Below are 105068 nucleotides of genomic sequence, written 5' to 3'. Positions count from 1 at the left end.
TCCTAAAGCTTTTTTTTTACAGGATTCTCAGATTTTTTTGTTTTTTCTACATTTAAATAAAGAAAAAAAAAATCAAAAGTATGGAACGAAACTTTATGAAACCTTACAACTTTATGAAAACATCTTATAAAAATGATACAAGGAGCATAATGATAGGGTTGACATTTTATGAAAGATTCTCATGACGCAAAAGCGTGGGTACCAATTAAGAGGCAGGGGGGAGGGAAGAATTATTACCGATTTTTTTAGGTAGTTTCTTTACTATACAAAAATTTTAGGAAATATCTTTTCGGGTCTTCATTAAAAATAGAAACCCCCCCCCCCGTATGTTTGTGAATTGGCATCCCCGCGTTGAAGTATATAGATATAATACATTCCAAGACCACACTGGCTATACATGAAGTACGAAACCAAGAAAGGAAAGGATATAATAAATAAGAATATAATATAATAACAAATTTGGCTATAGATACAGACACAGGAGATATTTCCTAAAGCCCAATTTACAACAACTTAATATTAAAAGACTCTATCAATATTTTCACCCATGTCCTCATATTTAGGACAACCTGTCCTCATATTTAATGAAAACCGAAATTTCAGAAAGATGAAATCTATTACAAGGCAAAGAATACTTGTTCAATCTAATTGGTGAATTCTCTTTCATTGATTTCTGGCTGGTTTTTGATTCAGTATCTTTTCTCATTTTGTCCAATTCAATTCGAAAGGTTAGATTTAATTATTGTTTTTTTTTGCTTTTGTTTTCTTTTTTTTTAGCACTGAGGACGACTTCACAGAGGTCCTTGTCAAAATATTTGCTTGTTTTTCGTCTTCATATTTTGCTACTGGCTGACAAAATCCTCGTTTTTTCACCTATTTGATTTAATTTTTCATTTATTATATCCTTTCTTTTCTTGGTTTCATACGATGGATATAATCTACCAGATATATAGCTTAAACTAGTATATAAATTGTCAAAACTTAAAATAAAATATACGCTCATAGTATTTATGCATTAAAAATGGTAATTTTACACAAGAAAGATAAATAGCAAAAGCAACTCTTATGTAGCTAAGACAATTATCGATTATTAACGTTTATGTTCCTTAAGACACAAGCGATTCTCCTGGTTTCGTCTAGAACCTGAAACTTTACTTATATCATATCATACGTTACTTATATCATAACGTACTAACGTCTCATATCACAGAATATCATAACGTTACTTATATCATACTTATATCAGGTTTGATTATTTTAGATCTCCAAATTTAAGGTATTACTTAGACTGAAAATTTCCTTTTTCCGCGCTTGTCATTGGCTTTGCAACTTTTTTTTAAATGGAAGAAATGAAGTTTGGCAAGCAGATGAAGTTGAAGTTCCGCTATTAAATGATAGAAAAATTCTCGACTTGTTCTCAGAATAGGAAATCTGTCAGTTGCAGAAAAGTAAAATAACAGCAACTTGGGTAAAGCACATAAACCTTAAGAAGGAAATGGAAACAAAAATATAGAGGTCAATATTAAAAAAAAAACAAAAAAAAAACTCCTTCACACATAAAGCTGTTATAAGAATATTTTGGAAGGCAGGAGAGTCCCCTGCCAAAACTTATAAAACCACAAACTGTTTAGGATGATTTTCTGATTTTCTAACTCAGACACTAGCAGAAATGACCTGGAGTAAAGAGCGAAAATGTATAAAAATTTATATAAATCTCTATCAATATAGAATCTATAAATATTGAAATATAAATATTGAATTTGTAACGCTAAAACAAATCAGGATCTAACAAATTAAACTTTTTCTTCTTTGAATCCCAGCGCAAACACTTTAACTTCTTACAAAGGTTCAAGGTAAAAGTGTATAATGAAAATAAAGAGGTAAACACCATTGTTTACCTTTGTGACTAAACACCTACAAAGGTTCAAGGTAAAAGTGTATAATGAATATAAAGAGGTAAATATAAATTTGATCAATTATTTTGTCATCAGAAAAAGACGAATCTCTAGATTTTTTTTTTGGCAAATTTTCTAGGTTTTTATTTCAAATTTTATTTTTCTAGGTGAAAATCTAACTTAGACATCTTTTAGGTTTGCAAGAAAATCACTGAAGAGTGATTTTTTCCAATTTGAAATGAGATAAACAATTTAAAATTTGGTGCTCCAGGATAATAAATGTCGTTTTCATCAAGACAACCTAAATTCTTAAACTTTTGTGTTTTCGTAATAGCAAGAATCCTTATGCCTGTTTATATCCCTGTAGGAATATGTTTTATCTCAGACAGTTTACCAAACTTAAAATTCGCCATCAAATTTACCTTGTTGAAATCTACCCTCCCAAACCGAGGTCTTGGAGTGGAAGGGGCAGTTGGCTCTCTGCCCCATAGGAAATTACGCCCCTAGTTGTAAGTTGTTGCACTGCTACCAACCGGCCATAATTTCATCGGCATTATTTACTCCCGATTTTTGTCTTCAACTGTTGATGATTACAGGCAGTTATTTCTAGAATTTTTAGCGGTCTTCAGCAGACGGTTCTTTTAGAACATCTGCTTTTTAACAGATGGCAGCATAGCTTATTCAGAGATTGTAATTAATTAAAATTTCCAGTGCGTGCACTTTGTACTGGCATTTCTGTGCAAAACAAAGCCCTAACAAGTCCTTTCCCCCACCCCCACCCCATTATTTATCAATACTATAGATTAATCAACTACAAACTTAACTCTTTTTCTGTTCATTTTATACACTGATATTCAAAATTTAGTAAGGAAGAAATCGGAAATTTTATGAGGAAGAAATGCTTCTTCGTTTGAGTAACTTCTAATTTTTGTTTAAGAACATTAAAAACTGAGAAAAAAGTCCAGTATATAGAAAATATTAAATCATCTGTTGATTACACGTAATTTAGATCCAATGACACGTCAATATTCTCTTCTATCATTTTATCCAACTGAGCTCTTGGAGACGTTACATCAAGCAATGGAGTTGTTGACCTGAAATAATTTCAAAATATAAATGAATAATATGTATTAATATAATATTTGTATATCAGAATAAAATTTAATATAGCCATTAAAGAGGCACACAGGGTTATCAGGGAAATATCTGAAAAGAGACACATATATTCAAAGAAAAGGAAGCTATTTTATGTTTTTAAAATTTTTAAGGGGACAAGTTTTTAAAATAAACACAGTACAACCAATTATTTTAATTTCGAAGATTTTCAGAATTCTTCCAAACTTTTTTTTACTGTGAAAAAACACCCGGGCATTGGTTATTCTACTTTTAACGTTTTCACTGCATATACCACCTTAACTAACAATGCTACCAAAGTAAGTGAACCTATCCACTTGATCGAACGCTTCGTTTTTAGACGTCACCTTTTCATCTTCAATTATTCCCAGCCTTGACGACTTAGTCTTCTTAACATTAATTTTCCAACCTATTATAGCACCCCAAACGTGTTGCTGTTAGTAATAGTAGCATTTAAATTATATAAAAAGAGTCCTGAATACAAACTAACTTTGTTACTAACAATACCTATACTAATTACATATGATGTCCTTGCGCATCACCGTCATTTGATGATTGTTACTAACCATAACTATGCTAATTACATATGATGTCCTTGCACATCACCGTAATTTGATGATTGTTACTAACAATACCTATACTAATTACATATGATGTCCTTGCGCATCACCGTCATTTGATGATTGTTACTAACAATACCTATACTAATTACATATGATGTCCTTGGCAATCACGGTCATTTGATGGAAAATACATAGTAGTTACGATAGTTTGTTATAAACAACAAATGTTTAGTAATGTCATTAGAAAGCTGCAAACGTCTGAGTGTGTTTGGCTCTACTGGAAAGCTGCAGAAATACCTACAACCATGATTTTACTAGTGTTTAGTAGCATTATAGTGCAGTTACACAAGCCAAAAGCATTGGGTAAACAAAATAAGTGATAATGACCTTGCAACTTCCTTAACTTCCATGAAACTTCAGATTTACGTTCTAAAATTTGTCTCAAAAGGCTATTCATCCTTTGATAGGCATGTATACACCTCTTATACACCTTTTGATAGGCATGTATACACCTCTTATACACCTTTTGATAGGCATGTATACACCTTGATAGGCATGTATACACCTCTTATGTTGAAGGAGGGTGTGTCCTTTTGGTGGTGATAAAGCATAAAAAAAACAAAATTACAGGAATCTGGAAATCTTTAGCAGAATGTGGACCAAGTGCACTCCCCTTCCCACTCCCGCATGTGTATTTGGGTGAAAAAAAAAAACACGTACTCTTTAAGCTTTGAAAGAGAATTTTCCATTCTTTTTCATGTTTTAGGACAGTGTGGAGGTAAGGGAGGAGAGCGGCGGGTATCTCAATGAGTGCCTTTTACTGCATGAACTCTTAGTGAGCCTTCAGATCGATATATAAAAACGTTTGTGGAATGGGGCTGTAGATGGGGTAGACATCAGTTTCTAATCTGTCCTGATTCCCTGGACCATTTTTGTCCTACACCTATATTATTGGTGTCAGAGGATGAAAAATACTTGGGCGGGGTGTGACAAGTGCCACATTGCTCTTTTTTGTATATACAATGTTTACTGTCATCATGTTGCCCGGAGGATGCTTCACCCCCCCCCCCTAATGGCGTCCATTTCGAACATTCCTATAAAAAATTTTGTTTGGAGATGTAGCCTTTAAAACAGTGGAAAAAGTGACTATAAATAATGCTTGATACTCCAACATCTAATCCCCTGAATAGATATTTGAGCGTTGCTTTTTCATGGTTAATTACCGTCCTTGAAGTAGTGTTTTAAGAATATGGAAAAAGGAATTCAATGGATCGAGCAGTAGCCCTCTTTGGCATTTAGGAAAATCTTGGATAAATCTGTAAGTAGTATATAATATTCAAGTATATTGATAATATATATAATATTAAATATATAAAACTGATAATGTAAAATAAAGATAATAAAAAATAATGTAAATACTAAATAATATAAACACTGATAATATAAAAGTGTAAAAATTCATTTAAAAAAAGTTAAATAGATAATTTAAGCATAAAACAAACATAAATTATTTGTAATAGATAAATGAAACCCAAAACAAATAGAAACAATACAAACAATTCCGTCAAACTTAAAAAGAACAGGACTTACTACAAGCTGGAGTCAGATGAACGTGCCTATAATCGTTAACGTGCCCTATGTATATGAACGTGCCTATAATCGTTAACGTGCCCTATGTATATTAACGTGCCCTATGTTTAATAATCAAAATATCTTTTGCGCGTTACTGAAAACATTTTATTTCAAGCTGTGTTTTATTTGTCATAAGATTAAAAATAAATCATCATAATAGCCATTATTAGAGAAAAGAACAAATAATTGGATTGCCAATAAAATATATGCTGATATTCTTTCTTATAGTCTCAGCAAATTTGGATTTATTAGCGTTATAAGAGGAAATAAGAAAGAGAAAATGTTTTTAATGTAATACGGCTTTCGTAAAGTCTTTTCTTTAGAAAGCCTAGGGGCCGTCAGGCTTAACTCCTCTTTTACTGTTCGTTTTAAGTTTGACTGGATCGTTTATTGTTATTTTGGAACAATTCGGGCTTCATTTATCTATTGACAATGATTTATGCTTGTTTTACGCTTGAATTACTGTTTGACTTTATTTTTACTTATCTTTGACTTAATGCGACCCTAGTTTTCCTTGTAAAGCTTCTTTTGAGGATTTTCTAAAGTCAGTTTCAATTCGTTTAAAATCAGCGAAGGCTACTTTATGGCTATAAGAGTAATCTCCCTAGACAGCAAAAATACATTCAACCCCCTCTCCCCCAAAATTTCATGAATTGACAACAATAGCCTATCCTAGAGATATATTAGCCTAGTCATTAGAATTAGTCTAGTTCTGTTAGTCAGCCGATGATTGATTGTATGAGATTGATGAGTTCTGTTAGAAAAAATACGTTCACCCCCCCCCCAAAAAAAAATCATGAATTGACAACAATAGCCTATCTAGAATTAGTCTAGATATTAGACTAATTCTAGTCAGTGTTAGTCCACTCAATGTTAGAATTAGTCTAGTTCTGTTAGTCAGCCGAAGATTAATTGTACTTATTCAGGGGGCTGGGAGTGTGAGTGAACAAGATGGAGAATTGATAGCCTTAATCTAGGGTTTCAAGCAATAGAGATTATGATAGTACCCGTTTTAAGCTTTTTAACCTTTCCACTCCAGAAATGGCACCAAGAGTGTCATATTAAGGTACCGCAAGTCACTGTTTATGGTGTTGTCGAGTCAAATTTATAAAAAGCACTGAAATACAGAAGGTATCTTTCAAGTGAATCCATGAACAGTTTTTTTCTGATGTTGCAGTTCTCCCCTTATTGTCAATGTCAAAGGTGAAATTCAATTCTGACTAATTTTAATATTTATTACTATAGTGAATTATTACAAGATATATTTACTATAATTTTCAATATTAAATAATATTATTAATTCAGAATGATTAATTTCATTATTTAAGCAATTAATACAATCAATGAAACTCATCATTGTTAATTTTAATTAAATTAACAATTACTGTTAATTTTACTAATTCACACTTTTATATTTAATTTTCAATACACTAAGTAAAATAGTTTCAAAATTACATGTAAACTGTTTCCATGTTGAATACTTTTCTCGACATACGTGAAGTTACTTTCGGAGGGATTTTGATTTTTGAATTTAAAAAGGATTCATTATTAAATTTTCTATCTAGAAATATTTAGTTCAAGATGGCATTTTCCAAGGTGTATTATTTCTTTCTAGCTGACGCTCTCTTCCGGTCGTCAACAAAATTTTCTTCCACTTCTTTAAAAAAAAAATTAACGATTCTTCCACTCTTCAGGAACTTCTCTTATCACAGCTCCTACCTGATTACGAAAATATAATACAACTCAAAATTACACCCCTTAAATATAGATTCCAAACCACAATACAAACTTCGTTGATTTCGGTCACAAATCTGACCTTCTTTTTAAAATCAGGACTTATTTTTGTAGCCTATTTGACACTGACTAACTATGATTCCATGGAAAATAAAAAAAAATATCAGATACGATTATTAAGAGGTTTACAAATTAAATTCCGATTCCCCGAATATCTACAGTACAATATTATCAGAAATTAGTTTTATCAATTTAAAAACAGTAACAGTAGCGTAAACATATTTTTCAATATCTAGGGGAGTGAATTCCTTCTTTGTTCTCTTTGTTAAATGAAAACAACAATAAAAACAAGCAATTTTTAATTACAACACCAAAGAAGATATTTTTCGGGAAAAAAAATATCCCCAAAAAGGGTATTCTTTCAAAACCTATAGGAGGCAAAAAGGTAGGAGTACAGTTCTCCTGAAGCCCCATCACCCAGCTGATACCACAATCAGAAATTATAATATAAGTATAGAATTAACGACATTTAAGTGGCGGACATGGGCTAAAAAAATCCTTACCCATGTGGCAGTTCGGAAGAATTTGAAAGATAACCTTTCCTTTCCCTTTATAATAACTTTTCCTTTTCCATCAGAAATTATAATATAAGTATAGAATTAACGACATTTAAGTGGCGGACATGGGTTAAAAAAAATCCTTACCCATGTGGCAGTTCGGAAGAATTTGAAAGATAACCTTTCCTTTCCCTTTATAATAACTTTTCCTTTTCCATCAGAAATTATAATATAAGTATAGAATTAACGACATTTAAGTGGCGGACATGGGTTAAAAAAATCCTTACCCATGTGGCAGTTCGGAAGAATTTGAAAGATAACCTTTCCTTTCCCTTTATAATAACTTTTCCTTTTCCATCAGAAATTATAATATAAGTATAGAATTAACGACATTTAAGTGGCGGACATGGGTTAAAAAAATCCTTACCCATGTGGCAGTTCGGAAGAATTTGAAAGATAACCTTTCCTTTTCCTTTATAATAACTTTTCCTTTTCCATCAGAAATTATAATATAAGTATAGAATTAACGACATTTAACTGGTGGACACGGGTTCAAATAGCCCATGCCCATGTGGCAGTTCGTAAGAATTTGAAAGATAATCTTTCCTTTCCCTTTACATTGTAAGGTCCTGGTACATTTCGAAACGCATTTTTTTTTTATTCTCATCCAACAGAGTATTTTAATGCATATCATCAGACAGTGATATTCACCATTTTCAATTCCCTCCCCTCTCCCGCTAAAATAAATAATATACTCGCAAGAATTACATAAGGATTACAATAAAGGCGGGTGCCTCCGACAAACACCTACCCTAAAAAATGCACCATTAAATTCAATAACGTAGCTCAAAAATAGGCAAATACTAACCTATCAAGTGGTTCAAGTCCAACAATTGCTCTGACATCGTTCGGTACGTTAGGGGAGGCTTTCACTTGTTCATAAATTGCTTCTGCTCTTGTTAGCAGTTCTTCAAGGTCCAAACGTAAAGCTAAGTCATTGGCATGCTACAAAAAAAAAATACTTGTTTTATTTTCTATATGTTTCATTTTCATTAAACCATAAGTAAAAACAATTCAAAGACAGGGTATATCGATCAAAATATAAACTCAAATCATTGGCCAAGAGTCAAAAGCGATTAGAGGGAAAGCAGCTCTCCCCTACGACCCTCATTCCCCCAAAGACATCTGGTAAAAAAAAAGATTTAGATAGTTGTTTTGTTCAGCATCGCTGAAAGGTCTAATAATCATACCACTAGAGATGAGACCCCCCACCCCCCGCAGCACTCTCTGGGCAAGGCTGTAATTTGCCCATTTTTTTACATATAGTATTTGTTATTGGGAGAGCGGGAAATGTTTAACTATTTGTGTGGTGAAGCTTTCAGGGAATATTAAAGAGAAGGGTTGTGTTCATACATGGTGTCAAAAGAGCATGCTACCAGTATCTTAAGGACGCCTGAAAAAAATTTAGTAAAAATTTTCAGGTCCTGATAAAGGAGATTTCAACTGACCAAAAGACAATATGTGCATATTAGTTTCGCTATAACTGCTACTTTTACTACATCTACTACTGCTCCTAATAAGGTTAACCAAATGTTGAACTAAATATAAGAAAATACAATGTTGATATTGGTAGTAAAAGGAACGCATCATCAATGTCCCATGAAGTGTTTAAGGTATTAAGTTGAAACTTCCAGGGCATGCTAAGAAAAAAACACACACAAGAAGCATACTGCTTACTGCTCGTACTAATGTTACAAATCCGACTACCGGTACTACTTAGGCTAAGGATATTAAGAAATCACTATTAATAAATGAGAAGCACCGATCCATCTACCATCCGAAGCACCGATTCTACCATCACCGAAGCACCGATTCTACCATCACCGAATCACCGATTCTACCATCACCGAAGCACCGATTCTACCATCCGCATTAATCAGCAGACATACTAGGCATTACAAGAAACTGGAACCAGTCAAGTGCCGTACGAAAAGATTCGCAAACTCCTTTGTACCATATTTCCTAAGTGCATTTAACAAGTGCATTTAACAAGTGAATAAATGTAGCTAACAAGTGACCATTTTGTGATTGTAAAAGTAGCGTAATTTAGCGTTCATTTTTGAGCGCTACGACAGCTATTTCATTAAACAAATACAAATAAGGATTATTAGTTTTCCTTAGTATATAAATTACAAATTCTAATTAATTTTGTAATATTGAGTAATTAAGCTATAAGTTAAGTAATTATAACACCTATAATGTGTTTTTTTCTGGGGAATTGTCTAGGGATTTTTTTGCTAAAAAACTAGTCAAGCAATATTAAACTGGAACTAGTCAAGCAAACTCCTTTGTACCATATTTCCTAAGTGCATTTAACAAGTGAATTGAAATTTGTGCCATATTTCGTAAATGTAGCTAACAAGTGAAAATTTTGTGATTGTAAAACTAGCGTAATTTAGCGTTCATTTTTGAGTGCTATGACAGCTACTTCATTAAACAAATACAAATAATGATTATTAGTTTTCCTTAGTATATAAATAACAAATTCTAATTAATTTTGTAATATTGAGTAATTAAGCTATACGTTAAGTAATTATAACACCTATAATATATGTTTTTTTTGGGGAATTGTCTAGGGATTTTTTTGCTATAATAATAAATAACACCTATAATATTGGTGTTTTCCAGGGGAATTGTCTAGGGATTTATTTTTTTTGTCTATAATAAGAGAAATGTTGAAGTAGATAGAACGCATTTTGCGAATAAAGGATGACAGATTGCCAAAAATCATCCTTGTCGGTCAACCATCTAAGGCCAAACGAAAAGCTGGGAGTTGTAAAGGGGGAGGCTTTGAATTAACTGAGATGGAGAAGGAACTTGCATATTCGGGTTGGCCTCAGGTGGCTTGGTGCTGCAGTGAATTGTAGTAGTTTGGTAAACGTTGTTGAATACGTATAATTGTAAAAAACTGTATTTTTTTTTTATTAATGCTGATTGATTTGAGCTTTTACTGTGAGCAACTTATTTAATAAGAATGTGCCATTCTAACCTCTCCCTTTTCACTTCATCCTTCTTCGTCTCTTCCCTTCTCTTACTTTTATGGTTCTTTCATATTATGCCACACTTTATAGCTTCATTCCCCATATCATAGCTTAAGAATTTACGTGCGTTATGTTGTCTTTTGAACAATGCTTCATTCTCAGTTCAAAGTCCTTTTCCATGATGTACAGTATTCGGTTTTGGGTTTTTGACAATGAAAACTCTCAATCATTGTTGCAAACTTCCACATGGTTGTCAGGATACTTCATCTTTGCACAGAGGACATATGCAAATCCCTTTCATTTTGGTGTGGATAGATGGGGTTGGCTTCTTTTTTATCAGACACATTTTAGAGTGTCCATGTATACATCACGAAAAGATTCGCGAACTCCGTTGTACCATATTTCGTAAGTGCATTTAACAAGTGAATTGAAAGTTGCACCATATTTCGTAAGTGTATCTAATTACTGACCATTTTGTAATTGTAAAAGTAGCGTAATTTAGCGCTCATTTTTTAGTGCTACGATAGCTATTTCATTAAAAAAAATACGAGCGACTACGAACAAAAAAATAGTAAATAGTTTAATAGTTGTTAAAACGTCAACAATTGGGTTGTTTATATATAATAGTAATATTTTAGGTTTTAGTTTTGTATTTTGAGGGGGAGGGGGGAAGGGACTGTATGGCTTTGTAATATTTTTGTAATAAAATTAAACTTATAGAATTGCAAAAAGTCAGATTATACTAGTAGCTTAGTAGGCCGTATTTTTTCAACACGATGGCTATTGCATGTTATATTTACAATATGAAGATTACAGCGTGTTAAGGGAGATAGCAACCGCAGAAATACTATACAAAAACATTTTTGGGTTTGATTAGAGGGTTCTATATTACAATCATATATTTAGTTGATCAATCGACCGTGTAATCGATAGAATATATTATCAAGATTCATCTTAAAACATACCTTTAATATTTCAGTAAAGCCAAATCTATTTTCAAGAATCATCGACCTCTGGGAGTCTAAGATAGCAAGAGCCAATAGCAAATGGAAATTCCTCGGTACTTCCTCACTATCCCCTTCACGGCATGCCCAGAAGATATCCCAAAGCTTCAGCAGCTGGGGATATGTGAACTCCCTTTTGAACAGAACTAGGAGCCATCGGAAGCAGAAGAAAAGATTGCCAGACTCCCTAGACTCCAAATAAGACCAAAGATGAGGATCAACAATTTGCAGTAATTGGCTGAGGTGATGTAGTTGTGACTTCATCCCTAGTTGGTCTAAACTGAAATTGTCTTTCTGCAAAATAGAAAAAAAAAGGTAATTGGCTGAGCTGATGTTGTAGTAAATTCATCCCTAATTGGTTTAAATTGAAATTGTCTTTCTGCAAATAGAAAAAAGGTAATTGGCTGAGCTGATTTAGTAATAACTTCATCCCTAATTGGTCTAAATTGAAATTGTCGTTCTGCAAAATAGAAAAAAAGTAAACGAATTAGTGAAAATGATGGACGCATTTCAACTTCGCTGAACTACAAATAACTCGATTCTGAATAAAATTCAACTGAAGCTTGAATTCCTGGAATCTGACTAAATTTGAAGTCTGGTTATAAAACGCTGAATTCGGGTTTAACGAGAAAACAGGTTTTAATTTCCCTCAAATCTGATGAAAGTAGAAATCAGGTTTCAAATTTCTGCAATCTGATAGGTAAAATCAGTTTTTAAATCTTGAAAACACAATACAATTACAGAAAATTAAAGGAGTTATTATTTACCAGGTGCCATTTAATTTTGGAAAAATGATCTGGAATTACTGGACGATATTACCATTTAATAAATGCCATTATCATGTACCGATTTCGATCCAATGATCTGGAGTTACCAGATGCTATAACTATATATCAGATATCATTTAGTTTTGGGAAAGTGATCAGCAATTACCAGATGCCACTATCATTCACAAGATGTCATTTAATTTTGAGGACGATTAGAAATTACAATTTTGTGATCGACGTTTTTTGTAAGGGAGCTACTCATTCTAAGGCAGCTACTCATTGTACGAGTAGTACGTTACACGTTGTGCTTTACAACATGAAGTAGTAAAATTCTTACGTTATAAAATTCCATTTCAGCCTACTTTGAGATCTGACGGTTAAAATTAGGGTCAAAATTAGCTTTTTTCATTCTTTTCATTTTGTTCCATTTTATTCATTATCAACATGCCTAGCTCTTAAAAAGTAGTTTTAATATGTCTAAAGTTTCTAGTTGTTTTTATGGGTTTTGAAAGGTTTCCGCTTTATACTTGCTTTTGTTTGTTGTTAGTTAGGTAAGTGTGGTTTATTTGACGTTATCGGAGTCAAAATCTATATTCTACTACTACTACTGCTAACAAATCACTGCAGCACAAAGCCACCAAAGGCCATCACAAATACACAGCCTCATCCTCCATCCTAATCAATTAAAAGCCTCCCTCTTTACACCCTCACAGGAAGTTACCATTCCCTTTAAATCTTTGTTTACGATAACCTCCCACTCCAACCGTGGACAACCTGATTTTTGTTTAGCCCTAGATGGTTGGCCGACAATCTTCGATAATCTAACATCCATCATCTGCAGAACGTGCCCTGGCCATATCTACCTTTTTCTTATTATTCCCTAGAAAGCGGGATTGAGACAAATATTGTACAGCCTACTGTCCGAAATATGGTCAGTCAGCCGGGTACCCAGAGCAATCCGTAGGCAATTTCTCTGGAAAACATCCAGCAAATTTTCATTAGCTTTTCGCAGCGCCGATGCTTCAGGGACATATTTGACTAATGTCATTACTGTAGCTTCCAATCTTCTAATCTTGATTTGCAGACTTATCTTCCTATTCTTCCAAACATTTTTTAAACTTAAAAAAAAGGCACCCTGACCCATGGCTATTCTAATTTTAATGTCGTCAGTGCTCCCACCATCCGTACTAATAATTTCCTAAAATCGCTCGGTACTTCCCCTTTTTTTCAAAAATCATATTCATAATCTTCAGTAACTTATTTTTAACCTCAGAGCCACCATATTTAAGAAAATCATTTACAACAATATCAGCACCTGGGACCTTATCATCTTTAATCATTTTAGTACTGTCACTAATTCTTCTTTAAAAGTTCTGATTGTCTACTCCCTCTCAATTTATTAACATGCCAGTACAATATTTTACTATTATGCCGTCTAGGCGCACCTTCCATATCCTTGGCAATTTTATCCATGGTCTCCACTTCACACTCTCTTAGTTCATTTTTTAATGCTTTCTCTGCTTCCTTTACATTCCTCTTATTTTCATACAATCTACAACTCAAATAATTCTTGTACAAGCCCCTCCCCTCTCTATTAAACATAAAGCTTTTTCACAAATATTCCTAGCTGTGTTCCTAACTTTCTTCCCTAAGACACCATCAACAACTTCACAAAATATTTTTCTTCAATTATTCCATCCATTTTCTATATATTTTTTAAAACCCACCTGGTGTGTGCCCGGGAGGTTAACACAGTTGTCCTGTTGGCTCTCTCAGGCCACATCTGATGGCCCCAAGTCTGGAAAGTGTCGAGGGTTGGCCGACAGGCTAATAGCCGGTCGCCATGAAAAACCAATTATTACGGAATCAACGACGAATGGCCTCGGAATTTTGACTGATCTTGAGATACTGAACCCTGAACGTCCCCGGACACAATTTTTGACTACGAAAAATACTTTTCGAATTGGATTTTGGAATGCTAGAAAGATTACCCCAGATACTTAGCCGGGTCGGACAAATTATGTGATAAGAATTCTTGATAAGTATCGGATAGATGTGGCTGCACTATCCGAGAAACGAATTTCACAGTTTGAGACCCTTGAGTGCGAGAATTATCATGTGCTTATTCTGGGAAACAGTGCATTGATGTGGCTGGAGTGGCACTGGCTCTAAGTGGTGCAGGAAAGAAATGCCATCCTCATTGGGAACCAATCAACTATCGTTTTCTGAGAGCGCTTTTTGCGACTACCCAGGCAAAAATGACGTTTATAGCAGAGCATAATTTACACACTGGTCTCAAACTGTGAAATTCGTTTCTCGGATAGTGCAGCCACATCTATCCGATACTTATCAAGAATTCTTATCACATAATTTGTCCGACCCGGCTAAGTATCTGGGGTAATCTTTCTAGCATTCCAAAATCCAATTCGAAAAGTATTTTTCGTAGTCAAAAATTGTGTCCGGGGACGTTCAGGGTTCAGTATCTCAAGATCAGTCAAAATTCCGAGGCCATAATTTAATATTTGTAATTTACACACTGTCTATCAGTAAAAGCTTTTATGGGGCGTAATTAATACAATAAATATAACAGTATGTAAATTACAAATAAAACATTCCAATTCCAGGTTCCAAATCCAAACTCAAATATAAATTGATTATACAAAAATGTATCTATGTCTCTTTACCTGAACCCACGAATTTATCCAACTCAATCCATATAAAATTTCTATTACTTAACATTACATCCACTTATTCCTCCCTTGTATTCCACCCCCAAGATTTTTTACTAGTTAATTTAGCTGCGGTCCTTTGCCTCTATACAGTATTGATTTCATCCTGACTTGTGCTTATAAGATTGACACTTGTTTGGGAACTAATATGCAACATATTAATGTTTGAAATTTTGACCTAACCCTAGTCAAGGTGTTGTAAATAGGATTTAATCTATATTAAACTTAGGATTTGACCCCCCTCCCCCAGGCATAATTTTTTTAATTTCTATAATTTCTTGAAATTTTTTTTAAAAGTCCAACAAAGATTTCAATTATTTTCGTTCGATCAAAAATATACTATTGCGCAGATGGTCAAACATATGCTCTGCTATGATTCTGATCTCTATGATCTGCGATCTCTATGCTCTGCTATGATCTGCGCAATATACTATTGCGCAGATGGTCAAACATATGCTCTGCTCTGATTCGAAATTTTCTGGGTTTTAATTTTTTTTTTAACAAATATAATTCTTAAACTACTTCTTAATACACCCTAAATCGCCCTTAGTCCTCTATTTACCATTATATCAATGTTGTTACCTATCTAACATTCGATGAAACCTTACACCCTAGGTATGAAAACATTTAAAGTTTTCAATTCATTGGTGTTCACGTTTTTTTCATACAGGATTCACGGCTTCAGCACAAATGATGACAAGTCGCTAGTCCTCGTAATCACGCTAATTACTTTTAAGTGTTTATTATGCCTTCTCTAAAATACTTAAGGAAAAGGATTTTCCGGATTACACCTCGGAGGCCACTCCGTATGGCGATGGATCATTGAGCGAGACGTGTCTTCAAGTATTCTTGGCAGGATGTGCCCTGAACAGGACATTCTTGTCGAGCTGTACTTTGTCGAGTTTATCGCAAAGCCTTTATTCTATCTGGAACAAGTCTCGACACCTCCTAAGATGGAGGATGATGCATGTATTTATAGAAAATTGACATTGAAGTAGCGTCAAATCAATCCTGGATCGACTGCAGGGGTTGAGGATCAGAGTTGATACAAATTGTTCGGCGCACTGCTCGGTTTTGGACAAGTTAAAGAGGAGCAATATGGCTAGTTGGAGCGACAGCAAAGAGAGGACATGCATATTCCATGCCTAGTCTGATACATGACGTGAATAGTGTCGAAATGGACTCGTCAGGGAGGAGGCTTCGCATATTATGATGACTCTTAGTTTTCAGAAGCAGGAGGATCTCACTTTGCGGAGGTGTTCAACCCACATGAGACCTGACGAGAAATGAACTCCAAAAAGGTGTAGTGTGTCAACTCTTGTTACTGCCTTTCCTTTAAAATAAAAGGTGGGTGATCCTTCACATTCCGCACCTTCGAAATTAAGAGCTCTTTTGCTTTTGATGCTTTGGAACTGACAAGCCACTTATCTGCACACACCTCGTTTTTTTTTTCAAATGGGCTACATGCTCCTTATTGGGACCTTCGTTTTTCGCGATGGAGATCATTGTCGTCGTGTCATCAGCAAAGTGGTGAGGTTTTTTCAGATGGCTTTCCCCTAAATCATTTATGAACACCAGGGAAAAAGTTGGCCCTAGAATACTTCCTTGGGGTGCTCTGGCCTAAACCTGGCATTCTTTAGAAATGAAGCCACCCTCCAAAAATGTTACGCACGGATGTTCTCTCTTGGAAAAATAGAATTCTTTTCTGCGCTCAAAATAATTCAAATAGATCAAACTGATAACCTGAAACTTTATAAAGGATTGCTTTAGACCTATCAGGATTTTAAGAAGCTAAAAAAAATCGAAAATATGAACTGAAAAAAAGAAGAAAAAACAAAAACAATAGAAACAAAAAAAGTGACGACATGATAATAAGTGTAGAAAGGCCAGCTATCAACCAATTTTTAAACAAATGGGCAACCAATAGACATACTTTGGCAAATAGCCATAAAACGAAAATGACAACCAAATATGATAAATAAATAAAAAACTTACTATTTGCTCGAGAACCTTGACAAAACACCAAAACGCATCCACTTCGTTATCCATCACAAAAAGAATTGGAGCTAAAATATCGCTCATTCCTTGAACATAACCCAGGTCAAAGTTGTACATAACATAGGTCATTAGAACATCATGCAACAGCTCCAAATTCGGATTGCGATCTCCCCCATAGTAGGCAATATTTCGATCTGTTCGGTTGACATCTTTTTCTACAAGAAAAGTTCAAAATTTTTCACAAAGGTACGAGTTGACGATATTCTTAGTTTTTTAAAGAAGCCTATTTAACTCGTGGAGCCACAGACACAAACTAGTAATAACAAGAATAGTAAAAAGTAACTCCAACTTCTGGCCACAGGCCCCAAGACAAACTTTTTAAAAAGGTTGAGGGGAATTTATTACTAGTTATATATTTTTAGATTTTCTAGCAACAAATTAATAGCTGATTTAACGCTATACTACTAAGATGAGTAAATTGCTAAACACGATGGAGACAAAATAAAGTATTCTTGAGAGGGGCACATACTTTAACTATCATTTCTCAATTATTCTTTTTCTTGAACAGCAGTAAAGCAAAAACCTTCTTTTTGAGGAAACATTATCACCAACAGGTTAACAGAATTCCTTGCAAAAGGAGGAAATTATTGGCAAGATCTGGAGCTTTTCTGGGAAGCTTCAAGGTAAGGCAAGATCTGGAGCTTTTCTGGGAAGCTTCAAGGTAAGGCAAAATCTGGAGCTTTTCTGGGAAGCTTCAAGGTAAGGCAAAATCTGGAGCTTTTCTGGGAAGCTTCAAGGTAAGGCAAAATCTGGAGCTTTTCTGGGAAGCTTCAAGGTAAGGCAAAATCTGGAGCTTTTCTGGGAAGCTTCAAGGTAAGGCAAAATCTGGAGCTTTTCTGGGAAGCTCCAAGGTAAGGCGAAATCTGGAGCTTTTCTGGGAAGCTTCAAGGTAAGGCAAAATCTGGAGCTTTTCTGGGAAGCTTCAAGGTAAGGCAAAATCTGGAGCTTTTCTGGGAAGTTTCAAGGTAAGGCAAAATCTGGAGCTTTTCTGGGAAGCTTCAAGGTAAGGCAAGATCTAGAGCTTTTCTGGGAAGCTTCAAGGTAAGGCAAAATAGACTAAATTTAGAACGTTGGATTGGAAATAGATTCTACCTCGTCATATTCAAATTTCAAATACACAATATGTGCTATAGATGAACACAAAATATTGCAAAAAACGTTTAGCATTTAGCAAAAAACAACTAAGCTTTCTTTGGCCACATAAACCAACTTCCATGATATGTTCACCGAATTTTTGTGAGCAGGCTTGTTCTTTCGTGTAAACTTACTTCACTTTCACTTACTTACTTCACTTACTTCTACTTACTTACCTTCATGTAAACTTACTTCACTTTCACTTACTTACTTCACTTACTTACTTTCGTGTAAACTTACTTCACTTTCACTAACTCACTTCACTTACTTTCGTGTAAACTTACTTCACTTTCACTTACTTACTTCAACTTACTTCACTTACTTACTTTCGTGTAAACTTACTTCACTTTCACTTACTTACTTCACTTACTTACTTTCGTGTAAACTTACTTCACTTTCACTTACTTACTTCACTTACTTCAACTTACTTCACTTACTTAATTTCGTGTAAACTTTCGTGCAACCCTTAGGTTGCAATATTTACGAATTTAATAAAAACTAATTCCTTCGTGCTTTTATACAATTTGACCGTGTTTGTCGACTGATATTAGCACTTGTACGATTTCGCACAATCATACCATCGATGCCAATACATTCGGCTAAATCCCAAATGTCGCAGAATAAGTTACAACTAAATTTTTTGTAATACTCTTTCTTTATCACTAATTGTGGCCCCGTTCCTATATTTAACCAGAAAGTAGTTAACCTTCTCAGATTTCAGCTTTAGATTGACACTAGACACTACTAAATTCTGATGTTTACTTTTAAGGTGAACAACAACACTCTCATATGCCCCAGTATATCGTATCGATTCCGCCAGTCTTCTACAGAAATAAAAAATAAACTAGGAAAAAAAAATGTGGCCCTTTGGTGTAAAGGAATTGTGCTACCTTTTCGACTGATGTTTTTTTACACATTTTTGTCCATTTTTACACAACCAGGCCATCGATGCAAAAAGATTCAGCTAATTCCTAAATGCCGTAAAATAAGTCATAAATCTACCAGAACCCACAAAACAGCAAACAGTTGACTGTTGTGACTGGCATACACGAAGAGGCGAGTCACACTTTTTATGTGTGACTTAAATTTTCTTTTAGCGTCTTTATACGAACATTCAAAAGTAACTACTAAAATTATAAACCTTTTTTTTGTGACATATTTTTGAAAATCTTGCTTTCGGTTAATAGATAGCGATTGACAAATTTAACTGACATGGAATTTTTTTGTTTTTTTCGCTTTGTTTTTTATTCCACTTCTGTTTTACTTAGCTTAAAATTATTTTCCACTTTGAATGATTCAGAGACCAATTTGATCAAATTAGAGAAAGTTAGAAGAGAGCATTAGTTACTGATACTTGATTATAATGTATCAACTATACAGTAGCAAAAACTTCTTGGACCTATTCTCGCTTAATATTTCCCTAATTAATATCCTGTTAATTACACTCAAGAAAGTTAGAATTAACTCTCATAAATCGTCTGCTGACTGAAATTAGAGTCACCTGAACTTAAATCCCCAGAATAGATGGCAATGAGGTGTTGTAGCCGAAATTTCACTCGATTGAAGAATCGAGTCACTTGGACTTTTGCGACAGATGATAATGATAATCAGACGCCACAACGACAACAAGGAAGTGATTTTCTTATGTGAAACCGTGCACTTCTGAAACTAATTTTAATCCACAGTACTAAGGGACAGTACTAATGACACAGTTTAAATGACAGTTTAAACCATGACAGTTTTAATGGACAGTTTAAATGACAGTACTAAGGGACAGAGCTTCTTTCAATGAAAGGAATTTTTACCGCTTTCACAAGAAAACAGTAATCTAAGTTTTGAGAGAACATTAATATTTGACTATCAATAGTATAAAATGGTAATTTTTTGGTATAAATACGCAAAGAAGTTTGCCCAGTTACATAAAACGAATAAAAAAAAATTGTTGTGAAAAGAGATTAAAAAACCGTCTTTCTTTTAAAAGCACACATACAACACTAGAAATAAGAGAAAAGAGGTATTTCCAACAACACGGCACAACACTCAGTGTGCCACTAGTGCAGTGCCACTATGGCACGATACATAATATAGTAGGGATCTAGTGTGCACTTGAATGGATTAATTCTATTGTTAACTACTACAATGGGATTTGCTGTTTAATATTTCTCTGAGACACCCGGGTTCTGAATCCCCCGCGGAAGATTCAAAAGGTATTTTCCATACTTGAAGAACGCTAAACAGATTTAATATTAAGAAAGAAAACGATCAAAAATGGGGTTTTGATCAAAAACCCCTTTTTTTGGGGTTTTTAACCTCAAAGAAAACGATCAAAAGGCGAAAAAAAAAATACTGAAGAAAAGACAGAAAGCGAATATTTCGAGAGAACACCCGCCTCTTTTCTTCAGCGCGAACAAAATAATATAATCAAGGAAAAAGCAAAAGCGAAAATACAAAGGCGGAAAGTACAACAAAACCAATTAAAAACCAATAAAAAAAAATTAAAGATAAATAAAGTTCAATAAAAGAACAAAAATCATAAGAATTAGAATTAAATACCTAACATCAATAAAGTTGCACAAAATTCAGACAAATATGAACCGCCATCGGCAGACACTAACGATTAACTTTCTGTTTTTTCTTCAGTGTTTTCGTTTGGCGTTTAAAAACCCATTTTTGATCATTTCCTTTCTTTATGTTACGGCAGGCCAATGTGGTTTAAGAAAAAAACAGATTTAATTTTTATCCTTTTCATTAGAATAATCCAGAAAGGAGAATCCACCTGAAAAAGTGACATTAAAAAGCACAATAAAGCCTTGCAAGGTCACAAGACGATTGTGCAACCGCTTAAAGAAACAGCATACCCTACACTTTGCGAACTTTTTCAGAGAAATTAGAGATCAGTAATTTAAGCGTAGACTTAATATCAGATGCAATCTATAGGCCAAGATATGCTAGTTGTTCAGCAGAAGCAACTCTGTATCACCAGAACAAGAGCATCTCCAAACTATCAGATGCAATCTATAGACCAAGATATGCTAGTTGTTCAGCAGAAGCAACTCTGTATCACCAGAACAAGAGCATCTCCAAACTATCAGATGCAATCTATAGGCCAAGATATGCTAGTTGTTCAGCAGAAGCAATTCTGTATCACCAGAACAAGAGCATCTCCAAACTATCAGATGCAATCTATAGGCCAAGATATGCTAGTTGTTCAGCAGAAGCAACTCTGTATCACCAGAACAAGAGCATCTCCAAACTATCAGATGCAATCTATAGGCCAAGATATGCTAGTTGTTAAGCAGAAGCAACTCTGTATCACCAGAACAAGAGCATCTCCAAACTATCAAATGCAATCTATAGGCCAAGATATGCTAGTTGTTCAACAGAAGCAACTCTGTATCACCAGAACAAGAGCATCTCCAAACTATCAGATGCAATCTATAGGCCAAGATATGCTAGTTGTTCAGCAGAAGCAACTCTGTATCACCAGAACAAGAGCATCTCCAAACTATCAGATGCAATCTATAGGCTAAGATATGCTAGTTGTTCAGCAGAAGCAACTCTGTATCACCAGAACAAGAGCATCTCCAAACTATCAGATACAATCTATAGGCCGAGATATGCTAGTTGTTCAGCAGAAGCAACTCTGTATCACCAGAACAAGAGCATCTCCATACTATCAGATGCAATCTATAGGCCAAGATATACTAGTTGCTCAGCAGAAGCAACTATGTATCACCAGAACAAGAGCATCTCCAAACTATCAGATGCAATCTATAGGCCAAGATATGTTAGTTGCTCAGCAGAAGCAACTCTGTATCACCAGAACAAGAGCATCTCCAAACTATCAGATGCAATCTATAGGCCAAGATATGCTAGTTGTTCAGCAGAAGCAACTCTATATCACCAGAACAAGAGCATCTCCAAACTGTCAGATACAATCTATAGGCCAAGATATGCTAGTTGTTCAGCAGAAGCAACTCTATATCACCAGAACAAGAGCATCTCCAAACTATCAGATGCAATCTATAGGCCAAGATATGTTAGTTGCTCAGCAGAAGCAACTCTGTATCACCAGAACAAGAGCATCTCCAAACTATCAGATGCAATCTATAGGCCAAGATATGCTAGTTGTTCAGCAGAAGCAACTCTATATCACCAGAACAAGAGCATCTCCAAACTGTCAGATACAATCTATAGGCCAAGATATGCTAGTTGTTCAGCAGAAGCAACTCTATATCACCAGAACAAGAGCATCTCCAAACTGTCAGATACAATCTATAGGCCAAGATATGCTAGTTGTTCAGCAGAAGCAACTCTATATCACCAGAACAAGAGCATCTCCAAACTATCAGATGCAATCTATAGGCCAAGATATGCTAGTTGTTCAGCAGAAGCAACTCTGTATCACCAGAACAAGAGCATCTCCAGACCAGGATCTTTAGCTATACAGCTAAATGCTATAAAATCGGTTTTGATAAGTTGAAGACTAAGCCAATCTTCTCATATTCAACGCTCAAAATGGGATAATTACATTAAACATGTAACACAGACCAGCAAACACTAAAGATAGCATCAACATAATATAGGATTGAGACGATCATACCATCGTAGATGAAAGATGTTAAAGAAGACTACTGTGGTTCAATAGTGGTTTTATTTATTATTTTATTATATTTATATTTATTATATTTTATTATATTTATTATAATTTATTATATTTTATTTATTATTTATTTTATTTTATTTATTTATTATCCAGCGGGACGATGTAATTGCTCCCTGCCATATACCCTTGCGTACAGAAATCATTTCAGCAGATACTTTCATATCCGGACCTTGCGGCACCATACTTTTCACTTTCAGATACGTAAACATTTTTCTAAAAATAGCAATAATAGAACGGTTAACACCACGCTTAGAAGCAGAAAATAAAATTTGTGTGTGAATAACCAGGCTAAACACTCGTCACACATCATGACCCGCATATTAGTGTTTCATTCGATTCTTGAGAATTAACCAAAAGATTTGCAATAGGGCAATGTATATTTGCACGGCCCGCATCCTTTTCAAAACCAAACTGCGAATCTGGTGAGCTTCGAATATCAATATTTGATATTCGCATGTATCCCTAAAAAAGAACATCAATTAAAAAAATACCTATTAAATCTTTTCTAAGCTTAAAGGCAGTAAAGTGGATTTCTTGTTCTAGAGTAATCGTTCTCCACTGGAGTTTCATTCTGTAATAATCATCTGACAGCTTCTTATTCAACTCTTCTCTGTCGACATTCGTCATTTTCCAAGGATAGTAATTGACCAAATATTTCCATGCATCTCGCCTACAGTTATCTTCCAATCCCTATAAAGCAAATGCGGTGTGCATTAATATGATAATATTTATTTATGATAAGTAATAATAGTTGACCAGGTATTTCCACACTTCTCATTTACAACTATATTCAAATCAAGTAAGTCAGATGTTTACAATAGAATACATCTCATCTAAACAGACTATGAAAAACCATTAAAAAATATAAGAATCCCAGCAGAATATCCACATCGCTATTTGCGATATGGATAACTACCACAGTATTGCACTCGAGGTAAATGTATGTACGGCGAAAGTAGATAAAGATATACGAATTACTCCCGAAAATCACCATATACCAAAACGATAGAATACAAAATAGCAAAAACACTATTATTCATTGGCTGGTTGAGCCTAATTGAAATTTTATATTGTTCAACGCCACGTGTTGTCAAGTAAATAAGCACGGGATCTTTTCTCCTGATTTTCATGATTTGTACAGATACTCGAAAAAAATTTATTTACATACATTTTTGGCAATTATTAATTTAGAATACAGCTTTTACAAACATCCCTGAAAAAAGAGAATTATAGAACCACAAAAGAATACCCGTGTGGGTGGCTTCTCTTTAAAAAGTAGTAATGTCGTTTTCGAAGAACCATTCGGCCGTACTTTTTGAGAAGTAGTTTCGAAAATCACAAACAATTCTTTGATTTTTAGTTCAAGTTTATTGTACCTTGTTACACCTAATATACCTTATTACACCTAATAAATCTTATGCAAAAAGACCTTAAAAACATGAAAAAAGAAGATCAAAGAATCCCAGCACAATATCCGCTTTACTAATAGTGAGTGTTATCCAGTAAGAAATAATGTAAGAAAGCAAGAAAGTAAGGGAGATATTTGTTACACCCCATAAAAACAAAAACAAGTAAAACTATACAGAATTTATTCCTGCTAAGTTAGTCTTTTGACAAGTGCTGTTTCTCGTCAATAAGTATCTGTCGATAAACTAAAGATGAGTTCAATATCTTCATTAACATATCAAAAATTGTCCTGGGCAACGAAAATGGTCCTGGGCAGAAAATGGTCCTGGGTAACGAAAATGGTCCTGGGCAAACGAAAATGGTCCTGGGCAACGAAAATGGTCCTGGGCAGAAAACGACCCTGGGCAACAAAAATGGTCCTGGGTAGAAAATGGTCCTGGGCAACAAAAATGATAATTTCGGTATCAGAAGAAAATGAGAAATCTATCAATATGTGAGTAAAGTTGAAACATCAATAGAATGTTTTATTATAGGTAAATCAATTAACTAACAATTTGAAGCATAAAATCCCGAATAATTTAAACAACAGCCTTATTATCGGATAGCTTAGATTTTCAGCCATTCAATAATATATACATTTCATTTCAATGCCGGTTTGGTAACGAAATAATAGGTTGTATTCTTAAATAATTTAATTATTCAAATACTATTTTTTTTTATCTTTACATCTTAAACTTTTTTTTTACCACTTACCAATTAGTACAAGTTAATGGTAAGGTTTTGTCGTGTGCTACAGCAATAAGGAAAGTTACACTATCCATAGCTCCGTGATGGTTATATTTTTCACTCATGTTTTGCTGACTTTTCAAACACGTTCCTTATTTTCAAACTAAGCGGTCGCCTTTAAAACTAAATAACTGCTAACAGATGTATTTTCAATTAAAAACTTGAATTCTCGAGTCTTTCTTATTTTTATTTTTTAGACACATAAGGGTTGTGTAAGTTTCCACTTCACGACATTAAAGAATCAAATTAATTTGTAATACCCTCAGTACTTTAAGATTTATTTCAGACAAACGTGGCTAACCTTTCTTCGGCCTTATTGAACAGAATTTTTAGACTTATTTAAGACAAATGTTGTCCATTTTAGCCAATTTTTCCATTTTTTGAGCATTTTAAAATTATTTAAGACAAATGAGGCCTTGCCCCTTTTACGGTTTGACACATTTGTTCAGCACCAATTCGACATCATAATTTTTGACACCATATTTTCTTTACGAGCAGAATATACCATTTACAAACAGGCAGTGAAAAGAGAAAATTAGAGAATCTCAACAAAATGCCCAAACCCCCGATCGTGTCCATTTTCATGGGTATTTTAAATCATTTCGGACTCCTCAAATTAACTTCATCTACACTTGGGAGTTTAATAAAAAGGTCTTTGACCGGACTCAATTTCAAAATACGAGATCAATTTTACTTCATTTTATCCAGAGTGCGGCAATCATTTTTTCGACGAAATCGAGTCCTATTTTTTTAAAGTCAGCAACAAAAAATTGTCATACATGGTCAACAATAAAATTGATAAAAGATATAAAGGCATATGAGGGCAGAAGAAAAAGTCGTATAAAGACAGCGTTTAACAGTCACAATCTGTTAAACAATGAATTATAATAGACAAATTACTAAAGTTATTATAACTCCTAAGTTACTTTTTATAGAAATTGTTTCATTGATCAATCGTGAAACTTCTAAATTGTTCTTAATCGCAAATAAAATAAGTTTGTCAATTGTAATAATACGTTGTAAATTAGTTAGACCAAATAAAAGCATTTTCCTTCGTCATCTTCTTTTATTTTGTATTATGGAAAGGCAGTGTGGTCTGTCTTTATTTGTTTTATTGAAATTAGTTATAATTAATTTTAATAAGATTGTGAGCAGATGAATTACTTACATGTTTAAAGACGACTCATCTTAAAAGGACTAAAATTTCGTATTATATGCATGGTCCTATTCAAGAGGCTGGGGGTTTACCGGTCTTGGCTCTAGGTAATTCAATCAGTAAATTACTCAGTAGAACACTATGCAAAAGTATGGGTAGATGGCTGCAACACAGGGGTAAAACAATGCAATAGATCAAATTTTTTGCTTACATGATTATGAATGTTGAATGTCATGTTCAAGAAATTAGAATCACAAATCAGGTTAGCAGAAGTTATAATTAAAATTTATACGGTAGTTAAAATAGTAGTTAAGGTGGGTGTTTCTAATTCTAGGCCAGTTTTAAGTAAGAAAGGTCTTTGCCAGAAAGGCCTTTAATTACAATAACTGACCGATTCAGACGCAAAACGAGCAAAAATTAACATGATTAGGGCTGACAAACCCCATACCTTCTCAAGACCAGAACATAAATTGCACTTTACTGAAAACAAAATACATTTTAAATGTTTTCATTGTTTTTACTTTGATAAATAAGATTTTTTTAAGACTATGTATAAACCCGATATAATATGTATAATATCTATTAAACCGACAATCCACCGTCATCTGTTTCTTCTATAAAGTGCAAATTATGTTCTGGTCTTGAGAAGGCATTGGGTTTGTAAGCCCTACTCGTGTAAACTTTTGCTCGTTTTGAGTTTGGCTTGGTAATTTATTGTAATTTCTGTTCGTTTTGAGTTCCATTTATTTATTGATGGTGAATTGGGGTAGTGTTACGCTGTGAAGATTATTTGACTTTATTTTTGGCTTAATGGAGCTCCTTACTTTTTTTTTAAAAAAACTGGTTTTGACGAAATAGTTTTAAAAATTAATTATGTAAATAAACTGGGCATTGAACTTCCTTGTTAGGTGATAAAAACTTGTTTATCTCTGTTCTAACAATGCATAATTTTGGCAAATAAAATTTTTGACTAACTTTAGACTCCCTCGAGGATTACAAATGACGTAAAGTGGCTTGAGCTATCTAATAATGAGTTTTAAATAGGTCTTTCTACGGGCCTAGAGATTCTTATTTTGAGCTTGGTTCAATTTTTTCCGCACGTAGGACTCCATGGCATTTATAACCCGCAATCCATAATTAGAATAAGATCTTATAGTCATTGCACTAGCTAGGGATAACAATTGATGAGGGGATGTTAACCCTTCTAGTTTGAAAATGCCTTCCCCTTTGTAAAAACTACTAAATATTTGAAAATTGCTGAAAAAGTGTTTTCTTGTGTGGATCAGGATATGGGGGTATGCATTTGATTGGGATGGGGGACGGGGGGGGGGGCAGCATGTCTGACGCCGTTTGTGAGCCCGTAATTCACCGAGATTTCCTGGTACTCTCTACTAAAATTGTTATCATTGATCAATTTCAAAGTTTTGAAATTAGTTTTAATTAAATGATTAGTAAATTAAAAATTCTGAATTAGATGGAATTCATTTTAGTACCTATTAATTTCTATTAGAATTATTAGCCAATTAATTACGTACGGCTTCAAATATGGTTATATTCTTTAAAGGCTAGAATTTATTATTATAATATCTTCGAATGGGCTCGATTTGGTAGCAAGTTTTCTTCTTTTATTCTGTATCGGAATACAACGATCATCCTAAAATCAAAAGTCTACTTTCTAGAATGTGAAAAAAATTGAAGAGCATTTAAAGGGGCAAAAACTTTAAATCAAAGTTTATAATGGACGAGATAGGGTGATTGTTCGTCCTAAGTCATTTAGTTTAAGATTAAAACCAGCTTAGAATTTTTTAGACTAATAAATGTAGGAAATTTTGGATTGTCGTAGTTTAATCTGTTCGTTTATTCTATTCTAATACTTTGTTAACCAAGTTTTAACTGAAACCCTGCCCCTTTAAATGCTCTTCAATTTTTTTTTTTCACATTCTAGAAAGTAGACTCGTTTTCTTTAATATTTTTTTTCAATATTAACGTACAAAAAACCTTTAAAAACCACGTCAAAAATTTGTTTACATGTATTTTTGTTCCGTTTTACGAGTCGCACAAGCATTTCAGGGGGGGGGGGGCAAATCCCCTAGCCCTTTCCCCTCTGGATAATTAAATTAATTTTTAAGTAATTAAATAAATGCAATGAAAATATTAAATCAAATCAGATTAAATATTAAAATATTAAAGGATTTAGGAATATTAAAGGGATTATAAAATATTTAGGACGAAGAATCACCCTATCTCGTTCATTATAAACTTTTTTAGTTTGTTTGGTCAAACTATTAAGAATTGTTTGGGCGGTTTTATCATAACTTGTAGAGCTTTGATAACAGAACCGAAAAAACGAAGGAAAAGTAAAAGCCATAAGCTACTTTACCGGATGTCCGCAAAAAACCCTTTAACTTCTCTCGTTTTGTGCTGGAGATAGAGATATTCAATTTTAATAAAATTTGGATTATTAGAAACTCTAAATCTTGTCTTTACCATAAACGGAGCAGAAATTTGTATTTTAAACTTGGGGAAAGGGTATTCGGGTTCGGGAGATAAATTAAAACTTCAGTTTCAGATAAATGCATAAGTATTCTCTCAAACCAGCTAAAAAAATGCTTAAAAATCTGTTCAAAGGAATCACCAAAACTTTGTTCCAAATCAGCCAAATTTTGGGCATTGGTGCCAAAAATCAGTAGTAACTTTGGGTATCCAGCTCACCAATCAAAACAAAGTAAATTTCACTATCTTTCAATTAAAATTTTACGGTCAAACCATGAATTCTCGATAGGTTTCGATGATAGTCAATCCCCAGGGAAAATACGCTAATGGACTCTATGTATCTGAGATAGACCCTGAGACGTGATGCTGATCCAGACGCTGAGCCATTAAGGCTCGCAAAACGATTTTAAGGTATCCCATCGCCGCCCTAAATAGTTTTGATTTAAACAAGAGCTAAGAGCTCATATGGCACTTGTGACGAGGCGAGAAGAGCTAAGAGCCAAGAGATCATATGGTATGAGCTGTAACAAAATTCTATGAATCAATAGATTGATTTAAAAAGGAAAATAAGAGGCTTAATGCCGGTCAGGATTTAAAATAAGAGCTCTGAGTCACGATGTCCTTCTAAATATCAAAATTCATTAAGATCCGATCACCCCCTCGTAAGTTATAAATACCCAATTTTTTCTAATTTTTCCTCTCCCTTTAGCCCCAGATGGTCGAATCTAGGAAAAAGACTTTATCAAGTCAAATTGTTCAGCTCCCTGACACGCCTACCAATTTTAATCGTCCTAGCACGTCCAGAAGCACCAAACTCGCCAAATCACTGAACCCCTCCCCCCAACTCCCCCAAAGAGAGCGAATCCAGTACGATTCTGTCAATCACGTATCAAGGACATTTGTTTATTCTATCCACCAAGCTTCATCCCGATTCCTCCACTCCAAGTGTTTTTCCAAGATTTCCCCCTCCAACTCCCCCCAATGTTAAAAGATCTGGTTGGGATTTGAAATAAGAGCTCTGAGACATGAATTCCTTCTAAAAATCAAATTTCATTAAGATCCGATCATCTATTCGTAAGATAAAAATACCCCAATTTTCACGTTTTCCAAGAATTCCGGTTTCCCCCTCCAACTCCCCCCAATGTCACAGGATCTGGTAGGAATTTAAAATTAGAACTTTAAAGCACAAGATCCTTCTAAATATCAAATTTCATTAAGATCTGGTCACCCTTTCGTAAGTTACAAATACCTCAATTTTAAAAATTGCCCCCCCCCCATTTCCACCAAAGAGAGCAGATTCGGTCCGGTTATGTCAGTTACGTATCTTAGACAAGTTTCTTTTCTTCCCATCCAGTTTTATCCTGATCTCACCGCTTTAAGTGTTTTCTAAGATTTCCGGCCCCCCCCCCAACTGCCCCCCCACCCAATTACGCTTGATCCGGTTGAGATTTAAAATAAGAGATCTGAGTTACGAGGTACTTCTAAATATGAAGGTTCATGAAGATCCGATCACTCCTTCGTAAGTTAAAAATACGTAATTTTTTCTTATTTTTCAGAATGACCCCCCCCCCCCAATAGAGCGGATCCGTTCCAATTATATAAATATCGTATGTAAGACTTCTGCTCTTATTTTTCCCACCAAGTTTCATACTGATCCCTCCAATCTAAGCGTTTTCCATGGTTTTAGGTTCCCCCACCTCAAACTTCCCCCAATGTCACCAGATCCGGTCAGGATTTCAAATAAGAGCTTTGAGACACGATATCCTTCTAAATATCAAATTTCATTGAGATCCGATCACCCGTTCGCAAGTTAAAAATACCTCTTTTTTCTAATTTTTAAGAATTAACCCCTCCCCCAACTACCCCAAAGAGAGCGGATCCGTTCCGGTTATTACAACCATGTATCAAATTTCATTGAGATCCGATCACTCGTTCGTAAGTTAAAAATACCTCATTTTTTCTAATTTTTCAGAACTACCCCCCCCCCCCACCCAACTACCACAAAGAGAGCGGATCCGTTCCGGTTATGTCAATCATGTATCTAGGACTTGTGCTTAATATTCCCACCAAGTTTCATCCCGATCCCTCCACTCTAAGTGTTTTCCAAGTTTTAGGTTTCCCCCTCCCAAATCCCCCCAATGTCACCAGATACGGTCGGGATTTAAAGTAAGAGCTCTAAGACTCGATATCCTTCTAAACATCAAATTTCATTGAGATCCGATCACCCGTTCGTAAGTTAAAAATACCTAATTTTTTCTAATCTTTCAGAATTACCCCCCCCCCCCCCAACTACCCCAAAGAGAGCGGATCCGTTCCGATTATGTCAATCATGTATTTGGGACTTGTGCTTATTTTTGCCATCAAGTTTCATCCAGGTCCCTCCACTCTAAGTGTTTTCCAAGATTTTAGGTTTCCCCCTCCCATATCCCCCCCAAAGTCACCAGATCTGGTCGGGATTTAAAATAACAGCTCTGAGACACGATATCCTTCCAAACATCAAATTTCATTAAGATCTGATCAACAGTTCGTAAGTTAAAAATACTTCAATTTTTCTATTTTTTTCCGAATTAACCAGCCCCCCACTCCCCCCCCCCCCAGATGGTCAAATTGGAAAAACGACTATTTCTAATTTAAGCTGGTCCCGCCCCTGATATTTCTGCCAAATTTCATCGTCCTAGCTTACCTGGAAGTGCCTTAAGTAGCAAAACCGGGGCCGACAGACCGACAGACCGACAGAATTGGCGATTGCTATATGTCACTTGGTTAATACCAAGTGCCATATAAAATTCTAGTTTAGTAAGAACTAATTCTAAACGTACAGTTAAAATTACAATAAGATAGATTACTTACACCTTTAAAGACAAGTTTTTTGAGCGTAGACACATTTCTAACAATTCCTGATTCATCAAAGAAGCCCTTAAATGCTTCAAGGGAAAGTGGAACACCCCTGTCAACATTTGGCCGCAAAACCAAATCTGGCTGGATAGCAACCACTACTTCATACCTAAAATGTAAAATATATAATCAAAATTAAAAAAACAAAACAAAAAAAACAGTTTTACCCGTAAATGCTTCACTGTCTTTAAAATATCTCTGCAGCTGCTAAACCCAGACCTAAAGTACCAAGGACTTCTAAATAAAATCATTTACCCCCCCCCCAACCCCCGGTTTCATTTATATCTATCATACCTGCGAATTGCGATGTTCTAGAATTTTTGCAGGGTTATTTAAGAATTGTAAGGTTTTTGGAGCGATATAACATTTTCGACAGTGTTACCACGTTGAACTGTGAAATAAATAAGCCAAACTAGTAAGTTAATTTTAACAATGCTTTTCGTCCATAAAAATTGAAAGACTAACAAATTGTTGATGACTGCACCTTCAGAGAAAAACTAAATTTTTTAAGCCACTTTAGCTCATTAATTTATTTTATTATCATTTTTTATATATTGTTATATTTACCTATTATTATATTTTTATTTATATTATTATTATATTATAATTATATTATTGTTATATATCTACTATTATTATATATTTATCTATTATTATATTTATTTTATTATTATGTTTTAAGCCGCTTTAGCTTATTTTTAGTTAATTTTCTTTTAGCAGTCTAGTGAACACCGATGAAAGTCCTGAGCGTGAAATTGCCATGCCCATCGTGTGCACAGTAAACGCCTTTGACAAGTTAACAAATCTGCGGAGAAGTGCCAATTTCTCTTTGAAGCTTAAATTAAGGTTTATGATGCCTGTTCCGATTTCCCATGTTAAATTTCTGGAAGCTTCTATTTCTTTGTACTTCACCACAAGATTAAGATAGAGATACCATTCGATAGCGAAGACTGTGTTCTTGAAAATCTCAATCTTAGATTTTTTTTTAGTTTTCCTTATTTTTTTTTATCTTTAAAAAACCTTGTAAATACTTTTGAAAAGTAGGGTCTCATTAAAAATCTTGTATATCTTTATTTTCGATCAAAATAAAACAATTTACACACCGTTGTATTGAGAACTTCCTTATCTATTTACTTGCGTGGTTAAAATTACAATATTGCTTAAATTTGTCTTAAAAACGCAGTTTAAAGTTCTATAAAAAACAGAAAATTGAGAATATTCAATGAATCCGAGAGGGCGCACAAGTGCTGAATTTGGGTTTATCGTCAGGAGATTCAATGCAGTGGGTGGTTTTGGGGAGAGAACACATATGATTGGGTGTTACTCATCAGAGCTGTAAACTGCCTGTTGATATCTCTGGGTCGTATCTAAATCTAATATTGTAAAGAAGTTTCTTTACATTGTATCTAATATTGTTCTATGAGAAGATAATGGGTAATAAGAAAGCAGCAGCGTTAAATAAAAGGAGAAAGTTGGGACAGTTCCGAAGGCAAGTTAATTTCCTCCTCTATTGTTTTATAATTATGTACGTAGTATAATTTTATTATTCAGTCTATCCCGTTAAAGGTAAATTCAATGTTAATAATAATTCCTTGCTGTTCATGCTAAAGATTTTTAGAAAAAGCTTCTTATTCGAATAAACATCCCTTATGTTCCAGGATTCGTTCTTTAGAATAGGAACAAAAAGTTGAACTTAGCGTAAAGAGCAAGCCTAAGATAAGGATTTTATTAAGCACCAACTTTTGTTTATCTTATATTTTTATGTTGCTCCTTATTTTCAGTTTAAAAAACTACTTTTTTTAATTAATTTCTTGTCATTTTTCCAAATATTGTTAAGAAATTTGCCACCTCTTTTTCAAGGGGCTTCCTTGGAGCACCCCCCCCTCGTATTAAAACCCCTATTAGAGAAAGTTCCTACTGTATAAAATTCTCCCCTGTAAATTTTAATAACTATTCTTTTTTGCTACATTCGAGCATTTTGCACAAGAAAATCTTTTTATGTCACAGACTTGTGTATTTCCATAGAATAAGGCTACTTTCTTAAACGGTTAGAAAAGTTTTGCATAGAACAGTGTTATTCATACGAGAGGATACTCTAATGTACTTACTCTATTGATCATGTGCGTGATTAGTTCGAAAAACTGCTGAGCAATGCCAATGGCAGGCCTAATAAATTATTTTAGATCAATTTAGACGAATTGATAGTTCTTTCAGGCAATTAAATAAAAAAAAAGTTTTTCCAACTGAAAGTAAGGAGCGACATTAAAACTTAAAAAGAACAGAAATTATTCCGTATATGAAAGGGGCTGTTCCCTCCTCAGCGCCCCACTCTTTACGCTAAAGTTTTTTACTGTTTTAAAAAGTAGAGTTGCGAGAAAGAGAACTTGAAAAAAAACTTAAGCGTAAAGAGCTAGGTGTTGTGGAGGGAACAGCCCCTTTCATATACGGAATAATTTCTGTTCTTTTTAAGTTTTAATGTCGCTCCTTACTTTCAGTTGGAAAAACTTTTTTTTTTATTTAATTGCCTGAAGAGGGGAAAACCCCTTTCATTCACGGAATAGTTTCTGTTCGTTTTAAGTTTTCTTAAAACTTAACCTTACTTGCAGTTAAAAAAAAATGTTTGTTAATTTAATTCGGAATGTTTTTGCATTAATACATGTTTTGACATGGATACTTTTAAAAAAAGGGGTGGGGGCGGCCTAGTTTCCCTCCAATTGTGGTTACTTAAAAATACAACTAGAACTGTTTTTTTTCGAACGTTTTTATTAGTAATAATATACGCAACTTGCGAATTAACTAAATTAACGAACTTCTATTTTGGTATATTTTTATTACGTATATGAGGAGGCTCGCCCAATCTTCAATACCTTTGTCTTAACGCTAAAGCTCGAATTTCATCCCAATTCTTGAATAATAACCCCTGAATCACAAAGACCTCGATATAAATAGTAGAAATTACTAAAAATACGTTAAAGAGCAAGTTATTGTGGAGGAGACGAACCCCCTTATATACATAATATTTTCTGTTCGTTTTAAGTTTTAATGCTGCTCCTTAATTCCAGCCGAAAACATTTTTTTTTATCTATTTTTACCTTATTTTTTTAATAATGCTAGAAAATCCTGCCACCCCTCTCTCTTAATGGAAATTTTATTCCCTCATGATACATTCTTCCTTGGAAAGATCCGACCCACCCCAACCCCACTGTGAAAAATTCCCCTGAAAAGACGGCTGTACCCTTTGCAATAACAATTACTATATGTAAACAATCGTCAAAGTTTGTAACTTGCAGCCTCTCCCCCCTGGGCCTGTGGGGGATTGAGTCGTTCCCAAAGACATAGTTATTAGGTTTTTGAATATGCTTAACAAAATGGCTATCTCAAAATTTTGACCCGTTGACTTTGTGAAACCAATGAGCGGGGAAGGGGGTCTAGGGGCCCTCCGATTTTTTCGGTCACTTAAAAAGGGCACTAGAAATTTTTATTTTCTTTAGAATGAGCCCTCTTGCAATATTCTAGGCCTATTTGGTCGATACGATCACCCCTGGAAAAACAAAAATAAACATGCACCCGTGATCTGTCTTCTGGCAAAAAATACGAAATTCCACATTTTTGTATATGTGAGCTTGTAACTTCTACAACAGGGTTGTCTGATATGCTGAATCTCATGGTGTGATTTTCGTTAAGATTCTATGATTCTACTTTTTAGGGAGTTTTGTCAGGCTCGGTAACTTTTGATGAGTATAACTAAACTTGATGAAACTTATATATTTGAAATCAGATTCTTTTGATGTAACTATTGGTATCGAAATTCCGTTTCGGTTTTAAGGTTTTAAATTCCGGCTTTAAGGAGTTTCGGTTACCATTGAGCCGGGTCGCTCCTTACTACAGTTTGTTACCACGAACTGTTTGATACTCATTTTGTTTTACAGATATAATAAAAGGGACAATATTCCCAAAACTGACATTTCAGTAAAAAGAGGACTATATGGTCAATTAGACAGCGATGGTCAGCAAAAACTAGATCAGATTATAGCCGTGCAACAAGAAGCATCTTTTCATGGTTTAAAGGTCATTGAAGGGCCAGGAAAACTTAGTGAAGATGAAGGATTTAAAGAACTACTTAATGAAAATTACATTGTCAACGTTTTTCATTTTGCTAATTTGTATTTAATTTGTGACCGTTTAGATTGTACTTATCACAAGAAATTATAAATTTCTATGAAATTATTTTAGAGGTAAATAAAAACCAGAAAACAATAATTCTTATAGAAATAAAACATATGCTCTTTTTTTAACCCTGATGTTGTGTTAATTGTATCTCGAGTATTAGGTACAGGTAATTTCTGGGGATTCTTCTTATTTGTTTATTTTGGTATTCATATATAATTATAACCAGAAGAGTTTTATGTCTGCACGCTACTCTAACTCTAGTTAATTCTCCGGACTCTGTTTAACCCGGTTACATAAGAATGATATTAATCACTTCCCAATTTATGTTTGTGTATTCATTTGAAAAAAAATTACGTATGGTAATTTCACATTTGTGCTATAAGGGTTTAAATTTTTCTCGCGGTAAAGTTAATTGAGAAATGTTATTAATTAGTAGAATTCAGATAAGATGCTAGCAATAATTTGGTTAGTTTGATTATTGAGTCTATGTAGGTTGTCCATTTTACTTCTATTTTTACGCATCTGAAATGATAATTTTACACATTTGTTTGATCATTATCAAAGTTGTAATCAAATGTCATTCAGAAGAGTCCATCTAAGCCCCAAGTTATGCCTATTTCTGTTGACGCGGTGTGGAATACAATTTTGCAACTGAAATCGAAGCCTATTGATTTAAATGGGATTAGTAAGATCCCGTGTTTTTTTCTAAGTGATAGTTTTTATTTATTTTCATCTCTTTCTTTTTGTAATTCATTACTCCATTTTTTTTTCTTGCTATTTATAATGGGTTAAAAATAAATTATTATTAAGCGCCCTCCAATTTTTTTGGTCAATTAAAAGGAGTACTAGGGTTTTTAATTTTTGTTCAAATGAACCCTATTTGATTTTTCTGGACCATTGGTCCTATGCGATCAACCCTGGGAAAAAAAATATATAAAATAAACACGCATCCGTGATCTTTCTTGTGGCAAAAAAAATCCATATTTCAGCAGATGGAAGCTTGAAATCAATGCAGTATCAGATTCTGGTTTTCTGATACGCTGAATCTGATGTTGTGAATTTCAATAAGACTTCTTGATTTTTCAGTGTTTCCCCTTTTTCAGGAATCAATTGAATTTTCTCAGGCTAATAACTTTTGATGAGTATCAATAAATCGTATTTATTTGAAATCAGCATAAGTCGACTTTTTAATGTATCTATTAATATCAAAATGTCATTTTAGTTTTGATTACTATTTAGCCGAGCACCTCCTTACTTACAGTTCGTTATCATGAACTCTAACCGTTTTCCAACAGCGCATATCTCCACCTAGTGTTTTAATGGTCAATAATTGAAAAAAACGATAAGACAATCTTTTTGCTCTTTGTTTGAATTATAAACTCGCCATGGATCTAAAATTCTCTATTAGCTCTCTTTTATTTATTTATTACAACCATTGAATGTTTATGAGCTGCTGTTTATAATTATTTGTGGCATAAGGTGATAGAGTTTCTATGGGTATCAGTGAATTATATTTGCTTGTTTTTTTTTAATATTTTCTCCTTATTCTATGATTCGACACAGGAAGTACAATATACACTTTTTGCTTCCAATTTGCTATTTAATACTACTGCTACTAATAACACACTGCAGCACCAAGCCACCCGAGGCCAACACAGCTACGCGTGCTCCTCCTCCAATCTAATCTATTTAAAGCCTCGGTCTTTACACCCTCCCAGGAAGTTCCCATTTCCTTTAAATCTTTATTTATGACATCCTCTCAACCCAGACAAGGACGACCTGCTTTCTGTGTAGCCCCACACGATTGACCAAAAAGGGAAATCTTAGGTAATCTGCCATCCTTCATCCGTAGAACGTGGCCTAGCCATCTCAATCTTTCTTTCATTATAGCCCTAGAAAGTGGGATTGAACTAGATTTTTCGTACAACCTACTGTTTGAAATACAGTCAGTCAGCCGGGTACCCAGAAAAATCCGTAGGCAATTTCTCTGGAGAATATCTAGTAAATTTTCATCTGCTTTTCGGAGCGCCCATGCTTCAGAGCCATATTTACAACTGTCATCACTGTAGCTTCCAATATTCTAATCTTGGTTTGCAGATTTATCTTTTTATTCTTCCAAACTTTTTTTTTAACTGTGAAAAAACACTCGAGCCTTAGCTATTGTACTTTTAACATCTTCACTGCTCCCCCTGCTATTTAATAGACATGAAAAATATTCCATGAGAGGGAGCAGGAATATTATACACTTTATATAAATTTCAGAAGAAAATTTGTATCTTTTTAACTTGTCTCCCAATAGTCATCGGTTCCAATTCTAACAGCCTTTTGATGTTTGTCTTATCAAAAGCCGTCGGGAAACGAACGTTTTCAACAATATCTATCCTTCCCTCTCTTTCTCTTATTGAATTATTATAATTTTTTACTTAATTCTTATTAGTGTTTTACGAGTATTCATATTCTTTCCCCTTTTCAGGACGTAAAGCCTTTATGGATTAGTGAATTATGTTGTGTTGATGATATTTGTAATTTTTTACTGGAAAATATATCTAATATTATTCTAAAATTTGAGAAATAGAAATAGAATCTTTTTTGGTTACTTTCCATTGGCCATTTAGTAAGCAAGAAAAGTCTGCCTATGAATACTGGAAGGGGGAGGGGAGTATTGGAACATATGTAAATTTCCGAGAAGAAATTGTAAGTTTAAGAGAGAAAAAAATCTCTTGCGGTTATTTATCTAAAGACCACTGACAACAATGAAAAAAAGTAACTTAAGTTTTTTTGTAGATTCTTTTTAGCATAAATTATAATCACATTAACCCGTCGGGTTCTTTTCCCGTCGGTAAAAATATAAAATTCACTTGTTATGTCTTTAGCTAAGCTTTAGCTACGAATGAATTTCATTGGTTGATTTAGACCCGCCTTACATTTTAACTTTGACCAATAAGGAAAATGGGGTGAAATTTTAAAAAGTTTGATCAGCACTTCCTAGCGGAATTTATTAGTCTTGTGCAAGAGGAATTAAATACCTTAAGGCTCTTCGATAGTAATGTCCTGTCAGTACTAATGTAAGGTTCTGAAAGCTGGGCGCTGACAAAATGGCTAGAGAAAAGAATCCAAAGTTTTCAAAATAACTATCTCCGACAAATTCTCGGAATCAACTGGACGGACAAAATTACTATCTCATTCATTAGTGAAAAGACTAAGACAAAATTACTATCTCATTCATCCTGATTACTCTCTATGGCCTCAAAACTCAGGGCCTTTCCCCCTCTTTTCTTGCTAATTTTTGCCTTGCAACTTCTCACTTTTTTCTTTTTTCTAGCAAAGAAAAAATTCTCACTTTTTTCTAACATCTTCTCACTTTTTTCTAGCAAAGCAAGGGCCGTCTCATTAGTAGGCATATTCGATATCCACAAAAAACAATCATCAGGACAGAAGTCATGTAAATTAGAGATTACTTCTAACTACATATTTAGTTATATAAATTAGGTGGCAGTATATATAACAAAAACCACAAAATCAGACATCGTTCCTAGCCATGTAATTAGCAAAGCAAGAGCCGTCTCATTAGTAGACATATTCCATATTCACAAAAGATAATCATCAGAACTGAAGTCATGTTAATTTGAGATTAATTGTAACTATAGAATTAGTCATGTAAATTAGGTGCCAGTATATATAGCAAATACCACAAAAATCAGACATCGTTCCTAGTCATGTAATTAGCAAAGCAAAAGCCGTCTCATTAGTAGGCATATTCCATATCCACAAAAGACAATCATCAGGACTAAAGTCATGTACATTAAGGATTGCTTGTAACTATATAACTTACTTGTAATGTTCCTTGTCAAGTAATTAGCCATGCGAAAACCCTGCAATTAGTGAGCAGATTTCCCATCCAAAAAGGACCATCACCTAGACTAAAGCCATAGAAATTAGAAATCTTCCTCAGCGAAATGGTGTGTTATGTAGACCAGCGACAAAAAAAAGCAAAATTTAGTAAAAACCTTAGGTTTGCGTGAAAACGCATAAGTATTTAAATAAGCAAATATTTTACATAAGTTTAATTTGAATTATAGAGTAAAGAAAATCATTTTCCAGTTTAAATATCTTAGATATTTTAGAGAAAGTAGCACGGTTGTGTGGGAGAATAGCATGTTCGGAGGATTAGGAAGATAAATCTGCGAAAAAAAAATTAAAATGTTGAGAGCTACAGTGATGATAGGGTCAAGTAGGGTTCAGAAACGTGGGCATTCCAAAATAGGGAGGAAGATTATATGTTTTCCTGATGAATTGTCTGTGGATTGTTATGGGTACATGTTGAACTAACCGTGTTTCAAGAGAGAGCTGTACGAAAAACGTGGTTGTATCCCCCTTTCTAGGGCTATAATAAGAAAACGGTGGAAATGGTTAGGACAAGTTTTGCGGATGAAGAACGAGATATTGCCAAAGACTGTCCTTTTTGGTCCACCATCCATGGCCAAACTAGAAGCAAGTCGTCCCAGAATTGAATGGGAGGAAGTGTAAGGAAACATCTAAGGGGACTTGGAACTTCTTGGTAGGGTGTAAAGAGGGAAGCTTTGAACAGATTTGGATGAAAAAGCAGCTTGCGTTTCTGCGTTGGCCTCTAAAGGCTTGGTACTGCAGTAAGTTGTCGTTAACAGTGGTAGCATTAGTAAAAGTAGGAGAGGCAAGTACAAATTGACTCGAAAACCAAATTTTAAAAATACCCAAAAAGTTCATTGAGCGGCTCTATGGCTTCTATCATTATCCAAAAAATATCGAAAAGGGTCAACGGCTTCTCTTATTATCGCTGATATGTACAAAGCAGTGCGAAGAATGCATAACTGCATACAGGATAATGTGAAAAACATCAACAAAAAAAAACCTTTCGTATGGCAAGAAAAATTTTTTAACAGACTTTTGATTCTCTTCAACCCATCCAAACCAGCAATTTAAAAAAATATATTAAAAAGGCGAATTTAAGTAAAAACAACAAATCTTGTGCTACTTAAAAAAAAGGTGGGAATGGAATGTTAAAAAAAGAAACGAGAAAAAAGGGAAGGAAAAATCTTAAAAAAAGACATGAACTGAAAAGAGAATTGAAATATAAAATTAAACACCACGAGTCAAATCACCACGTTGTAAAAGTTGGGTGATTCAATTTCAATAGATGATATTAAAAGGTATATGATTTTATTAAATAAATCTGAGGTCTGAAGCACAAAGGTGTATTTTAAAACCACAAATTTCAAGCTTTCGCTGAACCTTGAAAGAAACATAGAAAATGGGAGGAAAGGGAAGATTGCAAAGGTTACAGCACGTATATATATATATATATATATATATATATATATATATATATATATATATATATATATATATATATATATATATATATATATATATATATATATATATATATATATATATATATATATATATATATATATATATATATAAGAGAGGACAATAACAGGTTGTCTTCAATAAAATTCACCACATAAATTTTTGTTCCTCAATTGTTTGCACCTCTAAACCGAGTAAAAAGTCAATTATTTGTCAATTACTTTCAGAGAAAAATCTACTGGGTTTCATAATAAATAAAAAAATTCTAGTATAGACATATTTTTAAGGAAGAAACTGGAGTAAGGAAAATGTTAGGACATGGGTTAAACATGAAAGAAGAAAAGAAGAGGGGTTACGAAAATAAGAATAAAAATGTCCAACTCTAAAACTAAGTTCTAAAGGAACACAGCAAAACCTCCTCATCTCCCTCAAAGAAAAAAAAGAATGGGACTGAATCCTCCTGCCGTTAGACAAAACAAGGTGGACTTGGCAAAACTATAGCTCTAGTAGCCATTTACGAAAAAGGAAACCCACCTTTAATCAAACTATCTATCTTCAGGTGTATAAAAAAGGACAAAGTGCGATACAATCACATTTTCCATACAGCTTACTGTTGGATACGGCTAGTCAGAGGGGAATTCAAAACTATCCTCAGACAATACCTAAGAAAAACATCCAATAAATCCTCCTCCGTCTTTTGAAGTGACCACGTTTCTGAACCATATTTGATCACTGTCATCATTTGAGCTCCCAATATTCCGATTTTGGTTCGTAGACTTATCTTCTAACCATCCTATTTTCTCACTTGACTGTATTTTCCCTAAATATCTAGGATAGTTAATCTTGAAAGCAAGTTTAGACTCTATAATTCAAATTATGCTTATATAAGAACTTGTTTGATTTTTACGCTGGGTTCGCACCGATAAATTTTCACGCAAAGCTAACGTTCTCAGTTCTTTACAAGATTTTGCTTCTTTTTTCGCTGTTGCTTCCCGTTGCTCTGCAAAACGAAGCTTCACTGGGGAAGATCTCCTATTTATATGGCTTGAAGATCTCCTTCAGGGATCGGGAATCTCCTCACTAATTACAGGGTTTGGCATTTTGCAAAACTTGACTAGGAATGATACCTAATTTACGTGCCATTTGCTATTTTTAATGGCTCTTAATTTACATCACTAAATACATGGCTTCAAACAGTCCCTAATTTAAATGTTTTTACCCAGACGATCGTCTTTTATGGATGTGGATACTAATAAAACAGCTTTTGGGAGGATTTCTATGGCTAGGAACGATTTCTAATTTACATGACAGGAAATACTGCTGGAAATAAAGATAGATTATATATCAATTTTTACCTCCAATACCTACCACTTTAGAACTAATTTTGTATTTACCTGAAGGCTCAGAGAGAGTTAAGACGATTTGGCATTTAAACGCACCCTTTGCCCTCCTCCCAACTTTAAAAACGATCAGAGAACTCTACTGTAGATGTTTCAAGCTTTCATCAACAAAAGTTTGAAATTTTGTAATTTGTTTTTACCCAAAAAAGACCACGAATGTGTGTTGTTTTTTTCCCCCAGGGATGGTCGTATCAAACGATTAATGCTAGAAAATCGGAAGAGGGAACGATCGAGCAAAAATTTTAAGTTCTAGTGCCCTTTTAAGTGACCAAACGACTGGAAAGCAGCTAGCCATCTATCTCTCGTCCCCTTTTCCCCAAAGACATTGAAATTGATTGAAAGTTTAGGATAGCCACTTGGTTCAGCATAATTGAAAGGAAGGGTCCAATAAATATATCTCTAAGGGCACCATGACCCCATACAACCCCTAGGAAAAGGGCTTAAATTTACAATTCACCCATTGTTTAAATCCAATTTTTGTTAAATAGATGATTTTTTATAGGTATAGGAAATTTTATATATAATAGGAAACATGATTTTCTTTTCTTCAGTTTTTATTCAGTTTTTGCTTGAACTTTTGTTTGCTTATTTGAAACAAAGAAGTTCTGTCCATTTTAAATTTGCCGTGTTTTAACTTGCAGATCGCCTTCATGTCGTTCATTTTATGTGTTGTTGGCTTTTCCCGTACTGTTAGTTTTTTTTTACTTCTTCCCATTTGACTTTTAATTCTTTTTACCTTCCACTTTCTGTTTCGTCTTTTTATTTTTATTTGATTTATTTCCTTTGTATTATAAAATCTTTTGAAGTGTTAGATTCCATAGATGCATTTTCCAATTTTTATCCGTTTGTTTCGTTCTTATTTTTACTAAACAGAAATGTGAAAATGTTTCCTTGAGACTTTCCCAGGGCAAAATTCTTTTCCTTCATAAGGACACTTTTACGTGGGGAAGTTCTCCGTAGGGAGGGGAGGGGAGGGGGAATTCTCCATGGTGATGAAAAACGTAAATTTGATGAAAAAACATATAGCACCAGACAGCCTAAAAAAATCTAGCCTTCCCGTGAAGGCGTCGTCAAAGTCAAATAAATAGTTAGAATTTTCATTTTTAAGGTTCACCATTGCAACACAACGCTAGGGAGAGGTCACATGCCTCAGAGGTTGCATTTAAATGCCAAAACATCAGAACTCCCGCTGAGTCTTCATAAAAATACAAAATTAGTTCTAAGGATGGAAGGGATGGAGGTAGAACCTGCGGTATAATCCATCTTGACTTAGGGGAATATTTTTAGTCAAAGCCATTATTATGAATGTAGAGTAACAGTAAACCCCCTCCCCCCTAAGAAAACAGATTTATTCCGTATAGGAGGATGGCTGCCCTCCCCCCTCATCTCTAACTTCCTCCTCGGAGTCGTAGCAATTTAGGAGAAAACTCATTCGATCAAAAACTGATAGTTCTAGTCTTTTTGTTTAAAGTCAAAAGTGATTGAAGACCAGCCAACCCCTGTACTAAGGCCACTTTTGATATCTGGTCCTTTCGTTGCCCCTTAGTACGTCTGATCAACATTTTCAGGACCTATTTTGTGCTTTCTCTGACGCTACTCAATTTGCACGTGGGGAAATTTTCCATGGGGGATTATCTGGAGGGAATTTTCCTCTTGAGAGGATTATCCAGGAGGAATTTTCCTCGAGGAGAGAGAAACTCCCCCGGGATAAATGCCGTCCCCCGGTACCTTGGTACTTTAAGTTTACCCACATGTTTCTAGAGAAGAAGACCCCTTCGCATACCCAGGTAAAATAGAATACCCATATAAAAACGAAAACAAAATTGCGTATTTAATAGGGCATGTACATGCAAGGAAACTTTCATTTATTTGAAACAACGGAGAACTCAACGGACTTAAAATCTCTGATTTGGTTAGACAGCACACCGAATATTTGGCATTATATTGACCCTTTTCTTTCACTGGACAGGGCAACGCAAAATGACGTTTCCGGAGCATAATTTGAGTTCCTATCAAAAGCTTTAAAGATATTATAGAATTATATTATAGAATTATAAAGATATATTATAGAATTCATATTATAATATTATGACAGAATCATAGTATTATGATTCCCTGCAGCACCAAGTCGTTTCCATTTTAAATAAAACAATAGAAAGCTCATTGCAGCAACAAGCCCTTTATATTGTTAGTACTTGCCCATCTTAATCATTTACAGCCCTATTTCCAAGTTGCCCCCAATACTTTACAAAATACTACAACAGACAGATTGTTGCAGAACCAAACCCTTTATATTCCTCATTCCCACCGATCTTGTCTATTTGCAGCCCCTTCTCCCCTGTTGTTTTCATACTTCCCTATCCCTAGCATCCATCCCTCTTTTTCACACAGATCCCTTTTATCCCTGCTGTCCCCTGCACCTTGTGAGACAAAACAACAGAAAGAACACTGTAGCACCAAGCCCTCTATACGCTTAGCACTCACCCATCTTCTCCGTTTGCAGCACCTTCCTCTCTGTTGTCATCATACTTATAACCTGACTTGGACTTGAAATCAAAACTCTGAATCAGTTCTGCCAATTCATCATCATGTCTCTGCTGATACTGAATATCATCTTCATCATGGACTAAAAAATTTATATTATTATTATTATTCTATAATAATATACAGAAATAAATTTTATTTTATTGCTGTAAAAACCACCCATTTAGGGGCACGTATTAGAGAACGATGTGGCTTCTATGTTTTTTTGTTTTTTTTCATCGACCACTCTAAATAGAATAATTTGTCTAAGAGACTTAGGTTAGGGCTCATTCTATTATAAACTGGAAGTTCTAGTACCCTTTTAATGACTGAAAAGTGATCTATAAAAAAAAACATAACAATACCTCTTTCTAGCCAGAAATTACGCACCAAACGAATTTACGGAATCTATAATTGGGTTTTCTCGAAGGAGAGTAGGCGTGGTTAATTCAAGAAAGGCGTGGCCTTTCTTGGCGAAGTAATCATGCTTAATTCTGCTTTAAAGGAATCAAAAGCTTGAATATATTGGAAAATTACCCGTGGCGACATATTATATACAGGAAATTTGTTGGGCATCAAGGGCCAAAATTATAATAAGATATAAGAAAGCATAAACGCAGTAAAATAAAAATATTTAAGCTACAAATATGCAAAAAACATCAAAAAATTACCAATCTTGAAGTTGCTTGCTACCAGAAAAAAACAGACTGTTGTAATTTTACCAGTGTTTTTTGTCTTTTTAAATCATCCTCAGTGTTATCATGGTAACGAACTGTAACGAAGTATCATGTTACCATGAATTATCATGGTAACGAATTGTTCATGGTAACCAACTGTAAGAAAGAAGTTATTCGGTCCAATAGTAATTGAAATTCTAAAAAAGGAATATTGATAAAAATTAATAAATCCCAATACTTGGCTTTTTATCTTGGTGTCAAACATATAAAATTCATCGAGATGTATTTTACCAACCAAAGGCTACGAGCCTGAGAAAAGTTACTTGATTATCGAAAAAAAAGGGGGGAAACCTTTTAAAAAAGTCAAGCGATCTTAATGAAAATCACACTCAGATTCAGCATATTTAAGAGCATATCTATTCAGCAAGTCTAAAAAAATGAGGAATTTTATATTTTCCGCCAGAAGAACGATCCCCCAATTCCACCACTGAAAAATCCCCCAGAGAAAATTTGTCTCCCGAAAAATGTCTCTTTACTTCCCAATAACAAATGCTATATTAAAGCAATAGGCAATATGCTTATCTTTTTCGAGTTAAACGAAAAAAAAAAAATAGTTTTTTAACTGAAAGTAGGGAACGACGCTAAAACTTAGAACGAACAGAGAACTATTCCGTATATGAAAGGTGCTGTTCCCTCCTCAACGCCTCGCTCTTTATACTGAAGTTTGACTATACATCGCAACTCTACTTCTTTAGACAATAAAAACATTAGGGTAAAGAGTGACGCGTTAGCGAGGGGACGACCCCTTTTCATAAACCGAATAATTTATTTTCGTTTTAAGTTTTAATGTTTCTCCTTAATTTCAGCTAAAAAAAACTTTTTTAAAAAATCTAATTCCTGAACGTTTTTCAACTAATACAGGTTCGAATTTTTCTCACCGTACAAGAAAAAAAAATGGAAATTAATTTTTGAAAATTTCATTCCTTATATGAAGGGTTGCCCCCTTCTCATTACCTTACTCTTTACGTTAAAGCTGTTAGCACTTATAGAACTTAAAATTACTTGCGGATGATTCAGCCTGAAAAATTGTCATTGGCATTCTTTCCCTTGAGTAAAACTTTAATCTCTAATCAGTTTTTCGATCACTCCAGAAATGCCCCCTTCCGTGGAAATTATTTCCCAGAAATCAAAACCCGCGGAAAATAGCCCCCGGTTAATTTTGCCGGAACATCTCCACATGAAAAATTGGCAGAAACCGTAATGCTTCCGGGTAGGCACTGATGTTTTGAATAATTTACTATTTATCGTATTTATAATATTCAGTGCTACTACTACTACTACTACTACTACTAACAACTCACCGCAGACAGCACCAAACCACCTGAGACTAACACAGCTACGCACGCTCCTCCTACATCCCAATCTATTCAAAGCTTCCCTCTGTACACCCTCCCAGGAAGCTCCAATTTCCCTTAAACTTTCTCTATGACATCTGACCACCCTAAGCGCAGACGGCCTGCTTTCCGTTTAGCCCTGGATGGTTGACCAAAACACCTTGACTGTGAACGAACCCCCTGAGCCTTCGCTATTCTATTTTCAACATCTTCACTGCTCCAACCATCTTTACAATTAATTCTACGAAGGTGAGTGAATCTGTCCGTCTGATTAATCTTTTCGTTAACCAATGTAATTTTTTCATCTTCACTTATTCCTCGCCTTAGTGATTTAGTCTTCTTAACATTAATTTTCAAACCTATTCTAGCACTCTGAACTCGCAAAACCTCTAAAAGTTGATTTATTTTGCTCAAATTTTGATCTAGGATGCTTAAATCATCAGCATAATCTAAGTCCAGGATATTTTTTTTCTCCCCATTTGATTCCATGGTCTCCCATCGTCTTTTCTGTGTTTCTTAAGACAAATCCATCAAACCGATAAATATATAGGGGGATAACATACAAGGATAAAATCTTTACTAAAGCTCAGAACATTTGCTCATAATCTATAAGACTGAGGACTAAAGGTGTTTGGTAACTCGGGCACTTCTCAATTATTAACCTAAGAGTGAAAATTCGGACGTCACACCCTCTAGCTTTTCTAAAACCGCACTGTCCTTCTCTTAAAACTTTCTATACAGCATCTCTCAGTCTAAAAGGTATCTTATTACTAAGTAATTTGCTACCTAAGGAAACCAGACTACTGCCTCAATAGTTAACATACTCACTCTTATCACCTTCCTTATACAGTGCTAGTGCTAAAATAGCTAGGTACTTCCCCTTTTTCAAAAATCATATTCGTAATCTTTTGTAAGTTATTTCTAACTTCAGAGCCGCCATATTTAGGAAACTCATTTACCACACTATCAGCACCTGCAGCCTTATTATTTTTTAATCCTCTTAGTACTGCCGCTAATCCTTCCTCACAAAACAAATATTCCTTCACATCCAAGGTATCACAAACTTTTTAATTTTCTTCAATATCTTTTCTTGCAACTCTATCTCGGTTTAGCACATTCTCAAAATATTCTGCCCCTCTCTATTTGATTCTTTTCTTATTACTAATTATGGCTCCTTTCTTATCTTTAACTGGGACAGGTCCAGATTGAATACTCTCTCTCAATTTATTTACACGCCAGTACAATATTTTACTAATATGTCGTATAGCTGATTCTTCCAGACCCTCGGAAATTTCATCCATGGCCTCTACTTCACACCACTTTAGTTCATATTTTAATGCTTTCTACACTTTCTTTACATTCGTTTTGTTTTCATATGGTCTATCATACAGATAATTCTTCTACAAGCCTCTTCTCCTCACTATTAAACATAAAGCTTTTTGACTAATATTCCTAGCTGCAGTCCTAGCTTTCTTCCCTAAGACATTATCAGCAAATTTATAAATTGTTTTCCTAAAATAATTGCACCCACCTTCCACATTGTCAAATTTTAAAATCTCCAGTTTAGTATTCGACTGTTCCTGAAAATTTTCTCTCAAATTCTCATTTAGAAGTCTACTAACATTATAAGTTCCCGAGAGGTAGTTATTCTTTCGAAATTTCAACTATATGCCCTAGTATCTTGTATTAATCCTGCCAGTCTTCGGTTTACAATAACATAATTAATAAAGTTTGCTGTCTTACCATCATGTGAATACCATGTTAACTTCTGGGTCATTTTACAACCAAACACCGTATTTGTTACAACTAGATTACTATACCTAAAAAATTGCAACAGTGTAGCCATTGCTGTTTTCTTTTAAAGGTAAGGTAAAGAATGCGGCATTGGAAACCGGCGGTGCAAGAATACAGTCCCTACCGACATTGCTGATCTGTTTCTTGGCCCTTCAGCCAAAAAGTGCAATGTGGGGGGTTGGGGGCCAGCCATCCTTTGCTTTCGCACAACCTTCCTGTTTACCTTCCCTAGATTTCTCCAGGTACCCTTTTAAGGCTGGGTCGACTCTGGCTGAGCTTAGAGAGTCAAGCCACTGATTCCCGTCCCAAACCAAATAATTGGGCACATTAGGATTTGAACCCTCGCCCTCTCAGACAAAGGATCCTCAATCCAGCGCACTAATCCCCTTGGCTAGGACGGCCTTCCTACACCAAATTTACCTAGGCTAGGATACCATCTACCCCTATTTCTATCGTCCTGTGCGTTAAAATCTCTTAATAAAGACACCACATTTCTATCTGGGGCCGGTCTATTTGCTTCTGTAATTGCAAATAAAATTCATCTGAATCACGAGGATCTCCGTCAGTCGGCTCTACAGGGGCAAATACTACTATAACTGATAGCCTGAACTTTTTAGTCATAAAATGAGCAATTAGAATTCATATTATTAAATACCTTCCCAGACTAAACAAGAATTAGCAGCTTCCTCATTCATTATGAGTCCTACTCCCTGTCTATATAACCCAAATTCCTGCCTGAGTAAACAAACTCTATATTCCCTAATGTTATGTTTCCTGCCCCTGGGATATGAGATTCTGAATATCCTAACAAGTCCAGTTCGAATCGTCTCAATTCGTCAGTCAAAATGTCGATACGATGGTTATTTTTTAACGTCAAAACATTCCAAGTTCCAATTTTAATGTCTTTTAAATAATTTAAATTATTTCGGCCTCAGGAAAAGCAATGGTTCCAGATTCCAATGCAGAACGGGGACCGACACATCTTCTCAAGTCTACACCGAAGCGCTTCAGCCGGCTTAGAACCGGACAGCAAGAAGTCCCTGAGACCTCCAGTATGAAGGGAGGCTTTGCGCAATCCTGGGCCTTTTCTTTGTCACAACATGGTTTTCAGCACGAATTATCCCTTAATCAGAATCATATGTTAATGATGTGTTGTTTATTTCAATACAGTCAGCCTTTTATAAATTAAATAGAAAAAACAATTTTTCAACGAAAAGTAAGGACCTACATTAAAACTTTAAATAAACAAGATTTTTCAATAGATGAGGGGGCTTCCCCCTCTTAAGCCCTTCTCTCATTATGCTAAAGTTTGACTTTTTTCCCAATTCTTTAAGAAAGACTTCATAAATATTGGACCCGTTTAATTAGAATAAGAAGATTTGACAAAACAATAGAGACATTACTTTAATGAGCAAGAGATTTGGGAGGGTGCAGTCCCACTCATATAAGGACAATTTTTTTTCTTTTTCAATCTTGTTCTGTTCTTGAAGTTGAAAAAGTTTATTTTTAAAAATTTTATTTCTGATTGTTAATCATATTATGCCGGAAAACCCGGCTCCCTAAAGTTGGTTTCTGGCACCATCTTCTTTCCCCACTTTGCACCCACCAACACTATTTCATAACAGGCGATTGGAAATAAAAAAGAAACAACTTATTATTCTTATTAAAGGGCCGTTGTGTTTCAGGAGTCGTTCTTAAGGAATTAGGGCAAAAAGTCAATACTTTAGCGTAAAGAGCAAGGTCTCAGGGAGGGGGCAAGCCCTTTCATATACGCAATAATTTATGTAAGTTTAAGTTTTGATTTTGCTCCTTACTTTCAGTTGAAGAATTTTTTTTATTATTTCTGATCGCCTTTAAATAGCACCAGGAAATCCAGATTTCGCCAAAATAAAAAATTCCTTAAATTTCCTTTACCCTCGGAAAAATTCCACCATGGAAAGTTGTTTTCAAGTAAAAATAACATCCTCCTCTCCAAGGAGATTCCTTCAAGACAATTCCATTTTAGCTGAAATTTCCACCCAGAAAATTTCTTGCGGATTATCTCGGGTGAAAAATTTTTCTTAGCACACTTTCATTTTAAAAAGAATAATTTCTGATTGTCTCTAAAATCATTCCAGTAAGCACCCCCCCCTCATTGGAAAAGTTTCCCAGCAAAAAGGCGACAAAAGGGTATTTTTCAGCAAATATTTTTTCGGGGGGAGGGGTACAAAAACAATAATAAAAAAACGCATCAAAAGTGTGAAATTGACGTCTACTCCCTTACGATTTCTGGAAATATTTCTGACCTACACTGTTATTATGAAAGTGAAGAATAACACTAAACCCCAAAATAATCAGAATATATTCCGTACAGGAGGAGGACTGTCCCTTCCTCATCCACGCCTCCACCTCAAGGTCGCAGAAACTTCGGAAAGTGCTCATTGGATTGGAAATTAAGATTTCTAGTCCTTTTTTTAAATTGATTGGATTGAGGGATTGGAAACCATCCAGCCACTTGGGGCGGTGTTTTCTGCACGGGAGGGGGAGGGGGGATTTTCCAGGGGTTTAACGCCAGTCACCGAAAAAGGACAAGCAATGGTAAAAAAAAGACCGCTAATATCTATAGATGCGTCAAACGAGGGATGTTCATTACCAATAAAAACCAGAAAAGAACAGAAATGTCCAACAATAAAAAAAAAGAAATTGATAAATAACAATAATAAAAGTATTTAAAATATAACCTGCATTAGGCATGTATTGGACTCTTATTAGGTGGACGGTGTTGGAGTAGCTTAAATCATTTGGTTTGCTTTTTCTGTGCAAGCGGGGAAGGGGGGTTGATGGTTTTGTTTTTCCTTTGAAAAAATATTGTTTCTAACTTTCTTATCCCTTCCTGCACTATTCTTGTTGTTCCATTCTTCTGGGTACGAATTGCTTGCATTTTTATTCTTTTTTTGTGCTAATATAAATGAATAAATAAATCTTAAAACGAATAAAACTTTAAGTAAATATGGGAATCAAAATTGTAACGAAGAAAAATCACAACAAACAAGAGTAAGGGTACTGCCTGCTCCCCTAGCTTTAAGAGCCTAAAACCTACTGCGTCATTGGCGGTTTACTAACAATGAATTAAATTACAAATATTTTCTTACGTACTTATTACAACATTGAAAATAAAAATTAAATTACCGGTAAAATTAAATTTTGAAATGATGGGCCTTTGAGCAGATGACATCCTTATATATCAGGTATTTAGTTTAATCTCATTCCTTCCCAAAACTATTTACGACAAATTTAGTTTCACTACAAACAAGAATTTAGCTAATGGCTCCTGCTCCCCTAGCTTTAAGAGCCTAAAACCTACTGCGTCATTGGCGGTTTACTAAAAATGAATTAAATTACAAATATTTTCTTACGTACTTATTACAACATTGAAAATAAAAATTAAATTACCGGTAAAATTAAATTTTGAAATGATGGGCTTTTGAGCAGATGACATCCTTATATATCAGGTATTTAGTTTAATCTCATTCCTTCCCAAAACTATTTACGACAAATTTAGTTTCACTACAAACAAGAATTTAGCTAATGGCTCCTTCCCTAATTGTGAAAATCGAAAGCCTACTGCGTCATTGGCGCTTCACTGACAGCAAATTATATTACAAATATTCTCTTCTCCAGTTACAAAGTCATTGAAATGAAAATAAAAAATACACTATCAAAATTCTACTTATTCAATTTTATTTATTTAAATGGAATTAAAACTTTAGCCTCCTTGTAGTATATTAAACGCTAAATGCATATTAAATGCATTCAATACATTGTGACAATTAAATGTTTCTCCTTGTACCTTAAAATATTATATTCAGATACCTATTGGCCCATAAATTTTAGCCCACTACGCCGGGTGTGGGCGGTTCTAACAGATAACACGCTGAACATGATCTAAGAAATCAGGTTCAACCCAGGTATCCATCCTGTTGGTAAAATGGGTTCTGATTATAACTGTTATATCAAAAATGTTCAACTATGTATATTTGATTAATATATCAAATATAATTATACTTGTGTATAGTCTAGATATGTTCTAATACTACATCTATCAACCAACCCTTTTTCAATTACTTGCTTCTCAAATATTCTACAATTCTCGATAATTTTACTATTATTACTTAGTATATAGTCGTACAATTGGAAAAAATAGTCAGTATTGTAGAATATGGATATTTTCTCAAGGTAGACATAAACTTTCAGAGACTTAAAGCGAATTTTAAGCTAAAGAGGCTTCCTCTTACAATAATATAACTTGGAGAAAGTAGTCAACGTAGTAGAAAATGGATCTTTTCTCAAGGACGACAGAAACTTGAAGAAACTTAAAGCGACTGTTAACATAGAGAGACTTACGCATATAGTCATGCAAATAGGAGAAAGTACCAACGTAGTAGAATATGGATCTTTTCTCAAGAGCGACATAAACTTAAAGAGACTTAAAGCAAATCGTAACCTAAAGAAACTTACCCATATAGTCACACATCTTGGAGAAAGTAGTTAACGTAGTAGAATATGGATCTTTTCTCAAGGACGACATAAAATTAAAGAGACTTGGGAGAATTTTCATTTAAAGAAACTTACGCATATAGTCATACAATTTGGAGAAAGTAGTCAACGTAGTAGAATATGGATCTTTTCTCATGGACGACATAAACTTTAATACAGAGTCAGCGCTTTGTTGGACCTTGTCATTCGGGATGCTCCCCAGAAAGGGTATATAAATGTTGGTTTCTTCATCACGGCGTCTATTACGCCCATGACTCTGACCATTCAAGTCCTGTTTTGGATTCATGCAGAGTATAAGAGAATCATCACGACGAGACCTTAGAAAATTGAAGATTTAGTAAACATAAACAATTACAATTAAGGGCGGGTGAGGATGCAAGATAAGGATGCAATTAAGGGCGGGTGAGGATGCAGTGAGCAATGCTCAGTGCAAAGTGACGTCCGTCTGACATGAGGATCCATGTTTCTCAATGAAGAGCGTTTGTGTTTCCCTCAGTCCGACGTTTGCCATAGTCAGGAGGTCAGACAGATACACAACATTAAATAATACAATTATCTTCTACCAAAATTTAACCCTAAAGAACATTTTCTTATATGCTTTAAAAGAATATATTATGAATATTATAAGATGATAATAATTACCAGATAGCATCATATCCTCCGATTGCAGAGAGTTTAAGGCTGATATTTTGTAGCCTAACCCTGCATATTAATGACTTTTTTCAATGAAGATTTTGAGATTGCTTCAGCAAGTCTCAATTTTCTTAAATAACCAACGAGAGTGAAAAATGAAATTTCACCACTTGAATTTACACAACCATAGTTAGAAAAAATTGAAATGAAATTTTAAATGAAAAAGGCTTTCAAACAGAATTTCATTTAGTTTTTATTAAAAAAAACCTTCACATGCAGTTACGAAATTTTTGGTAATGGCCATAATTAAATACATGGAAAAAACATGGGTTAAAAATCATCGAAAAATAAGCAAAAATCTGGAAATATACACTGCACACTATTGACTTTTTTGTCACTGAAATTTTTGAGATTGCTTCAGTGGGCCTCAATTTTCTTGAAAAACTAACGATACTGAAAAATGAAATCTCACTACTTGAATAATCAGGTTGAAACTTACACAACCATTGTTAGGAAAAACTGGAAATGAAATTTTAAATGAAAAAAGCTTTCAAACTGAATTTCATTATTTTCTATTAAAAAAAACCTTCACATGTAGTTATGAAATTTTTGGTAGTATCCGCAACAAAATACATGGAAAAAACATGGGTTAAAAATCACCGAAAAATAAGCAAAAATCTGGAAATATAAACTCCATACTACTAACTTTTTTGTCAGTGAAATTTTTGAGATTGCTCCAGCGGGCCTCAATTTTCTTAAAAAACTAACGATACTGAAAAATGAAATCTCACTACTTGAATAATCAGGTTGAAACTTACACAACCAGTGTTAGGAAAAACTGGAAATGAAATTTTAAATGAAATAAGCTTTCAAACAGAATTTCATTATTTTTTATTAAAAAAAGAACTTCACATGTACTTATGAACTTTCTGGTAATATCCGCAACAAAATACATGGAAAAAACATGGGTTAAAAATCACCGAAAAATAAGCAAAAATCTGGGAATATAAACTCCATACTACTAACTTTTTTGTCAGTGAAATTTTTGAGATTGCTTCAGCGGGCCTCAATTTTCTTAAAGAACTAACGATACTGAAAAATGAAATTTCATTACTTGAATAATCAGGTTGAAACTTACACAACCATGGTTAGGAAAAATTAAAATTTTAAACGAAAAAGGATTTCAAAAAGAATTTCACTTAATTTCTATTAAAAAAAAATACCTTCACATGTAGTTACGAAATTTTTAGTAATAGCCACAACTAAATACATGGAAAAAAAAATATGGATCAAAAATAATCGAAAAATAAGCACAAATCTGGGAATATATCCTGCATATTAATGACTTATTTCAATGAAGTTTTTGAGATTGCTTCAGCAAGCCTCAATTTTCTTAAATAGCCAACGACAGAGAAAAATGAAATCTCACTACTTGAATTAATCAGGTTGAAATTTACACGACCATAATTAGGAAAAAGGAAAACCAAATATTAAATAAAAAGGCTTTCAAACAGAATTCAATTTAATTTTTAATAAAAAAAAGAACATCAATGTAGTTATTCAATTTTTTGTGATAGCCGCAACTAAACACACGGAAAAAATATGGGTTAAAAATTACCGAAAAATATAGAAAAAATCTGGGAATATACACTGGATATTAATGATTTTTTTTAATGAAGTTTTTGGGATTGCTTCAGCGAGCCTCAATTTTCTTAAATAACCAACGATAGCAAAAATGAAAATCTCATTACTCTAATTAATCTGGTTGAAACTTACAAGAATGTAATTAGAAAAAAATCAAAAATCAAATTTCGATGAAAAAGGCCTTCACATGTAGTTATGCAAATTTTGGTAATAGCAGGAAGTAAATACACAAAAAACATGGGTTAAAAATCACCGACAAATAAGAAAAAATCTGGGAATATACCCACCATATAAATGACTTTTTTTCACTGAAGTTTTGAGATTGTTCCAGCGAGCCTCAATTTTCTTAAATAGCCAACGATAGTAAAAAATGAAATTTCATTACTTGAATTAATTAGGTTGAAACTTAAAAGATCATAAATAGGAAAAAATCAGAAATAAGATTTTAAATGAATAAGGCCTTCAAACAGTATTTCATTTAATTTTTAATAGAAAAAGACCTTCACATGTAGTTATGCAATTTTTGGCAACAACCGCAACTAAATACATGTTAAAATCATAATACCATAAAATCAAATACATGGGTTAAAAATCATAAAAAAAAAAATCTAAAAAGTGGGAATATACCCTGCATTTTAATAACTTGTTTAAGTTTTCGAGATTATTTCAGCGAATCTGGAATGAATATTTGTCATAAATAAATAATTAATATATTAATACTTAAAACATAATATATTAATACTTATAACAAAGAAAAAGTGTCGGTTTTTGCATATATGCTTAAATTTCCGATCAAAATGTTGCAACAAAAATGATTGCAGTTTTGACCACGTGGATTTGTGTAGTGTCTTAACTTGTAGCAACAGAGAATGTGTTTTCGCTCATGTCACTCCTGACTTTCGGAAAACAAGAGGGTTGTTTCGGAAAACAAGCTCTCCCTCCCTGAATACCCCTACTTTAGTATCCCCTTTTAGTTTCCCTCCCCCTCCCGTACACACTTTTCCTCCACCTTTTCCCACCATGCATTGTAACAAATATTGAAGTTTTGCCCATGCACCAAAAGTAGATGATGTTAATTCTCCTCCCTGGGGCCCTGTTCAAGTGCCCCTGTCCAAAGATAAAAATTTTATGAGCCACTCATCTCCCTTCCGCCGTCCTTTTTTAGTGCACCGCACTCAAGCAAAAATTTCTCATCAAAGTTCATCAGGCACAGCTCAAAAATTGACAAACCCTTCCCGATCCCGAACTCTCCTCCCTTATCCTCTGCTACCTCCTCCTCCTCCCCGCATACAGAAGTCCTATTTCCTCCCCCCTCACAACATGCTGCCCTAAACCCTCCCTACTCTGCCACAAACCAGCAATTTCTTGACGGACATGAATCACTATTTCCAACCAGGCCCCCTTTCCCAGCACCTTACGAAACCCCACCCCCAGCCCATTCGTTTTATCCCTCGTGCCTACCCTGTCAACGTGACTCAGGTCTGAGACTTTTTAATTGTCTTATAATGAATCCTAATTGTTCTCCTCGTGCTTCATCCATATCATTGCCCGTCCCCCACCCCCAAATCCCCAAGACAAATCCTTTTCTTACTCTAATAATTCACCTTTCGACATTGACCCTAATAGTCATCCCACAAAAGTCAAATGTGCTCCCTTGGTCCCCTGTTCTGACTACATTAATCTGGCCCACGCTAAGAATCCCACCACACCCCCTGTACCCATTTGTAATTTAAATAAAGTTAAGTGTAAAAATGGTACCTTTGCAGGTCGTTTTAAATTTCCCACACTTTTGTTAAGCAACGCTTAAAGTCTTCATTTTGACAAACTTAATGAATTAGACTCCTTTTCTAAAATATATAGATCAGACATAATCGCTATTACTGAAGTACACGCTCAAAATACACACATGTTAAAAATGAATAATTTCACCCAGTTTATTAAACTCAGACCCGAGACCCACCCTCTGGGTAAGAAAGGGGGTGGAATTCTTTTCTTTGTCCGTAATGATTTTTATCCTTGAGAAATATTAGTTCCTTGTCTTACTCCCTTTGATGAAAATTTTGTGGGTTTGTGTTCGACCTAAAGTCTTGCCACGTCCTTTCAATTTGATTGTCCTGTGTTGTTTTTACTACTCTCCTGGGCAGAGAGCGGCTGAAAAAATTAATTTTATTGAAAAATTGCATGGCAGTGCCGACTATGTACTATCTAAATACCCAAATGCTGGAATTTTCCTCTCGGGTGATGCAAATGAATTAGAACTTGAGTCTACATGTAATACTTTTAGTCTAAATCAAATTGTAAAAGTCGCTACTACCAAAGGCAATTCTACTCTTGATTTAATATGCACCAATATGTCAAATTTCTACAGACCCGTCACCATTCTTCTCCCTCTCGGAGGTAGTAACCACTTTAGCCTACTCCTATCTCCACTAGCTACAGTTAAACATTCCTTTACTATTACTGAAACCGTCTTTAGACCTCTAATTGACTCAGGACTCTACAATTTTGGCTCTTGGATCACTAGTGAAAATTGGTCCCCTGTGTACCAAACAAATGATGTTGACTTCAAGGCTTTGTCCCTCCAAAATTTATTGAGGAGTAATGATGAAGCCTATTTTCCGGTAAAAAAAAAAATAAAATATGCTCTACCGATAAACCTTACATTACTGCGACTTTTAAAAAACTAATAAGGAAAACAAATCAATTTGTTCAAGCAAGGACATATCACACAGGCTAATGATCTAAGAAAGTTCCTGAAGAGAAAATTGAGAAAGGCAGCTTCTGGGTATTACAATAGTAAGGTTAAGGATTTGTATTCTAACAAACCCAAACAATGGTACAGGAAAATTAAACAGATTTGTGGAAAAAAACCTGTTGAAGTTAATTTTCATCTCCTGAGCCCCCTTACAAGATAGCCAACGATTTGAACCTGCATCTTCCGTCCATAGTACAAAGTCTCCCCCCTTTCACTGGCTCAGGTCAAACTATTCCTCCCTCCACCTCTTTCCCCCAAAGTTCTCCCTCTGATGTTATAAATAGAATCCAAAAGCTCAAAAAATCAAGTACTTGCCCATTAGACATCCAAATTGACTTGATTAAAGCCTTTTCAGACACAATTGCTGGGCCTTTATCTGACATTTCTAACCAAATTACAAAATCTGGTAAATTCCCAAGTTGCTGGAAACTAGGTTTTATAACACCCATCTCAAAGAAATCTTCCAGTCTGACTATAACCAACATGCGTCCTATTACACTCACTCCAGTTTTTTCTAAGCTTTACGAAGGGTTCCTTTGTGACTGGCTTAAAATTAAAATTATACCACGCATTGACATCCGACAGTTTGGTAATTTAAGAAAAACCTCCACCACCCATTACCTTGTACACTTGATTCACACGATCCTAAGTGAACTAGAGAAACCAAAGGTTTGGCTAAACCTGGTTTTAGTCGATTTCCAAAAAGCGTTGGACTTAGTTGACCACACTATCCTAATTCGTTTACTACATGATAACTTTGAAATTGATCCACTATTAGTAAATATTGTTATATCGTTCCTTTCAGACAGATCACAAGTTGTAAAATACAAAAATACCTTCTCTAACCCCCTCCCTAGGTACTGTGGAATACCTCAAGGAACCTTATTGGGACCACTATTATTTCTTGTCATGATTAACGAAATTGGCAAGGAATTCCCCCAAAGATATAAATATGCTGATGACTTGTCGATCCCTGAAGTACGTCATAGGAATATTAAAAGTGACCCCGTTGAAATCCTAACCCAATGTTTGGATGAATCCAAGAATCTAAATATGACAGTAAATCCCACTAAATCACAGATAATGACAATCAACTTCTTCAAATCTACTCCTGCTTTTTGCGATCCAATCCCACCCGAAATGCTAGTGAAACATGTTAAACTCCTTGGTGTCACAGTTTCTAATGATCTTAAGAGGGACACACATGTTTCCAACATTGTTAAACAAGCCAATGTTTCACTATCCATTTTTAAGCTACTAAACAAATTTAATTGTCCTAAGATACATTCCCTCCGTGTTCACTTATCCTCTATCAGGCCGTTATTGGAATATGCATGTCCGGTCTGGCATTCACAACTTTCAAATGAACATAGTGACAAAATCGAGTCGGTCCAAAAGCGTTCGCTCAGGATCATTTACAAAGAAGGCAAAATTCCATACTCCTTCCTCCTTAAAGCTGCGCGCATTACCACCTCAAAAGAAAGGAGGGAAAAAATTTGCCTGCTTTTCGCTAAATCAGTCATTTCCAATCCCCGTACTGAGGACTTACTCCCTGATTTTCACAATCCCATTAGACTCTGACTCCCCCGGTCAGCCTCCCTAGCGATCCCAACTTACTCTCCGATCCATGCTGTTACAGAGAGGTTTCGCAAAAGTTTTATCCCGCTTACTCTGGAACACCTTAATAATAATTCGTGATTATGTAATTGCCAAATTCCCCTTTTCCTCTATTGCCGTTTTTATTCTTTTTTTATTTATTGCAATGTTTTTGTAATTTAATTGTTAAGTTTACTGATTTGCCCTTTATCTTTGATGATTTTGCTTTTTTAATTCCTTTTAATTTTAAGTGTTTGACTTAATGTACTGTTTTGAATTTTTTTTTTTTTTTTTTTTAGCTTTTACTTGACATATAAAGCGAATTCGGCTCTATAGAGCTTGTGATAGTCTTTTGCAAATAAATATTATCTTATCTTATCTAACTCTAAATAAGATATTTTCAATAATACAATAAATTCTTAATAATAAATCTGGTTATTCGGACGATAGTTATTCTCTAATGACCAAGGACAATAGAAAACAAAATCTCACTGATTGAATTAATCAAGTTGAGACTTGAACACCCATAATTGGGAAAAAAAAATCAAAAAAAAAAGACCTACGTGTAGTTATAAAATTTTTAGAAGTAGCCATTAAATGCACAAAAATAAAAATAAGTTGAAAGTCGTCAAAAAATAAGCTAAAAATATATGAGACACAACAGTTTATGAAGGTGTGACTTTCCTTTTAAGGTTTAGTTGTCTTCGGAAAGCAACATATGCTTGATTTTTGATATCTACACAGATAAATAGCGTTACCAAATTTAACTACTCAGTTCCATTTATGTGTTCTCGAGATTCCAACAATTTTAGGTTATCCAATAATTTTGGATAACCTAAAAAGAAGTCTTAGAAAATCCGGGCTTTAACCTGTGAGTAGACAGATGATAAAACCAAGGGGCAAAAAGTGTTTCTACGATGTGTTTAGTGCTTCAACTCTGTATTTACACATCTACCATAAAAGTAAACTAGTCTCCTCACAGAAACAATAAACAGACTGTCATCTTTAAATTTGATATTAATTGAAGATTATGCTCTTGCACTGCCATCTTCTGCGTTCGTGATAAATACAAGAAAAACACATATATAGATGGAAACCAGAAAAGAGAAAGAAAGAAGGCGCAAAGGCAAAAGAAAAACGAGCTTTAAAATTTCTTTGAAGAAAAACGATACTTATTTTTGGATTAAGAACTATATTTGAATGCTACTGAGGATTGTTAAACTGGATAAAGACGAATAAGTAGTAAAAGTTAAACCATTGAGACTTCGAGTATTAAAACAAAACCACTTTCTCCATTTTAATTCTGAACAGGATATAGTTTTACAGGTCATCTTCAAGCTAGAGACAAGGAGAATCTCGGAAGCATAAACTTGGAATTATTCGATCCAACCTAACGCTATGATTACAGCTAATACAGCAAACTTATTATGCAATATACATAGCGCAGCTGTGCATACCGCAGATATCTAGTACAGCAATATGACACTTGAGGCCAAAAAACCTATCAAACGTTCTTCCCCCCCATGCCGCCAGTTTAGAGCTGATGTTTCGGCCACTTCCCAAGGGCCACTGCTGATGATTACACCAAACTCATTATGCAATATACATAGCGCAGTTGTCCATACTGCAGATATCTAGCACAGCAATATGACACTTGAGGCCAAAAAACTTATCAAACGTTCTTCCCCCATGCCGCCAGTATAGAGCTGATGTTTTGGCCACTTCCCAAGGGCCACTGCTGATGATTACAGCAAACTCATTATGTGGTATACATAGCGCAGTTGTCCATACTGCAGATATCTAGCACAGCAATATGACACGAGGCCAAAAAACTTATCAAACGTTCTTCCCCCATGCCGCCAGTATAGAGCTGATGTTTTGGCCACTTCACAAGGGGCCACTGCTGATGATTACAGCAATCTCATTATGCAGTATACATAGCGCAGTTGTGCATACTGCAGATATCTAGTACAGCAATATGACAGTTGAGGCCAAAAAACTATTAAACGTTCTTCCTCCATGCCGCCAGCTTAGAGCTAATGTTTCGGCCACTTACCAAGGGCCACTACTGATGATTACAGCAAACTCATTATGCAATATACACAGCCTAGTTGTGCATACTGCAGATATTGAGTACAACAATACAGCACTTTAGGCCAAAAAACTCATCAAACGTTCTTCCTCCATACCGCCAGTTCAGAGCGAATGTTTCGGCCACTTCCCAATCGCCAGTGGTGATGATTTCAGCAAACTCATTGCAGCAATATTGTACCTCAGGCCACACCACGAGCGAAAATTCATCCTACATTTCACCAGCCAAAGCTTATGTTTTTGCCACCTGCCAAGAGATCTAGGGGCTTAGCACCTCCAGGGGGCTCAATCAGATGGAGCACGTCAGCCTAATGACCTGATCCAAAGTCAGGAATTTACAGATATGTCCTGCCCTAAATAATAGCTTGGACTACAAAATACAATCTTGTCTGTAATAAATTCCAGGGTAAAGCTTCAAGCGTGTCTTCCACATCTCTTAAAAGTGCCCATGGGGTTGGCAGTTTTTTTAACACTAAGTTAAAAATTGTAAAACTTTTAGCCAATCGAACAGTTCGTTGTAACAGAACTGTAAGTAAGGAGCGATGCACTCGAAGGTAACCGAAACTCTAAGAAGCAGAATCTTGATAACAATAGATACATCAAAAGCATTGAATCTTTATGCTTATTGCACATATATAGAATTCTTCAAATTTAATGGTACCCATCAAAAGGTACCATGCCTGAGAAAATTTGCCCGATTTTTGAAAAAGAGGGGAAACACCACCCCCAAAACATCAATGATCTTAGTGAAAATTCCACCATTAGATTCAGCATACCAGAAAACCCTACTGTAGAGGTTCCTATATACAAAATGTGGAAACTTGTATTTTTTTTTTAAAGAAAGATCAGCTTTAACTCGTTTTTAGCTAGCTTTGTTGCAGAATCTATGTATACCAATTGTGATCCCCAGAAAGCCGAACAGATTGTGGGCTATATGCTGAATTCTAACCAACCTATCTTAGAAAAACCTACACTTTCGAATCAGGAATTTCTTTCCCTTATAACCCTCTGTAACAAAACTTCTTGTTATTCTATTATAGAGGCAATTTTTACAGACACTAAAATGGGCTTCAAATGCCCCCCCCCCTAGAAATAGCATAAAACAGCACTCTCATTCAATTGATATTGGCCTTTAGAGCAAAAAAAAATAAAATAAATAATTTGACTCAGTCCTGGGAGTACGCATCTATGACACTCAGACTATTCTAATTTATTTAAGCAAGCTAGCTTAATTTCACACGAGAAAATTATCGCCCAGCACTACAAAGAGGATCTTGAGATTTACAAATACCAAAATTTAGGTCCGCCTTTGAACAGAGATTAAATAAAAAAAAAACTAATTTTTTTAGCTGAAAGTAAGGAGCGACATTAAAACTTAAAACGAACAGAAATTACTCCGTATATGAAATGGGTTGTCCCCTCTGCAATTCCTCGCTCTTTACGCTAAAGCTTTTAATTGTTTTAAAAAGCAGAATTGTGGCAAAGAGTCGAACTTTAGCGTAAAGAGCGAGGAATTGCAGAGGGGACAACCCATTTCATATACGGAGTAATTTCTGTTCGTTTTAAGTTTTAATGTCGCTCCTTACTTTCAGCTAAAAAAATTAGTTTTTTTTTTATTTAATTTCTGAACGTTTTTGAATTAATGCAAGTTTGGTTTTGGCTCTCCGCACATAAATTATTAAAATGAAATATGTATATTAATTCTTTTTTTTGGCTAAATGGCTTTCTCTTAGTTTTGATCAGACGATTTTGAGAAATAAGGGGTGGAGAAGGAGGCCTAGTTGCCCTCCAATTTTTCGGTTACTTAAAAAGGCAACTAGAACTTTTAATTTTTAACGAACGTTTTATAAGTAAAAAATATACGTAACTTAAGAATTAACTTACATAACAAACTTTCATAACCTTATATTTTTATTATGTATACGAGGAGGTTTGTACCCTCGTTAATACCTCGCTCTTTACACTAAATCGTAAGTTTTGTCCCAATTCTTTAAGAATGACCCCTGAATCAGAAAGGCCGTAAAATAAATAGTTGAAATTACTAAATACTTTAGCATAAAGAGCAAGGTATTTATCTCCTCCTAAATACCTCGCTCTTTATGCTAAAGTATTTTTAAAACCTCTCATATGCGTTATAATCTCTGTTCGTTTTAAGTTTCAATGCTACTTCTTCCTTTCATTTGAAAAACCATTTTCATGTTTATTTTTCATTGTTTTCTTATAGTAATGCAAGAGAATCCTGCGCCCTTTTCATTGAATTTTTCTTCCCCCGTGACAGATTCCTCCAAGGAAAGATCCTCCACCATAGCCCCCTCTCGTTAGCCCCACCCCCAAACAAAATAAAATCCCCCTGAAAACGTCTGTGCACTTCCCAATAACCATTATTAAATGTAAACACTGTTCAAAGTTTGTAACTTGCAGCCCCTCCCCCAGTGATTGTGGGGGAGTAAGTCATCCCCAAAGACATAGTTATTATGGTTTTTGACTATGCTGAACAAAATGGCTATCTCAAAATTTTGATCCGTTGACTTTGGGAAAAAAATGAGCGTGGGAGGGGGCCTAGATGCCCTCCAATTTTTTTGGTCACTTAAAAAGGGCACTAGAACTTTCCATTTCCGTTAGAATGAGCCCTCTTGCGACATTCTAGGATTACTTGGTCGATACGATGACCCCTGGGGAAAAAAAAAAAAAAAAAACAAACAAATAAACACGCACCCGTGATTTGTCTTCTGGCAAAAAATACAAAATTCCACGTTTTTGTAGATAGGAGCTTGAAACTTCTACAGTAGGGTTCTCTGATACGCTGAAACTGATGGTGTCATTTTCGTTAAGATCCTACGACTTTTAGGGGGTGTTTCCCCCTACTTTCCGAAATAAGGCAAATTTTCTCAGGCTCGTAACTTTTGTTGGGTAAGACTAAACTTGATGAAACTTATATATTCAAAATCAGCATTAAAATGCGATTCTTTTGATGTAGCTATTGATATCAAAATTCAATTTTTTAGAGTTTTGGTTACTATTCAGCCGGGTCGCTCCTTACTACAGTTCGTTACCACGAACTGTTTGATACTGGTGACTTGGGAATAAGTGACTAATATTTCGATTTTTTTTTTCAAAAAAGAAGCTAACTGTTTAGTCAACTCTGAGGTAAACCTTGAATCACTTTCGCAGTCACAAAAATGAAAAGCAATCTGATCTAAAAGAGCTTGTACACGAGAGTCAATTATTCAAATCAGAAATAATATGACACAGCTGCTGCATGTAATTAATTATTAGTAATTTGCTTGGCGAATGAATTGTTCCTCAGGCAGTCATTCACTAGTATCCAACAAGAGCAGTCAAAGATTTATGAATTTTGTGGGTACTGATGAGTGACTCGCCTTTGATGTTGGGTTTTAGGTTTCAATTCTTCTAATTTCGATTTTATTGGATTTCATTTGTTGGTTTCTTTTTCACGTTGACTCTCCGTGTTATCTGGTTTTCTTTGTCTTTTCATATTTTATGGCATTTTCCTTCAAATTTCTGTTTGAGCTGAAGAAGAAAGATGGTTGTCCTCCCGATATATTCGCTTTGTTCCCAGTATTTTCGTTGGCATTAGAAAACCTCAGATTTGAACGTTTTTTCATTAGCCATGCCAATTCGCTTTAAAAAATTAAAACGACTGTCTTCCTATTACCTAATGCTGTTAAAGATCACCATCTACCTACTTTATTATTATTCTTTATATTCAATTAATTTTTCATATACTGTTGTTTTTGATTATATTTTTTACTGAATAACTTTTGTTATTCCCTTACTTTTTTATCAAAATTCTTACTTGATCAGCTTTTTTTCTTTTTTCAACAGATGTTGAAAACAGATTATTATTTTTCAACAGATGTAACCAACAAACTAATTGCAAGAAACAGACAATCATGATTGCGTTACAATCGTTTTCATTTGAGAAAGTCAATTACGATTCAGTTAATATTCTATTGACAATATTCGATTGATCGCCATTGGAAATTAATTGAGCGTGTCTATTGGTGGCAAGGGGGGGGGATTCCCCCAATTTGAAAGAAAAACATTGTTGTGTTTTCATTGGAAGATAAATTTTCAATGGAATAACTGAAAACAATAAAATTACCCTCCCCACTTCTATATTTGCTTCCGTGAATTGACGCCACGCAAGGAAAATTATAGACTGTGAACTTTACTAATTATTCAGAACAAAACTTGAATAAATGAGGAAACTTCAATATAACTTCAGACACTTCAACTTAGATAAGGGTCTATTCATTAAAATATCAGACATATTTTCTCATAAAAAACAACAAAAAAAGGGTGAGAAAAGATCACCGGAATAAGGGCTTCAGGTGGTGAGTTAACACCATTTATTACAGGAAAGGCAATTGCTTATTGATCAGCTTTTTAGCGTATATGGCAGTGTCCAATCGTCTGGTATATAAACAAAAAAAAAAAACTGTAGATGACGCCGAATATTTGAAATCAAAATTTGGTTCAAGCTAACATCACCAAGAGTAGAGAAGATAAAAAAAAATACCTTAATTGTCCTTACTGGGCAAAATAAGAGGTGAAGATTAAATTTCACGACATACCTTCTCAAATTCAGGAAAGGGTTGAGGATCTCCATGAACTTTTCAGCGCTTCCACTTGGAAATACAAGACCCGGTAGAGTTGTTCCATCTTTCTGCGTCAATGTCAGTTTACAAGTTTTACCCAAGTCGAACGATTTACGTGGTTTCATCTCAGTGTATTCATCGTCAGCAGAACTAATTCTAATACATTGAAGATCAGCGATATCAACCCGGAGAGGACGAACTGATGGTGCTTCAATTGAATATGGAGCTGGTTCTACAAAATTGTTTATCTTTGGTAATGCTATTATTTTTAAAGGTCTTCGACAATAATTCACTATGCTAGTTAAAGTTGTCATACTGGCTCAGGGTTTACTCTTGTTAGCATAAAGGAGGAGGAAGACCCTCCCCACACACCTTTTGACTTATGGCAGCGCAGTGGAAGACTTGTATAAAAACTCTAGGGACTACTGCCCAAGTCTGTCTGTGCCTAGGCTGTGAAAGAGTGAAACCTCTGGAGGAGTCTAGCTAAGAAAATAAAACATAGATCAACGCTGTTGCCAACCTCCAGTTTATTTGTAGTGCTATTAAATAAATAAACAGCAAAATTTTTCAACTGAAAGTAAGGAACAATATTAAAAATCAGAACGAACAGAAATTATTCCGTATATGAAGAGGTTGCCTCCTCCTCAATACCTTACTCTTCCTGCTAAAGTTTTCAGCACAAAAAAGATTCCGATTCTAGTAAAACCGCCGTTGGCTTTCAGGAGTTGTTCTTAAAAAATTGAGAAGTTCTAATCGTTTTTCTGATAACTTCAGAAATCCCTCCTTCTGTGGAAATTATTTCCTGGAAATCCAAACACGCAAAAGATTTCCCTCTCACGATTCTCTCGGAAAATCTCCACATGCAAAAGTGAATAAGCAAAGACAAAGTAAGGCAAATAAAAAGAATTTCGTATGGGAATTCTGTCAAATCTCCCAAGTATAAAATTTCCCCTGAAAAATTCACTCCCAAATATTTCCACCGCATGGAAAATTATCCCCATGAAAATCCATCCCAAGCACTAAATACCCCCTTCCCCAAAAAAATTATGTATACTTCCCAATAAAAAATACTACAGGTAAGAAATTGGGCAAATTTCATAACTTAAAGACATATCCCCAGTGGATGGGATGGGAGTCATACTATCTCCAAAGACATAATTTTTCAGATTTTTCAACTATAGTAAACAAAATGGCTATCTCAAAATTTTGATCGGAAGATTTTTTGGGGAAAAGGGTATGCGAGAGGGAGCTAGTTACCCTCCAGTCTTTTTGGTCACTTAAAAAGGGCACTAGAACTTTTAACTTCGGTTCAAATAAGCCCTCTCTCGGTGTTCTAGGACCATTGGTTCGATATGGTCACCCACGGAAAAAACAAAAGAAAAACAAATAAACACGCAACAAAGAAAAAGCAAATAAACAAATAATGAATGTAAACCGTGACCTTTCTTCTGACATTAATTTAAAAACTCTCCGAAAAAGAAGTTCGGAGGTTCAATTTCCCCCCGAAGTGTATACAACCATCTCTTCCATAGAAAACTTTCCCCCCTGGGCTTAAGTTAAAACCCTTCCCCAGGCTGGAGGGGGTATTGTTGAACCCGAGTAGTTTGTCATCTGATCGTTGGACTATTTGAAACCTAATCAATCTCAAAATTTTTATCAGATACATTTTGGGAAAAGAAGGTGTAGGGGATGCCTTCGGATCACTTTTGATGACTCTTAAAAGGTAACTAGAACTTAGAATTTTAAATTTCCAATCCAATGAGCCATCTCTGAAGTTTTTTACGACCACCCCTTGCATTAAGAAAAAAAAATTTTGAACAAAATGGCTTTAACAAAATTTTGATCGGATGCATTTGGGAAAAAAGGGCTTTGGGGGCGTTCTAGTTGCCCTACGATTACTTTTGGCTCTTAATGAGGGCCCTATAATTCCGATTTACAATCAAATGAGCTCCTCCAAAGTTTATACAACCAACTCTTCCATAAAAACCTTACATGCCTAAGGGGCATGATTATTTACAACATTTGCCCATGGGTTCTGAGGCAATGTGCTATCCCTGCAATTTTTGTTGCATAGTCTTGGTCTATTTTGAACAAAATGGCTATATATCGGACGTATTTGGGGAAAACAAAGCTGGGGGGAGGGCTAGTTGCCATCTGATAACTTTTGACTAGTAAAAACAAAATTGTAACTTTCAATTTTTAATCATTTGAATCCCATCCAAGTTTTATACAACCACCTCTTCCATAAAAAAAACTCTATATACCCCCTGGGCATAAGTTACGGCCCTTCCCCTGGGATTGGGAGAGGGAGGGGTTATGTTGATCCCAAAGTTTTGTTCTCTGATCATTGGGCTATTTCAAAAAACTGGCTATCTAAAAAATCTGCTTAGTGTTTTAAGCATAGCTTAAAACACTTGCCCCAGGGCCCTGGGGGAATGGGTCGACCCCAGAGTTTTGTTATCTGCCTTTTGAACTATTCTAAAAAAAATTTAATTTCAATTTTTATCGGATGGGTATGGGAAAAAAGGGTGCGGGGGAGGAGCTAGTTTCCTTCCAATCTATTTTATTCTTAGAAAATGGGTTAGAATTTTTAATTTCCAATCAAATGAGCCCCTCCACCTGTTATAAGTTTATACGGGCACATCCTCCATAAGAGCCATATATGCCCCCGGGGCATAACTTACAACGCCTGCCCCCGGGCCCTGAGGGGTTGTATCGAACATGAAGTCTTTGTTATCTGATTTATGAACAATTTTTAACAAAATGGCCATCTCAAAATTTTTATCAAATGCACTTGGGTAAAAAAGGTACGAGGGGGGGAGGCTAGTTGCCCTCCGATCGTGTTTGACTCTACAGAGGGCATTAAAACTTCCAATTTCCAACTTAATGAGCCCCCTCCGAAATTTAAAACATTGAAGACTTATGGCGTGGGGAAGGGCTAGTTGCACTCAAATCTCTTTTGATTCTAAAAAAGTGAACTAGAACATTGTAATTTCTAATCAAATAAGCCCACTCTGAAGTTTATACGAGCATCCCTTCCGTAAGAGCCATGTATGCCCTAGGGCATAACTTAAAACGCGAGCCCCAAGGTCCTGGGGGGTTGTGTCGACACCAAAGCTTTTGCTATCTGACTTTTAAACTATTTTTAGCAAAATGGCTATCTCAAAGTTTTTACTGATGGATTTGGGGAGAAAAGGGCTCTGATCACTTTTGACTCTTAAAAAGGGAATAGAACTTCCGATTTCTAATCGAATTAGCCTTATCCAAAGTTTTGTACTACCATCCCTTCCATACGAAGTGCCTCTGAAAGAAAACGTTGGAGTCGTACGATCTTTGCTATAGGCAACGTTGTTTACAGCGTCGATTCTGATAAAATATAAAATTCCACATTTTTGCAGATAGGCGCTTGAAACCTTTGTAGTATGATTCTTTGATAAGCTAAACCTGATGGTGTGATTTTCTTAAGATTTCTTGTTTTTTGGAGTGTGTCCCCATTTTTTTTCGAAAATCAGGCAAATTTAAATTCGACCCCAAAGTTAAATTCAACTCTTGTTAGAAATTAGCTTTACTAAGACTAGTTACAGCTAATGCCATATAAATAGATTAATTAATGCAATCAATGAAAGATAATTAGATTTGTGTAATTAAAAAGGACTTTTCACAAGTAAAAACGAAAAATCATGAGCAACAAGATTCAAACAAGCAAACAAATCAACATTCAACAACAACAAACAACAGAACATACATTGGCAAACTTGCAGAATAAAACCTCCACAGAAGGAGACATGCTAAAACAAAAAGAGAGGTATTTTCGGATTGATAATTTTATGCTCTCTTTTTTGTTAAAGTCCTGCTTGTGACAATTCGTCCTCAGCCCCCTTACGGTCCCTATATAGCCTTAGGATATATATAGGGAATAAAGAAAATGAAGTTCTTAAAACATAGGGATGAATTGTCACAAACGCGACTTTACCCATAAAAAAGCGCGTAATATTATTTTTAAATTAGCAGATGGTCCATTCATTAAATGTCAAATAAAACGAGGCGAAAATGCTAATGACACATCTAGTTTTTGACCAAATATTATGTTAGACCAAAAATTTAAACTATAAAACTACCTCTAAATGTCAAGTCTACATTATACTCTTTCAAAATTTTAAAATAAAAGCAATCAACGCAGGAATACATCCAGAAGGGACCTTATAGCTCACCCCCCCCCCCACCACTAAAATACAAAATTTTTTGAATTCCTGCGCACTCTTTACTCTCCCCCCCCAAAAAAAAAATAAAGAATAATTAAACATGCCTAAAAGCCTGTGCCTTTTTATATTCACAAGTATATCCCATAAAAGCAAGTTTCAAATCAGAAAATAATAAGGATTTTTTTAATATCCCCTCCCCCCAAAAAAGAATAATTAAACATGCCTAAAGGCCTGTGCCTTTTTATATTCACAAGTATATCCCATAAAAGCAAGTTTCAATTTATAGAGGTATTATTAATTTTAGAAGCCAGAGGTATTAAATGTTAAAAGGTATTCCGCAAACAAACAGTAGGTCGTCCAAGCAAAAGATAGGTCATTCCGCAACAGAATAGTCAAACAACAAAAGACTAGGATACAATTCTGAATTGTGTTCAAGTTCGTCATATCATATTAAAAGGGAGTTAGACAGATACCTTATTTGCCAGATTAAGTTTTTTAACGAAAATACCAAAAAGAGGCATTATTTTGCCCCACCCCTCTCCACTGACACCCCTGGGTAAAGACATGGTACAATCAGTTGAAGCCATTTTCCTATTTTAACAGCAGAGGATGTATAAGTTTCACTGAACCACTCACATCCATTTTTAAATTCTCCATCTTTTACCGCAGTATAAATATGTATAAACGGTAGCGAAAAGTCCTATTCTCTCCATTAAATATTTGTGGAACACATCAATCGCACACCTCTCTTCATGACTCTGCCTTTGGCGAACTTGCAATGACAAATGTTTAGCGCATTACAATGGGATTATGGGAGATCTATTGCTCTGAAGCAGATGGATTTCCCGTTTCCGTCCAGTTTGATATATGTTATTTCAGAAGAACCTTTTCGCTACTGTTATACATATATGCCGTGATCTTTTTCGTAACATCAAAAGAAGGATAAACTATGAATTTTAGATGAAATGACCAGCATATCTAAAACTTAAATCTTTTTACTCTACTTCTATGTAACCTGACCGCAGTTTCATTACTGGGCTAACGGGGATCAAAAACTGTACCACGTTGTGTTTTCCTCAGCGCATGTGTTTCAGGGAATATAAGGATAACCTATCTGTTGGTCATACCAACCTGTCTCATCTACGCAAATCTTAAGAGGCAGCGACGAACCTGTGGGAGTAACAACCATCCATTCACTGTCACTAACCGGTGAGGCTGCTTGTTGTGACGACGGAGAACTCAACTCTGGGTCTGGAAGCCAGTAGATGAAAGTGCCAAGTTTCTAAAAGACGAAATAAATTTGTTCTCTTTTCAAAGTGACCTGCTATGAATGGCCCCTTCGGGATAATTTGGAAAAAAACATTTATTGGAAAAAATTAGAAGAAGAAAAAAATGAAGAAATTTGGCAGAAAAAAACCAACCAGTAAAAAAAGGGGAGGTGAAAATGCAGATATTTCGACCGACAAGTCCGATTTCTGATAACATAATAGGCTTATCTGGTAAGTAACTAGCATTCAAAAAACTTTATGCTATATAAATTGGCTTCCCACGTTTGAACAGAGATTCCACGTTTAATATTTTTGTTTGATTGGCTTCTCACCGTTGCTAAGAGCTTTTAACTGTAATTTTACTTTATTTAAGCTGTGATAGAAAGTGATAGAAAGCTGTGGCATTTTAATTGTACAAACATTAATGCTAGGTTGTCACAATAAAAAAAAAAAAAAAATCAAAATTTACGATTTTCAAAATGAAATTTCTTCTTCTCTATTTATCTGACTCATTAGCAGCAAGAGGCAACCAAATCATCTATTTCTACTTGTGTCTAATGATACAAGGGGTCCCTCATTTAATTTTGTATATCCAACCAGGCAACCAGGGTTTTATCGGGAAGGGAGGGGGGAGAATAATAAAAGATTAATAATTTACAAAATTAACAAGTCCAAAATTAACACTGCGGCATTGCACATACATTTGCGGCACTTTAACGGCAATACTTTCAGTTTCTATGGTCTAATTACATTATATCTAATTATATTAATTATATTATAATGGTATCATATTTATACTATTATGAAGCTAAATAACTAGCTTTCATTTTTATGTGTAAAAACTGCATCGTAATATTACGTAAAACCCTATCGTAATATGAAAATTATATATGCACCATATATTAGGAGAGGATTCCACAGGTCATTTTCGAAAACGGGAGGGGGCGGGGGTACTTAAAGCCATAAAGAATCTTACAGAAAAATATGAGTTGGGGATTTAATGGTTGACCTCCACCCATTCGGAGGAGGGCTAAGCTTGTTATCCCTCTTAATACAGACAAATTCAATGGAAAGGTTTTTATGTTAATAACAGAAAATTGTGATAACAGGATGATCTTGAGTGCAAAGAGGTTGGTCTTGAACGGGGCAAAAGCCCTCGTTATATTACTATATTACTGCGTAAAGCAACTCCACTTGAACCAACCCTTATTATCAAAGTATTATTCAATAACAAATCTTAGTTTTAGCATAAACTGCTGGTGTCGGGGTAACCCCCATGTTAACATGGGGTTAACATCACCTAAAATTTGACGAAAAAAAAAATCAGGAAAAAAAACACATTCATAAATATTAAAAAAACAATATTGTTCTTATCAATTTCAGTGAAGACCAACAATAAAACTCAAGTTATCCTCTATATGAGAAAGGGCCATCACCTCCGTTCCTCTCATTCGGCTTTCCTCTAAGGCTTAATCTTCAAATGGTTGTGCTTTATAATGCTTTCAGGTAAGCAGTAGTTAAACTTTAGCTTAAGAGTAAGAAATAGTGGGTGGCAGTCCCCAACATATACAGGACATTCATATTAAATACGGGATTATATCTATTGGTTTTGAGCTTTAATATTGCTCATTATTTTCATTAGAATTTTGTATTTAACAACACAAATAGTGGGTGGCAGTCCCCAACATATACAGGAAATTCACATTATATACGGGATTATATATATTGGTTTTGAGCTTTAATATTGCTCATTATTTTCATTAGAATTTTGTATTTAACAACACAAACAGAGTACGGTTGGGGCCCCATTCACAGGATAGCTTCTGTGCGTTTTAACTTTTATGTTACTCTTTACTGTTTGCTTTTTTTTTACTGTTTTATTTGTTTTCATGGTAAAAGTAAAAAATTACCAACTAACTGATCAAAAATTTTAAACCTAATGATAACGAAGACCAACTACTTACCAGACAGTTATGACGATGAAAGAGTTCATGTTAGGTATTCAAGAGAAAGATTCCAAAGAATAGTTGAATATGAAATTCGAGAGCATGAAAATTGATGGAGCATAAGATGGATGGAATAATTTTTGGAAAATTGTGGGCAAAACGACCGATATTATTTTAATAAAAATGTCAGAACAAAAAGGCAAGAATAACACAAAGAACCTTTAAGCTTGGTAAAGGAGAGAAATTTTTGAATGAGACGTTCTTGAGTGATACATGTGCAAAAGCACAGGGAAATCAGGGAATTATATGAATTATTAGAGTATGTGAAAGAAAAGTGAAGGTGCTATGGATAAAGCTGCGAAGTAGATACTCCGTTGCTTGTGTAGAAGACACAAGCAGGCGATATAATAGTGAGATACAGTAATTGTTAAAGATAGGAGTAAGGCCTCAATTGTTGATAAATAATGTTACTAAGGAGACAGGGGCTCTTGATACAGGTATACCTGTATTGAAACTCCTATCACAGAAAAAAAGGTGTATGAAATTAAAACCAAACTAGGGAGACATATTCATGATTTGGAACTGAAGAAAACTCATTTACTAAGGAGTTACGAAGGGGTGCAGCCACTGATAGGATAATGAGTGAGACTGGTTGTAAATGAGCAAATGACACCAGAACAAAGTAGAGTAGGGGAGAGCGTGAGTAGCAATTTTGGCATAAAATGGCTTAGTGCTGGAATGACTGAAGTAAAAAGCGGACTAATCTGCATCAAAAGAGCAAAGCATCTGCACCCTTCAGAAACCTTCAACCACCATCCAGAAGTCCGTCCAGACCTTAAATCACCATTAATACATTATCCAGGAGCCTCCAAATGCCATAGAAATTATATCACAAAACGGGAGACAAAATTAGATTTCCTACGGAGGGCGAGGATATAATAGAATATTTCGGCAGTCAATAAGAGCCCGGGATACACAACCTCTCACTTGTGTCTTATCATTCAAGGCATAGGATATTGGTATGATTGCACAAAGAAATCAACAGTTTTGAATGGTTCGTGCACAGATTTTATAATTAAAAGCTTATTAGTTTAAGATAGACATCAATATTCCAGCTAAACCAATTAAATGCTCAAATTAACCACAAGCTACACCTTTTCCTAGAATCTTGAGTCTATAATAGATTCATTCCCGATGCCGACCATGAAGAAAAGATGCATGCTCATTGTTTAGAATGGCATTATCTGATCTAAGTAATATAAAATCTTGATATAATGTAATATCAGTTTCTAAAAACAATATACCTTTTGGATGACTCGGATGGACCCATAACAAAGCTCCTTTCCATTGGCAGCAACTCCGAGTGACTCCAGCAAAACACCATCTTGCTCCCATATGATCTAAAATTTAATGATTTACAAAAATGCATAGATCTTGCAAGAGCTAAAATGTGATAAAACACAAAACAAAGGTAGTGTTATCTGATTATGGTAAAAGCAAAACTTGCAAATACTGAATAATCCAAAATAATTGACATTTCTAATATGGTTAACCATTGAAAAAAAGGAGAGTATATAGCCATAAGTACGTTATATACAGGCTGGTAAAAAAATGATTTATACTTCACGAGAAACAGAGCTTGACGAATCCAAGAAGTGAATACAAGAAGTGCTTCTTATTGTGAAATGCAAACATTTTTGAGAATGCCTCCATTTAATCAATATCATAATCAAAATTTTAATTAACCTTCAGTCTCGTTCATACCAAAAAGGACGAATTCTCGTCTCAATATTTTGAAGCGAGCGTTTTCAAAGTCCAGTTTGCCCAGCTATAAAATATTATAGCCTATAAAGCATTAGTGAGGCCTATTTGAACATAACCCTAGCGTGATATCTTTTAAACAGTTCTGACAGATCGCGGCTATAATACCAACAGCCGTGTGCGACAAGCAAGGCCGTGTCCAGGTGGGTAAAGTTGGGGGTGTTGCGATGCGTTTTTTAAGTTTTTTGTACCCCCTGCCCAAAAAGAAAAAATCTTTTGTAACCCCTTTCCCCCTCCTGTCACAAAAAAACACACAAGGGTAGTTCACCATGAGAAGCAACTACCTTACATTGGGCAAAATCGTAGTTCGCACTTGCCAAGTTTATAGCTTTGTAGGCTTAAAGCTGATTCGATCAACATATGGGTAGTCAATTGAACTAATTGATTGATACCTTTATTTTTCAACAATTCACAAAAATAATAAAACAGTGAAATAAATATAGGAGAGGGCCAAATTACTTGAGCAGATAGAGAGAAACTTAATTTAACATACTTCAAAATACAAAAAGAAACATTAGCCTCGAACAGAGAGCAGTTCGTAAGGTTGGGTGTGTAAATAATGGGACATACACAAAACAAAACATCTCGTCATAATAGTAACAATAGGAAAATCAGCTTAATTATCAAAAGTAGAAAATAGCAACAAAAAACTACAAAACAAGCAATAAAAGAAAGGAAGGCAGAAAAGAAATGCAGGACAGGAGGGGCATGGAAGGCCGTCCCATCGAGGAGACAAAAAAAAACATATAAAGAATATTTCACGAATTTTTAAAATTTTAACATTCCATCATTAAAGGTAAATAAACAAACATTAAAAAAACAATCTTTAACAATTACTTCATTAAATACAGCTGAGATTTTTGGGATTGATCAATCTATCATTTAGCTTGTATTTATTCGCGATGAATGGCATTAGGTACCTAAGTGAAAACATTAACCTTTCGCATCTTACATAAGGAATTCGGTATAATCCCGCCCACCGACGAGCCGAACGAGGGGGCAAAATTTTCAGAGATTTGTTGTAGAAATAATTTTTAGATTTTGAATTTGAAGATGCCATAAGGAAATATTTACATCACATATACGTTTTAAATCTGACAAATTTAGGAAAGAGAAAATCGTTTTAGTTTCAGATGTAAATTCAAGTTTTAATAGTTTATGTAGAAAACTTCTAAGTATTCTTACTGCCCTATTTTGTAGTACCTGTAATTGTTTTAAATGCGTCCTAAAGGTATTAAGATAAACAATTGAGCATCAATTCAAGTACGAAGCAATTAAAGAGTGGTAAATTAGTTTTAGCATGGAAAATGAAAAAAATATTTTTCACATGGTTACATTGACCCAATATTTTGTGCAAGTTTAACCCTTGAATGCTCAATGTAATTATGAAAAGACAACTATGGATCAAGAAAAAAACCTAAATAACGATATGACTATACCCTACCAATTTTATTCTCACCAACCTGAAGCTCCTGACAAGAAATTAATTGAGTGGCACGTTTTGAATAGACCAAAAGCCATGAATTCAGTTTTAGCAAAATTTGGTACTAGATTATTAGAAGCAAACCATCGATTAATTGAAATAACAGTTAAAACCAAATTTCCAATTATTGTAGTTGAATCCCTTGCTTTAACAGATATAGCTGTGTCATCTGCAAACAGAATAGTAAGACTAAAATTCCCCTTCAAACTTTGCGGAAAATCGCTAATATAAATCAAAAATAAGAGCAGGCCTAATGCTGAACCTTGAGGGACACCAATATTATTGCGTTTTTTTTTTTAATTAGACAGTTTTTCATCGATATTTACTGCAGTTTTACACAATTAAAGTCTAGTCCAAATTTTCTAGTTTGTTAGAAAGAATTTCATGGTTTAATGTGTCAAATACTTTTTTAACATCGTAGAAAACAGTAGCCACATGGAAATCATTATCTAAACAATCATTTAATAGTGATATAAGAGCTTCAACTGCATGTTGTGTCGAATGGCTTGCCCCAAATCGAAACAGTTATTTGGTAAAAAAAATTATCTTATCCAAATAGTTAGAAATCCTTTCTTTTAAATTTTTTTCGAACACTTTAGATAAAGGCGATAAAATTGCAACAAGACGATGATTATTTACTTCAGATTTATCACCTTTTTTATGTAACGGATTTACCCAGGAAAATTTTCCCTCTACTAGGAAACATACCTGAACTAATACATAAATTGAAAATGTGAATAAGTGGTTCAGAAATCAATCAAACAATATTTTTTAACAACTTCGTTGATAGTCCATCATATCCCACTGAATTACCACTTTTAATATTTTTAATAGCCTTATGGAATTCTGCAAAACTAACTCAGGCAACAAAACTAACTGGGGCCAAAAATATGCTCGTACCTTCAGAGGGAGGGAAATAATATTCATACATCCTGCAAGAAGAAAAATCTAATCCTGCAGAAACGATAGATTACGCAGCGCTAATAAAATAATCGCTAAACATATTAGCAACAGCTTGCAGTCTACTAACTTCTTTGCTGTTTATGCCATATAATACCTCGGGATGCGACCACTGTTTATTTCGTCCAATTGTATCCTTGATCAAATTCCATGTTTTCCCGGAGAATCAGAATTTTGAACTGAATCTTCATAATAAGCTCTTTCCCTTTCTCTAAGAGTACTTACCAACGTTTTTTATAATTTTTAACACGCATTATATTTATTTTTGTGTGATACTTCATGTCAAAATCAAATCTTCGCTAAGTATGCCTGGATTAGTGCTTTTTTATTTTATATAAATGTTTTTTTCATTATCGACCTCAAACGGGACTTATTTACCCAAGGTTTTCTTGGAGCATTTCTCTTTCCAATCGGAATTCTATACGGACCAAATTAATCAAGCTTCTCAGTTAAAATATAATAAAACTTATCTAAGGATTGATTTTGGATTCTTTTGAATTAATTACTGGACTCCACTCAACGTCACTAAGCCCTTCTGTTAAATTTAACAAATTTGTATGCGAAAAGTCTCGACGCTTTGTTTGACTTTTTTTATTATTAAATAAAAAAGTTTTTTTTTAACTGAAAGTCAGGAACGAAATTAAAACTTAAAATGAACAGAAATTTCCCCATATATTAGAGGGGCTGTTCCCTCCTCAGCGCCCGCTCTTTACGCTGAAGTTTGACTCTTTCTCTCAACTTGACTTCTTAAAACAGTATGATCTTTTGAATTAATTACTGGACTCCACTCAACGTCACTAAGCCCTTCTGTTAAATTTAACAAATTTGTATGCGAAAAGTCTCGACGCTTTGAACGAACATAAATTTTTACGTATATAAGGGGGGGGGGTCACAGTTTTCGGCGCTCTAAAAAAAAGTTACTTATTGTTCTAATCAAACGATCCTTGTGTTTCAGGAGTTTTTTTTAAAGAATTAGGAGAAAATTTAAACTTTAGCCTAAAAAGCGAGGTGTTGAGGAGAGGGAAGCCCCCTTAAAATACGTAATAATTTCTGTTCTTTTTAGGTTTTAATGTTGCTCCCTACTTTCAGTTGAAAAACTTGTTTTTTTACATTTAATTTCTGACCGCTTTTTTAAATAACGCCAGGATACCATCTCCACAGAAAAATCCCCTTCCCCAGTGAAATATCCTCTGGGCAATTCAATCATGGTAAAAATTTACCCCGGACAATTACCCTTACCATCTCCACGCCTAAAATAGAATCAGTAAAGAGAAAGCAAGACATTTAAAGAAATTTCGTACAGGAATTCTGGCAAATTTATCCAGTGTAAAACTTCCCCTGAAAAGTTCACCCCCTGGAAACTTGCTACTCCATGGAAAATTCTCCTCGTGCAAAACCCTCCTAGCAGAAAATTAGTCCTCCTCTCCCCATCCGAAAAATGTATGCACATTTCCCAATAACAAATAAAACAATGGGTAAATTTTATAAGTTAAAAAACTTTCCCCAGGGGCTGTAGAGGGTTATTTTATCTCTAAAGACCTAGTTATTGGGCTTTTCAACTATGATGAAGAAAAAAGCTATCTCAAAATTTTAATCGTACGATTGTGGGAAAAAGTGGCATGTGGGGGGGGGTCTAGTTGCCCTCCAATTTTTCAGTAACTTGAAAAGGGCACTAGTACTTTTCATTTCCATTAGAATAGATCACTCTTGGGGAAAAAAAACAACATAAAAACAAAGAAGCAAATGAACATGCATCCGTGATCTTTCTTCTGGCAAAAATACAAAATTCTACTTTTTGCAGATATGAACTTTAAACCTCAAAATCTGGGTTCTTTGATACGCTGAATCCGATGGTGTGATTTTCATTAACATTATATGAGTTCGAAGGTGTCTTTTCCTTTTTTTTCAAAAATCAGGCCAATTTTCTCAGGTTCGTAGCTTTTGATGGTTAAGACTAAACTATATGAAACTTATATATTTGGGATCAGCACATTAAGCCGATTCGTTTGATATATTTATTGGTATCGAAATTCCGTTGTTTAGTTTCGGTTACTATTGATCCAGGTCGCTCCTTACAGTTTGTTACCACGAACTGTTTGATTACCCATCAAAATCCAAACAGAGATTATTGAAATATTGATTGTTTTTTTCTGCGGTTAAGAAAAGTATTGTATTCATAAAACTTTACAGTTACATGAAATGTAATTAAACAAATAGAAAAAGGTTTTTCAAATAAAGTAAGGAGCAAGTTTAAAACTTAAGAAATATAAATTAATATGTATATAAGAGGACTGTCCCTTATCAACGCCTTGCTTATTAAACAAAAGTTTTTTAGTGCTAAGAAAAATCTTATCTTTCCAATTGCAAATTTTCTTAAAAAATTGAAAAAAGCCAAACTTCAGAGTAAAGTGTTAGGAGCTAAGGAAGAGACAGCCCCCTTAATACAAAGAATAATCTGTTCGAATAGGTTTCAAATCTGTTCCTTGCTTTAATTTGGAAATCACTTTTTTTTTTATTTAATTTCTGATTGTTTTCCAAATCATGCCCAGGCCTAACCAAGATATAATTTGAGGTATCGGCCCCTTAAAACCCCGATTAATTGCTTTTGAAATGTGTAAATAAGTAATTGTACGTCGATTAGAACCATCCTACACTTAAATTTGTAATATCAATTTTGGATAAAATTTGAATATACTTCAAAAACTGCCGGTGAATAGTAACGTTGGTAAAAATTCCTTGTTAATATTAACTTGTGAATTTCGGTTGGATGAAAAGGAGTATTTTTGTTAGTATGGATGGAAATTCTGTGAGGCTTTTAATCTTCTACATAACTGAAGCCATCACAACCTCTACAATAGGATTTTCTTATTGATAAGTACAATACATTACATACATTCTTTAAATATATTAAAGTACTTAATACAAATAGAAAAAGAAAATAACACCATTTAAAATTGCTGAAAAATAAGTTACGAGCACTATTTGTCATCCCAAAGAAGTTTCCTGGTGGGGCTAATCATGACCTGCCTTGGCTTTTCTACCTCTATGCTGGTAGATGCGGGAACATAACATTTTAGCTGTATAGAGGTACAATTTAATTCATTCCTACTCCCACCCTATCTCTTCGCTGTATAAAGATACAATTTAATTTATTACTACTCCCACTCAGCCTCTTTCAAAATTTATCTGAAGTGTTCAGCTCAGGAAAAGGGTTCAGCTCATTTAATTCTGGAATTTCCCTGCCAGTAAATAGTACAAACACTAGGTATTTTGGGTATATTTAGTAGTAACACTAGAGACATTTACAGAAAGACTTGGATTACCACACTCAAATCAAACAAAACAATTCATAGCATCAAAACTCTTGAAAGATCAGAAGAATCATTAGTAATTTTGGATCAGAATAAATAGGCTTTGGGTCTGTGCTACTATGAGGGGAAAGGAGTCCATCCTCTAGCTTTTTTCACTTACAGAAATATGACATCACTTTTGCATCCTATCATCACTATATGACACCACTTTTGCAAATTCCTATCACTTTTGCAGCTTACTCTTAAAAGAAGTGAAGCGAAATCAGTTAAGCTTACTAAGTGAAGATGGCTTACAGCCTTACAGCCTTTGGAAGGGGAGGGGAATTATTTTAGTGATTTTTCCACTTTTTCTTGTTAATAAGAACATAACTTCGAGCACTCATTCTCCTTAAATGTTTAAGTTTAAGCAACAAAACCAATGAAAACTTGCTCTATGATAAGAAGTTCAAATTTTGTCCACTATTGCAGTAGAAACATGAACAATACTAACAAGAATTATTTTCATATCCAGTTACAAAAATTGTAGGGAGGTATATGGACTAACAACAAGTCCTTTCACCTCTTTGGCTTCTTCTTCAGGAAAACTAGCCACTGGAAGCACTATTTTCCTCCAGTCAGCAAACAATGAATACATGCAATTATGGACAATAATACACTGTTATTGATTGTGGGAAGTGCGGGTACCTGAGGTACCTGTCCCCAGCAATTTAAGGCCACTAGGCCGGCCGGTACCAATACGGCTCTTCCTACTCATTCCCACTCTCTTCTGCACAATCAAAAACTATAGATAAATCACATCCTTTTAAACTTTGACTTCTTCACGCTTTAATTGTTACTAAACAATATTTCTCTTCTTTAAGATATCAATTGATGCTTTAAATATCTTACGATCAATATCCCAGGACAGGTTAGAATCCAGGATAGCTGTATAAGTATTTGGAATCTTAGTTAAGGAGCAGAAATGCTTTAGAGCAATAGTCTCTTCACTCTGAGCCTGGCAATCAAATAATACATGCTGGATTGTTTCATCTGCTGAAAAGCAGACTCGGCATAAAGGGGAATTATGTAGCTTCCAATTAAATAACAAGCTATTTATAAGTAGGGCACCTGATTTCATCGGGTAATATAGCACCGTATTTAATCTTGTATGGAATGGAGATAAAATTAATTTACTGTGACTAACATTGGATCTTTGCCTGATAATATCTCGTGAATTGAAGTCAGCGGAAGGACTAGGAATTAACATGGAACCCTTTGCTGCTAAAGAATCAGCCACATCATTATATTTGATGCCTTTATGACTTGGAACATATTGAAAATAAAACTCATTGCCTTTGATCGTAAGATTAAGAAGCTGTCTTCTAATATTATATAAATCCTCGTCATTGGCAATTCTATTAATATTTTGGATCAATAGTAATGCTGATTTGGAGTCAGAGAGACAGGGTATTCCATGTTACAATTTATAAGTGCACCCACAGCCAGGCGAGTGGCACATATTTCAGCAGACAAGACAGAAGATCCCAATGGGAGAGGAGAATAGCTGTTCAAATTCTGGGATGGGATACATGCTCCTGCTCCAGCTCTTTCCCTCTTGACAGATCCATCTGTATATATTTTTCTACAGTTAGGGTACGCCTTTGAGATCTGTTCAGCCAAAATAGTCTGAATCTCATAATTAGGAATCAAGTCCTTACTAATAGAGTTAAGTTCTAATTGACAACCTGATGGATTCATTTCCCAATGGAGGGGACTCAGTAAAGGGATATGAATAAGGAGAGTGTTGATTCCAGTTTGGGACCTCCAGTTGAAATTGATTCCATGACGAATGGGCATTGGAGCAGGCTGACTTCCCAGGAAAAGTAAATGCATATACAGCATGCTTGGTTCCATAAGCCTAGATTTGCGAGAAATATTTAATCCTTAGACTGGATGCTCTTTCACTTAGGGACACCAATCCTGACAGTATTTTTAACTTTGACAGAGGAGTATGCTTATGCACACCCAAAGCTATTCGAATAGGAGAATTTTGTAAAGATTCAAGGATTTTGAATGAGGATGGAGGACGAGCTGAAAAATTTTGAATCCCATATTCTATATTTGAACGAATATATAATTTGTAAAAATCCAAAACAATTTTTGGGTGACATCACCACTTACTTCCAGCAAGTCTCTTTAGAATACAAAGTCTCTGAATAATTAGAGATTTCAAAGAATTAATATATTCATGCCACCGCATTTAGAATCCATAAATAAACCAAGTAACTTCACTGAATTGCAATATGGGATCTCCCTTGAGAAAATTGTTAGTGGATTAGGAGGATCTGTTGTACCAATAGTAAATATAATGGTTTTAGTTTTACTGATTGAGATTGGGAAGCCAAATGCTAAAGAGAATCTCTGGACTAATCTTATGTCCTGTTGAATAAGACTTTGAAGAAAGCCAATATCCCTTCCCGACTTCCAAATAATCAAATCATCTGCATAAATGACAAATGATGCATGATATACTTGAAATTCAGAAACATAAAAGTTGAATAGAAGAGGGCTCAATATTGCACCTTGAGGAAGACCTCTTGTAATGGAACATAAATCACCTCTAGACTGACTTACTTGAACATAAAAACATCTATGAGTTAGAGAGGACTTCATAAAACTTATAAAAGGATAAGAGAAGTCAAGATTAATTAAAGAGTTCCAATAATTTACTGTGAACAACATTTCCATAGGCATCCGACCAGTCAAACAGAACAGTCAATGTGACATGTCTTATTTTAACAGAATTACAAACATCAATTTCTAGCCGGGTAATGTTGTCTAAAGAGCTATGTCCTTTTCTGAAACCTGTTTGTTCACTAGGAAAGAGACTGTTGACTTCACCAAACCACTCAATTCTTGATAAGACAAGCCTTTCCAGAACTTTGCTAAAGGCAGGTAATACCGACATAGGGCGGTAAGACTTCAGATCACTAGATGAGTAAGAAGGTTTTAAAGCTGGAAATACCTCAGCAATCTTCCAAGCATCTGGGAACTTTTGGCTTGACCAAATAAAATTATAAAGACTTAAGAGGGCTGTATGAACCAACTTTGGAGACTCAAGAATCCACTTCATATAAATAACATCATGACCTGGGGAAGACTTGATATTAAGAGAATTAATTGCTACACAAAATTCATCTTGGGAAAAAGGTTTCATCAGAGTGCCTTTATATGAACAGGTAAGAGGAAGATTGCAAAAAGGAGGTCGGATGGAATGAAAATCTGAGCATTCAATTTTAAAGACATTAGTAAACATATCTGCCTTCTTTTTATCTGAGACAATTGGATAACCATCCTGAATGATATCGTATCTACGGTCATCAATAGGCTGCTTTCCCTTATTTAGTTGGCTAATGAAATTGTGAACCTTTGAAATTGGGGTTCGAAAACTGATACTTGAGCTGAATTTCAGCCATGTACCCTGTTTAGCTCTCCTACAAAGTAGTTTCACCTTAGCACATGATTGCTTATAAGAGATTGCTGTTGACTGAGATGGGTGCTTTTGAAACATTTTATGAGCCTTTCTTTTGGCTAGAACTGCAACCCTACACTCGTCATTCCACCAGTTCTTGGGTCTTTTGGAGCCATTGTAAAAATGCAACCTAGTCATTGGAATTGCCAATTTAGCTGTCTGCAGCAGGAATGATTTCAAATTAGACTCAATGGAATTAATATCAGAATTGGAAGAAACAAAGGAAAAATCTACTTCCTTTAATATCTCACGAAAAAGGGACCAATTGCCTTTGGAGTTATTAAATGTAGGGATGTAGGAGAATAGTATAAATCTTGAAATGTCATAAGAATTGCAGAATGATCAGATTGCAGAGACGACACCTTTACCCTCTGAACTAGATCATAATACGAAGAAGCACCTAGAAACAAATCTATAGTTGAGAAAGAGTTAGAAGAAATATTATACCTGGTCTGAAAGTTAAATGGGATGAAAATCAAGGTGTCCAGAAAATTCGACAAAATGTACTCTATTCCTCTTCCTGCTTTGTTGCTACCAGCTGATAGCTCCCACAGAGGACTATGGGCATTAAAATTACCAAATATAAAGGTATTATTGCCTGATAATTCTGCTTCCAAGAAACTTTAGATATCCTTGCTCCCACCTGGATTATACAATGCTTTTATGGCAAGATGGTTACCTATTAGCTAAGGTAATTATTATACCTACAACATCTATTTCATCCCTGTAGATAGTTAAGGGTTGAGGGGAATGTTGGATTAAATCACGAACAAAGATCGCAACACCCCTCCCTTTCTATTAGTTGATCTATCTTTCCTGTAGCACTTCTACCCAGGCATTTTGATTTTCTTGAACTGATGAAGATTAATCTCTTGTAGAAAAATAATCCAAATTATATTATCATTTGCACATTGGGTAAGATCAGCAAGTTTATTTGAATTTAAAGAGGCACAATTCCATTGTAGGATCTGCAGCTTAGCTAACGTAGGAAAACTTGAATAAATGACATGCATGATACTTTGAGAGAATGGATGATAATTTTATTCCTACTTCATTGAAAATAGAATTGGAAAAGTAGTATTCTGTAATTTCTTTTGTTATACTAGCTTTTTTTTATCTTTGGCCAAATTTGATTGGAAGATTTGATGCACTGATCCAACATATTAAATTAAATTTGTAATTTGAGATCTAACTCCATCTTGCATAGTGTTGACTTGAGTAAAAACATTAGGAAAAGCTGCCACTCTTTCAGACCAAGATTTAGTTCTAGGATTATTAAGGGATGGACTAGCCTCAGCCACATTGGGTTGCCCCTTAGGCAACAAAGGGTAAGATGTCTCAATAGGAGGTGTGAGTGCCTGCTTTTGGTTGTTTTTGGGGACCTGTAGCCAAGGTTTTTGGGGAAGGGCTAAATTCACTTCCTTAGCCTCATTGGCTCTTGGACCTGATGGTACTTTTGAGAGCTTAGGCAGAGCCACTGCAGCTATAGGGAAAGGGACATTTTCTTGAAGAGCATCCTTGAAACTTTAACTCGTTGAGGACACAAATTGTGATCTGTTGATTGATGAACTACCATCACAAGTTGTACATTTGGGAATTTCAGTACATCTACTTTCTGTAGACAAGGAGTGGTTACCAAGGCAATTAGGGCACCCTGGTTCAGAGGAAGAACAGTACTTAGATGAGTGACCCAGCTTAAAATATTTTGAGCATTGGAGAGGCTTTTCTTGGTGTATTTTTTAAGCTTTTAGCTGACCAAAAAGGAAAACCGAGTGAAATTGTGAACTAACAGGTAAGATAAAAAGGACACTCTTACTGCTTCTTGTTCCCTTAGAATCTGGCTTGCCCATACAATGAACTTCAAGAACCTCCAGCATTTCCCCCTTGTTGTTCATAAGACCTTCTTTCAAGTCATCAGTTGACATTTTCAATGGTATGTTATACAACACTATTTTCTTTGAATATTTCAGAGGTGGTTTCCACCATTCAGGTGCAACTGAGATATTGCCAATTTTATACAGGCTAAGTGCTTTACAGGCTTGATTTCTGTCTAGAAACATAACTGTTAGTGAACCATCTCTGTTTACATTCATAGTGAAGCTGCGTCTAAAAGATTTGAAAAGCTTCTTTCTAATGTTGGCAATATTTTTGATAGAAGAAGATTTATCTTTTACTGTTGGAGTAAAAAGGATAATGGGTATGTCCTTTATCTCTGTAACTGGGAGTGAGTTTGAGATTCCAATTATTTCAGGAGGACTCATAGAAGGCTTTTTTTCTTTCTATTTTCTGTCCACTGTCTGAAAATCATCATTGGCTGGTTATCAGTTTTGGAGATCGGGGACTCAGAAACAGTAATCATGGTATCATTCAGGCTATCATCATTGGATATTGGAGATATAACAATAGGAATATCCACTTCTGATAGCCAATTAAATGATTGGCCCCCTTCCCTGAGGGGGCTAGAAGAACTAGGAAGCATTGAGTTAAGGAGAGGAAAATTCCAAAAACTCCTACCATGCAATAAACTTATAGAAAAAAGCAAAAGAATACTTCTCAAACAAAAAGAATAGTAAGAGCTTTAATTCCTTTCACTCAGAAAATAAATGAAATCAATAATATAAATTTTCATCAATTGATTTTTCTTCTTCAAATATCATGTACTATATATTTTGAATTTGTTTAATGCCGTTCAGTTTTCTAAGAGCTTTAACGTTCTAAATATTCCACATAGGCTACTATCTTTACTAGGCCTTAAAAAACTCTAAATATACTATCTTTTCTCTCTAATGTAAACAGTAATGACGCTTCAACATGTCTGAAAAGATTTATAGACTGAATTTTGGCTAAGTTATTTTGGCTTTCTAGAGGAATTAAGTGTGATCTCATTGCACAGTAAAATTAAGTGAAAAACTACAAAGTAAAATTAAGAAGATTCAAATGATTGGAAAAAAAGACCCAAACACAAAAGTCAAATGAATCCCCCCCCCCCTTCCACAGGGAGGGGAGGGGACGAATTTTCCAGAGGAAGAATTGCAGGTGGGAATATTTTCCAGGGGATTTTTTAAATAATTTCAAATTTAAAAATATGGTCGTTATCAATACATGGGGGAAGAGGGGTTCCAAAGGTGAGAATTTTCTGTCAAGGAATTTTTGTATTTATTTGATTAAAAAAACAAACAAACAATTAAGACATAAGCTTTTGTGTGCAATTTTCACTGTATAATCCAAGATTTTTGGTTCCAAATTGATTGGGGATGGGGGTAACCAGAGGTTTGAAATAACCAGCTTGAACGAGAATGAATAAGAGTTTCCACAACTGTTTAAGATTTTGGTCCTGCTTTTTGTTTTGCTGGAAATTTTATTTAAAGTTCAGTACAGCAAATTTCGATGAAAAATTGATAGCTATGAGGAAGAGGAAATCATTTTGGTCTTCTTCAAGCAAAAAAAAACATAAGAATTGCAGAATTAACAAAAGTTCAATTAATATTATGGTGTGCTCATTTTGATATTCATAAGCCATCAAAAGTAAAATCCTAAAAATGTTGGTCCCTGAAAATGTGGTATTTTTTCTTTGTTGTTTTTTTCTTCTAGATATTACAAGAATACAAAGAAAGGTAAATCCAAAGGATTAAAACATTTATGAGATACTGATATTCAGTTTTAGTCCCTCAAAACAGAGACAAATTAAAGTTGTCAGTGTTGTATTAAAAACAAACAAGATGATGCATCTTGAAATAAAATGCTGCTTTTTGCTATATGTAAAATAGACATTTTCATGACTCCAATCCTTTCCATTCATTGTCGGCCTAATTTTGGTTTCAGGCACGTTTTTGTCAACTCACCTTAAAGAAAATGGGGCGGTCATGTTCAAGGGGTGGGGCAGTGATGCTACTTAGTAGGTAAGATTTTAGATTGGAAGTAAAAACAAATTAAAAAAGAAGGAGAAAAGAGCAATAATATAAAAAAATAAGACTATCCAAAGCAATGGGTGCATATGTGCATAAGAAAAAAGTTTTTAGGCAAGAACAGTATCTTTTCAGTATGATTTCTAACATTTTGGAGAAGTCTTATTGGTTAAAATCTTGAGTGTTTATATCCATTGACACAATAATAATGAGAAGTTGTTAAATAAATGATGTTGAATTATTATAGTGGCAAAAGAAATGAACAAGTTTTAGATATAAGCGATTTTATATTAGAGAAATCAGTAATTCAAACTTCAAAGCTGATTGCAATGTGATTTTATAGGAGCTCATAGCTCTTTCTGCTTTCATTTTTTTCTTCTTTTTTTTGCAAGAAGCAAATGCAATCTGTAAATTTAACCTCAACCTCAATGTGAATTTAAGCTTTATCCTCCATCTGTAATGATTTTCCCTGTATGTTAACTTCAACTGGATTTGATACTGTAATTTGGTTTAGCAAATAACAAGAAGTATCTGTATATATGGAATGAGGAGGGAAGCATTTGTGCAGGCTACCCCAAAGGAACAATTCAATCTGAATTTTCTAAATGACTGGCCTATCTGGCACCTCAATGTATTTCTTTTTGTGAATACAAATATTATTTGGGCTGCTTGAAAATGAATGCATAAAACAATTTTGCTGGACAATTACTGGAAATATAGTTTTGTCTGGACAACTATAGAAGTTCTACTGCCAGATCTTCAAAAGATGAAGCAGGCATGTCTAGTACCCATTAAAATACAACAGCTACTTTGGAAGCAGCTGAAACAATAGTTCAGATAGGTTCTGCTGCCCCAACACCTCTTGCAAGACCAGCTTCTTCTTCAGTTACTACACTGAAAATACAACCAGTTTTTTTTATCCTGCATACATTAGTTTAGATCTCTCGAGTATTCCTGGCTGAAGACCCAGCCAAAGCTAGACAAGCACCCCAAAACATTAATGTAGGCTATTCCTTAAAGCTTCACTGGCTTTAATATTCTGTGTCTGGAGACAAGTTTTTTTTTTTTCAGTTGAAACTAGTTTAGAGAGATTCTGTCCATTAGAAACTGCAAGCAAAATTCTTTTTGTGCATAATAGAATAGGGAAATGTAAAGACATTTCTCAAAAGAAATGAAATATTTTTTGATTTTTTTTTTTATAAAATATTAAAAAGAATTATTAATAAATTTAAAAGAATTGGGAAATCTAAAAATATTAAATCTAAAAGAATTTGAAAGAATTAATAAAAGATTAATATAAAAAAAAATATTTGTATATTTATATCTAAAAGAAATATTTTTGTCAAAAGATTAAACAAAACAAAAATTGTAGAAATAAAACTAGTTAGATTCCCTAGTCCTAACTAATTTTGTGGATATATCCTGTACATAAGCCTGATGTTTACATGAATAAAGTTTAATGACAAAATAGAAATATCAGCTCAAGTTTTGCATAAATGTCTTACCTTTGCACTGTTGCTAGGTTCACCCATGTAAAGGCAATATTTGGAGATGGCAGCACTTCGGTTAAAAATATCTAAAATTATCAATGCTCATTTAAGAGTAGAGCCAACCAAAAACAGAACACATGAAAATTTTAGAACACATCCAGTATATGAATACGCCTTATGGTACATCAAACAATACAACAAACCTTTCCAGATGTTCTGCAGTCCCTTCAAAATTTATTTTCTTATTAAAGAAGAAGCAAAATTTGCTAGGCTCTACAAGTAGAAAATAGTATTAAGTTTTATTTTTTTTAATTTTATTTTTCTTTTAATTTTAATATTAAATTGTTAATAATACAATTAAAAATATGACAGTTATTTTTCAAAAAAATGACAAATTTCAATGGCGTTAAATTTAATTAAGATCTAATGTTTGTTGGAATTTTTCAGTTATTTTGAGCTCCATTTCAAAACGTTACACAACGTTACATGATGTTGAATGAGATGGTTAGATCAAGAACTTGTGGAAAAGCCTATTCTAAGCAATCTTTATGCATCTTTTCCAATGTATAAATGAAACGGAATAAAAGGAACATTAACTGTAAAATTCAGCAAATCAGACTTATTTTAATTTTCTACACCCACATTTTGAGCCAAGTAATACAGGCAAGAAATGACAGAAAATAGATATTAAGTCTGTTATCTACTATGCTGTTCATCAAAGCAGAAAACACAGTTTTAATTATACTTATGTTAAATTATTGATATTTATTTAGGCAAACATCTTGGCAATTATGTTGATATATTGTAGCAAGAAGTTTGAATTTGGATATAGTGATGGCTGCAAGGATAAGAGGTATTTAGGCTTTCTTGTATATCTACCAGATATTTAGCTGTGTTCAGGTTACATCCCTTTAATAACATCAATATAAATAATTAATAAAGTTTATTAATAATTTTCATTTTTGCATTTGTGACAAGTATCATTTATATTGTGTTTTTAGTATTATCATTAGACACCACCTTCTGAAATCCATCGGATGAACATCCACACACACACATTTGAATAAAGGATTTGGTGTTATATTAGACACTTTTCCAAGTTACCCTTCTGTCCAAAATCACTCCAGACAAATAACTTAATGTAGTAGTATTATAATGATTTAAATTATGTGCCTTCTAAAATAGAATACAAAAAAAGAAAGAAACACAAAAGAAAAAAAGAAACAAGAAAAGAAAACAGCAAAGAATTAAAAATCAATAACGTTATCCAGAGGTTCTCAAGGTGTAGGGCATAACTCTCATGGGGAGGGGTGAGGGGCGAGATGATTTTGAAAATCTACAATTTTTGAAAAAGATTTGTGAAATTTACAGAGTAATAATTTTACTCTCTTCTTTTGGTAAAACAACCATTTCAACCACTTAAGGAAAATGGGTTTTGAGTTTACCAGAAAAAGAGCAACTTATTGACCTTTAATGATACATAGTTCAAAGCTAAATTTGGAGAAAACAACTCATTAGCAATATTCACTATACATCTAAAAGAAGAGTTCCCTTCCAACTTCTTCTTATTCAGCAGACGGGCTTTTCAGTTGATACTATTTAGCCCTTTTCCTTTTGGCTCACTCTGTGAGATCGACAGAGCTATGGAGCTGGTTTGTCTTGTATGATTTGTATCTGCTCAGATTTCTTGAAGTATATCTTTTGATACCAGCAGTTGAATTATAAGAGAGTATATATTGATCTCTGTGCTCTGCGGGAGAGTATGGTCAGCAAGACTCTTGGCTGTTGGTGGAATTTTGTGGTGTTTGAAGCATTCTAACATTTTACGTCGCAGGGTATACTGTGCAGACGTCAGCATATTACATTCAAATAGGCAGTGATCTATTGTTTCATTCTTAAGATTACATGACCTGCAAAGGGGGGACGAGGGAACTTCGCCACTTGAATTAGGAATCTGATATGAAAATGCCTGAAAATTTAGCCCATTTGAACCTGACCGAATCCTATGATAAATCTTGGAAAGGTGCTTACTTGGGAAAGGTGATGGGGTAGGATTCTTATTAATTATCAGTACCTCTGTAAATCTCCAGCGGTAAATATCTCTAATGGGGATTGGTCTCCCACTTGGCTGGTCAATATTTAAAGCATTTTTGGCTATTTCATCTGCCTTATGGTTACCTATTATACCTGAGTGGCTTGGAATATACTGTATATGAGTTAAAATACCTTTTGTAGCAAAAATATCAATAATCCTAAGACAAAGAAATGTGTCAATATCCATCTTATTTTGAGAAGCTGACGAAAGAAGCTCTAGGCTTGACAAAGAATCAGAATATATTATAATATTTTTAATATTAACTTTCATATATTCATTAACCATGAGGAAATCTAGTGCCATGATTATGGCGTTTAGCTCGGCAGACATTACAGATGAATTATCTTGTAATCTCTCTCCTAAAGCGATATTATGGGTTGGGAAGAAAGCTCCGCTTGCCACTTTCTCATTCATTTTGGACCCATCTACAAAAATTTGGAAATAATTTTTATAAGCAACATTATTTAGTTCGGCAAATTTTTTCTGAATAAAAGAAATGGGGGTAAGTTCTTTGGTCCACTTTGAGAAGTCAGTCTTTATTATGGGGGTTGACCAACTCCAAGGGGGGGTTTGGGGGAATGTGGGTGCAATAGATTTTACTGGCACTGGGAACTTCTTCTGGATATTTGCATATTCATTTGCAACGCCTCTAAACATAGATGGATTTCTTAACCAGTTATGCAGGGTATGAGAATCATTGGCTTCAATTTTTGTAAGGTACTTAATTAGTAGAGATCTTCTTCTTTCATTTATTGGTGATAGTCCACTCTCAGTAAGCAGAAACTTAGTTTTTGTTGGTTTCCTAAGACCAAATATAAGACGAATTATATCATTTTGTGTCGTTTCGATTTTTTGCATGTGGGTCTTAGCACAAGCACCATACACTATGAGGCCATAATCAATATGGGGCCTTATATATGATTTATAAAATTGGATTAGTGTTTTCTCATTACAGCCCCAAGGTGTGGCTAGTAGCCTTTTAATTATTCTTGTTTTTCTATAGCACTTTTTTATTGTATTTGTGATGTGGAGGTGGAAATTTAGTTTTTGGTCAAGTATGAGCCCTAGGTAATTAATTTGATTGTCCTCTGGGATAAGTATTCCATTTAATGTTAGCCTAGCATCATAATGATTTCGCTTATGGTGGAATTGGATAATTTTTGACTTTGTGGGTGCAGTAGGTAAAATGGACTTTTGGGAGAACTTTTCAAATTGGAAAAGTGCATTTTGCAACTTTGAATGCGTAATCTCGAAGGTATTGCCAGTTGCCCATAATACCAGATCGTCAGCGTACTGTAGATTGGTATGTGGGAGGTTCATGTCCCACAGAAAAAGTGAAAATAGGAGGCAGCTCAGGACTGCACCCTGTGGAAGGCCTTTGGTTATTGGAGTTTTGGGTGAAGAGGCTGAACCTACACAAACAATGAAACTTCGGTTTTCTATAAAGGATTTTATGAAGGATACAAGTTTGGGGGGTAGTCCAAGGTTTGTAAGTTTAACTAATAGAATCTGGTGGTCAACATTATCATAAGCTCCTTCAAAATCTAGGAATGCAGCAGTTAAGACATTATTTTTTGATAGGGATTCATTTATTGCATTTGTTAACACTATGAAAGCATCTGTTGATGAGTGGTGTTTCCTGAAGCCAGTTTGAGTATGAGGTATCAGATTATTCTTCTCAACAAACCAAAGCAGCCGATGGTAAATCATTTTCTCCATTAATTTTCCCAGCACTGGGGTAATCATTATGGGTCTATATGACTGAGGGTCATGTTTAGGTTTATTTTTCTTTAAAATTGGTATAAGAGATGAACATTTCCAGATATTAGGGAATGTGGATGTACCCCATGCATGGTTATAGCAATTTAGGAGCTCCTGTTTGTACAAAGGGGAAAGATTCTTTATCCATATAGGGTGTATATTATCATAGCTACTTGTAGCATTGGCCTTGATATGCTGAATTGCATTATTCAATTCATGTATCGAGAAGGGATGGTTTATATATTCTGAACCTTATACCTTCCAAAATATCAAAATATCGATCCTTCTTCTTCTTCTTCTGATTCAGCAGACGGGGCTTTTCAGTCAACACTTTTCAGCCCTTTTCCTTTTGACTCACTCTGTGAGATGGACAGAGCTATGGAGCAGGTTTGACTTATATAATTTGTATCTGCTCAGATTTCTTGTAGTATATCTTTTGATGCTAACAGTTGAATTATAAGAGAATATATATTGAACTCTGTGCTCTGTGTGCAAGTATGGTCAGCAAGACTTTTGGCCAGCAAGGTTAGTGGAATTTGAAGCATTCTAACAATTTATATTGAAGGGTATGTTACATTCAAATAGGCAATGATCTATTGTTTCATTTTTAAGATTACATGACCTGCATAGGGGGGAGGAGGGAACTTCACCACTTGAATTAGGAATCTGATATGAAAATGCCTGAGAATTTGGCCCATTTGAACCTGACCAAATCCTATGATAAATCTTGGAAAAGTCCTTACTGGGGAAAGGTGATAGGGTTGGATTCTTATTATTTATCAGTACCTCTGCAAGTCTCCAGCAGTAAATATCTCTAATGGGGATTGGTCTCCCACTTGGCTGGTCAATATTTAAAGCATTTTTTGCTATTTTATCTGCCTTATGGTTACCTATTATACCCGAGTGGCTTGGAATATACTGGATATGAGTTAAAATAGCTTTTGTGGCTAGAATATTAATAATCCTAAGACAAAAATAAAGTGTCAATATCCACCTTGTATTGAGAAGCTGAAGAAAGCAGCTCAAGGCTTGATAAAGAGTCAGAATATATTATAATATTTTTAAGATTAACAGTTATACATTCATTAACCATGAGGAAATCTAATGCCATGATTATGGCATTTAGCTCGGCAGACATTACAGATGAATTATCTTGTAATCTCTCTCCTGAAGCGATATTATGGGTTGGGAAGAATGCTCTGCTTGCCACTTTCTCATTCATTTTGGACCCATCTACAAAAATTTGGAAATGGTTTTTATAAGCAACATTATTTAGCTCGGCAATTATTTTTAAATAAAAGCAATGGGGGTAAGTTCTTTGGTCCACTTTGAGAAGTAAGTCTTTTTTATGGGGATTAACCAGCTCCAAGGGGGGGGGTATGGAGGAATGTGGGTGCAATTGATTTTACTGGCACTGGGATATTCTTCTGGATATTTGCATATTCATTTGCAACGCCTCTAAACATAGATGGATTTCTCAACTAGTTATGCAGCATATGAGAATCATTGGCTTTAATTTTTGTAAGGTATTTAATTAGTAGAGATCTTCTTCTTTCATTTATTGGTACAGAAACTTAGTAAATAAGAGATGGATTACATCATTTTGAGTCGTTTCGATTTTTTGCATATGGGTTTTAGCACAAGCACCATAAACTATGAAGCCATAATCAATATGCGTCTTATATGTGATTTATAAAATTGGGGTAGTGCTTTCTCATTACAGCCCCAAGGTGTGGCTAGTAGTCTTTTAATTATTCTTATTTTTCTATAGCATTTTTTTATTGTGTTTGTGATGTGAAGATAAAGTTTAGTTTTTGGTCGAGTATGAGGCCTAAATAATTAATTTGATTGTCTTCTGGAATAAGTATTCGATTTAGTGTTAGCCTTGCATTAGAATGATTTCGCTTGTGGTGGACTTGGATAATTTTTGACTTTGTGGGTGCAATAGGTAAAATTGACTTTTGAGAAAACTTTTCAAATTGGTAAAGTGCATTTTGCAACTTTGAATGTGCAATCTCAAATGTGTTGCCAGTAGCCCATAATACCAGATCATCAGCATACTGTAGATTGGTATGTGGGAGGTTCATGTCCCTGAGAAATAGAGAAAAGAGGAGGCAGCTCAGGACTGCACCCTGTGGAAGGCCTTTGGTTATTGGGGTTTTGAATGAAGAGGCTGGACCTACACAAAACAATGAAACTTCGATTTCCTATGAAGGATTCAATGAAGGATACAAGTTTTGGGGGTAGTCCAAGATTTGCAAGTTTAAATAAAAGAATGTGGTGGTCAACATTATCATATGCTCCTTCAAAGTCTAGGAATGCAGCAGTTAGGACACTATTTTTTGATAGGGACTCGTTTATTGCATTTTTTAACACAATGAAAGCATCTGTTGATGAGTGGTGTTTCCTGAAGCCAGTTTGAGTATGAGGTATCAGACTGTTCTTCTCAACAAACCATAGCAGCTGATGGTAAATCATTTTCTACATTAATTTTCCCAGCACTGGGGTAATCATTATAGGTCTATATGACTTAGGATCATGCTTAGGTTTGTTTTTCTTTAAAATTGGTAGGAGAGATGAACATTTCCAGATATTAGGGAATGTGGATGTCGCCCTGCATAGTTATAGCAATTTAGGAGCTTATGTTTGTACAAAGGGGTAAGATTCTTTATCCATACAGGGTGTATATTATCATAGCTACTTGTAGCATTGGCCTTGATATGTTGTCTCTTGAGATTACCCTCTGCTTGTAATTTACATAAATATGTAGCAGGGGATGGTTTTTTAAGTTAGCTCTCCTAGTTGCATTTTTATTCTCCACATAATTTGGCAATCTTTAGTCCACCATGCTTTAGGGGTGGGTCTAGGGATGGTTTTCCTAGGTGAAGTTTTGTGGATAGCATGATTAGTTGTATTTGTTAGTATTGATGTCATAGCTTCAGCATATGTGTCAGCTGTAACATCTGAAGTATGAGATTTCTGGGTTAAACTTAGGATTCCTTCATTAAGCTTATTTCTAAACACAGACCAATTTGCTTTGGTGTTGACATATTTAGGGATATGTGGGAGAATTTTGGCTGGTTCATTTAAAGTGGATATTATTGCAAAATGGTCAGTGCAAAGATTTTCAATTTTCTTAATATAAATTTTATTTAGTATATTTATTGAAACAATTTGTAGGTCAATAGTTGAGAATTTGCCACTTTTTGGGTTAAAATATGTATTTAGATTAGGAGGGGTAGCAATTGCTAAATCGGCATTATTTGAAATCAATCTTTCAATATGCTTACCAACTTTGTTTGCTGTCTTATCCCCCCACAGAAGACTGTGGGCATTAAAATCCCAGCAGATGATTATATTTTTTAGCATATTAGAATTAGTAATATAAGTGAAAAAATCCATGGCATCTGTAGTGTGGTCATTAGGGTTATAAAGATTTAATATGAATGTTTTTGTATTATTTATCCAGACATTGATACCAATAACATCAACATCATTTGAAAAATCTGGGAAATTAATACCACAGAATTTAATATTATTATTTAAAATTATAGCTATGCCATCTCCTTTTCTCTGTGAAGACCTATCCTTTCTCAGGATAGTATATCTTGGAGACTTTGCTTGTTGGTTATTAGTCAAATGGGTTTCCTGAAGGCAAGCAATATCAATGGAGTTATTATTCATAAGATAAAGTTCATTTAACTTGTTTTCTGAAAGTGATCTTACATTCCACTGAAGTATTAAAATATGCTGTTTTGTTGTTTTAATTTTCATTTTTCTGTGTATCAATGTTTAGCTTTGTTAGAAGCAGAGCACGATCTTTTTTTGCTTGGATATGCTTATGATTTTTGCTTTTCGTAGCTGTTTTAAGTTCATTGACTGTATTGTATTAGAATTTAGTGTAAATAAGCACATGTTAGGTGTTAATTCATTTGGATTTTCATCTGGCATTTTGTTGATAATTTGATTAATTCCCAATAATACTTCTGATTCATTTCTACTTGGGAGAGGTGGCCATTCTGATCTTCTATCATTACTTGCAGAGGCTAGAAGGTTTGTCCAGGGTGAATCTCTCTTATAGGAATGTGAGCTTGGTTGCTTTGAGGAAGGAGTCTTATTGGGGGGGCTTGATGCTTTTGGTAGAATGTTTAGTCTGTGGGTGAGAGGGTTGGGTGGTTTCATAGTTTTTGGTCAGGTGTGATTGAGCTGCATTTGCTTCCATTGCTGCAAAAGGTAAGGTATGTTTTTTTCTGTTGCTATTTGGAGTGTTAGTGCTCGTTTTTTTTACATATGGGCATAAAGTTTTATTTGTGGAATCATGGGGACCATTGCAGTTGATACATTTTGGTTAATTGTTTTTACAATTTTTCATGCCAGTGGGGTGGGAGTTTTTACAAGAATTGCATTCATGTAATGTTTCACTGCATGTGTTTTTTTGTGTGTCCTAGTTTTAAACATTTTTGGCATTGGATAGGTTTTGGCTTGTAGACCTTGTGGGTTTTTTTTTGTCCAAGAAGGAATATCTGATCCAGGTTATTATTTTCTTCTCTTAGTGTGAATAAGTTAGACTTGCTTAACTTTTGGCCATTGACATCTGGTTTACCCAATTGGGTTACATCAGCTACTGGGATTGGGTTATCAGTTCTGTCAGAGAGCCCTTCTTTTAGATCCTGAATAGGAATTTTGGGAGGGATGTTATGCACTACTGTTTTAGTTGGGTTTTGGTTTGGGGTCCAGAGAACAGATTTTATTGGTATGTTAAGAAGAGATTTTGAATTCTGTAATATAATAGCTGATTTAGAATCTTGGAGGGCTATTAGCAGAGATCCATCATGGTTAATGTTTAATGAGAACATTGATTTTAACACTTTGAAGATTGCAACCCTCAAGAGAGTTATCTTTTTTATCTCAAAGGGGGTATCTGGAGTGATTTTTAAGTATATTCCAAGGTTTTGTGTGGGGAATGTTGGATCATGTGGAGGGGTATTATTTTGAATTGGGGATTTTTTTTTTTTTTTTTTAGTTTCTTGATAGGACATCTTGAAATTCATTTTCATTATCATCCTGTATTGTGACATACGCCCCCACTACCACCATTGTATTATTCAATGACCCCTCAGGTGAGCTTTGAGAAAGTTGACTTGACCAGCCAAGGGGCTGAATGTTTTCAGTGGTACTTGGGGTAGGGTCTGGAGGACTTTTTTGGGGGTGTTCTATGCATTGCCTATTGGAATAAGCTTTAATACAATCAAAAAGAGGGGAACAAATTGATATTATAAAACCAGACTGTCTGCACTCTTTCAAAGGGGGGACTTCACCATCCACAAAAAAAAATACAGTGTTGTCCAGAAGATGGTTTGGTGTAAGATTGGTTTGATTGACTACTGATAAATCTAGGTAAATATCACAAGAAATTTTATTATAAATTTCTTAAAGCGTTGTTGTTGATCCTTCACCCTCACCCCTGAACCATCTATCCATACCTGAGAGTAATGATTTTCTCTAAAAAAAAAAAAAAAAAAAAAAAAAAAAATTAAAACACCATTTATTTATATCTGAGAGCCATAATCTTAAAATACCAATTTCTTCACCCTCACCCTCTGAACCATCTATTCATACCTGAAAGTTATGATTTTCTAGTATTTTTTTTTAAAAATAGGCTACCATCTATTTATATCTGAGAGCCAGAATTTTGAAATACCAATTCCTTCCCCCTCATCCCCTGAACCATCAATTCATACCTGAGAGTCATGATTTTCAAGAAATTTTTAACAAAAATACCATCTATTTATATCTGAGAGCCATAATCCTGGAATACCAATTTCTTCAGCCTCACCCCCTGAACCATCTATTCATATCTGAGAGTCATTATTTTCTAACATTTTTTTTAAAAACACCATCTATTTCTATCTAAAAGCCAGAATCTTGAAATACCAATTTCTTCACCCTTGCCCTCTGAACCATCTATTCATGCTTGAGAGTCATGATTTTCTAATAGTTTTTTTTTCAAATACCATCTATTTATATCTGAGATCCAAAATCTTGAAATACCAATTTCTGCACCCTCACCCTCTGAACTATCTATTCATACCTGAGTCATGATTTTCTAACAATTTTTTAAAATACCATCTATTTATATCTGAGAGCCAGAATCTCGAAATACAAATTCCTTCACCCTCACCCCTGAACCATCCATTCATACCTGAGAGCCAGGATTTTCTAACTATTTTTTAAAGATACTATCTATTCCAACCTGAGAGTCATAATTTTCTGACAATTTTTTAAAGATAGGCCTATTTCAAAATAATAAAGTTTTTAGGACAGTGTTGTAATATCATCAGTGTTACCACATTAAACTGTAAAAACAAATAACCAACACTGATTAATCTAAATTTAAAATACTTTTGGTTTGTACACACCCAACCATTAGCTATCAATTGATTTCCAAAAATTATTTCATCATTGAAGGCAGGCTACAAATTTTAATTACAACTACATAATATCAAAATACATTGATGATTTTGGAAAAGATTTTGTTTGTAAGAGCTATTTCAATACTGATCCTATTTACATCTACATAATTATGTGAAACTTGATTTTTTTTTTTTTTTGCAATAACATCAATGAAGTCAAAGACCATGGAAGACTAAATATCAGCAAAGAATTAAGACTGGTCTTCTGAATTAGTTCTTCTCATATCATGGACATTTGTGATACATAAAAAAAAGTCCTCCTATATCAATCAAAGTAGCAAATTGATTTTTACAATATAAACTAATCATTTTATAAAAAAATATAATGTGAACATCAATATTAGCCTGTAATCATTTGGTGTTTGTTTTTTACTTTTTGGTGTTCTAAACATGACTCTGAAAGTTATTTGTATCAGGGACCACATATCTGCAATTAACCAATGTGTGTGTGTTTGGCTAAAAAGTTTTAGAACCTATAACTTGTTCTATTACACATAAAAATTTTAAAGTCATGTGTATCATTAAAGGTCACCAATACTACTACTACTACTACTAATAACTCACTGCAGCACCAAGCCGCCTGAGGCCAACACAGCTACGCACGCTCCTCCTCCAACCTAATCTATTTAAAGCCTCCCTCTTTACACCCTCCCAGGAAGTTCCCATTTCCTTTAAATCCTTATTTATGACATCCTCCCAACCCAGACAAGGACGACCTGCTTTCTGTGTAGCCCCAGACGGTTGGCCAAAAAGGACAATCTTCGGTAATCTGTCATCCTTCATCCGTAGAACGTGGCCTAGCCATCTCAACCTTTCTTTCATTATAGCCCCAGAAAGCGGGATTGAACCACACTTTTTGTACAACCTACTGTTTGAAATACGGTCAGTCAGCCGGGTACCCAGAACAATCCGTAGGCAATTTCTCTGGAAAACATCTAGTAAATTTTTATCTGCTTTTCGGAGTGTCCATGCTTCAGAGCCATATTTGACCACTGTCATCACTGTAGCTTCCAATATTCTAATCTTGGTTTGTAGGCTTATCTTTCTATTCTTCCAAACTTTTTTTTAACTGTGAAAATACACCCTGAGCTTTAGCTATTCTACTTTTAACATCTTCACTGCTCCCACCATCTTTACTAATAATACTACCAAGGTAACTGAAGCTCCCAACCTGATCAATCTTTTCGTTACCTAAGGTCACCTGTTCATCTTCACTTATTCCTAACCTTAGTGACTTAGTCTTCTTAACATTAATTTTCAAGCCTATTTTAGCACCCTGAACTCGTAAAACCTCTAAAAATTCATTCATTTTGCTCACACTTTCATCTAATATGCTTAAATCATCAGCATAATCTAAGTCCAGGAGCATTCTTCCTCCCCATTTGATTCCATGGTCTCCAATTGCCTTTCCTGTGCTCCTTAAGATGAAGTCCATCAAAATGATCCATATAAAGGGGGATAGAACACAACCCTGCTTAACTCCTGATTTAATACAAAACCAGTTGCTAACCTCATTTCCTACCTTAACCGCAGCAGTATTATTCTCGTACATAGCGCAAATCACTTTAATGTATTTTTCTGGTATACCATATAACGATAAGACCTTTGTTAACGCTGTTCTATCAACAGAATCGAAAGCTTGCTCATAATCGATAAAACTAAGGACCAAAGGTGTTTGACAACGAAGGGACTTCTCAATTATTAACCTAAGAGTGAAAACATGGTCGACACATCCTCTACCTTTTCTAAAACCGCATTGTTCTTCCCTTAAAACTTTGTCTACAGCATGTAGAAATAGCTTATTTGTCAAAGGTCACCAATAGCTTATTTGGATATTGAAATGTGCAGGTAAGACAAAAATTTAACAAGAAGCTCTCCTCTCTCCCCCCCCCCTCCAAAAAAAGTACCAATACATAGCCAAAATTGCATAAATTGGTAAAATTCTGGTTTATTGACTTTTGGCAATCTTGGAAAGGAGTTAGGTTAGGAAAATGAAACTTTCAGGGGTGGGTTCAAGGGCTAAAGTATGTCTTGGGAAGGTATTTTGAAGTACCTACCTCCACTCTCTCTCTCTCTCTAGAGGGTACTGGCCTTTGATGACCTTCAAAAATATGTGTGTTATAAAAGTGAAACCTTGCAAAATAGATCTTCTGCTTGAATGAAGTACAACAAGATTGTTTTCAGCTTCACAACCTTGCTCAACCCCAATTTATAAGGTTTTAGAGATATGCAAATACATTTCTTAAATTTTGAAAAAAAAACATTGATCTCAGAATTTGGTCAATGTTGATATTACCTTAACAATTGTTTTGGGTCACAAAACTATTGTTAATAGATCCATTTTGACTTTTTGAGCATCTTTTCTCTCTTGCAAAACTACTGTAAACTCACCATTATAGAGTTATTCTGGCCCAAATATCCTGTATTTACACATATAGAATTGTGATCATTTCTGTTTTTGTTGATTGGATATTTGAAATCACAAATCTGTAATAGTTTAGAGACAAATTTGAGCTATATATTTGCACATCCGGGTGGGGGTAAACTACTACTACTATTATTACTAATAACTCACTGCAGCACCAAACTGCCTGAGGCCAACGCAGCTACACATGCTCCTCCACCAACCTAATCTATTTAAAGCCTATCTCTTTACACCCTCCCAGGAAGTTCCCATTTCCTTTAAATCTTTATTTATGACACCCTCCCAGCCAAGACAAGGATGCCCTGTTTTCCATGTAGCCCCAGATGGTTGGCCAAAAAGGACAATCTTTGGTAATCTGTCACCCTTTATCCATAGAATGTGGCCTAGCCATCTCAACCTTTCTTTCATTGTAGCCCTAGAAAGCAGGATTAAACCACATTTTTTGTACAGCCTACTGTTTGAAATACAGTCAGTCAGCCAGGTACCCAGAACAATCTGTAGGCAATTTCTCTGGATAACATCTAGTAAATTTTCATCTGCTTTTTGGAGCGCCCATGCTTCAGAACCATATTTAACCACTTTAGCTTCCAATATTCTAATCTTGGGTTGCCTTTAGACCCATCCTTGAAAGTTTCATTTTCCTAGCCTAACCCCTTTCCAAGAAAGCCAAAAGTCAATATACTACAATTTTACCCATAAATCTTTCTTTCCTGTTGCTTGTTTACCATTTGTCATCAATATGAAGAATAAACACCACTACTCCAGTGTTACCAATTCTGGCAACTAGCCTACTTCAAAGCATTCTACTTTAAATTTTCTTTTCTCTTTTATTCTTTTAAAGCCTGGAAACTTAATTTCCCCAAGAAGCAATTATTGAGTTAGCCTATTTAAAGAAAAAAAGAGTCATCAAATGAATAACTTGTATTCACTTTTATATTTACTAAATTGTTTTAAACAGCAAATTTACTAGAAAGACAGCCATATTAATTAAGAAATAAAAACAAACAAAAAATCTAGAGGTGATAGCCAGCTTATATTTTATTAGCTTTCTTCAAAAAAGCCTCTTTCCAACAGTAACGTATTTCTTTAAGGAGAGTAAAGTACTAGGCTGATGTTATAAGTTAGATTTAAATTCACACCTGAAAGTTTCACTCACTTAGACTAGTTTACAGGATAGCCTAGCAAAAAAAAGCTTCATCTAGAATATCACATGTAAGGAAAAGCAACCTGTAAAATGTGCTTACATATCTCAAAACTGCAATATTTTGTTCAAAAAAAGATATCTATGCAATACATTTGCTAAATAATCAGTCTTAAATATTTTCATTTGTTTCTTCAGGAAAAGAAAGAAATCTAAAACGAAGAAATTGAATGCTGATTTCACACTGACCGTGTCCGAAGGCTTCTTTCCCGGAGAATGCTGCATCCCGATGCAGGGTTAATTCTGAATACTCAGTCCGAAAGCTATTGTTGTCATTTGTTCTTTGAACCTTAATAACAGTAGTAATTTTGTTTGTCCCTTCTCAACAGAAACTCAACATAGCAGGGAAGAAATAGAAATCGACCTCAAGATGGAAAACAG

At 34.7% G+C, this 105068-nt stretch overlaps 1 protein-coding gene across 2 annotated transcripts; it reads right to left on the bottom strand.

Annotated features, from left to right (window-relative positions):
* Nucleotides 1–775: 775 nt before the first annotated feature.
* Nucleotides 776–104864, bottom strand: LOC136035193 (TBC1 domain family member 15-like). Of its 2 annotated transcripts, none has more exons than XM_065716777.1 (13): nucleotides 104731–104864; nucleotides 90748–90818; nucleotides 75556–75651; nucleotides 72169–72319; nucleotides 66812–67067; nucleotides 53570–53811; nucleotides 45055–45196; nucleotides 31607–31760; nucleotides 23406–23604; nucleotides 17052–17269; nucleotides 11522–11854; nucleotides 8384–8520; nucleotides 776–2989 (listed from the first exon to the last, which is right to left on the bottom strand). In XM_065716777.1, exons 2-13 carry the CDS (start codon nucleotides 90772–90774, stop codon nucleotides 2890–2892), a joined length of 2055 nt encoding a protein of 684 aa, XP_065572849.1. In that variant the 5' UTR covers nucleotides 90775–90818; nucleotides 104731–104864; the 3' UTR covers nucleotides 776–2889. The 2 variants fall into 2 exon arrangements, with proteins under 2 accessions (XP_065572849.1, XP_065572850.1); XM_065716778.1 differs by having other exon boundaries at nucleotides 72208–72319.
* Nucleotides 104865–105068: the final 204 nt, after the last annotated feature.

The sequence above is a fragment of the Artemia franciscana genome, chromosome 14 (assembly GCF_032884065.1).
Source record: "Artemia franciscana chromosome 14, ASM3288406v1, whole genome shotgun sequence".
In the NCBI taxonomy this organism is placed as follows: domain Eukaryota; kingdom Metazoa; phylum Arthropoda; class Branchiopoda; order Anostraca; family Artemiidae; genus Artemia; species Artemia franciscana.
Note: the sequence above shows the minus strand (reverse complement) of the source record. Positions and strands in the feature narration are given on the sequence as shown.

What these genes read in the sequence shown, in the direction of transcription:
- LOC136035193 (XM_065716777.1), bottom strand. Translation starts at nt 90,774, where the DNA reads ATGGGTGAACCTAGCAACAGTGCAAAG. An exon ending in GATTTGCGTAGATGAGACAG is followed by an intron (nt 67,068 to 72,168) that starts GTTGGTATGACC and finishes ACAATTTTGTAG; the next exon opens with AACCAGCTCCATATTCAATT. An exon ending in AAAAACTTGTCTTTAAAGGT is followed by an intron (nt 23,605 to 31,606) that starts GTAAGTAATCTA and finishes TTTGCTTTATAG; the next exon opens with GGATTGGAAGATAACTGTAG.